We start from the raw sequence: 144,179 nt of genomic DNA on the forward strand, positions 1-144,179 counted from the left end.
AAATAAACTTAGTGAGTAAAACATTTATAAAGTCTCAGATAGAACCCAGGATATTCTTTAGGGTTTTCATGAATACTGTTTGTTGGGGCTTGGCATACTGTGGCAATTTGTAATGTCTGGCTGAAGTTTGCATCAGAGTAACCTCCAGAATGACTTCTTGACTCTATTTGAAATCTCTTAACCACTGAAGCTTTATTTTGTTTCATTTCTTTTCCACTTTTGGTCAAGAAGGCATTCTCAATTCCATGATACCAGAGTCAGGCTCAGTCCTGGGAGTCATGTCCTATGTTGATAGGGAGACCTATCCCCCTGGAATTCTGCCCCATGTAGGGGGGATGGTAGTGAGTTTATTTGCAGAGTTTGGCTTAGAGAGAGAGGCCAAATCTGAGCAACAAAAGAGGCTCTCTGGGGGTGACTCTTAGGCATAATTATAAGTAGGCTTTACTTCACATTGCAGAAATAAATTTCATAAGTGTAAGCCTTACAATCGAGAGCTCGTTAAATTGGGAGTCCCTAATGCTTGAGAGAATATCAGCAGTTCCCCAGGTGGGAAAATTTAATAGTTCCATATTTTTCTCCAGTCTCTCAAGAGGACTTTGCAAATACTTTTTAAATTTTCTGCCCAAAATACTCGGGAGTGTATCTGGGTATTATATTAACCTGGACAGAATATCTAGATCTTATTCCCTAATCTAGATTCCATGTAATTAGGTTAGTTAAATAAACTGATTAGACACTTGAATTACATAGTGTACTACACAAAATTTAAATTTTTGACAAAATTTTGATCTCACACAGAAGTTGAAGTTTTAAAACACAAACAATATCATCCTTTGTCCTATATTCTGATTTACCTTAGTCCTAACCAAATCAGCTTCATTCATATCTCTAATTGAAGTCTGATCTCTTTTTCAGGTACTTCAACAGTTGCTGCATGGAGTAATGCTGACTTTCAGAGCTGCAGAGCTCTATTTATGAGTTTTAGATGTTACACAGATTACTAAAGTTCCAGGAAACTATAAGGTTATACACAAAGAACGCAGCATCTCAGAATTTAGAAATAACAGTTAAAACTCAGGAATAGATGTGACTACTGTAGGAGCTTACAATTTAGGAAACTTTATAATGCACCTTATTGAACATTCAGTACTTCTTAATCATTGATTGTCCAATCCCTGCCCACTTTCTATCTCCTGATAACCTATACTCTTGAATTCAATTCTCATAGTTTTCTCATTGTAGTTAGTTTATATTAGTGAGACCATGAAATTTTGTTTCTGGCTTATTTCACTCAACATAATGTCTTCAAGTTTCATTCACCTGGTGGCATGCCTCGTGATTTCATTCCTTTCTGCAGCAGCACAATATTCTATCATATGTATACACCACAGTTTGCCCTTCTGCTCATCAACTGATGTACCTTTAGGCTACCTTCATCCACTGAATGCCCATTAATTTTGAAAAACTATGCTAAGTATTCTGTGCAGAAGGTTTTCACAAGTATTTACCAACCAAGCAGGCAAGGTTTTTGGAGGGGTCCTAGATCTCGCACCCAGTTTCTACTGGGACAGCTCCCCTTTAATGTTGGATAGATTGAGTTTACACCTAAGATGGTTTGAAGAAAGGTTTCTACTGGCAGAAAACAAACAAACAAACAAACAAAAACCTTGAAAAGTAGAGTGTTCTACCCTCTACCTACCTGACAGCAATACTTTTCAAAGTTGTGATTAGAATCTCTTAAACAATGTGAATGACAATATGTTATTTCACTTTTTGTTTTTTATAATTGGGTAGCTCCTCTTTGCTTCAGGCAACTAACTACACCAGTACTCTTTCCATACCAGCTCATGTCAGAGGGATACTTTGATATCGATATCTAGTTGTGACTTACGGTATTGTTGTCTTAGTAAGGTTCAAGTTATAGAAAATTAACCAACAGTTCAAACCCAGCAGAATGACTCTACTGGAGAATATAAATCTGAAGAGAGGCATTCATAAAAGTGTGTCAGATATTGCTTCTTGCTTCAAATATTTCTTCTCCCCTACTTTTAAGGGTCACATGGAATAAAGAGTACATTTCCAAATTCTTTTAACCATGTAACCAAGTAGATGAAAAGGTATTGTTTTCTACTACCACAAGCTTAGAGGGCTAAAACAACATCCATTTATTATTTCACAGTTCTGTAGGTCAGAAGTCCAAATGAGAACAGCTGGTTTCTCTGCACAGGAGGTCAAAATCAAGGTATTGGTTGGCCTGGGCTCTTCACTGGACTTTCTGGGGTAGAATACAAACTCATTCAGATATCTGACAGAATTAAGTTCCTTGTGGCTGTAGGGTTGAGATGATCCTTGTTTCCTTGCTGGCTCTCAGCTCTTTAAAGCTTGTCACATTGCTCCTCCAACCCAAACAAGCAATTATATGCATGTTCCTCTTGTGCTTCACAGCTTTCTGACTTCTCTTTCTGCCCCATCTCTCTGCTGCCAGCTGGAACAATTTCCTCCTCTTAAAGGTTCGTGGGATTATATTGGACTGACCCAGATAATCCAGTTAAATCTCCCTATTTTAAGGTTTCTAACCTTAATAATATCTTCCAAAGTCCTTTTTGCCATGTAATGTAATATATCCACAGGTTCCAAAGATTAAGGTGTGGACATCCTTGGAGGCACCATTTGCCTACCACAGAATGTTAGCAAAAGTGTTTTATACAACTTTCAGGGTATATCCCTTTAAATGGTGTGTCTGGGTGGGTATACCCTACTTCTTCCTTTCTTCTTCCTGTTGGATGGAACACAGACATGAAGGCTGGAGCTCAAACAACCGTCTTGAAAAAAGAGGCATGAATTACATGTTGAACTTGGCAAAGAGGCAAAATAGACAGAGCCAGGATCCCAGATAAGCATGGAGTTGTCATAGCAGCCTGTATTCAATTTGTGAGAGAGGAAAAAGCTCTATAATGCCTAATGCCCTAATAGGTCAAATTAGACATTGCTGTAAGTGAAAGAAATTCCAAAATGACACCAATGCTTTGCAAAGTGGTTGAGATTATGTTTTCTTGGCATCCGCAAGCTACTTTATAAAAATTACTCTTATTCTTCTTAGCATTTTTCTTATAAAGCACTTGTAGCAACAAGACTCAGATTTCTGTGCTAAGCCTGGGGCATTTCAGAAAGAAGCCCTTGAGAGAAAACTGGAGTTTCTGAGCAGTCTTTACCAAATAACGCACCATTTATTGAGTGCCTAATATATCCTTGGCATTTAAAATACTTTATTGCTAATCATCACAATGATTTTGCAAAGTAGCTAACCACTCTCAATTTACAGAAGGGGAAAATGAGACTCAGAGCCTGAGAAAGGCCATCCAGCTAATAAAATGACAGAAACAGAATGTTAACTCAGTTTGATGCCAAAACCTATGGTCTTTGAAGTACAATGTGCAGTATATTGATTAGTTTAAGGCAGTTGGTCTCAAAGTGTGGTCTGGGGACCAGGGACGATTCAAAAACTGTTTTCACAATTATAGTAAGGCAAAATGTTCCTTTTTCACTCTCATTTCACAAGCAAATAGAGGCATTACATTTAAAGATATCAAGGCTATGTAAGATATTGAATACAGATTGAAGGCAGAAGTAGATGAAAAGAATTCAGCTGTTTTCAATTAAGCCAGACATTAAGAAGGCTGACAAAAATGCAAGACAATACAGTTCTCTTCCACAATTTTTCTCTTGCTTTGGAAGATAGAGTTCTTTTCCATACAAATGTGTTATTTGTGTTAACATGTAATGGGTTAATTAATTTTATTTTTAATGAATTAGTAAAGATCAAGTTCTCAGTTTTAATTTCAATAGAGTAAATATCAACAGTTATGGCCTAGGTAAATAAAAGTTCTTTATAATCTTCAATATTTCTAAGAATGTAAAGGGATCCTGAAAGCAACAAGTAAGTAGATATTACCAGGGCCTAGCATAAACTCTGGAAGAAAAGTCTTACAGCAGACACCTGGTGCTCAGTCATGGCCCTTTAGCCCGCCTTAGTTAACTGCTGTTTTTTGGTGTTTTACACCAAAATAGCTGATTAAGAGGCAGATATGCTGAATTACTATGCAGTAATATACCTGTATTATTCTTGCTAATAAAATCATGGAAATTTTTATTTTGAGAGTTTAGTGCTTCAATGTTTGCATTTCTAACTTTCTCTGCTGTAAGACTTCAGTGTTCTTGCTATTTTTTTCTGCTGCTAATGTAAATGTACTACAAAGTGCTGCTAATGTAAATGTACTACATCACGCTCCCTGGCACACCAACCTGAAGAGTGTGTTCTCTGAATCTATAGTAGCAAATCTGTTGTTTAGGGAGCAATGAAGCCTGCTATTCCTCAGACCAGAGTTTGGGACACTAGTTTCACTCAAGATATCATTTTAAATGCTTAGCTATCTCCCCCATAAGATTTTTTTCTTCCTCATATTTAGGTAAAAATGTTTGATATGAACAACACCTAATTCTTATTTTTGCCTTTATTTAAGTTTTATTGAACGCATTATATAAATGAAGCAAATAGCAGTAAAAATATATAGCAATAAGGTTTACCAAATGCTGAAATCATTGGCATGTAAATCTGACTAAGAAATATAACTCCAAGAATATATGGTATTAATTTGATTTAGCTTGATGCATTACAGAAATTGTCGCAAAAATGTGGTACTTTCATTTAACTGAAAGTATTATACTGGAAATTCTTTTTATAAACTGGTATGACTACAAAATGTATAATAGCATCACACCTAGAAAACCAGAGTTTTGGTCAATGGATAACACACATGTACACACACACATACACTTAAAGGAAACAAAAAAATATGGAAGTCCAAAGTAAAATAATGATCCTTCCTACTTCAACACAATCATATACCCTTCCCCAAAAGCCTCAGGGTCAATGATCCTTCTAAAGTGCTGCAAGCCACAGACACATAAGAGTTGAATTTTCATTTCTTGCCACCTTGTCTTCAGTTTTATTGAATAACTATTGCATTCTTGTCACCACCATAGACTTTAGGGATACAAAAAGCAACACAGACACCTGCCCTCTCATCACAGAGCTTAACAGTCTGGTCTACCACTAGACTAATAATTATAATCTACTTTTAGTTTTCTCACCTACATCCTTACTTCAGTAAACTCAAGGGCAGTAATGTACATTTTTACCTTTATGTCCCATAAAGCTTCCTGGTGTATTAATGGGGTATATGTCAGGTTGCTTTCAGCTACAAGTATCAGAGAACTCACCTGTATTTTTTCCAAGTAACAAGATACCTAGAGGAAACTGGTTGCAGAGTTGGTTCTGAAATGCAACATCATCATCAAGAAGGACAGATTTTCTCTCTATCCTTCAGCAGCCCCAAGCATCAAATCTTCACATGACATTGTCAGAAAGCCAGAACACAGTGTTGCTGCCCTCTTTCCTTTGGTCACTTAAGGAAACATGTCCCTGATTTTTCTTTACATCCATAGGGTCCTATGGTGACAGCTAGATGCCAGGGAGACTGGGTAAGTATCTAGTATGCTCAGTCTCTATTGATGCACGAAACCATGGGGGACTGGAGAGTTACCTGTGGGCAGGCAACCAGAAGTGTTTGCCAAAAGGCAGTATTCATATTTGTTGAAAGAAGGTCGTGAGAAGAGATAGTAAAATACTGAGACTAGAATGGAGGATGGGACAGTGATATGGACAGTGGTATCCTTCTGATGAAAACAGTTAAGTCAGAGTCTGGCCACATCCAGGCTCCCAAAGTCTCAGTGAATCTTATGCATTTGGGAATCTTGGGTATTTTTGTAAGATGAGAGCAGTGATGATAGATATAACATGCACATGAAGAATGGCTGAAAATCCATGATCTATCAGTAGAAAGGATGGAGTCAGAACAATGACTATGAATTTCATCCCAAATTTTGAGGTCTTCTGGTAAAATAGGCAGTTTCCTCTCAAGTGAGTGCCTAAGAAGTAAGCATCTCCAGGTTTCAGTTAGAGGAAGAAAGTATAAGGGTTTTCTAATTTGCAATGAAGCAAATAGGAAAGTTTATTTGTAGAAAAATGGTTTTATAATCAGCATAATGGAAGCTCTTGAGAGAACAATATCAAAAAAAAGATATGGCTTGGAGAGGGGGAGGCACATAGGAAAGAAACTGGGATGAAAAAATGGGCAAAAATTAATTTTCTGCAAGGCTTCTACTCCAGATGCTGGCTGGGGGTGGCAGGAATTCAAGAGAATGGAAATCATGAATAAAAAGAAAGATCATGGTTCAACTAGCTCTATAATTTATGATTCTCCAGTATCAAGTAAACCTACTTTTAAATTTTTAAAAAGGAGAGGGATGTTGAATAGACTGTAAGTTAGGAAGGCAGCTGGGCCTCAGAAAGTGACAAGAGTTTGAGCCTGGTAAATTTCCAAAGTGCTCCCTATCTCTGTCTTTGCACACACAGATAATTTTTCTCTCTGTTTTCTAAGATATTGATGAAATACAGCCACTCCACACTTCTTAGATTTACATGTTATATCTCTAGCCACCTACTAACTTTCTGACTTAATTCCAATTCCATAGAGAAGATCTGATTGATCCTTTTATGGATTTTCAAGAGAAAAGGGATGATGATGCACTGTGCGGACATCCCAGGTATTGATTATAGGACTGAAGCAGCAAGATTTGGGTAGGATGTAATATTCTCACAAGCAGTGGGGACAACCAAAGCAATAGCTGAGCCCTCAGTCTTGGGGTTTGTTCCTATGAAACTTATCGCCACAAAGGTTAGACTAAGCCTACTTAAAATTAGGCTTAAGAGTCACCCCCAGAGAACCTCTTTTGTTGCTCACATGTGGCCTCTCTCTCTCAGCCAAAATGACAAGCAAACTCACTGCCCTCCCCCTCTCTACATGGGACATGAATCCCAGGGGTGTGGATCTTCCTGGCAAAGTGGGATAGAAATCCTAGAATGAGCTGGGACTCATCACCAAGGGATTGAGAAAACCTTCTCGAGCAAAATGGGGAAGAGAAAAATAAGACAAAATAAAGTGTCAATGGCTGAGAGATTCCAGAGTTGAGAGGTTATCCTGGAGGTTATTCTTACACATCAAATAGATATCACCTTTTTAGTTAAGGTGTAACAGAGAGGCTAGAGGGAACTGTCTGAAAATGTAGAGCTGTGTTCCAGTAGCCATGTTTCTTGAATATGACTGTATAATGACATAGCTTTTGCGATGTGATTGTGTGATTGTGAAAACCTTGTGTCTGATGCTCCTTTTATCTACAGTATGGACAAATGAGTAAAACCTATGGATTAAAAATAAATAAATAATAGGGGGAACAAATATTAAAATAAATTAAATAGATTGAAATGCTAGTGATCAATGAAAGGGAGTGATAAAGGGTACAGAAAAAATAGAGGAAACAAAGGCTAAAATATATTGGGTAGATTGAAATACTAGCAATCAATGAAAAGGAGGGGTAAGGTGTATGATATGTATGAGTTTTTTTCTTTTTTCTTTTTATTTCTTTTTCTGAGTTGATGCAAATGTTCTAAGAAATGATCATGTTGATGAATATACAACTATGTGATGATATTGTGAGTTACTGATTATATACCAAGAATGAAATGATCATATGGTAAGAAAGTTTGTGTTTGTATGTTGTTATGTTTAAAAAAAATTTTTTAATTAAAAAAAATAAAAGATTTGGATAGGATGGCTTATTACATCTCTGACCTCTAGGAGTTTTTCTCTGGCAATCGCTGAAGCTAACACTGGGATTTGAGTCTCCCTTGTCTTCACATTTGGTTTCACATTTCCTCCAATTACGGCAACCACAACCCCCAGGAGTTTGTCACATATGTCATGTAAGAGAAAGGCGTCTGGAAAAGGATGTGGGAGTGGGGGTGGTCAGAATGCAAGAAAGAACCACACACACACACACTAAGAGTGGAAAATGATACTGATTTCTTCCCCAACAGAGATAGCAAACTGGGTAGTTCTGCTACTGCAGAAAAGGAATGTGTGGATCTCACCTCAAGGATCACAAAATATGTTAGGGGCAGAAAACTGTAGCAGGCTATATGATTTTGAGGGAATCCTTCAATAAACACCAAAGGAGAGAACATCCTTTATATATAAAAAAAATATTAAATGCCTTGGATGAACCAGTCATCTAGATACAGTAAGATAGCATAAAATGGTGGGAAAAGCTCTATATTCGGAATGAAGGAGCCAGACTTGGAATTCTAGCTGCACTCCCTAGCTGAGTTACTTTGTGCAAACACTTATTCCTATTTTAATGAATAAGGAAGCTAATGACAGAGATATTAAGATCTTTTTTTGATTTAGGACACTACAAAACTGTAAGGATCAATAGAAATGGCTAATAGTATATGGGAAAAAGTGGAACTCAGTACAAATGTTAACAATTACCCAGAAGTGGGAGGATAACTGTTCATATAATGGATCTATTCTATGTCCAAAAGGGAAGGCTCTCACTTTAGCTAATCATGAACCTTATAACATGTGAAAGGCTTTTAGAAAGGGGCAGGTGGAGCCCGATGGTGGGTGCTGAAAATACAGAGCCAGTCTTGTTCAAGACAGTTTATCAGCTCTGAAACTTTCCTTTTCCAGACAAGAAGGCCTTTTTACAGGATTTTTGGAGGTATAAAATTAGGTAGAAACCTCCAGATGGGTTCTTAGGCCAGATAAGTCCTGAAACCCAGAGGGGTTAGCCTCTCCAAGAACATCAACTAGTTCCATCCCCCATCCCATATTATTGATAGTTATATGCAAGATGAAAAATTTAGAATGGGCATAGCGCAAATATCCCTAAAGATTGGGAGAAGGATTAAAAGAAAAGGAGGAATTATAACAGAGAAGATAGGATTTAACAAGTGAATATGACTGCTGAAGCATTATATTGGTATTTCTATAGTCTCCAGTGTCTTGGAACGGCTAGAAGGAAAAACTTAAAATTGTGGAACTATAAACTATACCAAACTCTGAAATCTGTCACTGTAACTACTTGTTACAATGTATTATGAAATGTATTGCTTTTTTGTATATATATTTTGCATTAAAAAATGTTTTAAAAAAACGATTAAGTAGAGACTCTTGCAAGCTTGTGCGGTATAGATGGGACCGACTTGGTCAAAAGTGTAAGGATTTCACAGAGCAGCCTGTTGATTTGGATATGGAGAATTCTATTCTAAAGCAGGCCTCTTCTCAGGATTTTTGAAGTTATAAAACTAGCTAGAACTCTTATGCAAGCTTCAGCTAGATATTGCTAATTGTCATGGCTTGCCTAACCCCAACCAACATCATTCCTGTTAATCTTAAAGAACACCAAGGCTCTGTTAGAGATTATACAAAAATCTAATGCACTGTTTACTTTCCAGAAACCTATAACTTCTAGAGGGTTCCTAGGTCAGATAAGTCCTGCAACCCAGAGGGGCCAGTCTCTCTAGAGTAGCAACTTGTTCCATCCCCCTATCCTATACTGTCGACATCCTTTTCAACACGAAAATTTTAGAATGGGCATGGCCAAAAATTCCTATAAATTGGGAGAAAGATCAAAGGAGAAGGAGGAGTTATAACAGAGAAGACAGGATTTAACAAATGAGTATGACTGCTGAATCATTATATTGATATTTCTTTCAGTCTCCAGTGTCGTGGAAAGCAGCTAGAAGGAAAAAACCTGAAACTGTAGAACTGCATACCCCACACCAATCTTTGAAATCTGCTCTAAAACTACCCATTACAATGTATTTTGAAATTGATTGCTTTTTGGTATATATGCTGTATTTCACAATAAAAACGTTAAAAAAAAAAAAAAAGCTAGGTAGAGACATTTGCAAGCTTGTGTGGTATAGATGGGACCCACTTGATCAAACATCTAAGGATCTCACTGAGCAGCCTGTTCATTTGGATATAGAGAAGTCCCTTCCAAAGGGACCTGTTGGGGCTTGGGAGTGAGGTGTAGATAGGAACAGGAAAACCCTTATCCAGTGTCCTGGACCAATTGTGCTCAAGCAGACTGTGGGTGGGGGTGATGTCCTAGAAATGAGTGGTTTGGAGATTTGGGGGGAGCATACATCTGCTTGATCTAGAGATCAGCAGGGCTATAGCAGGAACATCAAAGCGTAAACAGGTTTGCATTCTGCAGAAAAAACTTGCAAGGGGAAATCTGTTTGCCAGTTTCAGCTCAGCCATGAGTTAGTTGGTTTCCTTTAGCAAAGCCCCTTGAGTCCACTCTGGAGCAAGCCACCCATCCTTCTTAAGTTTGCATTTTATATTTTATAGTCAAGGATGTCCATGTTCTCATTTAAAAGATGAGAAGATTGACCAGATGGAGCTTGAGTTATCCTTAGGCCTACAGAGCATTCTGTGATCTCTGCTCTGTCTACCACCAGAAATGCGATCCTTATGGACAGCATTTGTCTTAAGCAAGTTCTATAGGTCCATTGAACTCTTCTTGTCTGGACTTCTTGAAGTGCTCTTATCCCTCACCTTAGCTCTCTTCTTACACCCCAAGCAGTGGGGAAATGAACAGCTGATATGGTAGATACCAGGATGGTTGGTGGATGATTTAACCATTGGGCAGGGATGTGCTCATAAGTGCTATTTTGCTTTGTTTATTTTAAAAGAGGAAAGAAGAAGAAGTGATTAAGGCCAGAGGAGGACTGGGGAAGAATAGGATATTATGCTTAGAATAACGACTTAAAAATCCACAATAAGCCAAAAGGGGAATCCCACTCACTTTGCATGAGTTTAGTTCCTCTTTTACATATTTGAAAGGAGAGTATAACCAGTTTAGGAGACTGAGCAACCTCAAGGCATTTGGAAGTCCCCTCTGGCCCCCATTTCAAAAGAAGTTTCTTAATTTAGTTGTTAAAAATCCTAACCATGAATGTGCTGAATCAGGCCTTGGATATCTCTTGCCTGCCAGCAGAAATGGGACTCTTGGAGGTACCAGTTAGCAGGAAACCTAATTCACTTTCTGGTAAGTAAAAGAAAGGGAATGACACTAAAGCTTATACTGTCCGAGCATGCTTAGATGATGATCTGTCAACTGCAGCCTGTATAGACAGTCAAACTTTGACCTCAATCATTGCCACCTCTTCCCCAATCAAAGGGGCTATACCCTCATCAAAAAGAACGTATGTTAGTCACCCAAACAAAAAACAAATGAACAAACAAAAACAGATGCAATGAGAGTCAGACAGAAGTTTCCTAAAAGGAATCTTGCTTGAATCACTATCAAAATATTCAAGATTACATTAACATAACCTTAGCTTCTACCCTATATCATTGCCCTAGATGTTGTCTGTGTGCCCCCAAATATATGGAGAATAGCAAATAGGACAGTTTACTTCCAAGCTATTGGGAAATTAGAATCAGTTTCACAGTAGGGGAGTCTGTGAATGGAAACCGATTAGTAGCAAAGTAGCCCCATAATATTACAATGTGAAAACAGTAGTGACAAGCCATGATTTCCCACTGAGGCAGCAGCTGACATTATCCTTTTGCTAATTCACTCTTGAATGCTTTTTATATTATCTTTATTAAGAAGCATCCTGTGGTTTGCCCTTCTATCTTGGCCATAAGCCATCTCCATTTGCAACTGTGGGTCAGAGGTTTACTGTCACTTGGTTTCTGCTATTCTGGGATCCTGTTATCACTATCACTGTCAGGGAGCCCAGGTCTAAAACAGCATCTCCTACTGTCAGGTCCAGCTCACAAAGGACAAGTTTTCAACAGCGCAGGTGCCCCTTACCAAAGTATTCATTTTTAACTTGTCAAACAGTATATCCTCAAGGTCCTACTTAGGAATGTGACCAGCTCTTATAGAGTAGATTGTGGTTGGATATTAGTGGTAGATCCATTTCCACATGATTCCTTCCTCCATTGACTGCATAGCCAATTCTGGCATCTCTACTCCACATAATGAGGACCATCACTTTTTCCAAGCTTTTAAAAGCTATGCCAGACTGTCCTCAGGGTCCTCTCCAGGGTGTTAAATCATGTCATGGGGAGATGCCCTCATTTTGACAAACTTCCCACTTATCCAGATTTATATTCACCCCAGCAGGCCCAGCATCCTCAGGATTCATTTCCAGGTATACTTTCCTTATTCCTCTCTGTACATTAGCCAGGTTCTGTTAACTCCTTCAGCATCTTTCACCAACTTCAACAGGCCCAATATTTCCCCAGACAGGTTCTTCTGAGATATGACCTTAATGTGGATCTGGTGAATAAGAGGTTAGTTACAGGCAGAACATGAGAAGAGAAACCTTATTTTATAAGGCATGGCTATTAGTTGAGACTTCTGCATAGTTTTCAATCAAGTAGGAAGCTCTCTCTTCAAACAAAGCATGTGATCTACTTCTGAAGACCCAGAAGGTTCAGGGGAATCAGGGAATTCAAGAACTGAGTGGTGCTTTGAAGCTGTATTTACCCCAGAAAAGCATGTTCTTAAATTTAATCCATTCCTGTGGGTGAGAACCTATTATAAGCAGGATCTTTTGATGAGGCTACTTCAGTTATGGTGTGTGTGCTGGTTTGAAAGGAAGTATGCCCCCTAAGAAAAGTCAAGTTTTAATATAAATCCCATTTCATAAAGGTAGAATAATCTGTATTCAATACTGTATGTTTGAAACTGTAATGAGATCATCTCCCTGGATGATGTGATTTAGTCAAGAGTGGTTGTTAAACTGGATTAAGGGACGACATGTGTCCACCCATTTGGGTGGGTCTTGATTGGTTTATTGGAGTCCTATAAAAGAGGAAATATTTTGGATAATGAGAGACTCAGAGAGAGCAGAGAATGCTGCAGCACCACAAAGCAGAGAGTCCACCAGCCAGTGACCTTTGGAGATGAAGAAGGAAAATGCCTCCTGGGGAGCTTCATGAAACCGGAAGCCAGGAGAGGAAGCTAGCAGATGATGCTGTATTCACCATGTGCCCTTCCAGCCGAAAGAGAATCCCTGACTGTGTTCACCATGTGCTATCTCACTTGAGAGAGAAACCCTGAACTTCATCGGCCTTCTTGAACCAAGGTATCTTTCCCTGGATGCCTTTGATTGGAAATTTCTATAGACTTGTTTTAATTGGGACATTTTCTCGGCCTTAGAACTGTAAACTAGCAACTCATTAAATTACCCCTTTTAAAAGCCATTCCGTTTCTGGTATATTGCATTCCAGCAGCTAGCAAACTAGAACATGGTGTGACCTGCTTCATTCCAGATGGAACTTAATTCTATTACTAGAGCCTTTTTAAATGGAATGAATATGGTGGGGGAGGGGAGTCATGGAAGCCAGAAGCTGAAAGCAATGAAATCTAAAAGAGAAAAGTCACCAGCAAATTCCAACATGTACCATGTGGCTGAAGAGCCAAGGATCACCAGGAGCTGGTCTTTGGGAAGAAAGCATCTTCTTCTTTTTTTTTTTTTTAGCTAGGTCTGTCTCAACACATCACCACTTGTATCAGCCAGTCCTTCCTCCACAGTTGACGCAAAGAGCAAAGACACACGAGCGGAGGAAATTAGCAACAACGCATTTATATATCAATATGGAGATTGAGCAGGTTGAGTTCAGCAGCACTAGGATGGGAGCTTCTTTGCAGACGTGGAAAGCCCATTCCGAAAGGACATCAGATAATCAATGTTCCCGAAGTGAATTTTGCTTCTACCTTGCCAAGATGCTGTGTCTTGGGCTGAAAGAAATGTCTCCTTGAGACCTGGATAGGTGATGGGGGTTCACCAAGGCGAGGCTTCTTCCTCACTTGCCCATGCAAAGGTCAGTCGTTTCCACCAAAGCCAGCAGTGAAAGGGCCCCCTAGCACAGCTGTGCTGCTGTCTCCTCCCACCAACCCACCTGTAGTTTGGGCAGGTGTCCCCAAAGTCCCTTGGTGGATAGAGGGAACAGAACGGCCCCCTAGCACAGCTGTCCTGCTGTGTCCGCCCTCTGACCCACCTGTCTTTTGGCCAGGTGGGCCTCAAGACCCTTGATGGGTGAAGGGAACTAAAGTGCCCCCATGCACAGCTGTGCTGCTGTGTCCTGCCAGCGAACCACCTGTGTTTTGGGCAGGTGGGCCCCGGGTCCCTTGATGGGCAGAGGGAACTAAAGGGCCTCCTGGCCCAGCAGTGCTGCCATCTCCTCCCATTGAACCACCTGAATTTCGGCCAGGTGGACTCCAGTTCCCTTGGTCTAAAGAGGGAACTAAAGGGTCCCCGTGCCCATGTTGTGTTCTCACACCTCCCACTGCTCTTGCACTAGGCATACCCTGGATGGTTGGTGTCTGTGGAACAGAAGTGATGCTGTCTCTACCGCTTGGCCTTTCCCCAAAGTTCAGAGCTCCAGACATGGAACTGGGTCGTGGGGCGGGCACACTGACCCCACAGCCTGTCATTCCCTTCAGGGCTGCAGGTCCTGTAAAGACAAGTGGTCCTCTATCAGTCTTTGCACCCAGTGCAAAGAGCTGCTATCCCCAGTGCTGGGCATCCCCGTGGCAGTAGCAAAGCCAGGAGTCAGGTTTGTGTCATTGGCAGCAGCACCTGTGTTGTTTCCATAGGCCCTCTTGGTGCCGACAGGGATCCCAAAGGTGAAAGGTGGGGGTGTGAGTCCTGAAAACAGTGGTTCTGTCATGCTGCTCCTGGGTGGCTGGGCAGCAGGAGAGCTTATGCCTGCAGCTTGTGGTGGTGCTGCCAAGTTTGCCAGAGAGTAAGTGGGGCCAAAGCTGGTGGCTCCCAGCTGCTGCCCGATGGAGACCCCAAACGTGGGCTGAGGAGCAGCTCCTGGTCCAAATGGTAAGGTGTAAGTTGCAGCTGGGGTCCTGACTGGCTGTGACGTCAAGCCAGTGCAGACTTGGCTTCAGGCAGTGCTGCCATTCCGCTGTGTGTTTGTAGAAGTAGGAAGGGCATTGAGAAGTGGCAAGATGTTCTTCCAGGAGACGGGAGGAGACTGGTGATGGATGACAGCCTGCGAAGCGGGTGTGGTGTCCATAGGCTCAGGATCAGATGCAGCCTTGGACGCTGGGTGTGCCAAAATGCTGCCAGCTGGACAGAAGGTGGCCAGAGATGCAGTGATGGGGAAGCCAGTGAAGACAGAAGGACCGCCAAAAGCGGCTCTCAGCGGCTGTCCTGGAGGGTCCCCAAAGATGGGCTGAGGCGTGATTCCTGAGCCAAAAGGAGGGGTGAAGATTGAGGTGGGTGCACTGCCCTTAGATGCACATGGGCCTATGGAGCCAGGCGCCTTTGCAGAGGGGGTCCAGTTCATACTCTGATGGGCTTGGGGAAATTGGAAGGAATTCCCAATGGGGCCTGGGGGAGACCTGAAAATGACAGCCAGGGAAGGGGGACTGGTGTCCATAGCCGTTTCCCCAGAGTCTGAGGCAGGCTGGGAGGCCCGGGGTGGAAATGGGCTGGCCGTGGTGGTGGTGGAAGAGGCCATGGGAGCAAGGATGGGCTGGCTGGTGAAGCCAGAGGTGCTGGTGCCAGGGACTATGGGTGGGGTCGGTAAGATGAAAGGCACGGGCTCTACACACATAGGGGTGGGTGACTAATTCTGAGGGTGGTAAGATTAAAGGCACGGGGTCTACACACATAGGGGTGGGTGACTGATTCTGAGGGTGGTAAGATGAAAGGCGCGGGGTCTACACACATAGGGGTGGGTGACTGATTCTGAGGGTGGTAAGATGAAAGGCGCGGGGTCTACACACATAGGGGTGGGTGACTGATTCTGAGGGTGGTAAGATTAAAGGCACGGGGTCTACACACATAGGGGTGGGTGACTGATTCTGAGGGTGGTAAGATTAAAGGCGCGGGGTCTACACACATAGGGGTGGTGACTGATTTCTGAAGGTAGTAAGATTAAAGGCATGGGGTCTACACACATAGGGGTGGGTGACTGATTTCTGAGGGTGGTATGATTGGAGAAGAGGGTTAAGGGGCTAGGAGGTGTAGGGAGGTGAGACGTCAAAGGTGTAGGAACTGCAAGTAAGGGTGGAGGGCCACTGTTCTCAGGAAGGGGAACCGGAGGGAGGGGATTGAATCTAAAGAGAGACAGGGATTGTGTGGGAACAGCCAGAGGCGAGGTAGGAACTGGTATTTGGTCAGGACTAGTTGGTGTAGGGGGAGGTACAGGGCTAGACAGGGCTGGGGACCTGGCATGGGGGTCACTCAAATCAGCTACTGCTGTGGAGGAACTGGCCGGAATCGGCAGGGTGACCGTGACTTGGGTCAAGGCCCCTGCATTCTGTGCAGCAGGCAGAGAGAAAGAAGGGGCAGGCTCAGCGACACTGCCCTCTGTCGTGCCCTCAATTCCATTCTCCTCCAAGATGGTATTGTCCTGTTTTGGCTCAGTCTTCCTCTCCAAGTCTGTATCTTCAGGGCTGGCTACCCGGGGAAGCTTCTGAGGTGGGGGCAGTTCACCTCCACCCCACAACAGTGGCAGTGGCAGTGGCAGTGGCAGTGGCATCACCAGCTTCCTTTTAGAGTGTCTGCATCTGGCAGGTGTGGGAGGAGGAGGAGTGCTGCTTGATGAAATAGCTGCAGGATTTTCTGCCGATGTCTCCTTCCCTGGCTGTGAACCTGGAGAGCTGAGCTGATGGCCTTCATCCAGCTGATGGTGCAGCCCCTTCGGAAACAGGGGACAGGGCGAGACTGGGCCAGGGACCCCTGCTGCACCTGGATCACATCTTCCAAGAGACCTTTCCTTAAGAGGATCAGAGCTGCACTGTAAGGAAGGGACCATTCTCTCTGTCTCCAGCGGCATGGATGTGGAAGGTATATCCTCACCGCTCTGGGGTGCCCTTCTCTGACCTTCCTGCTCTCTGGTTTCTGTGTGATCCTCCTCCTCTATGGTCAACCATTTGCTGCGGTCTCCTGGGCTCCTCAGTTCGTCCTCCTTTAGACAGGGATGCAGGAGGTGGCTGGATGGCACTGGCCTACAGGGGACGTCAGCCTGTGCAGGTGGAAAACACACGAGAGTCCATCTGTGCCCTGGACGAGGAATCCTCACTGTCCCAGAAGAGGGGCCGAGCATCTTGGAATTTCGAGGAGACAGCCGCAGCTTCTTCCGAGGATTCTCTCTGAACACAGATGGACGTACCCCTAGAGAAGAGCATTGGCTCAGCTGGATGGGATAGTTCCTCTTTGGGGGGATGTCAAACCCAGACTGTGAGTTCCGGCGACCCTGGTTGAAGAGCCGGCGCACAGGGCTGGAGAGAGGCGCAGGGGCAGCAGGATGCTCACGACCTACCACCAGTGGAACACAACGGGAGGGATGAACAGGTGGGCGACCGCTGGGCCCAGGGCAGCGGCTGTGCGCCAGGGGGCATAGTAGCTTGGTCAGTGTATTCCCCATGAAGGGCAATTTCAATCGAGGGAGTGGAGTGTGAACCACGAGAGCGGTTGCCTAGCATCCAACTCCTCCAAGGCAAAGACCCAAATGGCACCGTTAAGCCAGAGCCATGTGACAGCAGCATCACCAGGACACGTAACAATGGGAGGGTGCACGTGACATGGGCAGGGCAGGTGACGTGGGGGGAGGACGCCTGGCAGGGAGAGGGCACTTGACAGCGGGAGGGTGCGTGAGGGACAGGGATGGGTGCGAAAGAAGGTGTGGGAGAAAAGATGCCAAAGGGCAACAGTTAAGGCCCAATGGGGCTGCGAAACGTTCTGGGGAGGACATGCCATCCCTTGACCTGCCCAGATCCTGCACTGCACACAGCATCCTTTCCAGGTACTTCACTTCCTTGGACCCCTTCGGTGAAAACAATACCTCTTCTTGGGTCACACAAGTGGCAATGCCCAAAAGAGGAGCTCAGCCAGGCTCTAGGATCCCCGAGCTCATTCCTTTAATGAAGAGACTGTACTACCTTCTCATCATGTAGGCATTTGACAGAATAATACACGCAGTATTGCACACCATGACATGCCTCTAAAGAGCACATGCATTACCTTACTAGGTGCGCTTCTTTGGCTCAACTCATGAGCCCAACTTGGTGCGCAATGGTCTGCTCCAGTCTCCTCAGAAGATGTGGAGCGGGAACGCTCACTTGCCAACAGAGCACCATTGGGCATTGGATTTCTCTTCCAATCGAGCCTGGCTGCACAATTTGGAACTGGTCTGATTTCTGATCCCTTTCCAGATACAGAAGAGAAAGTGCATTCATGCTGTTGACCAAGGTTCACCTGTAATAAGTGGTAGCAGAGATTGGCCTCAATAGAGTCATTTCCGAAAGTTTGATACATGTCTTCTCATGCTTTCCCTTATTCCCATAGATACATTCCACTTTCACATCAGGAAAGCACGCATGACTTTGCCATAGGGCATATGTAGCTGAAATATTAAGAATGTTGGCAGTACACTTGGCAAGAAGTACTTGAAGAATAGAGGTCAGCATCCTTCCTTTGAGGTGTGTGGTAGAATCTGCTTTCACAGGGTTTTTATTAGCAGCGAATCAAGATGTTTTTTGCTCTCGTCTCCAGCCATTAGGGTACCAAGCATAAGTCAGGGTGAAAGAGATTTCTGATTTCTTTTGCATTGTGTTTGGGGGTAAAAGACAGTGCAGGACTCTGCCTTCCCTGCCCCTGGGGTTTCAGTCCTGCCAAGGGAGCTCTTTAGGGTCTTCCAAGCTCTGTTCCTCTCTTTTCACCCTGCCTCTGGAATGGTCAAGTGACTTACCTGGAAAACTATGGGAAGAGTTTGTAGCTGGACCTGCTTTGCCTCAACTCATTCTCTTCTCTTCCTTGAGGCTTACCATGGGTTTCTTCTGTTTCTGCAGCCTTGTGAATTGCTAGTTCTTAAATCTGACCATTTCCAGGGTTCAGTTATAACACCTGGACTGTCACAGGAATGTAAGTTTCTGAACCAAGGTTTCCAAAAAGGAAAGGGGTAATTTGGCCTCCACTGTCACCCTGTTGCTGTATTTCCGAACTCCTTCCAAATCAGGATGAAACCATGATGTTGTGCATGGTAGAAGGCCATTAAGGGGCCCCAGTCTCTGGTGTATTATCTGGGAACATCAAGGAATCAAAAGGAGTAGTTTAGGGGGTGTAAAATGTCCATTTTGAAATGCATTCGATGCTTCCGGGGAGGGTGGATTTGTGTCTGGGTCTTTCAGTGTGTCAGGATGTTCGGCCTAAACAGGTTGAAGATTATTTTGAGTAGGTCAGACAGGTTTGTGCAGTAAAAGTTCTGAGTCCTGTGGAAAAGTCTTTTACCGAAGGTATCAGTTTACTGTGGCTGCAGTAACAAATTAGCGTGAACGCAGTGGTGTGAAATAATAGAAAGACATTATCTATTCTTCATGATCATTATCATCTGTGGAGATCAGAAGTGCCTAGGACAGAACATGCTCATGGCCTAGTCTATAGTCACATTATGACCAGCTTCCTTGGCTTATGGCCACATCAGTTCATTATTTGACTGGGTCTTCATGTCACCTTAGAAAGCATCTTCTTGATGCTGTTTTGATTTGGACACTCTCATGGCCTCAAACTCTGAGCTAATAAATTCCCAACTGTTTAAGCCAACATATTTCATGGTATCTGTTTTCATCATGCTAGAAACCAAAACAGGCACCAAAAACATCCATTATATACCTTAGAAAAATGATCTATTTGACCAAAATGGGAAGCTTCAACTATACCTAAACTGCAGAGACAACAACAGCTGGTGAGTCTGGGGACTTATTTTAGATATCAGGGCAATAAGTTTCAGGACCACGGATATGGTTGGTTGCTAAGTACCTCAGATACTCTCAGAGAAGAAAATGACGTTCATTTCCTCAGCACCAGTTGCCTGAACATTAAATTTTAAGGTAGTTAGGCCAGCTAACTACCAACTCAGCCATAATATGAAAGCCAGAAGGCCTCCCTAACAGCATTTAAGGAGATCATCTTCTGCAGTTTGAAAGCAGATTTATGAAAATCAGGCCTAAGACATGATTGTGAAATTGCAGAATTATAAGTAAGGATGAATTCACAGTCCCAGCAAATCTCTGCTAAATCCTGGCCTTTTGAGAAAGGAGTAAGTAAGAAATAGTTATACCAGGGAAGATTCACTTAAGACCTCTAAATGCCCAGATTCCCCTGAATATTCAGAGGCTGGCATAAATGCTCATGGTCTCTTGCTAGAGGACAATAACTTTCTATTACATGGAAACATGCCAAGGCCTCACCTAAAAAGCAGATGCCTTGCAGGATGATACTTGCCCTTCTAAATATATTAAAACTGTGAGAAGGTCTTCTTATAGTTTCTATGCTAATAATGAGGATCAAGACCTAGTATGGCCCTATTAAGGAGGTATCATCTATACTTTAGGAGGAAAAATGTTATTCACCAAAATAGCTTCAGGACCTGACTAATATGTACTGGCATAAATGGAGAAGCATCTGCCTGGGAATAAATTTGAAGGGTGCTGGAATGGGGAGGAGTGGAATATAAAGCTAGATAAGAAATAATTTATTGTGAGGTTAGGGAGGTACTCTTGAATGACTCAGCACCAGTTGCCTGAAACTTAAATTCTAGTTTACTGCTTGATTTGATTGTGGAAGACTGAAAATAATGATGGCAAGAGTGCTGAGATGGAGAAGCTAGACTAACTTGGTAGAGTATTGAGGAAGGAGTCAAAAGTCTTAAAGGAGTGGCCGTGCTAGTATGAACTTATTAAAGAAGACCAGAAAACCCATCAGGTGGTCATATTCCATGGGAGGGAGAAGAGCACTCTTACAGAACTAAGGCACATGCTAGTAAGGGATCTCTGGCACCATAGAGATGCTCACAATGACAGGTGTCCTCTATAGGTCAGACTTGGTGGAAGGGGAAACTACCATGGACCTGGGGTGCCAAGTGTCAATGGGAATTCGTGGTTTCTAGAAATATTAACAGCAAAAAAGGCATCATTGAACCATCCAGTGCGAGGTGGAAATAACTACTGCAAAAAACAAGGTTCAAAATGGCAACCAGGGGCTCTAATCTATAGGGATTAGTGGCAGTAGTGATCCTTGGGAAAAATACATAGACAGCAAACATTGGTATTACTTGACTTACATAACCAAAGAAACTCAAGAGCAGGCAAGCAGAGGGCTAATATCAAACAACACAAAAAAATCATGATTCCTTATCCATTTTCCAGATGCCATTTAGTTCTCAGACCCTGAGCTTATCAATTGACAAAGAAGCCAAGTCCCCTTTGAGCAAGGACTTTGAACACCATACCAAGTAGATACAGTAATGATTCTTCCAATTCTTCCCCTAAGGTTCCAATGCTTATTTACCATAGGGAAAAAAATGGGAATATCCAGATATTTTGAGAGCTATGGAACACAGGGATTGAATACATTGATACCAGGAGATGCAAAATGTCAATTCTATCTCAAAATTGGTCCAGTGGGTCTATGAAATCATCTTGTGGTCAATTTCCTGGTCCTTCCACACATAATTGAGATAGAAATATTTAACACCAAGCAGAATATTCATACTGACTCTTTTTTCTGTACAGGGAGAGTACTAAATGAAGGATAAAGCGAAAATTCCTTAATCTGCCCACCCCAGCCAGATTAGTGGATCTGAAGCAAATCGTATCCTGGTTTCCTGGTATTGCAGTGATTATTGGCACCACTAAAAACGTAAAGGATGCAGGGGTAGTCATTATCATATTCCTATATAAATCACCATGTCACCCCTTTAAAAAATAGGTATGCTGTTGGGTAATGTCAGACTAATGTAAACCTTATCAAGCCATTGTGCCTTATGTGCATCTTTACTGGAATAGATCAGCAATTATATTTGGTATGTGGCTCTTGGCATGTGCCTATTTATCCATTGAAAGCTTCATAATTTCTATTAGGAAAGAGGATTGGAATCAGTTTGCATTCACTTAGAAGGCACAGAAGTACATATTATATTCTTGTCCCATGCTCTCTGTTAAAGGAAACTTCCATTGTTTGGTCACCCAAAGAACATCATTTTTTATTTAAAAAAAAAATTTTTTTTAAATACCAAAAAAAACCAAACATTCTTAAATTTTGATCATTCCATTCTACATATATAATCAGTAATTCACAATATCATCACATAGTTGCATATTCATCATCATGATCATATCTTGGAACATTTGCATCTATTCAGAAAAAGAAATAAAAAGACAACAGAAAAAAATTTATACATACCATATCCCTTACCCCTCCCTTTCATTGATCACTAGCATTTCAAACTAAATTTATTTTAACATTTGTTACCCCTATTATTTATTTTTATTCCATATGTTCTACTCATCTGTTGACCAGGTAGATAAAAGGAGCATCAGACAAAAAGTTTTCACAATCACAGTCACATTGTGAGAGTTATATCATTATACAGTCATCTTCAAGAAACATGGCTACTGGAACACAGCTCTACATTTTCAGGCAGTTCCCTCCAGCCTCTCCATTACCTCTTGGCTAACAAGGTGATATCTACTTAATGCGTGAGAATAACCTTCAGGATTACCTCTTGACTCTGTTTGGAATCTCTCAGCCATTGACACTTTATTTTGTCTCATTTTGCTCTTTCTCCTTTTGGTCGAGAAGGTTTACTCAATCCCTTGATGCTGAGTCTCAGCACATTATAGGATTTCTGTCCTATGTTGCCAGGAAGGTCCACACCCCTGGGAGTCATGTCCCATGTAGACAGGGGGAGGGTGGTGAGTTTGCTTGTTGTGTTGGCTGGAGAGAGAGGCCGCATCTGAGCAACAAAAGAGGCTCTGTTGGGGTGATGTTAAGACCTAATTTTAAGTAGGCTTGACCTATCCTTTGTGGGGCTAAGTTTCATATTAACAAACCCCAAGACTGGGGGCTCAGCCTATAGCTTTGGTTGTCCACACTGCTTGTGAGAATATCAAGAATTCAACTTGGAGAATTGAATTTTCCCCCTTTCTCACCATTTCCTGAAGGGCACTTTGCAAATACATTTTTATTCACTGTTCAAATCACTCTGGGATTTATCGGGGCATCACGCTGGTGATGCATACCCACAAAAATACATACCCACAAAATCTCATGTCCTACTCAAGGTTCCATGTACTTATGGTGTTCAATTAAGCTGTCTACATATGTTATATTAGGAAATGCACTAGTCAAAATATAAATTTTGTACCAAATAAACATTTTTTTGCTTTAGTCTCACACATAAGTTGAAATTTTAAAATATTAATTATCATCTATTTTCAGCACCCTGCAGTAATGACATTCCTTTGTTCTTCCTCATGCAAAAACATTTTTTAAATTTGTACATTTAGTCACTATTATTATATACTCTAGGCATTCCTAGATTATACCATCTCAGTGTTTATTGTCTATCTTTCTTTCTGATTTCATTTGTGCCCCCAGCCCTCCTCCCACTATCATTCTCACGTTCAACTTCATTCAGTGTTTTAACATACAGAACATCATTTTAATTTGACTTGAAGAGTAGGAAGTGGTAAGGATTCTGGATAGCCTGTGAAGTCACAAGCATACCAGATGGTAAGAGATAAACCTTACAAGGATGTATATGCCTGCCACATCATTGAAGTTTTTAGGGCTCCAGTGGTCTGGAGTATGCCAGTAAAACCTCTCCTCCTACCACTAAGAAAAATGTATAGCACTAGTGTAATTTTCCAGAAACCTACAACCTCCACATGGGTCCCTGGACCATATATGTCCTGAAACCTGGAGGGCCCAGCCTCGCCAGAACATCAGATAGCTTCATCTCCCTACCCCATACTATTGACAGCCCCTTCCCACGTGAAAAAGTTGGAATGGCCAATAGCCCAAACACCCCTAAAGAGAGGGATAGAAAGATCAAAGGTGATGGTGGAGTTATACAGTGATGATAGGATTTAACAAATGAATATGATTGCTGAATCATTAAATTGATATCTCTTTTGGTCTCCAGTATTTTAGAGCAGCTCAAAGTAAAAACCTAAAATTGTGGAATTGCAACCCATGTCAAACTCTGAAATATGTTCTACAACTAATTGTGGTGCTGTGCTTTGAAATTTATTGATTTTTTTGTATACATATTATTTTTTTCACAAAAAAGAAGGCTAAAAAGTCAATTGTGGTGATAAAAAAATATTTAAGCCTAAGCCTCCTATATTCTGGAGCAGCTAGAAGGAAAAATCTGAGAGGATGGTATGGTAGCCTATGACAAACTCTGGGGTCTGTCCTGTAATTACTTGTTGAAGAGTGCTTTGGAAGCTATTGCTTTTTTATTTCTTTGCTTTGTATATATGTTATACTATACAATAAAAAAGTTAAAAAAAAAAAAAAAGAAAGAAAAGAAAAGAAAGATATATAACACTGGGAGGGCTTTTGGAATTCCCAAGAGGTTAGACATGAAGATACTTATCTGACCTCTTTGTTGCATAACCCAGAAAGCTTTGCTTCATATAATGGGATAGATTGAGAGGACTCTGCAGGAAGTTCAGGCAATGGGGGTAATGTTTGCTTTAATACGGGGAAGACTAGAAGCGTCAGGGAGTCAATATTCCTAGAAGTGACCCTCAAATGAAAAGTAATGGGAATGGATGAATAAATACCCAAATTTCCTTACCACTCAATAAACAATTCAAAGAGGCAGATAAGAACTGGGTCATGAGGAGTTTTGTAGTGTCTAGAAAGCTTCAATTTAATTCTAAGGGCAATGGGAGTTCAATGACATGTTTAAGTTGAGGGATGGCATAAATAAATTTGTCTCTAAAAAAGATCACGCTGAGTGCTTTGAACAAAATTACTTGAGAGGAACAAAAATGGATGCAGGGAGACCAATTAGGTGAGAAAGGTGGCAGCAAGATGAAGGAATGGGATGATTACAGATATTTTGGAATAAGATTCTGCAGGACTTGCTGACAGCTTGGTTATAAAGGGTGAGGGAAATTATGGTGCCATTTACTGAAATGCAGAAGATGGGGTGGGAGCATGCTTTGAATTTCAGATTAAATATTACTTTTCCTTCATTCTTGACTCACTCTGTCTAGTAAAGTCCAGGAGTCAGGTGATTTGGCACAGTTTGGGATGTAAGAGTTCCAGGGGAAAATTAGAAAGGTTAAAAGGCTAGGTATATACCTGTATTAACATTTTATTTCTGTGATATTCATATAGTAGTACAATGACAGGATCCTGTTTTGTTTTTCACAAGTTCTTTACATTATACAATATATAGTTTCCTGAGCATGAAAAATATGCCAATTGCAAATTGTAACTATGTTGACTCTTAGCCAAATTACCCCACGCAGGCTGCTGGGACTGAACATTGCTAAAAGGGAAGCATAATCCCAAATTAAGTCATGCTTTTTATCCAAGAGGAAAAACAATCAACTGGGTAACACAAACTATGTGAAGGAGAGAGCAGATGGTTTGTACAATATTAACCCTCAGGGCAGAGTATGCAGGAGACTGGTCCAAGAGAGTTTCATTTCCAGACAAGTTCTTTAAAGAGTCTTCCTCTCCCAGAAGTTCTTTAAAGAGTCTGCCCACCCAGCCAGCTCTTTAAGCCTTTCACTCCACTAGACCCATGGTGTCCTGACTTCACCCAGGGAAGGAATAGACCTTTAAACTCCTAGGGAAAACAACAGTCCTGCTGGCATTTGCTGTGGCTCAGAAATCACTAAAGGCTTGTATTATGCAAGAGTAGAATTTCTAAAGCCTTTGATTTAGAAGCTATGGGCCATACAAGAGGCTCAGCTTTTAGAAATGTTCCTATGGCCATTCATCTGTATATTTCATTTCTGTAGATCACACCAGACAGGAGAGGTTGGGGGAGAGTTGGGCTCCAATAGGACAGCCCACAGTGACCTTGGGGCACTCAAAGTCCAATTTAAAGATTCCTCTACCATATGTAGTGTAGAGTTAATATTGCACTGCTGGATGACTAGTAAGAATTTCAAACACCTCCTCAAATTTAACTTTTATTCTTACACATTAAACACTGTTTCTCTACGGAAAGTCGAAGATTGCTCTAAGCGCAACTTAAACTGCACAAACTCCTGCCCCTAATAGGATTAAAGTTTTATATCCTTCCCCATCCTTTGATGGAGCAATCCTGGGACATAACTCAACAGAATCTCAGAGTCCCCAGTGAAATTAAATCTTGGCTGCCACAGCAGAATCCTATTCAACATACATTATATTGGCTTTCCTCCTGTGGTAGACAAGGAAATGTACCGTTCAGATCTCCCTTCAAGAAAGAACTTGCTGCCCTTCTGGAGGCACTGTGACTAGCAGTAGCCCTCAAGCTGTCATATGCTTCAGGTTCTGTCTCAGGCAGAGAATCATCCTTCCTGGGAAGCCCACATCCTGTGAGTGGGTAAGATATGGGTGTAAAGCCTGGGCATTCTGGCCCCATGTGAGGTGATACTAATGGGTGATACTCACTCCAAATCTCCTCTCCAGGTTAGCTGAGGTTTTATCAGAACTGTTTTATAGTTTGACTGTCCTTCCGTCCTTTCATGGATGTTCTAAAATATCTTGAATCCATAGTCTGCCTAGCATCTGCTTCTAGAGAATCCAGTCTACCTCACCTTCTTTCCCATCTCATTTTGCCCACTCCCTCACATGTATCTCCTGAGACCAGAAATAAATCTTTTGTACTCAAGTCCTCATCTGCTGTTTTGCTGGTTTTTCTTTGTTTGTTTTTTGGCTTTAGCTCATTTAATGCTCATGATACTTCCATAAGATTCATATTGTGATGTTTGCAGAACTTATAATTTGATATAAATTAATATCATTTGCATGCAAAGCACATACATGGGCTAGAAGTTAAGGTGAGTGAAGATGAAAAGATCAAACAGGGTAAAATTAGGGAGATTCTAGTAAGTCCAGAGGATGGGACAAGAACAGTTTGTTACAGACAAAAAGAAGATCACATTATTTATCAGAGACTCTAATTACAGACTATGTTATTTCTAAGCATTATATATATATATTTTTATTTAGTTAGCTAACTTTTTAATTGTATAACATAATTTATATATGCAGCAAAGAAAGAAAAAAGCAATAATTTTCAAAGCACTCTTAAAGAAGCAGTTACAGGACAAATCCCAGAGTTTATCATAGGCTACCATACAATCCTCTCAGATTTTTCCTTCTAGCTGCTCCAAAACATAGGAAGCTAAAAGGAATAAATATTTTTTATCATTACAATCAATTTTTAAAAATTTTCTTGTGAAAAATAACATATATACAAAAAAACAATAAATCTCAAAACACAGCACCACAGTAGTTGTAGAACATATTTCAGAGTTCGGCATGGGTTACAATTTAACAATTTTAGGCTTTTACATCTATCTCCTCTAAGATACTGGAGATTAAAAGAGATATCATTTTCATGATTCAGCAATCATATTCATTTGCTAAATCCTATCATCACTGTATAACTCCACCATAGCCTTTGATCTTTCTCTCCCTCTCTTTAGGGGTGTTTGGGCTATGGCTATTCTAACTTTTTCATGTTGGAAGGGGCTGTCACTAATATAGGGTAGAGAGAGGGAACTATATGATATTCTGGAGAGGCTGGGCCCTCTAGGCTTCAGGACTTATCTGGTCCAGGGACCCATCTGGAGGTTGTAGGTTTCTGAAAAGTTACTCTAGTGCATGGAACCCTTGTGGAATCTTATATAGTGTTCTAGGTGTTCTTTAGGATTGGCTGGAATGGTCCTGATTGAGGGTAAGCAGGTTATGATAGGTAGCAAGGTCTATCTGAAGCTTGCCTAGGGGCAACCTCCAGAGTATCCTCTAGACTCTATTTGAACTCCTCTGCCACTGATACTTTATTAGTTACACTTCTTTTCCCCCTTTTGGTCAGAATGGAATTGTTGATCTTATGGTGCCAGGTCTGGATTCATCCCTTGGAGTCTTTCACCACTGGATGTCATGTCCCCATGTAGGGAGGAGGGCAATGATTTCACTTGCAGAGTTGGACTTAGAGAGAATGAGACCACACTGAGTAGCAAAAGAGTACCTCCAGAGGTAACTCTTAGGCATACCTATAGCTAGGCTAAAGTTCTCCACTCCCTACATAAGCTTTACAAGAGTAAGCCTCAAGATCAAGAGCTTGGCCTATGGATTTGGGTGTCCCTAAAGCTTGACACAGTGTCAGGGGATTTCCTGGTGGTAAAGTTTAATAGTTCTGTATTTTTTCTCCCATCCCTCAAGGGACTTTGCCAATATTTTTTTATTACCTATGTAATATATTCTAGGAGGCATCCAGGCATTACATTAAGCTATACAGGATTAAAGGCCCTCTTTCTTATTTTAGACTGGCTGTGTTTCAATTGTCAAATGAGCTATACAGAGAGGTGGAGTTAGATTATGTGCTATAGAAAATTTAGGTTCCAGACTATATAAACTTTTATTCCTTTGGCCTCAAAGAGTATGTGTAGTTCTAAAATATAGACAATGTCTTCCTTACCCCGACATTGCTGTGAATTACTTTAACCCCGACTTGATTGGCTTCATCTTATCTCTAAGTACCAGGTTATATATTTAACAGCCTCTCAAAATCCAGAAATAACAATTACCACTCCAGACTAAATGTGTCTGCTATAAGAGCTTACAATCTAGGCCCCTGTTTTGTTATAAACATTTTTGAAAGGAGACCATACAGTAATTGCTCTTTCATTTCTGGCTTATTTTGTCTCACCAAATGTCTCACAGGTTCATTCACATCATTGCATCCCTCACGACTTTGTTCCTTTATGTAGCAGCACAATATTTGATCATATGTACCCACCATTGTTTACCAATCTACTTCTCAGTCAGTGCATCCTTTAGCCTCCTGCGTTCATTAGGCATCTAGTATAATGAGCAAAGTCCACAGTCCATCAACACCCTCAGTTTTAGATAATTTCATTGTTCCCAAGAGAAAGATAATTAATAAACACACTCTCACCAAGTAGGAAACCTAAACCTCCTCTTAAATCTTGGCCCTCCCCCCATTATTTACCTGTGCTGTTGCTGTGGTAGTGCTGATGGTTTCCTGTTAAACATAGTCCATAGCACGCAATAGCAGATTTCCCCTGTACCCTGGACTTAAACTCTCTTTGTACAAGAATCATACCTTTGAAATAGTTCTTTCAAGAGCTAATTTATATTTCTAGTGTTAATCAGTGGTACACATAAATACACATCCCCTTTCAAATCTTGTTCACCTTCAATATGGTATTATTTCTTATAGACCCACTAGAGAACTGCCTTCACTTCAATCTATTCTCTTACATTAGCGTTCAACCTCATTAGCTAACCATTCACCCATCTCTAGCCTGTGTGTATTTCTAAGTCCCCTATATTCCATATTATAAGTCTCTGATTTTACCTTTACCACGGTCATGAAAGAGGAGTCATACAGTATCTGTCCTTTTGTGTCTGGCTTATTTCACTCAGAATTATGTCCTCAAGGCTCATCCCTCTTGTCATGTGTGTCAGGATGTCATTTCATCTTACTGCTACATATATTCCATCATAGGTATATACCACATTTTGTTAATCCACTTGTCTGTTGATGGGCATTTGGTTTGTTTCCATCTTTTAGCAATTGTGAATAATGCTATTATGAACATCAGTGTGCAAATGTCTGTTATGCCATTGCTTTCAGCTCTTCTGGGTATATACCAAGTAGTGCTATTGCTGGGTCATAGGGCAACTCCATATTTAGTCTCCTAAGGAACCGCCAAACAGTCTTCCATAGTGGCTACACCATTATACATTCTCTCTAGCAGTGCACAAGTGTCCCAATTTCCCCACATCCTCACCAAGATTTATAGTTTCCTGTTTGTTTAATAAGCAGCCATTCTTATGGGTGAGAGGTGGTATCTCATTGTAGTCTTGATCTCCATTTTGCTATAGCCAAGGAAAACAAACATTTCTTCATGTGCTTTTGAGTCATATATATTAGCTTTTCAGAAAAATGACTATTTTTATCTTTAGCCCATTTTATAATTGGGTGGTTTGTTCTTTTGTTGTTGAGTTGTATGGTTTCTTTATGTATACAGGATATCAAACCTCCCTCTGATGTGTGATTTCCAAATATTTTCTCCCATTGAGTTGGCTGCCTCTTCAACTTTTTGACAAAGTCTTTTGAGGTGCAGAAACATTTAATTTTGAGGAGTTCCCCTTTATCTATTTTTTCATTTGTTGCTTGTGCTTTGGGTATAAAGTTTAGGAAGCTACCTCCTATTACTTGGTCTTGAAGATGTTTGCTACATTTTCTTTTAGAAGTCTTCTGGTGCTTGTTCTTGTATTTAGGTGTTTGATCCACTTTGAGTTAATTTTTGTATAGGGTGTAAAGTAGGGGTCCTCTTTCATTCTTTTGGCTATTGATATCCTGTTCTTCCATGCCTATTTATTGAAAAGACAATTTTGTCCCCGTTCATTGGATTTGGAGGCCTTGTCAAAAATCAGTTGACCATAGATTTCATGATCTACTTCTACACTTTCAATTCAATCCCATTGGTCAATACTTCTATCTTTGTGCTAGTACCATGCTGTTTTCACCACTGTGGCTTTATAATAGGTTTAAAGTCAGGGAGTGTTCTCCCACATTGTTCTTCTTTTTTAGGATGCTTTTAGCTATTTGGGGTCTCTTTCCCTTCCAGATGAATTTGATAACTAGCTTTTCCAAGTCTTCAAAGTAGGTTGTTGGAATTTTGATTGGCACTGTGTTGAATCTGTAGATCAGTTTTGGTAGAATTGACATCTTAACTATAGTTAGCCTTTGTAGTTATGAACAAGGAATGTCTTTCCACCTATGTAAATCTCCTTTGATTTCTTTTAGCAATGTTATGTTGTTTTCTGTGTACCGGTCTTCTACAACCCAAGTTAAGTTCATTCCTAAGTACTTGATTCTTTTAGTTTCTATTTTGAATGGAACTTTTTCCTTAACTGACTCCTTAGTTAGGTCATTGCTTGTGTATGGGAACATTACTGGTTTTTTACACATTAATTTTATATCCTGCCACCTTGCTGAATTTGTTGATTTGCTCAACAAATTACTTGAGTTAGCTCAAATAACTTTGCTGTAGATTTTCCAAGTACAATATCATGTTATCTGTAAATAATGACAACTTTACTTCTTCCTTCTCAATTTGGATACTTTTAATTTCTTTGTCCTGCCTGATTGCTCTAGCTAGTACTTCTAGCACAATGTTGAATAGTAGTGGTGACAGTGGACATCCTTCTTTCCTGATCTTAGGGGGAAAGCTTTCAGTTTCTCTCCTTTGAGTATGATGCTGGCTATTGGTTTTTCATATATGCCCTGTATTATATTGTAGGAGTTACCTTTAATTCCTATCTTTTGAAGTGTTTTTTATCAGAAAAGGATGCTGAATTTTGTTGAATGCTTTTTCAGCATCAATCAAGATAATCATGTGATTTTTCCCTTTCAATTTGTTAATGTGCTGTTTTACATTAATTAATTTTCTTGCATTGAACCACCCTTGCATTCCTGGTATAAACCCCACTTGGTCATTATGTATAATTCTTTTAATCTGTTCTTGGATTTGATTTGCTAGTACTTTGCTGAGAATTTTTGCATCTATGTTCATTAGGGAGATTGGCCTGTTGTTCTCTTTTCTTATAGCATTTTTACCCAGTTTTGGTATTAAAATGATATTAGCTTCCTAGAGTAACTTTCCAGAAACCTACAACCTCCAGATGGGTCCTTGGTCGAGATAAGTCTTGAAACCTAGCCCAGCCTCCCCAGAACAGCAGATAGTTCCCTCTCCTTGCCCCATATTAGTGACAGACCCTTCCAATATGAAAAATTTAGAATTACCATAGCCCAAACACCCCTAAAGAGAGAAATGGAAAGATCAAAGGTGATGGTGGAGTTATATAGAGAAGATAGGATTTAGCAAATGAATATGAATACTGAATCATTAAATTGATATCTCTTTTAATCTCCAGTATCTACAGCAGCTAGAAGTAAAAACCTTAAATTGTGGAATTGCAAACCATGTCAAACTCTGAAATATGTTCTCCAACTAATTGTGGTGCCACACTTTGAAATTTAGAGCTTTTTTGTATACATGTTATTTTCACAAAAAAAGGAAGGAAAAAAGTGAACTGTGATGATAAAAATATATTTAAGCCTTCTAGCCTCCTATATTCTGGAGCAGCTAGAAGAAAAAATATGAGCAGGTCGTATAGTAGCCCATGACAAACTCTGGGATCTATCCTTTAACTATTTGTGAAGAGTGCTTTGAAGAGTATTGCTTTTTTATTTCTTTGCTCTGTATATATATATATGTTATACTACACAATAAAAAGTTAAAAACTAAAAATGATATTAGCTTTGCAAAATGAGTTATAGTGTTCCTTTTTCCTCATATATTTTTGGAAAAGTTTGAGAAGGATTGGTGTTAGTTCTTTTTGGAACGTTTGATAAAATTCCCTTCTGAAGCCACCTGGCCCTGGGATTTTCTTTGTAGGAAGATTTTTGATGACTGATTGAATTTCTTTACTTGTTATTGGATTTGTTGAGATCTTCTATTTCTTCCTGAGTCAGTGTAGCTTCTTTGTGTGTTTCCAGGAATTTGTCCATTTGTCTCATTTATTGGCATATAGTTGTTTATAGTAACCTCTTATGATTTATTTTATTTCTTCAGGGTCTGTGGTAATGCACCTCTTGCCATTTCTGATTTTGTTTATTTGCATCCTCTCTCTTTTTTTCTTCAGCAGTCTTGCTAATGGCCCATCAATTTTATTGATTTTCTTAAAGTGACAATTTTTTGTTTTATTGATTTTATCTACTGTTGTTTTGTTCTTCCATTCAACTCTGCTTTAATCCTCATTACTTCTCTTATTCTATTTGCTTTGGAGATAGCTTTCTGTTCTTTCTCAAGTTCCTCCAAGTGAGCAATTAAGTCCTCTATTTTTGCTCTTTCTTGTTTTTTAAATATAAGCATTTAGGGCAATAAATTTCCCTCTCAGCACAGCCTTTGCCGCATTCCATAAGTTCTGATAAGTTATATTCTCATTTTCATTCACGTCCAGATAGCTACTGATTTCTCTAGCAATTTCTTCTTTGACCTATTGATTATTTAATAGTGTGTTATTTAATATCCATATATTTTTGAACATTCTCATTCTTTGGTGGTTGGTTATTGAGATCCAGTTCACTCCATTTTGTGATCAGCAAAAGTGTTTGAATGATTTCAATGTTTTTAAATTTGTGAAGACCTGTTTTGTTCCATAGCATATGATCTATCTTGGAGAATGTTCCATGAGCACTAGAGAATAATGTATATGTGGTATTTTGGGGTGCAATGACCTAAATATGTCTGTTAGGTCTAGTTCATTTATCAAATTGTTTAACTTCTCTATTTCCTTGTTGACTTTTGCCTGTATATTCTATCTATATAGGAGAATGGTGTATTGAAGTCGCCTACTGTTATTGTTGAAACATCTATTGCTCCCTTCAATTTTGCCAATGTCTGTCTCATGTATTTTGGAGCTCCTTGATCAGAAGCATAAACATTTATGATTGTTATTTCTTCTTGGAGTATTGTCACTTTTAGTAATATATAGTATCCCTCTTTGTCTCTTATGATGTCTTTACATTTAAAGTCTATTTTGTCTGTTATTAGTATAGTTACCCCTGGTTTTTTTTGGGGGGGTACAACTTGTGTGGAACATATTTTTCCATCCTTTCTCTTTCAATGTATTTGTGTCCTTGTGTCTAAGATGAGTTTCTTGTAAGCAGTATATAATTGGATTATATGTATTAATCCCATCTGCTATTCTGTATCTTCTGGGCTTCTGTGTTAGGCTGTTTGCATCAGCTGGACAGTCTCCCATTCTCTTCTTCTCAGTTTCTCAGCTTTTGCAACCAGGGCTGCCTATGTGGTGCAGAAGACTCTCCCAGGCCTCTTACACCCCGGAATCACCTTCTCGGTCACCCTCCCATCCCTTCTCTAACTGTTCTTTGGAGCAGGGCTGAACTCAATCTATCCTATTCTGCCATCTTCCCAGAAACCCCCTCTTCTGTTTTTGAGGAAGCTTAAATTAGAACCAGAAGGGAAGAACATTCCTTCCTATTCCCAATTTTTCCTTCCGTGGAGAGGTAGCTTCAATAGTTAAAACACCCTTGTTTCTTCTCTTCCCACTCATTTCCTTACCCCTGAATGGTAAACTGGATATGCATTGCTCAGCTTGTTCCTCTCTCCTTTGGGAAGTGAGACTGTTCACTGAATGTTGTCAGTTTTCCAGAGAGAAAAAGTGATTTGAAGAGTTCTGTTGTGATGAGAATTGCCAGACTGGCTTCCCTGTGTTCAATTCTGAGACACTCACTTGCCTGCAGATAGAACACACATTCTCCAATATCTCTTTAGCAGCAGCAAAGATGATATTTAAGCCACCATCTGCTGAATTCTTTGTCCTGTTTATATTTTGTTTATAAACTCAGGAAGGAAAAAAAACAATAACTTATTAGCTTCCACCAAACCTCTTCACTTACCTGCAGAACAATCTCCAACTCTGCTGTGAAGTCTTCTGGTTGTATCCAGGCAAAGAGTGTGGCTGACACAGAAGTGCCTGGCTCAGTTGCCCTGTGTAAGAGACCCTCTGCTGGGGGCATAGCTGACTAACAATCTCAGCTGCTGCACCTCTGATCACTCAGAGGTCATTAGGACTAGGGCTTCCTAGCCAGTTACTGAGCATAGCAGGAGTGTGAAATCAAGGCTGAAGCAGGTTCCTCTAACAGTCATCCATGGCTCAGGGGTTCCCCATCAAGATTTTGATCCCTGATCAAGATTTTCTGAGACTAGTGCTGTGGTCTGAGGCTCTTTCTTCTTGCTCCCCTTTCAAAAATGTCAGACTTGCATGATGGTCAGAAAGCTCCCCCTGATGACTCCTGCTCCTTTCTCCTTCATAAGCATGTTCTCATACTTTGTATGTCTCATCCCATCTTGGTTTCTGATTCTTGGAACACCAGAACTAACAGAGTAACTGCTCAAAGCAAAAAAAAAAAAAAAAAAAAAAAAGAAGAGGATCATTGGAGTGGTGCTTGAATCTTGGTGTTATAATCTACTTTGGGTGGTTTTGTGTGGCCCATTTGTAAAGAGGTACAAGAATCCTAAGCATGCCTTGTCAGACTTTTCACTCTAATTGTTGCACATGTCCTTTAATCCTCATTCAATATTGTTGAGTAGGATCTTTTTTATTAAGTTGTTTCTATGGAGATGTGACCCATCCAATTGTGGGTGGGACCTTTTGATTAGCTGGTTTTCAAGGAGATGTGTCTCCACTCATTCAAGATGGGTCTTAATCTGTTTGAAAAGAGAAGCCAAAGACTCCAGCAGATGCCAGCCACATGCCTTTCCAGCTGACAGAGGTGTTTGGACACATTGGCCTTCCTTGAATCAAAGTATATTTCCACAGATGCCTTAGTTTAGACATTTTTATAGCCTTAGAACTCTAAACTTGCAATTTAATAAATTCCATTTTTAAAAGCCATTCCATTGCAGGTCTAGTGCCTTCTAGCAGCTTTAGCAAACTGAAACACACCACATTAACAGAATAAAGGAAAAACTCATGATCATCTTAATTGTTGCAGAAAAGGCATTTGACTTTTTTGAAAACATACTTAGAAAACTAAGAATAGAAGGAAACTCCCTCAACATGATAAAGGGTATATATGAAAAGCCCATAGGTAACATCATACTCAATGGTGAAAAAAATGGAAACTTTCCCTCTGTATCTGGAACAAGACAAAGATGCCCTCTGTCACCACTGTTGTTCAACATTGTTCTAGAAGTTCTACCTAGTGCAATTAGGCAAAAAAAAAAAAAAGACATAAAAGGCATCTAAATTTGAAAGGAAGAAATAAAACTTAGTATTTGCAGATGACATGACTCTATATCTAGAAAGTCCTGAAAAATCTACAAATAAGCTACCAGAGCTAATAAATGTATTCAGCAAAGTTACAGTTCTCAAGGTCAAAATGCAAAAATCATTAGTGTTTCTATACACCAGTATTGAACAACTGGAAGTTGAAATCAGCAAAATACTCCTTTTACAAGAGTAACTGTAGTGGTTTGAACACATTATGTACCCCAGAAATGGCCATTCTTTTAATCCATTCCTATGGGTGCAGACCATTGTGGGTGGAACATTTTGGTTAGGATATTTCTTTGAGATGTGACCCAGCCCACTCAAGATGGATCTTAATTCTTTTACTGGAGTCCTTTATGACATGATAAGAGATGAACCCAAGAAAGCTTAGAGAAAAAGCTCCCAGAGGAACTTAGAGAGGAAGCCACTGAAACCAGAAGCCGAAAGCAGTGAAATCCAGGAGAGAAGGATCAGAAAATGCTGGCCATGTACCTTCCCATGTTACAGAGGTCCCAGATGCCAGTAGTCTTTCACACAAGGTGTTGTCTTGCTGATACTTTAATTTGGACATTTTCATGGGCTTAGGGCTCTAAATTTGTAAGCTAATAAATCATCATCGTAAGAGCTAACCCATTTCTGGTATATTGAATTCGGGCAGCCTTAGCAAACCAAAACAGCAACTAAAAGAATTAAAATTCTAGGAATAAATCTAACCAATGATGTGAAGGACTTATACACAGAAAGCCACACAACGTTGCTAAAGGAAATCAAAGAATATCTAAATGAATGGAAGAACATTCCATATTCATGCATTGAAAGGCTAAATATTGTTGAAATGTGAATTCTATCCAAAGTGATTTACAAATTCAATAAAAATTCCAAGAGCCTACCTTGTAGGAATGGAGAAGCCAATAATGAAATTTGTATGAAAGTTCTCAAGAAGCTGAGTATAAAATTGCCATATGATCAGGCAATCCCATTGCTAAATATATACTTGGGAGAATGGAAAGCAGGGACACACATAGACATAAGCACACCAATGTTTATAGCAGCCCTATCCTTGATTGCCACTAGATGGAAACAGCCCAAATGTCCATCAACTGATGAGTGGATAAACAAACTACAGTATATACAAACAGGGGAATATGGTGCAGCTGTAAGAAGTAATGAAGTCTTGATGCATGCAACAATGTAGGTGAAACTCAAGGACATAAGATTGAATGAAATAAACCAGAAACAAAAGTACTAATACCGTATGGTCTCACTTATATAAACTAACTGTAATGAGCAAACTCTGAGAACCAAATTCAAGAGAATTAGTTATCAGGAGATAGAAAGAGGGTAGAGATTGGGCAACTGATGCTTAAGTAGTACAGAATATTTAATAAGGTTTATTGTAAAGGTTCAGAAATGGATAGCACAATACTGTGTGATGGTAGAACCATACTGTAAGTGTAATTAACAAAACTGAGTATGGGTATGGTTGAAAGAGGAAGGCTAGGACCAGAAAGAAAGCTAGAGAATGAAAACTGGGACTGTATAACTTAGTGAAACTTAGACTCTTATTGGTGACAGTGGTTTTTTGTACAAATATAAGAAAATTCTTACATGAACTAGAGCAAAAGTATGTCACTATTATAAGGTGTTGATAATAAGGTGGTATATGGGAAATACAATTAAAGCAAACTAAAGGCTAGAGTTTACAATAACATTGTGATATTCCTTCATTAATTGTAACAAAGTCACTATACCAAAGCTAAATGTCAATAACACAAGAGGATAAGTGGGTATGAGATTTTTTCCTGAATGAGAATGTTCTCATATTGACTGTAGTGGTGAATGTACAACTATGTGATTATACTGAAAGCTATTGATTGTACACTTAGGATGAATTGTACTGTGTGTGAATAAAAGTGTTTTAAAAAATAAATAAAGCCTGCATGTCAGCAAGAAAAAAAATTAATGTGGAAGGACAAGGAGTCCTGAATAACCAAAGTTACCTTGAAAAAGAAGAATAAAGTTGGAAGACTTACACTTCCCAACCTTAGAAATTTTTACAAATGACAGTACTCAAAACAGCATGGTATTGGTCAAGGACAGACATATAGAGCAATGGAGTTGAATTAAGAGCTCAGAAATCAGCTCTCATGTTATAATGGCCAACTGATTAGATAAGGGCAAAAACTACTAATTGAGAATGATAGTCTCTTCAACAAATGGATTTCCATTTGCAAAAGAATGTAGGATGACTCCTACCTTACACCAAATACAAAAATCAATCCAAAGTGTATCAAAGACCTAAATATAAAAACTAGAACTGTAAATCTCCTAGAAGAAAATATAGGAAAGTATCTTCAGGATGCTAGGTTAGGCAATGGTTTCCTGGACTTTAACCCAAAGCACAAGCAACAATAAAAATATATAAATAAAGAGGATTGCATCAAAATTACAAATTTTTGTGTAAATGACTTCATCATGAAAGTCAAGTGACAGCCTACACAATGGGAGAAAATATTTGGAAACCACATGTGCCAGTTTGAAGCTATTACATACTTCAGAAAAGCATGTCCTTTAATCCTCATTCAATATTGCTGGGAAGGATTTTGTTTTTATTGTTTCCATCAAGATGTGGCCCAACCAACTGTGGATGGTAACTTTTGACCAGATGGTTTCCTGGAGATATGTCTCCACCCACTCGAGGTGGGATCATTTACTGGAGCCCTTTAAGGGGGAACCATTTTGGAAAAAGTTTTAGAACCACCAGTACCAACAGAGCCCCTGAAGCCAGAAACCTTTGGAAATGAAGAAAGAAACTGTCCCTGGTGAAGCTGTTGAAGAAGCCTGGAGAGAAAGCTAGCAGATGTCACCCTGTGCCTTTCCAGCTAGGAGAGAAACCCCAAACGTCATTGGCCTCCTTGAATCAAGGTATCTTTCCTTGGATAACTTAATTTGGACATTTTCATGGCCTTAGAATTATTAACTTCCAACTTAATAAATCCCCCTTTATAAAAACTGTCCCATTTCTGGTATATCACATTCCAGCAGCTTGCAAACTGATAACGGATGTCTGATAAAGGCTTAATATCTATAATGTACAAAGAAATCTTACATTCAACAACAAGAATACAAACAACTAAATTTTAAAATGGGCAAAAGACTTGAATAGACATTTCACCAAAGAAGATGTACAAATAGCCACAAAGTACATGAAAAGATGATCACCATTGTTCTAGTTTGCTAGTTACTGGAATGCAATATACCAGAAATGGAATGGCTTTTTAAAAGAGGAATTTAATAAGTGCTAGTTTGCAGTTCTAAGGCTGAAAGAATGTCCCAATTAAAACAAGTCTATAGAAACATCAAATCTAAGGTATTTAGGGAAAGATAGCTTAGTTCAAGAAGGTCAATGGTGTTCAGCATTTCTCTCTCAACTGGAGGGGCACATGGTGAACATGGCAGCATCTGCTGGCTTTCTCTCCAGGCATCTTGTTTCATGAAGCTCCTGGGAGGTGTTTTCCTTCTTCATCTCCAAAAATTGCAGGCTGATGGAGTCTCTGGTTCATGTTTCTGGAGCATACTGTCATTCTTCTCTGCTCTCTCAAAATCTCCAAAGGTTGCTGGCTGGAGTACTTTGTGGTTCTCTCAGCCTTGTGACTCTGTTCAGCTCTGCTGTGGCTTTCTTGTTGTTCTCAAAAGGCATTCTCTCTGAAAATGTCTCCTCTTTCATAGGATCCCAGTAAACAAATCAAGAAAGCCATGTAGAATGGGTGGAGACATATCTCCATCTAATCAAGTTTAATACCCACAATTGATTGAGCCACATCTCTGTGGAGGTAACCTAATCAAGTTTCCAACCTCTAGTACTGAATAGGGACTAGAAGAAACCATTGCTCCCACAAAATGGATTAAGATTAAAACATGGTTTTTCTAGGGTGCATAAATCCTTTCAAACCAGCACAACCATCCATAGCCATTAGGGAAATTCAAGTCAAAACTGAAATGAGATACTATTTCACACCTACTAGAATGGCTGGTGTTAAAATAATGGAAAATCACAAGCATTAGAGAGGATGTGGGGAAACTGAAACACTCGTTCATTGTTGGTGGGGATGTCAAAAGGAGCAGCATTTATGAAAGATAGTTTTGTGGTTTCTCAGTAAGTTAAGTTTAGAATTGCTATATGTCTTGAGAGTCTCATTTCTAGATATATACACATAAGAATCGAAAACAAGCATTCTAACATATAGTCACATTGATGTTCTTAGAGGCATTATTCGCAATTGCCAGTGATGGCAGCAACCCAAGCGCCCATCAACTGATTAACGGATAAACAAAATGTGCTATATACACACACTGAAATATTATTTAGCCATAAAAGGGAATGAAGTTTTAATACATGTGATAACAGGGATAAACCATGAAGAAATCATGTTGAGTGAAATAAGCCAGACACAAAAGGACAAATATTATATGATCTCACTGATATGAAATAATCAGAATAAGCAAACTCAGAGAGTCAGAATCTAGAATATAGGTTATCAGGGGATAGGTTAGGGTAAGGAATAGAGAATTAAGGCTTAAGCTGTACAGATTTTCTATTGGGGTTGATAGAAAGTTTTAGCAATGGACGGTGGTAATGATGGCACAAACGTTGTGAACATAATTAACAGTATTGAATTATATATTTGAATGTGGTTAAAGGGGGAATTTTAGGTTGCATATGTTACTTGAAAAAAACTTTTTAAAAAAAATCCATGGAATTGCACAACACAGTGAACCCTAAGTTAAACAATGGACCATAGTTAGTAGTACAGTTATAAAAATATGCTTTCATTGATTTTATCAAATTTACCACACCAATTCATGTAAGGTGTTAATAAAAGGGTGGTATATAGGAGCCTGCATTTTACACTGAATTTTTCTGTAAACCTACAACTTCTCTATTTTAAAAAGCCTATACCATTAGAAGAAAGGTGCTGTTAAGTTGAGAGTACAAGGACTCACTTTGGAAAGGGAAATGAGTTTGAGCTCTAGCTGTCTCATCAACAACTGAGTAATAATGAGGAGACCATTTTTTTCCCAAGATTTCATTTCCTTAACTGGAAAATTAAAAGATTTTCCAGGTTTTGTCAAACTCAAAGAAGAATGTGAATGTGCCATATAAGCTGTATAAAAGAAGTTATATCTGATGGTGTGGAACAGATCTGGTTTACAGATGTGCTGGGTTTAGCTCAGGCAGGATTTTTCTAAATCTGAAAATTTTACATAAAACTTGCCTTTCTGGCATTTTTTGAAAAATCCCACATGGCAACATTCCAAGCCAATCTTATCCAACAATCCCAATCACATGGAATAGCAACTGCTCCTCTATAGAAGGTGCATTTACCACTGCCCTTATAACTCTGAGGCACCACTCATTTATATTACCTGCCTGGCCACTGTAGCCATGAAGTTTGGGACTCCTGATATAGAAATTATGAAAGTGTTAGTCATCTGTGAGGGAAAGAGAAAAATGTCTGTCATTACTTGAGATCTAGGCAAGGAGATTTTCTTCCCACCATACCTGAAATTATTTCCGTGAATACCTTCTCAGCACTAAAAAGACTGCCTACTCTCATACTATTGCATTTGGGTAGTAGATATTAGTGTGCACAAAGCTTCTGGTAGTGGAAGCCATTAATTCCTTCTGCAACTCTCCCTTCCCAGAGTGAGGACCCTGTTGTCCACACAGCCCGTGTAGCTAACATCGGGGCCTGAACCAAACAGTCTCCCTCTCCCACCCTCCTCTTCAGTGGAAGGAAGGTTCAGGGTCAAGGCCAAGGGCATTTTTAGTTCCATATAACAAAGGAGTTGCAGCCTATGGGCACAGTCTTTGTGGATTCTCTCTTCCTATGGCCAGTAAGTGGGTGCTTCTGCTTGAAAAATGTCCCAGCCTGAGAAGGCCTAGAAAAGTGGCCAAGAAACCATCTCTACCTTAAGCATTGGATGCATACAATGTTTTCTTACTAACTAGGTACCTTTTCTTTGAGTGGGATTTTCCTTGTTTTAGCAGAATTAGTAAATTCATAATTTATTTTTTTAAATCTTAAAATAGTTGCTGACACATACAGAAGGTGAAGCACTCGACATTAACGTGTTTAGTATTCACACCAAACAGAGATAGATACCAATATTATCTTCACTTTATAGATAAAGCAAATAGACCATTGAGAAGTTAAGCAACTTACAAAAGGTCACATACTACTAAATATTAAAGGTGGAATTTGAACTCTTGCTATCTGAATCCAGAGCCCCTGCTTTTACTAGGTTTTATGCAATATGGCCTCTCAAGAGATTTGATTGTGTGCTTAAGGAAAAAGGAAGCTGCTTAGGTCTAGCTTTAAAAAAATTCTGTATGGTACAAAGCATCTTGAGTGTGGAGAATGTTGATTTGCCTCAGTTCACTAATATGAGATATGGCATTCACTTTTGGAAGTGGTGTACAAATCATGAAATTTTGAAACATTCTTTATCAGTTGTTCATATATGTTTCTACAAACCCTATTTCTAGAAGCTTGAGTTCCCTTGACAAGTTTCTACACAGGATGCCAGAATACAAACTTGATGACATGAAGTTCTCTCAATAACCTACCTAGAAAGATGGAAACTTTGATGTTCATTTCTCCTACGCACAAGCTACCATGTTCTCAGAATGCTTTTGGGGTTTAACAGAGAAGACTGATATACAGTGGAAAAGAGGACTTGAGCACTAGCTGTCCTTACCATGTCTCCTCTCTCTATGTCAGGAGGCAAAGACCTACAGCTCTGGGAAAAAGAGGTCTCAGGGATAGTGGCCCTCTATGAACTCTGACATATGGAAGAGTGGCACAAAAGTTGCTTATCTCTCAAGACATGTTTCAATGTTATATTTGCTGTTTCTCAATTCAAGAGGGACTGGTGGGACAGAGTTGTGGCTCTTTTGCTGAAAAAGGAAACCTGAGTGCAGTTGTCCATGTAATAAATTACTCACCCATTCCAATAATGAGCTTGGTTAAGGCAGCCTCCTGTAAATTTGGCTTCTTTTCCATTGTCTTCCATTTTAATACTTCCTATACTGTTCTCATATATACAATATCCCAAAGTCTGAGTATTTCACAGTACTTCCCTAAATTTTCCTGGTTTCATTAAAAATTATTGCCACTCAGACCAGCTGCAGGGAAGATGGTCTCCATGCTGGTTTGAAGGTGTTATGTACCCCAGAAAATGCCATGTTCTTTTGCTCCATTTCTGTGGGTACAGACCTATTGTGGGTGGAGAGCTTTTGATTAGTTGTTTCAATTGATATGTGGCCCACCTAATTTAAGGTGGGTCTTAGTCCTTTACTGGAGACCTTTATGAGAGAATAAAAGGCAGAAAAAACAAAGAGGCTTAGAGAGAAAAGCCCTCGAGATACTAAGAAAGGACCCACAGAAGCTCAGAGAGGAGGTCACTGAACCAGGAGCTGAGGGCAATGAAACCCAGGAGCAAGACAAGCAGACACCAGCCATGTGTCTTGCTATCTGACAGAGGAACCCTGGATGCTAGAAGCCTTTCTTCAGAGAAGTTATCTTCCTATTGATGCCTTAATTGGGACACTTTTATGGCCTTAGAACTGTAAATTTGTAAACTAACAAATCTTCATTGTAAAAGCCAACTCATTTCTGGTATATTGCATTCCTGGAGATTTAGCAAACCAAAACAATCTTTTCCCCCCTTGGTCATGCCATGCACAAAGAGTAGGAGAAACTAGACATTTCAATAGACATTTTTCTTGTTCCTAGCCAGTTGCTACTTTCTCCATCTTATATGAGCAGGAAAAACCTTGGCCATGTTCTCATGTTCCTGCTCATAACATGTCTACAATTCAAATACATTAAGTATGAATCTCCTCTGTCTTTTCTGTGCCCTCACCCTGTATATTCTTAGACCAATGGAAACCTTCATGGACAGACAAGATCATAAACCCCATTTGAATGTCATCTGAGAACAATTTTCATTTATTAGTGTTCCCAAGTAGAGCTAAATACAAGGACTAGGGGATTCTTGTTTCAGGTTTCATGGAATGTAGATTTATTAGACTGATTAGGTTTTGAATGATTTTAATCAAGTGGAATACTACTCCAAAATGAAAGTAAGAATTATTGCAATATCTATTATGCTCCCTCAGCCTGTGACTTAGTTTGAATTATCTTTAGAAGTATGCCAGGAGAAAAGGATGCAAATAGTTTATTTGAGAGATAAAGGAACACTGGTAGAAGAGAGGAGAAGGGGGACAAGGAAGCAAAACAGCCAATAAAGCACTAATTGTCAAGCCAGCTACTACATGAGTAACTGGAGCATTGCATGAAGGAGAAAATCACTGTCCCAGTGGCCCCAACTCATTGGGACCCTCTCTGTGTCACCTGGCAAAAGAGTTCTCCTCTTTGGAGATTGGGACCTCAAACAATGCAAAGCCACATTTTATGGGGATGAGAAGCACACTTTCCCTCTTTATGGAATATTCAGGATATTGGTGAATGGAGCAAACCCTGCTTCCAACCGTTGATTCTAGAATCCCTGAAAGAGACATCTAAAGATCACTTGGTAGTGGATATAATGCATTCTGGAGAATGCCACCCCATCTGAGGTGGAGCTTTAGCTGCCCTTAGAAGGCCTTTCCCAAGCTGTATGAAGCTTGTTGATTCTGGATGGTACAGTATGTGATATAACCAGTGGACATCATGTTGGTGGCTCACACTCACACCTCCTTTAATAGAAAGGGACATCTTGCTCAGCTGCTGTTGTGTGAATCAGGCATTCTGCAATTTCTTGGAAAGTGTTGCCAAATGACATGTTGGGGGTAAGAAATGCAAATCTATGCCAAGAGTAAGTGTTTATTCCTATGAGAATGAATCACTATTTCATTGTATGGTGGATGGAAGAGCCATCCCCATAATTAATTTGCCTTCAGTTGACTGACTGGAATACTGGAAAAACAGCATGATATCCAGGGCTCAGTGTTAGTCTCTCTAGGTGGCAGGTTGGACATTCAGAAGTAGCAGTTACTAGTTGGGCCTTAATAAGTAAAAGTCCATATTGTTAGGCCCATGCAAGGCCTCCATCTCTGCCATTGTGGCCACTTTGTATGTCCACCCTGTCATTTCTGGGGTGGAAGATGATAAAGGTTAGCAAACAGCAACTGGCAGAGTCATGTTGGCTCAGACTTGGCTAAAAGCCAAGGGATTAAAACTTTTTATTAGAGTAACCATTCTCAGTCTTGTCATCCATTTGTTCTTTCTTTTGATTATAGGTAATAATATTCACATTGACTTCTCAAGTATTTTGCTTCTGTGGATGATAGGTTCTATTAAACATCTCTACAACTTTTTGTAAGTCATCCCCACTTGACTGCTATTCCAACCTTGCCTGGCATTGTGAAGCCTTGGCTTTTAGTAGTTGAATGCTATCACATGGTCTTTACTGTTCCAGGGATCCTACATCCCACTGCTTATCTATAAGCCAGCTCTGTAACAGCATTTCCATCCATCTGTAACTGGCTTGCAGAGGACAGTGACAATTGGACTTCATAATGATGCTAGTACCCCTTTAACCATTGCACTCCTAATGGCCTTGGCAAATGGGCATCTTTTCAGCAGTTCATGGAACATAATCCCCTGAAGGGTCTTTTATCATTACAAAATATATTTACTCCAGTACACTACATACATGGATATTTTAATTTCTTCTTCCACTGTCTGTCATTGAAATTCAGGCCTTTTAACTTGGGTCATCATGGACCTTTGAATTTTCCAGAATTCTAGGAGCCACCATAGCAGCAAGTGTTCCCTGAGGTCCTTGCCAAGGTGTTAAAGCTGACATTACATGGTGGTTCTCCTAAGTCAATAAATTTTCCTTTATCCAGGTTAATGTTCTAGCTTCCTTGGTTAAGCACTCTTAAATCCAAGTCCATGTTTATGCTTCTTGCTCTTCTAGGTATAAGCTAACCAAGCTTTGCAGATCCTTTAGGGTATGGTCCCTTTCTTTCTTTGTCAGGTCAAGGATGTCCATGGGTTGGTTAGTCTGTCACTTCATCCCTAGTTATCAGTCTAGCTATTGGAAGAAAAGGTAAGGACAGATCCTGAGGTGGAGCCCTTATTACCTGGCATGGGAGGGTGGGAGACACTCCTGCAGTATCTTCTCCCACTGGGACCAGAAATTTCTTTTGATAGGGGAGGGTAGGCCATATCTGCAGTTTCTAAGGGTTCAGAGGATCCCTGTTAAGAAAACCAAAATCTTTGGGTGCAACAACCCACATAGCACAGTCCCTGTTACAAGGTCACAAGTGTGTTGTGCCATGCCCCGAAACACACCTACTTCAATTGAACATTAAACTTTATATCTTGGAAACTCTATTAAATCCTGAATTTGGGCCTTTTTTCCTCTCTCCCACTTCAAAAGATAAATCCTTCTTTCTAAGATCCTAAAGGAGACATCAAGCCTTCACACTTAGTTTTCAATTTTTTGTTAACTTGCCTTAGCTTTTCATTTTCTCATGAGAATGAATCAATATGAGATTTAGTACCAGCTAGCCAATTCCATGATCCTGAATGTATCAGTCTTCCACACCAACTCACACTTGCTTCTCAAGTTGCTGAATAATTGCTCTGGCCAGAGTATTCCCCTCCATCAGCACATTCTCCAAGCTCAACCCTGAAGAAAATTTCTATCAATTTAGTTGCCACTTTGTGCCATAGAATAGGAGCCCGAAAACAAATCCTATAAAAAGCCAGATGGTAAATAATTTTGTATTTATAGTGCAGTCTCTGTAACAACTATTCAATTCTGCCCTTGTAGTGAAAAAGCAGCCTTACAATATATAAATGAATGGATGTCGCAGGGTTCTGATAAATCTTTTTTTTGCATGTTGTATGGCAGAGGTCACATTTTATTCTTTTTTTCCATGTGAGTATCCTTTTATTGCAGCACCATTTGTTGAATTTGTATTTGTTTTGTTTTGTTTTTGTTTACTTGTTTGTATTTTTGTTTTGGGAAGGGGATAAGCCAGAAACCAAACACTGGGTCTTCTCATGGCAGGCAAGAATTCTACCACTGAACTACCCTTGCACCCTCTGATTAATTTTTTAAAAAGCAGGTGGAGGATGGGATTTGATCAATTGGCTACAGTTTGTCAATCCTTGTCATGTACTATCTATGCCTCACATGCCACCCAGGAGAATCTTCATTACCAATTGGGCAATGAATGATCCTATCCCCAAACCCAATTGTGCTGGTTTGAAAGGATGTATGTACCCTAGAAAAGCCATGTTTTAATCAAAACCCCATTTCATAAAGGCAGAATAATCCCTATTCAATACTGTATGTTTGTATCTGTAATTAGATCATCTCCCTGGAGATGTAACCCAGGGAGTGGTTGTTAAGCTGGATTAGGGGAGACATGTCTCCACCCATTTGGGTGGGTTTTGATTAGTTTCTGGATTCCTATAAAAGAGGAAACATTTTGGAGAAGAAGAGATTCTGAGAGAGCAGAGCAGAAAAACATAGCCACAAGAAGCAGAGTCCACTAGCCAGTGACCTTTGGAGATGAAGAAGGAAGATGCCTCTCAGGGAGTTTCATGAAACAGGAAGCCAGGAGAGGAAGCTAGCAGATGCTGCTGTGTTCACCACATGTTCTTCCAGATGAGAAAGAAACCTTAATGTGTTCACCATGTGTCTTTCCAGATGAGGATGAAACTCTGACTGTGCCCTTCAGCTTTAGAGAGAAACCCTGAACTTCATTGCCTTCTTGAACCAAGGTATCTTTCCTTGGATGCCTTTGATTGGACATTTCTATAGACTTGTTTTAATTAGGACATTTTCTAGGCCTTGGAACTGTAAACTAGCAACCTATTAAATTCCCCTTTTTAGAAGCCATTCCATTTCTGGTATATTGCATTCTGGCAGCTAGCAAACTAGAACACCGATCTTATTACCAGCTTTCTCAGACACCTCCTGATATCAATTGGTCAAGTCAAGTCCTCCAGAAAACAGGTGCTAAAATAGAATTATGAATTTCTGGTTGACCAAGATGGCAATGTAAGACTCCAGGATGCCATTCAGTCAAAGAATCTTTGGACAACTAGCAAAAAGTGGCAAAACCATCCTCCACAAAACTCCAGAAATCAGTTAAAGGGTGGCATAACTGGGCAAGTGCATAAACAAGAAAAATTAGCTTTAACAATGGTAGGTGATCATGAAACTGGCAATTCCACTACTCGGAATATACTCAGAAAATCTGAAAGCAGGGACATGAACAGAAACTTACACATCAATGTTCATAATGGCATTATTCACAAATGAAAATGTTCTAAAATTGATTATGGGGATGTATGCACAACTGTGTGGTGATGCTGTGAGGTTTATTGTATGCTTTGGATGGTTTGTATGGTGTGTGACTATCTCTCAATAAAATTGCATTTAAAAATGGTAGATAAAGCTTGTGCCCCCAGCTGGCTTCTTTCCTACCTTGTTCACAGCACAGTGTGGAGCCAGCCTGCATTCTCATTGTGAATCCCTGGCTCTGTTCCAGAGGGAGCAGAGTCATCCCTATACACATACTAGGGTGCTGTTATGTTGGTGCTAGTTTATTGAGTGGCAGCCTAAAAAGACTGAACCAAGAGAGTCATACTCCCAGAACTTACCCTGCAGGCAGAAGCAGCTTTTTTGATAACTTAAGCAGTGTAAAAAAAGTTAAGTCAAAGTAGCCTTGGGAAAGGAACACTGGCTTTAAGTCATGCAATGAACCCTCAGAGGTGGGAAGAAGTCTTTTCCATAAAGAGTATAGAGGACATTCAAATTCCTGCAAATGGGAAGATCTCTTAAGGCCATGAAAGAGCACAAGATACAGGCTGAAAAAAGATGGAAAGGATTTCACTTTCACCTTGTGCTGATCTTCTTGATAGGAGAGAACCAGTCAACACAGAGCCAATTTGCAGATTGTGAAGGGTGATTTTTGAGTCAATATGTTTGTTTTTGTTAGCCCATCACCCTTAAGAAAATCTCTGTCACATTATTAACTGGACACAAACTTAGAAACAAAGAGCTCAGGGACTAAATTTCAGAGTTAACATACAAAAATGTAAAAATACACTAGGTGAAATAAAAGATTACAAGACAAAAAAAGAAGCATGAAATGACCCATCAAGAGAAACAAGATAATAATTCAGAAACCAACAATGAAGAAGAACAGAATTTATATATAAAAAGCAAAGATTTTTTAAATAGTGATCTTCAGTATGCTCAAGGAGATAAAGGAAAACATGGAGAAGGAATTAAAGGATTTCAGGAAAATAATGATGAACACTCTGAGAATCTCAGTAAAGATGTAGAAATTTTGAAAAGGAACCAGACAGAAATGCCAGAATTGAAGAGCACAGAACTGAAATGAAAAGTTCTATAGAGGATTTCTTTTTTTTTTTCAAAAAGAGAAAGAGTCTGTTACATCTTGTGTAGCAGAAGAATAGACAGCCTAATGGCCTAAAATCTGTCTCCCCAAACTGCAGTAATTCAGGTAGTTTTATTAGAGAAAAGATGGGCAAGGTTTAGGATAATGAACACAGTGGCCCCAGGTGATGTAATTAGAGGTGCTCTGATTATTGAGCATGTGCAGATTGATTACATGCCTAGTCATTAAATGTATGAAAGAAAATGATGGAATGATGTGTAGGTGACTGGTAGATTAAAGTCTAAGCTACTGTGCATGCCAAATGGGCCAAATTTGGTTAAATTCAGTCTCAGTCATCAAGATAATTTGGGCCTTGGGGTGGGTTAGTTCTGGGTGGACCCAAGGCCCTTCATGAACAAACATTAGGGGCTACCCTTAGTGATAATACAGCTCTAACACTGAAAAACTGGATAAGTAGACACAGATGAAGGTTAGTCACAAGGTTTTTACAATCACAGGGTCAGAGATAAGGCTATATAACCATTATCAGGGACCAAGGCAGCTGGATTACAATTCAGAGATTTCAGGTATTTCCCTGTCTACTCTGATATGTTAAAAAGCAAAAGGGAATATTTTATATATAGTGATTCAGCAATCAAAATCATCCCTTAAATCTTGATTTCTTGGTTACAATTCCTCCCTCTCATTTGATAATTCTCTCTCAATCTTGAGGAATATCTGGATGATGACTCTTCTAACTGCTTCAAGGCTGAAAAGGGGCACTGTCATCAAGTGGCAATAGGATGAACTGATGAAACCAGTTGTTATTCTTGGAGAGTCCAACATGTCTGGGCTTCAGACCTTCTCTGGTATTGGAAAAATCTGGAAGCTTTAAATCTACAAAAAATAAATTTAATAAGTAAAATTTTATAGAGCACAGGACATCCTTCAGGGCGTCCAGGAACACTGCTGGCTGGGGTCCACTGCATCATGGCAGTTTGCAACATCCGGCTGAAACCTGAACAAGGGTAACCTCGGAGTGATCTCTTGACTCAATTTGAAATCTCCTAGCCACTGAACCTCCACCATGATGTCAGGGCCAGGCTCATCCTTGGAACTTATGTCTCAAAGTGCAAGGGCCAGTTATGTCCCATGATGCCAGGGACAGTCTTACAACCCTGGAAATTGTGCCCTGCATTGGGGAGGAAGCTCAGAGTTTGGCTTAGAGAAAGACTACATTTGAACAACAGCAGAGATTTTCTGGAGATGGCTTTTAGGCACTAATCCTAAGTAGATTCAGTCTATATTACAGAAATAAGTTTCATAAGGGCAAGCCTCAAAATTGAGGCCTTGGCTTATTAAATTGGGAGCCACTCTTGCTTAAGAAAAATGTCAGGAATTCCCCACGTGGGGAAACTTAATAGTTCTATCTTTCCCAGTTCCTCAAGGGACTTTGCAAACTTTTTTTTTTTAATTTTCTGCCTGAAATACTCTGAAATGCATCATTGCACAACATTAAATTGTACAGAATATTAAAGATTTTGTTCTTTATTCCAGGTTTCATATAAGATGAAACTGAATTCGATTGTTTACTGACTAGACAGATTAAAATATATAGTGCAAATTTTGGACAAAATAAACATGTTTCTTTGATCTTATACACGAGTTAAAGCTTTAAAATACAGACAATATTATTGTTTACTTTTTATATTGATTTACCTTGGTTTTAACCAGTCCAGTTTCATCATATCTTTAATTGGAGTTTGATCCCTTTCAATTTTTTTTAACCATTGCTGCATGGACCCATGCTAACTTTCAGAGCTGGAGAACCAAGTCTGAACTTCAAGTGTCACATAGACACTTAAAGTTTCGGGGAACTACTGGGCTATACAAAGAGTAAAGCACCTCAGAATTTAATGATAATAGTTAATGCTTACAAGCTGAGCTCTAATTTTTACAAGCATTTTTAAATGAAGTTTCTTTCAGAAATAAAAACATTAGACAGCTGTTTTATATTGAGAAACCATAGCAGAGGTTTTGTTCTGCTTAAATTTTTTTTTGTTTTATTCTGTTTAACTTTTACACATATAACAGAGTTATGTTATTTAACAGATAAAATATAACATATTTCTTTCTCCTGCCTTTCTTTTAAAATTTTTCCTTGTTACAGATGGAAGTCTTGCCTAAAGCTGACCACATATACTTTTAGAGACATATTAAAGCAAAGTGGTACAGCTGACAATTTGGCTGTTTCTATGATGTGTAGACTTTTAAGAATAACTAAAACCATAACTAACAACATCATACCATTGCTTAACATCATACAGATTACTATCAGATATAACATGGACAGTGAGAACATTGCCAAATTTTTAGGAGTTTTATACAATCTCTAAATATATGAATAATATTTTACTATACAAATTTAATCAGCAACAGGATAGAGAATCTCTTTTAACCACTGTAATACTTCCCAAACACCTCCTATGCAATAGGTTAAAGTATTTCAGCACCTTATTTATACAAGGTAAAAGAACAGTTATTCATAACAATTTTTTCCCTTAACAGTGAGAAGACTTGTCTTCTGAAATAAAGGATAATGCCAAAATAAACATTAACAAGGTTATTATTCTGATGTTCACATTATTTTAACAAGGAGAAAACAAAACTTTAGTTTGGTATGAGTATTAATACAAAAGCGTTCTTTTTTTAAATATATGATACACAAAGATTTTGAACCTGTGTACTTCCTTCCAATAGCAGTGTTCATGAGGGGGAAAGAGACAGAAATACTATAAAATAATTGAGGGAGGAAGAAATTTATGCTTGGGTTTAGGACACAGCCAGGCATCTATATGTTTTATACTCAGAACACACAAGTGATTACTTACAATATGCCTCAAATCTCTCAGTTCAATTCAGCACTACCTTCAGAGGTCAGAAAAGCTCCAATTTTAAAATGAAATCATCTTTTTGATATTTGAGGGATTTATATCCAGAAAAAAAATTGAATTTTTCTAAACATTATTCCCAACAGCTCCATGCCAGGAACGTGTTATCTCACAAAATTAAGTTATGGTTTCTAAAAACTAGTTCAGAGTTCTATTTTTTTTAATGCTACTTTCTTATTTAAAGGGGTTCCATGCGCTATCTCTTCTATGAGAATGTCTTAGGTCATTCTTTATCTGCTTTTTAAATTCTTCCAGCATTTTTATTCCTTTGTTACCACTGTCTTATACTATGCCTTAGTACATGTATGTTCTAACTAGAATATAAACTCTTTGAAGCTAAGACTTATGTCTTTTTTATTCATGACAGACTAACATTAACAAAGCCATACAAATTCAAATTCTTCCACATACTGAAGTAACAAATGGGCAAGTAACCAAAAGCTGGATTCTTTGAAATCCAAGTAATCAAGTTTATAAAAAAAAATCCATTTATATTTCTTACTAAACTTAACAAATTTCTTAAATAAGGTATATTTGAAGCATAAGCATATTCTTAATTATACTTTATGTAAGTATCATTATCAGGTATGTTGATCAGTTTATGTAACTTAACTTATCTAGTTAAGCTATTTTAAGAGGAATTTTGAGAATGTATTTATAATGCTAGCTTAGTTTTTACTAATCTTATATAGATTTAGGGAGAACACACCCAAGCAGGATAAATCACATTTGTTTAATTCAAAATTTATCATAAAATTCTTTTTAACTGAGGTTGAAAAAAACTCTTTGTTTCAATAATATCTTAAAATACAAGCAATTTTAAAAGTACATTGACTATCAAGTTCTGTAAAATAAACTGCAATTGTTTAATTTGCCCCAAGTCTAAATTCAGGACAAACTTTTCCATATTTCTCAAAGATCTTTCATTTTACATACTGAAATTTGATAATTAGATTTTATTCAGTTAGTCCTATCCCAAGGGTATTTATATTTTAATAATAATATGATTTCTACAGTTACCATTGCAAAGGTTTTATTGGAAAAAATAGTATTAATAATTGCCTATTCTGTAACATTCCTTGTGCTTAGCATTTCTAATCTCCAGTCCCAGTAAAAAAAGAATTCTAAACCACACTTCACCACATTTTTCTGTGCCTAGCTCTTCTCGATAACTGCTGTAGTTGGTTGGGCCTTAGGGCAGGGATAGGTTGCACAGTCAGAAAGATTTCAGGCTTTTTGAGTTTGGATTTGAAAGTTTTAGGTGAGGGCCATGGAATTGAGAGTTACTATACTCTTCTTTTAACTATTTCCAATTATTAGATTTATTTTACCAAAAGCCATGGCCAGGGCCATTGGAAAAGGTTATTTATTGCTCTTTCCAGAGGCAGACTTTGGCAGCTTTCTGCTGCCTTAAGGAAATTCCAGACACAGTTTCTTTCTACTGTCCTGGTTTGTTTACAGTAATTACAAAACTAAGGTTTTGAATCTTGCCATTCAGTGAGTTCTTTTCTCTTTTAACTCTTTTACTTCAGAAGTATCCATTTATATATTTATTTGTTTGTTTGTTTGTATGCTGTATGGCAGAGTCACATATCATTATTTTTCCTTGTGAATATCCCCTTATTGCAGCACCATTTTTTTGTTTGTTTTGCTTGTGTTTTTTTTCTATTTTGTTTGGTTCTGTTTTGTTTTGGTGGTGAGAAGTGCATGGACCAAGAATCGAACCTGGGTCTCCTGCATGGCAGGTGAGAATTCTACCACTGAACAACCCTTGCACCCCCTCAATGTATATATTTATATCAAGCACCTAATTATTTTAAGCAGTTCAAATAGAACTCTTTAAGAGTTTTCTTATTAATTTGCTATTACCATCCAGAGGTATCAGGATGTACATTGAAAATGAATACAGACACAGATACTTTTGAGAGAAACAAATAAAGGATTGAGCATATTATTTCATCCCATTTCTACCTTTTTGCAGAACAATTCTAACTGTAATATCTGTAACTAAAATGGTGGTGTTTTCATTTTAAATCATATTGAGGTCAGATTATGTTATAAAATGAAACCTTTTTATAGACTCATAACCAAAATCTTTTCAATTTTCAAAACAGCCCAAAAGTTCCCTTTTTAAAAGAATTTTCATAATCAGTAACCAGTTAGGAATATTTGGCCAATACAAATGAAAGAATATATCAATTAATAACTAGACAGAACACATCAGCTAACAAACAGGTATTAAATGGTTAACACACCAATTAACAATTAAACAATCTTCAACTCTTACTATACCCAGGTAACACACTGCCTAGCATTTAAACTGACTTACTCAATTTCATTAAATAGCAATTAATTGTTGGATTACTCATTTTTTAGGAGTATAGTCAACAGACAAATTTAGGCTAGGGTCTCAAATCCTGTATGTAACACACGTTGAACACCTCAATTAACAATTAAGCAGACATAAAATATTTATCATACCAGTTTAACAATTAACCAATACCTAGGTAGCATACTAGCTAACACTTAAGCAGGCCTATTTAATTTCATTAAATACCAGGTAATTGCTGGATTAGGTCAGGGCTTCAAACCCTGAACAGTATGGTACCCAAAATCAGAAGGTGTAGAGGTCAGAAAAAATGGGATTGTTTTGGAAGCCTGACCTGGCCTAGGTCAAAGGGACTCAAACCTCTTTTTTACTCCCCAATCCACTTTTACCCTGATGACCCAGTCACTCAGTCAGATACCAATTTATTGTTAGATTATATGGCTTCAAACCCTATAGAGCATGGTACCCAAAATCAGAAGGTGTAGAGGTCAGAGCAAAGGGGATCATTCTGGAAGTATGACCCTGGCCAAGCTCAAGGGGACTCAAACTGCCTATTTACTCCCTGATCCACTTTTACTCTGATGATCCACTCACCCAGTCAGATGTCCAGACATAGAAACTGGAAAAAGTTTCTCTCTCTGAAGCTTTCTTAAAATGCCAAAAGTATCTGGAGTGACAGCAGAACAGAGAAACCCAGTTGCCAAGCTTCAAACAATATTCAGTCCAGTTGCCACAAAAAGCTCAGTTACCTGGCCTACCTGCTCTGCTGGGGCTCCAGAGACTTGGGAATTTGTCCCAGAGGGCCGCCAAATTGTTACTGGACAAAGGCCATAACAATTCTCTTCCTGACATTCTCAATAACCAATTCCTGAAACACTGGGGTTTCAAAGAGAGAAAGAGTTTATTACTACACATGTAGTAGGAGAGCAGACAGCCTAAAGGCCCAAAATTTGTCTCTCTAGAGGATTTCTAAAGAAGACTGGAGCTGGCAGAAAAAGAATCAATGAACTAGAAGACAATAAAAAGGAAATTATTCAGATTGAAAGGCATAAAAAAAAGTGAAAAAAGACAACAAAAAGGTGTTGGGGGGAGACCAGAAGGATATAGGAGCAGTGTTTGTGTATGCCATTAGGATTAACTTGCTAGCAAATCAGAAGTGATAGTTATAGATTCAGGATGTTAAATTTAAGTCCATTGGTAATCACAAATAAAATATCAGGAAAATATTTACAGAAGGAAATGAGAATGTACTCCAATCATACATAATAAAAGTTAAATAAATAGGGATTAACAGAAGTGGAGAATAAAGAGTAAAAGGCTTGCAAAGACCAAATAGTAAAGTGGCAAAAGAGAGTTCTGCATTATCAATAGCTACTTTAAATGTAAATGGATTAAATTATCCAATCAAAGGGCAGAGATTGGGAGAATGGGTGAAAATGTATGAGCTAACTATATGTTGTTCACAAAAAATCTCATCTTAAATTCGAAGATGCAAGGAGGTTGAAAGTGAATGGATGGGAAAAATACTATACAAATAGTAACCAAAAGAGAGATAGTGTAGTCATACTATTATCATACAAAATAGATCTTAAGTAAAAAAAAAAAAACTATTATGAGGAACAAAAGATTTCACTATATCCTTGTAAAGGAGTTAATTCAATATGAGGACATAATGTTACATATATGTATAATAAATTTGCAAACCTTTAGCTAAATTGACAAAGAAAAAAAGAGGACACAAATTACTAAGATCAGAAACAAACAAACAATAAAACCACTTTTTTTCTGTACCAACACTACAGAAATAAAAAGGATTATAAGATGATACTATGAACACTAGTATACCAACAAATTAGGTAACCTAGATGAAATGGACAAATTACTAGTCTCCTCAGCAAATGGTGCTTTGAAAACTGTATATCCATATGCACAAGAACAAAGGTGGATTGCTACCCCACACAATATATAAATGTTAACTCAAAATGGATAAAGACCTAAATATAAGAAACAAAACTATAAAGTTTCTAGAAGAAAACATATGGAAGCATTTACAGGATCTTGTGTTAGGCAATGGTTTTTTAGATTTCATGAGTAAAGGAAAAAAAAAGATAATAGGACCCCTTCAAAATTAAAAGTTTTGTGCATAGGACTTCATCATGAATGTAAAAAAGCAATCCACAGAATTGGGGAAAATACTTGGAACCCACATATCTGATAAAGATTTTTAATATCTAGAATATATAAAGAAACCCTACACTCAAGAACAGAAAAACAAATATTCCAATTTTAAAATAGGAAAAAGACTTTAGTAGACATTTCTCCAAAGACCAAATCTGGCCATTTCTCATGGCCAAAAAGCACATGAAAAGATGCTCAACATCATTAGCCATTAGGAAAATGGAAATCAAAACCACATTGAGATAGCATTTCATGCCTTCTACAATGGCTACTATTTAAGAAAACAACAAACAAAATAAATTTTGGAGAGGATGAGGAGAAATAGGAACACTTGTTCACTTTTGGTGTAAAAGTAAAATGGTGCAGCTGTTGTGGAAGACAGTTTGGTGGTTCCTCAGAAAGTGAAGTATAGGATTACCATATGATTTGAGATTACCTCCTGTCCGGCGCCATCTCGCTCAGCTTCTGGTCCCCGGCCGGCGGAGGGAACAGGAGGGAGAGAGAGACAGACGCAGACAAACCGACTCAAGTGACAGACACGGGTTCGAGACACGCTGCAGTTGTGAGCACAGACCTTTACTGGAGCTAAGCTTGCAAGCTCTGTTACAAATTCCGTGCGGGACAGAATACCCCACGGGGGAACAACCTCTATGCGGCCGTCAGGTACGGCTCCCTATGGGTCGTCTCCACCCACCCTGTCCGGGTAACCTCTTATATACTGTGCCCAAACCCAATAGGTTAGTGCCACGTATACAGAGGTGATTGGAAGATAGGGTTGGTGGGCGTGTACGTCATACGCGGAAACAGGATGCGGGCGCCATCTTGACTCACTCGATGGGCGGGGGGAACTCTAGAGCAGGCCGCAGCGTGTCCACTAGGCTAGACCCGGGAGGCGGCTCTCCACATCTCCCCTTTTTTTATTTATTTTGACCCAGTGTCTCCATTGATGAGTGTGCTCCCGTGGGCCTGAGTGGCCCACTACATGTTTTGGTGCTTTGGGGAGTCTGGACTAGGCTTGCTAGGCACCAACCAGAATGCCACCTCATATAGAGACCGGAGAGCCCGTGAGCTGGAAACCACATGACTCTCCCTGCAGTGCTTCGCCTCGCAACTGGGTTAGGAGGGGGGCAGGAGAGCGGCAACCAGAATCGAGAGTGTCGCTAGGTGTCTCTGTGCAATGGCTGGAGTCTAGTCTGGCCAGGACTGCGACTTCGCCTAAGAGATCAGCCTACGACCAAAATTATGACTGCTGGTGCCGCCTTTTATACCCGGGACACAGCCATGGGCCTTGCAGCGGGTCTTGCTTTCGAGAGTCCCGCCCTGAGTGGCCGGGATGGGTCATACGGTGAAATGGGGGACTGGGCAGCAGGGCGGTCGTTGTCAGGAGCACCAGGGGCGAGTGACATAGCCAACATGGTAGTAACACGCAATTGCTGCTGTGTCTGGAACAAGCGTTCTAACAAGCATTTAACAGTGACTAATCCCACTAATAGTCCCACCGCTACGAGAATCCAAGTAGTCAAATTGGGCCAAGAGAACCAAGAGGTGACTCGGTTCCACAGACTTTGTACAGTCTCGCCCAGTTCGGAAAGGTCGAAGGCAACGGGGGTTAACTTGATCTTCCCAAGCACTTTAAGGTCTGATTCCACCTGATGGGAGAGTGGGGGGTATTAAAACTGGTCCCCCTTCTAAACAATCGAAGGGTGACCGGCGTTTTCGTTGCCATCTCGTCAGTCGCCACCGTCATCAGCAGAGTTGGAGGCCTGATCTGATGGTTCAGGTTGAAGGCTTGTTGGTTTTTTGGGCAACAGCTCCGTGGCCTCCTCGGGCGATGTCACGGTTCTCACCAGTCTTTCCGGAACCCACACTGGTTGACGTCCTGGCTCCTGGGGAAAAACACAAACAGAGCCTCTGGCCCAGCTGAGCACGGGGTCAGGGCCTTGCCACTGTCCCGACAGGACATCCTTCCATCGGACTAGACCTCTATGTGGAGGACTCGGAGTGGTGTGTTGAAGAGCAGGTGTCATTCCTAGTGAATTTTCATTTAAAAAATTATATGTAAATAAGGCTACAGACAGTTGAGCCTTCGGGGACAGGCCGTGGCCTATTCCCCCTTTCTGTTTCTTTAGTAAGTCTTTGAGAGACCTGTGAGCTCTCTCAATGACTCCTTGTCCTTGAGGGTTGTAAGGGATGCCATGTTTTAATTGTACTTCCATATTATCACAAAATTTTTGGAAGGTTCTACTGGTGTAAGCAGGTCCATTATCTGTCTTTAATATTTTTGGCTTACCCCACGCTGCCCAAGCAGCAAGGCAGTGTGCAATGACTTGGTGGACTTTTTCTCCTGTCTCAGCAGAGGCAAATAATATCTGAGAACATGTGTCTACTGACACATGCAGGTATTTAATTTTACCATACTCTGAATGATGAGTGACATCCATTTGCCAAATGTCTCCTGGGATGAGGCCCTTAGGGTTAACTCCAACCGAAGGGACTGCTCTTTGTTCTGCACAATCCCTGCAGGCTCGGACTATATCTCTAGCCGCTGCACGCGGAATACTAAACCGCTTAGCTAGGGTACCTGCATTGATATGAAATTTGGCATGGAACTCTCGGGCTTGCTGATATGGTGTCAGCGCGGGGAAGACGTGTGGCTGTCGAGTGGCCACATCTACTATGTGATTTCCTTGTGTCATGGGACCAGGCAGGCCTGTATGGGCCCTAATATGAGTTGTGTAAAAGGGATGTCGTCTAGCACGTATTGTCTCTTGAAGCTCGAGAAAGAATGTGCTCACTGTGGAGGAACATTTTATAATGCCCACAGTTTCTAAAATTTGTAGAGAATTTACGACATAAATGGAATCAGAGATAATATTCAGGGGGCCAGGAAACTCTTTCAGGACTGTAATAATGACTTGCAATTCAACCCACTGAGGTTTTTGTGGTTGAAAAAATACTGTTTTGGGAGTGTCCCCTTCCACACAATACGCCCCTGTACCGGAGCTGGAGCCATCCGTGTACACGGTGAGGGCGCCCGCTAGTGGCTTAGGCGAAGTCACTTTGGGAAAGATCACTGGATGTCGGGTAACAAATTGTAAGAGGGGGTCTTTAGGGTATTGACTGTCAATACATCCCAAAAAGGTGCACCGGAGAACGGCCCATTGATCTATGCACCCAGTGAGTATCTCAAGTTGCTGGGAAGAGTAAGGTACTCTGAGGTTTTCAGGTTGCTGGCCGAAATGTTGTATGGCCCTTTTAATTGATTCTAAGGCCAGATCTGCAACAGCTGTAGGATAGTGCTCTAGGACCTTTTTTGGGGAAACTCCAGGGTGAACCCAGAGTAATGGTTCTTGCTGCCATAGCACTGCCGTGGGCTGTAACTCTGTCAGCAGCACGCAGGCTTCAAAAGGCTCACTGGGGTTTATTCTTTTCAGAGTAGTGCTGCTGAGCGCCTGCTCCACTCGGGGGAGCCCTTGCCTACCATCCACCGGAAGGCGCCGCGTCTCTAGGGGCGCAGCGGTAGGCGCGGGCGGGGCGGAGGGCAGCGGGGGCGAGACCGGGAGCCCCTCCAGATCGATCAGCAGAGGTGCGCCTGCACTCTCGGCCTCGTCACCATCTGACTCTGAGTCAGAGTCGTCTGAACTAGCGCCAGACTCTGGCGGCTTACAAGTGGGCGGCTCACTTTCACAGGAGCCGTCCGCTAAAAGGGTCTTTAAGGGAGCTAACAAAGGTAAACTTCCGGACTGCCCCATGTTTGCAGTCGGCACTGTACTTTAATCACTCGGAGAGCTCTTCCGAGTCCCCGGGGCTACCTGAAAGCCCGCGGGCCTTAACTCTCACGTAATAAGAAGTACTCACCTTCTCGCGGTGATCAGGCGCGGGAAGTCCGCTGCGAGCTCAGGATGCACGTCCTTCTCAGTTCAAGAAGAGACAGTACGGCTCTCCTTGCAGAAGAGGTGTCGAGAGAGGAGGGTCCCCGTACGGGCCACCACTTGTCCGGCGCCGTCTCGCTCAGCTTCTGGTCCCCGGCCGGCGGAGGGAACAGGAGGGAGAGAGAGACAGACGCAGACAAACCGACTCAAGTGACAGACACGGGTTCGAGACACGCTGCAGTTGTGAGCACAGACCTTTACTGGAGCTAAGCTTGCAAGCTCTGTTACAAATTCCGCGCGGGACAGAATACCCCGCGGGGGAACAACCTCTATGCGGCCGTCAGGTACGGCTCCCTATGGGTCGTCTCCACCCACCCTGTCCGGGTAACCTCTTATATACTGTGCCCAAACCCAATAGGTTAGTGCCACGTATACAGAGGTGATTGGAAGATAGGGTTGGTGGGCGTGTACGTCATACGCGGAAACAGGATGCGGGCGCCATCTTGACTCACTCGATGGGCGGGGGGAACTCTAGAGCAGGCCGCAGTGTGTCCACTAGGCCAGACCCGGGAGGCGGCTCTCCACAACCTCCTAAATAAACTATCTGTACAGGAGTAAGGAAAAGGGAAGAGTGAGACAGGGAAGAAAGAAAAGCCTATGTGAGGTGCATGGAAGTTCTCCTGCTCAAGCTTTCCACCTTTATGGAAAGATCTTTACGCTTCTTGGCTCTTCGAGGCTGCACATAGAAAAGGGGCCTGGATCAGAGAAAGCCAAATACATCAAAAGAGGTCCAGTGTGAGCCTTAGAAGCACACTGCCAGCTTGAAGTGAGACATGAATGGCCACTGTAGATAGGGCTGATGTCATAAGTGGGCTGAGAAGATGGAACATGGACAGCTGAAGACTGCTATGACCCATTTGATCCCAAATTTAAGTTTTCAAAAAGTCATTCCTTTGGATTCTTTTTAAACAAAGCACTAGTGATCTGGATGTAGCTACTTCAACAGCTTAAGAGATTCAGAGAATGTTTGAAAGCTTGCTAAGTTAGGAGATACCTGAGAACAGGGTATTATGAAAACAAAACACTGAATTATAGACTTGTGAAGACATAGTTTACCCAGTTCTGACCCCACCATAAGGCTTTCCATGGTTGCCACCAAAATTCCCCAAACACCCCTGTAGTCCCTAGTTCCGTGATGAATATTTAAGTTCTTTATGGTCTTGGATTCCAATCATTTTGTCCCATGATCTGGCTCCCTGTCTTTTGCTGTTTCTTCACCCAGGGTTTTTTCATTGGTCAGTCATCCATATGGTTCTGAAACACAAATGTCTAAGAAGGTCAACATTAAATTTGCATGTTGACAATCGAAGAAAACAATGCCAACAACGAGTTTTGCAATATTTCAGATAGACTTCAGGAATGATTCCTGTCCTGCAACTTGGAGTCTGAAAGTATTCCCAAGGCAGTACCACCAAGCTAGTAGGGGGAGATGGAACACTGACTTCTTCAGCTTTATTCCTCTGAACAAGGTTCCGTATGGACATGGCAAGGCAAGTATATTCACCTTGGTTCCCTGATCATGATGGGTACCTTCTCACAAAGGATTATTCTAGAGAAGGTTTACTGATGTTCAAATCACTTACAGACTAATATATGAATCCATGAGACCTAATAAAATTATATAGGTGCAATTTCTGCTCATATAAACTAGATTGTATATTGGTATGTGAATAAAGTTCACAAGACAAAATCAGGAGTTGTAAGATCCAGAGCTGGTCCAACTTTCAGAGCTGAGTTACCTTGGGTAACTTACTTATATGCTGTAGAAGAGGTTTCCAGTGATACAGTGTGCCCCATTAAAGTACTGAATATCAAATGAAGTTATATAATAACCTGTTTCAGTAAGCATAAGCCACTTTTCTAGTAAGTTATTTCTTTGATATTTTAGCTTCTAGGCAAACCACAGGAGTTTCCTGAGTTTATTTCAGAACCCAAGTTGTTGTGGGTTATTTTCTTTCTGTGGCATATACTATCTCTTACCCTATTAAAAGGTCTTCCATTTTCATTCTATTTCAATTAAAACAGAGCATATAAACCAGGAACTATCATGCCTTTTGCAAGATAGCAGCCTCCTAAAAGAAGGGACCCACAGAAGTACAATCACTGAGACATTCTCCACTGTCAAGAATACCCCTCCCAAAGCAACTAAAAGAGGCCAGGTGCTGTAATCAGAAAGCTGAGAGATCCAAGAACCATCTATCTCTAGCTTACCTACTACCAGTTATGCTAGTTCAGTATATGCTTGAAGCATAATCTATTTATTAAATAAAGAAGAAGATCAGCAGTGCAATAAGCACTGGTGCTTTGAAATGTGACCTCACAATTCTCCCATTGACAAAATCTGTCCTTCTCTTGCCTCTCTTGGATGATTTCTCTTCTAAGACCTGTACCTGTCCAACTCTTCTTCCCTGGCCCAACTTTGCTCTTCCTTAGGTGCTCAGCATCTCCACCCCATGCTCTCCCCAACATACACTTGGGGCCCTCTTTCTGTTCATCAGCCTATGATTTAGGTCAACTTACTTTTTAGCTTGGCAATTATCCCAAGAACTATATTTACCCCACAGCTGTGGAACTCAGATGTCTCTTTAAGACTGCTAGGTCAGTTACTGCTGGGTTTTTCTCCCTGGAAAGCCATCTCAGAAGCTGCCCAATTGAGGTTCCATTCAAGCCAAGTTGCCTCAAGAGCAGTGAAATTTGCTGTGTAATAAGATGCTGCCATCACCTGGCCAAAGCAGTGAACTCAGTCCTGGCTGGACCTGATGGTCCTAGTTAACACTTGTATATGTGATCTCCCCAGCTAAACACTTCCAGCTAGCATTGGAGAGATGCTCATGACCACCCACATCTTATAAGTCACATAAGAACCTAGAAATGTAGCTGGCAGTACTGCCTTGTGGATCATTCTAAAGAAACACTTCCCTCAGAGTCTGAAAGTATCTCTTTCATAGAGGATCATCAACTCTGGTGTTCTGGATATCATTATTTTGTCTTCAACCTAGCTGGTCAAATAAATTATCTGAAAGGAATCTGAAAAGGTGCTTGTCTTAATTTTGGATGTATACTTGTCTCCTATGAAGTTCTAGGCAGCAATCTTTCCTCCTAACCAGGTTTAGGTTGGGTTTCTGTGCTTTTAGGGTTAGATTTCAGATGGGTGACTTTATATAAATATGAAACAGTATCTTGTCAAGCTGCTAATCTGTTTGGTAGATGAAGTCCAGCAGGCATAAAGTACCTACTTTCTCAGAAGAGAAACTGGTCAAATGACAGTCAACATTTCTACCAAAGCTGAGGAGCTGAGACAAAATATGCTAAATGTCTATAGCTGACACTATAGATCTTTTCCTCCATATTTCCTCATTGCGAGACCCTAATAGCACATGCAATCCTCATGGGTAGATTTGGCTCTTGCCTATGACATTTTCTAGGGTCTTTAGAATGACCAGTTCTGCTTTAAGAATTCCCTCAGTATCATGAAAAGGAAAGATCTCTATTCTTCTGGCCAGAAGTATCTGGATACCAGAGGACAGGTTTAGCCAAAGTGAAACATTTCAGCCTTTTGCCTAAGAGCAAGTGTAGTCTCTGAAGACAGGACGTAGGTTTCTAATCCTGTTGAGTGAATAGACAAGGGAGTGTAAAAGGTCTATAGTATAAAAAGTTGAAATGCTTAGGCTCTTGGCTCCAGTTTATGACAGTACTCAGCAGACTCTGAACTTTAAAAACTAGCTTTGTATGCTTAGACTTCAAAGGCTACCCCAAACAAAAAAGAGACAGAAATTCATGTGAATCGGAGGACTTGGTTAAGCTCCTTAATTACCATAATGTTGGTTATTAATTTTATCCCATACTCATTTGATTTTTTAAAAAATATTGGATCAACTTTGAACAAGCAAAACAGTTCTTCTCTACATCCTTACTAGAGACTAATTTCACATCATCTGCCCTCTCTTTCCAAAAGACTAATTGAGAGAAGCGATGTTTATGAATACTTGATTGGCATTCATGCAGGACATCCAATTTTTGTTATTCCACATTCCACCCTCAGATTGAACGGAACCCTCATGTACTCAGACAATATTTTCTTGGCCTCACACACAATCATGTTTTCTGTGTTATATTTCAGTGTTATGCCTCTAGCTTTCACCAAGGGATACTATGAAAAAAAAAAACAGCTAATGAAATAAATTTTCTCTTTGTTCTAGGAACATTGAATACATGGCTCACTACATTCCTCAGCTCTTGAAAAGCCCCTCAAGAAAATTTTCTGACAAAGTTGCCTGCTAGGAAAGGCTTTGCATCCCTTGAGTAACAGGAATGATTTTTCCTCAGCTGATAAGAGTATAGTAACTGTCTCTTCTGGTACTTTGCCTGACAGGAACTTAAAACCTTATTTAAAGGTCAAAGATCCAGGATCCTATGGGAGGGCATGACTCATCCAGAAATGACAGAGCTGATTCCTAGATGGGGGAGGAACGACGAGGCTAAAAATCTTGCTCTGGGCTGGCCAAAATGAGATTTCAGTCCATGGGATATCACTGAACTAAGTGGTCAGAGAGTTTTTGAATGAAGCTTTCCCTGACAACAATAATGAAGTTATTAAGCTTGGGTTAATGCAAGGTAATCCAGAAATGTCTCTAGCCTGCAACTATTAATCTACATTGCCTTTAAAGACCAAGTTATTTGCCTAATCCCCACAGGCTTCTTTGTTAAATAGGATAGGGGACACATCTGACTATTTGCAAAAGTATCACCTCACATGTACTCTGGAATGACTAGTCCCAATTTTTCTACTCCAACCTCCACTTGGCCATTTTAAGCTCAACACACTGCTAGACACAGGTCTCCCTATAACTTCCATTGACATCCCACTCTCAGATTCAGGGAGGCAAGATTGATAGCAACACATCCAAAATGTCAATCTTCCCACTCAGTAACAGGGTCAGAAATAGACCTGCCCTCTCAAGTTCAAAGCCTCCGCCTTGGAGACTGCTGCCCTGGATCTCAGATACTTAGGAAGGTGTGGTTCTACAATGCCATTGCTGCCATCAAGAAAATGAGGTTGGGTATCTGTATCCATGTGGAGCTCACACCCACTAGCAAAATTCCTCCAAGCCTCCTCATTCTCCCTAGCTCAAGAACATGCCTTATTTCTTACCCAAGAGTTACTGTGGACATTTCTTTCCATTGTTCCCAAGACTCAGATTGAGGTCTTACAGGATTATTATCGTGTGGTCTTATAGAGTTAGTGGTACATTGGTATATTTCCTCAAATCTGGGTCATTCCACATTGGCTACAGTCAAGTTATTATTTTAGAAAAGAACTGCTAGGGATAAGTCAGGGTTTTAACAAAATAGAACTCCTAGTGTATAAATACAAGTTGACACTTCCTACAATTACCAAAGTACTATGTGATTTAGAGGTGATAAATGTAACAACTATGATTCATAGCTTTGATTTCTATAATATTTCTTAAATTAATACATTGACACAGCAAACAAAATCTAACCCAAAAATAAACAGCATTAATTTTCACAATCCAGACTACAATGACCCACACCCCCGCCCCAAGGTCTCCTTCCAAGGATATTCCATGTCTATACAATTTGATTAATGGGAGTTTTACTAAATCCTATGAATTTAAGATGAAATTTATGGATTGTCTACAGTAAGGCCCAACTTTAATATCTTGAAATGAGACATTTCCTTAGCAAGAATAATCAATATAATTATTGGCAACCAGCCAGAGACCATTGGCCTGTAAATCATACAAATATTATTTATGAACTGGCCAATTGTGGTAACACCATCATTTTAGATATTCTTTGTGTTTTATTGCAATATTCTTTATTTCATACCTTGGCATATATTTCCCAGAAAATTAAAATGTTTTTTAACTTACCCTCAGGATTTGCAGATCAAATAAACAATAATCACAACACACATTTGATTCATAGAATTCATCCAAAAAAAGAATGCAGCCCAACTTAAATGAATTCATCTGGAACCATTTTAATGTATCAAGTTATATAATATAAAGCAATAACCTGGGATGTGATTTTCTTTAACATATTTTTTTTTGCCTGATTAAGTTCTAAACAATCCACAAAACATAAAGAGATGCTGGATGGTGATTAAAAGCAACCCTCCCGTCTAATGAATTCCACAACTAGGCTAATTTGCCCTCAAAATATATAGGCATGGGGTTGGGATTTCCCCAAAGTGAAGTCAGTTTTGGGACTGTCATCTCATTCCCATGATCTAGGACCAAATAACTCATTTGTTAAAAGATGGGTTTTGGGAGTGGGTGGTTCTTTTTTAATGCAATTTTATTGAAATATATTCACTTACATTATAATCATCCAAAGCATACAATCAGTGCTTCACTACATTATCATATAGTTAGGCATTCATCATCACAATCAATTTTTTAACATTTTCATTACTCCAAAGGAAATAGAAATAAGAATAACAAATAAAAATAAAAAGAACACCCAAAACTTTCCATACCACTTATCTCCCCCCTGTTATTTCTTTCTTTTCTTGTTCTTATTTTTTTTTGCTCATCTGTCCACACACTAAGTAAAGGGAGTGTCAGCCACAAAGCCTTCATAATCCCATGATCACAGTGTAAAAGCTATATAGTTATATAATCATCTTCAATAATCAAGCCTACACAAGTACAGTTGAACAGTTTTAGGTATTTCCTTCTAACCATTCTCATACACTAGAAAATAAAAAAAGGATATTTATGTAATGCATAAGAATAACTTCAAGAATGATCTCTTGAATCTATTTGAAATCTGTCAGCCACTGAAACACTATTTTGTTTCCTTTCTCTTCCCCCCTTTGGTCTGTGCTGCAAAAATATAAATTTTACACCACATAAAAAACTTTTCCTTTGGTAGGACCAAATAACTCTTGATCTTTCTCCATGGGACACCCTGGTAGGACAAACAGTGAAGTATAGTGGGCATCCTGAGGATAGTCTCACAGACAGGAATCCCTCTAGGGACAGCACACTAGATCATTGGATTTAAAAGCTAAAAGGGTAAGGAGAGGTTATGTACTTTATAACGAATGGTGAATTATTAGATGGCTATCCTGTGGTAAAAGAGCTAAGAAGCTGAAAGGAAGTGAAGAGTAATTTAGCGATTAGCTCTAGCCCAAAACAGTGCAGCCAGTTTCCTGTAATAAATGACTTCTGTTTTAAATACCTAAGTTTTTTTTTATTTTACTGGACCTTAAATGATATAAAAATTAGAGTCAACAGAATTTTCTCCTTGAAGTGGATGTGACCTGTGAGAGAAAGTGAAGTATGGCTCCAAGGTTTTTGGCTTGAGAACCTGAAAAGATGAATTGCCATCAACTAAGAAGGGGGACACTATAATTGCAGCAGATTTGGGGAGAGAAGCTTGGTAGCTCAGTTTTGGAGACCTTACTTTAAAAATTTCAATTACGTCTCCAAGTGTAGATATTAATAAACATGTGGATAAATGAATCTGGAGCTCAGGAGTCAAGACCGAGGTGGAGATAAGTATTGGGGAGTTGTCAACATATCAATGATATTTAAAGTAACAAAACTGTATGAATCCACAAGGAAGATAGTATAGATAAAGAAGAGGACTAAAGACTGAATCTTTGAGTACTCATCCTTAAAAGATTGGGGATAATAGGAGAAGTAAGCAAAAGAAACTGAGAAGGCACAACCAATGAGGTAGAAATAAAACTAAATTGTGAAGAAATACTTGAATCAAGGTTTGAAGAAACATTTGAAGAAAGTATTTCAAGGAAGCGGGAAGCAGATGTCAATGATCCATCTGGAGCTTTCAGTGTGCCCATCTGACTTACAATTTTCATCATCTTCATTCTTGTGTCTGGCGGCTCCCTCAACCCCCAAATTATGGAAGTTCATTCTGCCACTCATGGAAGGTTAGAAGTTCTGGGCAACTAATACTCCAACCAACAAATGACTCTCAAGAGTTGATGCATTAAATACCACTCGGTTGCAATCAACCATGACAATTCTGAGATGTGTTTTGCCTCATTTCTCAGAATTTTCCAGTGGAATTAAGCTCTAGTTGCTTACTGTGGTACCTGGCTTAAAAATGTAATTTTATTAGCATCCTTCTGTTCTATATATCATTTCCCTATATCCCACCTTTATTCCTGTACCATGGAAATAAATTGCATACATTGAGATTCCATCCAAGGATCTAATTTTGGGAGAAACAGATGTGGCCCTAGAAGAGGATGAGGTTCTGGAATTGGATTTCTCACTGGTCAGATGGCTTAAGAAACCCAGGGCTTAAGGAAAGTGGAGTGGTAACATTGCATTTACAAAGACATTCACTGTGGCAAATTGCAGTGAGATGCAGGTGGAAGGGAACACTTGAGTGATATGATAGCAGTAGTAATTTTGAAGACTATAGATTTGATTGATTGTGGTTAAATGCCATTGACACATTCAGGGAAGAAAATAGCAGACTTAAGACAAAACAACTACCAGCCAGAATTGTTCTCAAGACCTTCATCTCTTGTATCCCAAGGGAAGATTGGTTAAAGGTAAACCCAAGATCTGAATGTAAAAATAGAAGAATTCCCCTACAATAAGGCAGGGGCCCTTATAGAAAAGAAGAAGGATCCTGAGATTTGGAATCAGGATATCTGTAGATGGGTTGAGAATCTTGAACATCAAGAATTCCCTGAGCCTCTGAGCCTCTGAGCTTAGAGGATTGAAACCTCCTGCTGGGAACTGAATCATGTCCTCAAGAACTAATCCTGGTCCTATGGGTGTGAACCCATTTGTAAACAGGACCTTCAAAAACATTATTAGTTAAGGTGCAGACTCATTTGTGAATAGGGTCTTCCAAGATCCTTTTTAGATATGGACAAATTGAATCAGAATGAGCCTTAATCCACACAACTGGAGTCCTTATAAGGTAGGGAAAATTCAGAGGAACAGATGCAAGTACAGAGAGAGAGAGAGAGAGATGGCTTCATAATGGAGGATTTGTAGGAAGCTATAGACACCAGAAGAAAGCAAACCTTGCCAATACCTTGATGACGAGCCTCCAAAACAACTTAATACAATAAACTTTGGTTGTTTAAGCCAATTCATCATTTAGTATTTTTTGTAGCAATCCTGGAAATTAAGGCACTTCCCCTTGCCTAGAGAACAGGAGAAGCTTCACCTAAGTCAGATGCCTCAAAATAATATTCACCATTCTCAAGGTTTCCCTCCATCTCTCCTCATTCTTATGATTGGAGAAGTATTGGTCTCACTTTCAGAAGGAAGGGATTATTCATGAAAGTGCAGGACTTGGCTATATGCACCAGTAGAAATTGGGAGAATGTACATAGAAATGCCTGAAATGGATCTCGAGGGTGTTAGAATGGAATAGTTAAGGGAAAAATATAGGGATGGATAAGAAGAGTTTGTTGACATGGAGAAACTCTTCTATGACTTTAAGTTTAATATCCTGGAAAGACATTTGGGACCAATTCTAATCATTTGTCAGGATAACTCCTTGAAATTGGAAGATGTAGACATTAGTAAATGAGGGGTAAGCACTGGAAATGTCTTACTGTGGAAAGGATCAAAAGGTTTTGAAAAACAGACATACTAGAATCAATTTATTACAGAAGACTAGAGAAACCACTAGTCAACTATGTACCTCGGTACTTCCTTCACTAAACTAAGAGGAAATGCACCAGTAATAGGCAAACCAATATAGTTGAGAGGATCAGCAGGAAAGAGAGTAGGGGAGGCTGCTATGGAACAGAACTCTTTAACATCAATGCAGATGATGGAATTCTAGAAAAACAGAGGCCAGGTGGTAGCAATTACTTGGCAGAGCAAGATGGACCGAATGATCACAATGGGCAATTATGTCAGAATAACAGCTAGAGGACCCCAACCAGTTAATATCCATGGCAAGGCTAATAATCCTTAGTGGTCTAGGGAGTGGTTCTCAAGCCAACAACATCAGCAAATGCTAGAAATGCAAATTCTCAGTTCCTACCCTATGTCTATTGAATTAGAAATTCCAGTTTTGTTTTGTTTTGGTTTATTTTTAAGATAAATTATAGTTTTACAGAAAAATACAGAGTTCCCATTTACCACCCTATTATTAACATCTTGCATTTTCATGGCACAGTTGTTAAAATTCATGAAAGAACATTTTATAATACTAAGTATAGTCCATCATTTACAGTAGGGTTTACTATTTGTGCTCTATGCTCTTATTTGTTTAATGTTCATTCTAATAAAATATGTAAACCCTAAAATTTCCTCTTTTAACCACAGTCACATATATAATTCAGTGCTATTATGTTCACAATGTTGTCCCACCATCACAACCATCCATTTCCAAAACTTTCAATGAACCCAACTAGAAACTCTATATAACTTAATCATTAATTTCCCCCATTTTCCCACCCCATTCCCTGGTAACTGACACTCTAAATTCTGACTCTATGAGTCTTCTTATCCTAATTATTTCATATCAATGAGATATTTGTTCTTTTGTTCTAGCTTATTTCACTCACCAAAAGTCTTAAAGGCTCATCCATGTCAGTTTTGGTTTTGTTACACACTAAAGTTTGAAAACTACTATCTAAGAGAAAGAGAAGCAAGTACTCAGATAGGATATTGCTTGACCCAAATAACCAAAAAACAAAAAACAAAAAACAAAACCAAGACTGGTAATATAAAGACTAATGTGGAAAATAGAAATTGAAAGGGAAAATAACGATACTTTACATGGTATCCAGGTCTTAGAAAGCTTAGTCCAAAAGTCCATCAAAAAGGGGGAATTCCAAGCCCTTTTGAAGAAGACTCTAACATGTTACAGCTAGTATACACTGTAGCAATTTCTCCAATACTTCCCCCAAAGGATGTACAACCAGTTTACCTGGACACAAGGTAACAGGGGAAAACCCATTTCCTTTGCTGACTGAGGGTGGCCATGAGAATGCACTTTTCAGATATCTGATGGTAAGCAACATGTTCGACCAGTAGCCCCAGCTACTCTGCTCTAAAATGCTTCACGTTTGCACTGAGGACACAAATCCCATGGACTAATCCCAATCAATATCTGAGTGTGACAGGGATGTTAAACGGGCAGACCTGTTTCCAGGAAGTGTGGAAATACTTTGATGAATGACTTTGACTCGAGGACTCATCAACAGCCTTGCCAAACTTTTCTTAGAATTGCACTTCAATCTAAGATGCTTCTACCCAAACTTCCTTCCTGGTGCCTGAAATCAGACATGCATTCCAGTCTGACAACTCTTCCAGTCTCACCAACACCCTCTACATTTTTTGCATAAGCATTGTGATGGTTTATTATATGTGTCAACTTGGTGAGGTTATGGTGCTCTGTTGTTTGGTCACCAGTCTAGATTTTACTGTGAAGGTATTTTATAGATACAATTGACATCTACCAAATGTTGACTTTAAGCAAAGGAGATCACCCTCAACAATGAGGGTGTGCCTCATCCAATCAATTGAAGACCTTAAGAGTAAAATCTGAGGTTTCTCAAAGAAGAGGAAATTCTACTTCAAGACTGCAGCATAGAAATCATGCCTGAGTTACCAGCCTGCTGACTATCTTACAAATTTCAGGCTCAAGATTGCAAATCAACTCTACCTAATTTTCCAGCCTGCCATCCTGTCCTACAGGTTTCAGACTTGCCAACCCCCACAATTGTGTGAGTCAATTGCTATTGGTCCTGTTCTTCTGGAGAACCCTAATACAGGGTACAAAGGTGTTTTCTGTTTTTTCCAAACCATAATGCATATCTGACCCCTATGAAAGGAAAAAGCAGAATTGGATGGTGAAGACGTAAGACCACAATACAGATATGATGAATTTTCATCACCCACTAGCGATCTGAAGAACAACAATTACCCCATAGGGGAGTTCTGAATTAGGAAGAAATAGCCAATTCCTAGTACCTCTACTGTGCTTAGTCACTGAATAGGCTGCCTAATAAGGGCATGCCCTCAGCTCAAACACTGTAGTAGATCCCAAAGACCAGAAACTGTCAGTTAACTGGATTCACCACAGCTAAATAACAAGTTCTTGAGGGAAGGTTTGAGTGACCACGGGGTATATGTTATCTGTTCTAGTTTGCTAGCTGCCGGAATGTAATATAACAGAAACAGAAAGGCTTTTAAAAAGGGGAATTTAATAAGTTGCTAGTTTACAGTTCTAAGGCCTAGAAAATGTCCCAATTAAAATAAGTTTATAGAAATGTCCAATCCAAGGCATCCAGGGAAAGATACCTTGATTCAAGAAGGCTGATGAAGTTCAGGGTTTCTCTCTCAAGTGGAAGGGCACATGGCGAACGCAGTCCAAGTTTCTCTCTCATCTGGAAAGGCACATAGAGAACACAGTGTCATCTGCTAGCTTTCTCTCCTGGCTTCCTCTTTCATGAAGCTCCCGGGGAGGTGTTTTCCTTCTTCATCTCCAAAGGTCCCTGGCTCGTGGACTCTCTGCTTCGTAGTGCTGCAGCATTCTCTGCTCTCTACAAAACTCCTTCATTCTCCAAAATGTTTCCTGTTTTATAGGACTCCAGAAATTTATCAAGACTCACCCAAACGGTGGAGACATGTTGTCACCTAATCCAGTGTAACAACCACTCTTGATTAAATCACATCTCCAGGGAGATGATCTGATTACAGTTTCAAACATACAGTATTGAATAGGGATTATTCTGCCTTTATGAAATGGGATTTCGATTAAAACATGGCTTTTCTAGGGGACATATATCCTTTCAAACCAGCACATTATCCAAATCTATTTGGGTCCTAGCTTCATAAAACTTGTTCAGATAATGTATTTAGATAATGGGAGTGTGATGGTCAGGTCCATGTGTCAGCTTGGTCAGGTGATTGTCCCCGGCTGTCTGGTCAAGCAAGCACTGGCCTATATGTTGCTATCAGGATATTTCATGGACCTAACTCATGAGCACATTGATTGCATCCATGGCTGATTACAGCTACAGTTAGCTAAGGGGAGTATCTTTTGCAATGAGTGATGCTTTATCTAATCACCTGAAGGCTTTTAAGGAGAATTCAGAAGAGATAATCTCTCTTTCCACTTCAGCCAGCCAGCCTCTCTTGGGAGTTCATTGGGGACCTTCACTGGAGCTGCCAGCCTGCAGTTTGCCCTACAGGTACTGAACTCTTACATCCCCATGGTTGTGTGAGACACTTTTATAAATCTCTTATTTACAGATATATCCTATTGGTTCTGTTTCTCTAGAAAACCCTGACTTATACAGGGGGATGTCATGTTACCTGAATATCTTTGGATCCTAAGTTTCAGATAGCATGCAATAATTCATACTACAAGAGAATTATTTAAAAATTTACCCAAATCGACTATATTTTATCATATCTAAGATGCACCTTTCAAGGAAAGATTTCTTGTCCCAGCTTCTGGGAATGCTGTCAGCAAAAAGAGAACCACCTCACCTAATGTTCTACCTTTCCTGAAGCAGCCTGTACCTGGTGGCTCAGTGAGGTGGCATTATAAAGTACCAAAGGTCCACAAATGGAGAAGCAGAAGGCCCAGACTGAGTGAAAAGAGGAGAAAAAGGTGACTGCCCTCCTGAGGAGGAGGATGAATATGAGCAAACACTAGCTGCTGAGCTAAATGCCAAAGACCTCTGATTACCTTTGTGCTGGATAAATTTTAGCACAAGTGTTCAAATGAAGACACTTTCTGTGATGTTACCATATTTCTTGGAGCACATTGATAAGGATGGCTGGTCCCTTTGCTATTCTGAGTCCCATTTTCCTGAAGAGCTCAAGCTCATCATGAATGTGCCAGCTATTGGATAAGTTGAGGAAGAAACTTTACCAGTGTTATCCTCTTTGGTAACAACAATAGAAGCTTCATTTCTGGAGTGTGGGTCTTCCAACTCAAAGAAGGACATTTGTGAGAAAGGTTGGCTCTATTGAGTTGGCTGAAGCTATGTGGTGTTCAAAGATAAAGTTTCAACATTTTCCTCTGCCTAATCCTACTTCCTCCTCCATTCCTTTCACAAGTGTCTAACCCTAATCAATAGCTTATACCTTAAAGTCCATCTCAGCATTTTTTCCCCAGAGAATCCAACTTTCAAAAAAATGAAATGGCATTTTCTTGCATACATGAATTTATTTTCTTACATATAGGACTATGGAGAAATCAAGTTCCTATATCTAGTTTTCTCCCCTCTATTCTCCCATCCCCATTGGTCTCAAATGTCCACAGCCTCTGAAGCATACTTAACTAGGCTATTTGATAATAATCTAAGGGTTAGATAATTAGATAAATAGCCTAGTATATGACAAAACTCAAAAGTCATAAGATTTATAAATGTGATTATATAAAAACACATTTCTGAATGGCTAACTCCCCCAATATAAGGAGCTCCTACAACATTAACTTTACTTTAACCTTTCCAAACCCTTCTGCTACTCACTATCACATTTCAATTTGTTGACAGTGAAAACCTCATTACAAGATGAGAAATTTCAATGGGCTTTGGTATTTGTTAGTTACTTAATTGAGTGATATTTTCAGTGCAATTAATAGCTAAATGCGTTAGTTCACAATTTGTATTTTTCATGTGTTTGGCCAATGTTGTATTTCTTATGAGTCAGACTCTGTTTACATTTTGAGGACTTAAATTATAGATATAAATACAAACACATATATATGCCACATATCACTAAGCATTCATGTAAAATAAATTATGGAGTTCCTATAGATTAATTAGAAAAAAAACAATGAACAAACGGAAAAATCAGCAAAATACATGAACTGAAACTTATCCTGTAGAAAAACTGGTCAGAGTATATGAACCTACAATTCACAAAGGCAATGATTTTTAAATATATGAAAAGCTGGCCACTTCACAAAATAAATGCAAATTAAGACTATGTGGAGCTCTTTCCTTTCCTTTTACCTGGAACTGGTGAGGTATGGGCTGAGGAGGTAGTAGAGACAAGAGGGTGGCAGCAGTAGAGAAGTAGAGATGGCGTGAGGTCACAGAGATGCCCAGCATGTTAGGACGATTGATTGTATATATAATAAGATCTAGAGAAGGGCTTTACAAATATTGAAAATGGAAAGGGTATAAAAAAACCTCTGAGATGTAGACTGAAGTTGGAGGTAACACTGCAAACTCATAGTTTATAATATAAAGAAATAAATACAACTGTATGTATGTAGGTGTATATGTGTATGTGTGTGCATATTTACATATGTTTATATGCATACATCTCCTAGTTCTGTTCCTTGAGAAAACTTAGAAGTAATGATATCCCAGTATAATGAGCACACTAAATACCCAGATCCTGGTTTCTGAATGCCATCCTCCACTAAAAACAAGGGTTGGCAAACTATGGTCTGTAGACCAAATATAGCCCATTGCCTGGCTTTATCAAAAACATTTTTACTGGGACACAGCTATACCCATCCATTTACATAAAATTTATGGTAGGTTTCCCACTATAATGACAGAGTTAAATAATTGTGACAAAGCTGATGACCCACAAAATCTAAAATATTTAGCATCTGGCCCTTTCCAGAAAATTTTACTTACTAAAAGAAATGAAGGATTCTCAGAGAAATGACTGGTTCCAGAGCTAGGTCAAGAAAATACAAGATTAGGCTAGACAATTTGTGCCAGGAAGTAAAGTAATGCCCAATGAATGATGGAGATATTTCAAAAGAACATAAGAAGATCCTGTGAAGGGGCTTCCACTGGCCAAATCTTGGATAGTTTGAGCATCAAAATAAATAAGAACAGGAATGAATTACAACCCATTGAGTAAAATTGCATGAGTATACATTGATATAAACATATGAGAGAGAAGGTAATACCTTTCCTTACAGTTGAATGCCAACTAATAAATGTAGAATGTTGGAAATCAAAAAACACCATTTTATAATTGTTGCAGTGATGATTGGGTCAAGTGGACATCATCAATGAATGCTAAGGCTGGTGAATGGGAAGTTTGAGACTATGGCAATATCCCATTCCTTATAGCAGAATTCCCTAAAAAATACTTCTCAGTTACAAAGGGGAGCATAGTAGGTTTCCCTACTTGTAAAATCACCACATACCATCTTGATCAGGTGATGAAGGTTAACATAAATAGTGGTGGGATGGGCTATGTACCCTCCTGATGTGACACTAGCATAAATTCTGGATGGTGTTGATATCCTGAATTGAATTATTGTATTTCAGCTTTCTAAGCAATAGAATATCCTTGATTTTAAGAAATACAATCTGAAGTATGTAGCAGGGAAGGGGCATCGTGTTAGCAACTTGTTTTTAAATAGTTCAGAAGATGAATAATGATGATGGGGATATTTAGAGAGTGTGATGGGACTAATTAAATTAATAATTGTAGAATCTGTGTGAAAAAGATCTGGCAGATCTTTACTGTTCTTGCAACTTTTCTGCAGGTTAGAAATTTCAAAATAAAATTCAAGATTCACTGAGATACCATTTTTTAAAACCTATAATATTAATATAAATAGTTTGATCATTACAATTTTGGCAGGGATGTGGAAAAACAAAGAAGATTTCTGGGTGGGAAGGTGTATAAATGCTGTTTTCTATAAAGGACAGTATGTCAGTTTCTATCAAAATTTAAAATGTATATATCCTTTGACATCAGTTCTAGGAACTGATGTTACAGATGAATGCACCCATGAATATGGAATAATCTCCAAGTTACATGAAATGAAAATAATCAGTGTGAAGAATTATGTGAAATATGCAAACATTTGTGTAAAAAAGGAAACATGTATACATATATATTTATAATAACTTATAATAGCTAAAATAATATTTTTAAAACTGGGTGTGGTAGTTTGGAGCTGTATGAATGTACTCCAGAAACACATGTTCTTAAACTGAATACAGCCCTGTGAACTCATTGTAAGTAGGACTTTGGATGAGATTACTGCAAGTAAGATATGGCCCAGGATGGGTCTTAATTCTATTACTGCTATCCTTTTTAAACAGAATGAAACTCAGATATAAACAGAAAGCCATAGGAAGTGAGAAGCTAAAGGTCAATGAAACCTGGAAGAGAAGGGAGAGGCCAGGAGAGGCTGTCATGTGCACGGCCATGTGACAGAGGTGCCCAGGACCAAAGTTCACTAGCAGCCAGCCCCAGGACACCAGTCTTTGGGAAGAAAACATCACTTTAATGATGTCTTGACTTGGCCTCAAATTCCCATTGTTTAAATCAACTCATTGCATGATATTTGCTTGAGCAGCCAAGGAAAATAAAACACTGAGTGAGAGTGGACAAGCGACTTTGTTCATTTTTCTAAAAGTTAAACTAAAAAGTTTGACTACCAGAAGAGGTGGAGAATTGAGGCTATTTTTGCAATGTGGCTTAGATTCTACCTCTTGATGGGAGTAGCCAAAATTTCTTCATCCTTCATTCCAATCAGGACTTTTGTCATGGTCCATGATCACATGACCTGGACTCAGTTAATCAAATGCTTGAATACTGGACTTAAGTGTTGCTTCCTCCATTAATAAAAGTGTCAAAATTCTCCATTGTCTTTATTTCTTCGTGTTGTTTGCTCCAGAGTCAGTGATGGTGGCATTGCCAGCTGCGATACTGAGATCCCAGCCCAGAAGTTCCAGCGTTGGTGTTGGGATTCTCATGGTCAGTTGTTAGCCATCCTCCCACTTACCCTTCAACATATTTTCTGAATTTGATTCTCCTGCTTCATCCCATGAACTCATCTCTTGAGCTTCCCAATATCTTCTCACTAACTTCACTTTTCTGCCCACATCTGTGTCCCAGTTTGCTAGAGCTGCTATAAAAACTAGTATGACAGACTAGTTGGCATAAACAATGGAGATTTATCTCAGTTCTGCAGGCTTAAAGTCTGAAATCAAGGCATCAACAGGGACATGCTTTTTCCTAAAAGGGAGAATCAATTCCATGCCTCTTCTCTGACTTGTATTGGGTGGTTAACAATCCATGGTGTTCCTTGGTTTGTGGAAGCATAACTCAATCTCTGACAAAGTCATATGGCTGTCTTTCTCTGCCCAAATTTACCCTCTTTATAAGGAAACACTCATATTGGATTAGAGCCAACCCTAAACCAATACAGCCTCATATTAACTAATAATTTCTTCAATGATCCTATTTGCAAATATGTTCACATTCACATGACTGTGAGTTAGGTCTTGAGCATGTTTTTTTGGAGGACACCATTCAGTCCATTACAGTCTGCATTTTTTGGGTATTTTTGAAGCTGAATGTCATTCATTTAGAGACCATTTGAAATTGACTAGCCAGGTATCTGCTGGTGTAGACAATCAAAATGCCACATTGGTGGAGAAGTTACAGGGAAGGAAGACAGAGAATTTTAGTAGTGGAGGTGGTATAAATGTGCCTTTATACTATTTGCCTTTGAAACATAAGTAGAAAGATTAGTTTGGCATATCCCAATCACTATGATAGCACAATCAAATTAGAAATTATTATTTAGAGTGTGCCTTTGTATCAGAAGTGGATTGTACCAAGGTCCAACTCATACCGATTTTTACATTAGGAAGTAACCAGGATTCAAGTTTTGAACTCCATTCTTAACCCATTAAATCCTTATTATTTGTGGCTTATAAGTTTTTGACTGTTTCTACCATAGCTCTGTAAAGAAATTCAGAATCACAAATATTAGCAGTGTGTCTAAATGCCTTCTATTGTCCTGAAAGAGTGCCTTGAATTTGGATCTCAAGTAACTCAGGAAATCTTGAATCAGACAAGAAATTGGATAACTACCAACTTTCCCATCTCTTGGCTGCCAGTTGTCTCCCAATTAGTTTGAGGCTCCACAGAACTAAGACCCTGGATAAGTTTCAGCTGGCATCTGTTCAATCTTTAAGTCTCTCAAATCAATCATGTCTCTTTCCATATTTTAGGCCCTCATTTCTCATCTATACTATAACAGTAACTTGAAACAACATTGGAGGGAGAGAGACCAAGTTTATAACAGGGATAAGCCATGTGTGTTCTGGTTCCTGTTTATACCTCTCACTTTAACTCCTACCAATCTGAGGATAGAAAATAGGCATTTACCTGACAATAACAATTCTTTTAATAACTCTGAGAATTTGTACATGTTGTTCCCTATTATTAGAATTCCCTCTCTACTTGATAAATTCCTGCTCATCCATCAAGTCCCAACTCAAGCATCATGCACTCTGAACCTCCAGTTGGAGTTGACCTTCTCTTGTAGCCCTGCTATTTACATAACCCAATCTGTATTGATTTTCTTGTATCTCTCCCCCATTGTTAAGAGTTCTTTTGTATCACCATGCCAATGACTATTACTCAAATGATGGTTATGGACAATCTTGGAGGAATAGCAAGAAAATGAATCTGAAGCCCCCACTTGAATCCTGTCCCAGGAGGTCAATCCTCTATTCTACCAAAAATAAAACCATAATTGTTCACTCTGCCAACAAAAACATCCCTGATGTTAAAGAATCATACTTAGAAAGAGAGTGACAGAATGAAAATGCATAACAAGTACCACCTAGGCTTTCATACATTATTCTTAAGAAATCTTTCAATCACATTAATAAAGGAAGAGCCCTTTCTTCCTTGTTAACTATATAAGCTGAAAAACTGGCAGGGTATCATGGAAATTTTATAGTCACTGACATCAGCCCTGGTTTGAATCTGGCCTTAGATAAATTTTTGCCCTCTGGATCTCAGTTCCTTAAATTTAAAGGGTTGTATTGCACTGCTAATGGTTTTTTATTGCTGTTGTTACAGAAATATTTATAAAGTGTATAATAATATATGTACATCTCATGGTTCCTCAGAAAATTAAATATCGAGTTGCCCTATGATCTGGCAATACCACTACCCAGTATATACCCAGAAGAGCTGAAAGACATGACACAAACAGAGATTTGAACACCAATGTTCATAACAGCACTATTCACAATTGCCCAAGGATGGAAACAACCCAAGTGCCCATCAACAGATGAGTGGATTAAAAAGCTGTGGTGTATACATATGATGGAATATTATGTGGCAATAAGATGAAATAATGACCTGAAGCACAAGACAAGATGGATGAGCTTTGAGGACATAATGCTAAGTGAAATAAGCCAGACACAAAAGGATAGATATTGTATGATTCCACTTTTATGACCATGATAAAGGTAAAATCAGAGACTCCTAATACAGAATATAGGGGACCTAGAGATACATAGAAGCTTGAGATGGATGAACAATTTGCTAATGAGGTTGAACTTGTAAGGAAATAGACAGAAGTGAAGGCAGTTCACTAGTGGGTCTATAAGTAATATTACCATATTGAAGGTAAATATAATTGAAAAGGGTAGTATAGACTCATGTGTCCCACTAATTAACACTACAAATATAAATAAGTTCTTGCATGAACTACTGAAAAGGCATGAATCTTGTATAAAGAGTGTATAATTTCAGGGTATGGGGGAAAATAATATTGCATGCTATGGGCTATGTTTAACAGGAAAACATCAACAATAGCGCAGCAATACCAGGGGTACATAACGGGGAGAGAGACAAAAGTTAAGGGGAGGTTTGAATTTTCTATTTGGTGGGGGTGTGTTTATTGGCTATCTTTCTCTTGGAAACAATGAAATTATCTAAAATTGAGATTATTGACCTTGGACATTATACATGAGGCCCAATAGATGGAGGTGGCTGAAAGATGCACTGACTGAGAAGTAGATTGGTGAATGATGGTGTAAACATATGATCAAATACGGTGTTGCTACAAAAAGGAATGGAGTTGTGAGGCATGCAACCATGTGAATGAACTTGTGGGACATTTGGTAAGGCAAAATAAGCCAGAAACAAAAAAGCGAATATTGCATGGTCTCATTTAGAAAATACTTACAAGAAAACTGGGGCCTAGATGTTAAGCTCTTATAGCAGTCGTACTTAGTCTGGAGTGTTAATTGCTACTTTTGGATTTTGAAGGCTGCTTTATGTATGTATAACCTGTATTTAGAGATAAGAATGAAGCCATTGGAGTCAGGATTAAGGTAATTAAGAATACAGGGGTAAGGAAGATATTGCCTGTATACTTCACATACTCTTTGAGACCAAAGGAAGAAAGTTTTATGTCCAGAACCTAAATTTTCTGTAGCACATAATCTAACTCAACCTGTCTGGATAGATCATTTAAACAATCCCAACATAGGGAGCCCCTTGAGGGGTGATAATTATAGAACTGTAGAAAATTATAGAATTATTAAACTTTTACCATTGGGGAAACCATGAATACCATGTCAAACATTGGGGACACCCTGATCTTGAGGCTTGCTCTTGTGAAGCTTACGTATGTAGCGGAGAAGCTTGGCCTATTGATAGGTATGCCTATGAGTCACCTGCAGAGGACCTCTTTTGCTTCTCAGATGTAGTCTTTCCCTCTCTAAGCCCAACTCTGCAACTGAAATCACTGCTCTCCCCCCATGTGGGTCATGACATCCAGTGATGAAAGTCTTCCTGGTGGCATGAGAGATGACCCCCAGGGATGAGCCTGGCTCTGGCACCATGGGATCAACAATGCCATCCTGACAAAAAGGAGGAAAAGAAGTGTAACAAATAAGATATCAGTGACTGAGAGAGTTCAAATAGATTTGAGAGGCTACACTGGAGGTCACCCTTACACATGCTTCAGGTAGACATTGTTACCTATCATAACTTGCCAACCCCCAAACAAAACCATTCTTGCCAATCCTAAAGAGCACCTAGGGCATTATATAAGATTCTACAAAGGTTCCACGCACTAGGGCAACTTTCCAGAAACCTACAGCCTCCAGATGGGTCCCTGGACAACGTAAGTCCTGAAATGCAGAGGCCCCAGCCTCTGCTAGTTCCATCTGCTTACCCCATATTATCAACAGCCCCTTCCAACATGAAAAAGTTATAACAGATATAGCCAAATACCCCTTAAGAGTGGAAGAAAGATCACAGGTGATGGTGGAGTTATACAAAGAAGGTAGGGTTTAACAAATGAGTATGACTGCTGAATCATTAAACTGGTATTTCTTTTAGCCTCCAGTACCTTAGAGCAGCTAGAAAAAAAACCTAAAACTGTGAAACTGTAACCCATACCCAACTCTGAAATCTGTTCTACAACTAATTGTTGTGATGTACTTCGAAATTTATTGCTTTTATGTATGAAGAGAAGGAGGCGTATAACTGAGAACATAGGACTTAACAAATGAGTGTGACTGCTGAGTCATTATTGATGTTGCTATTGGTTTCCAGTGTCTTGGAGCAGCTAGAAGAAAAGCTGAAAAACTGTGGAACTGTAACCCATACCAAACTTTAAAATCTCTTCTATAACTAGCTGTTAAAATGTACTTGGAATTGTATTGCTTTTTTGTATATATGCTATATTTCACAATTTAAAAAATATTAAAAAAAAAAAGAATGTATGTACAAGCTTGTTCATTGGTACAGTTACAAAAACTAAAACTGGGCAGAACCTAAATTTTCATCACATGGGAAAGGTGGCCAAAAATTTACATTAGTCAGTATCATCCAATTTTATTAAACTCCTAAAAAATACTGAACTTCCACAATATGTACTGACTTGGAATTCTGTTCATGACCTGTTCAGTGGGAATAAAACATAGTAAACAATACATGCAGTACAATCCTATTGGAGTTTTGGAAAAATTATACATATACACACATACGCATGCCCATATATTTACACATGACTATATACACAACTATATGTGCACTACACATATATATATATTTGCATACATGTATATATGCACATAATAGGCACATGCATAAATGTAAATACATGTGCATTGCACACATATATGTTCATAAATGTCATTTGGGGAATAATCACCAAACCCAAAAGTTACATATGTGAAGTACATAGGGTGGAGGTGAGGACAGGGTTAAATTTTAAAGGTTCCTGACATTGAGTAACTTCAAGATATAATCTCCATAGTATGTATGGAACCATCAGCATTACAAAAATAAGGGATATCAGAATCAATAATAAAGCAGTTCTCCAAGGTTTTGGCCTAGGAATTCCTTTATGTTCTTAAAAATGAAGAACCCATTTAACTTCTGTTGTGTAGGTTATAACTATGAATATTTACAATATTAAAGTTAAAACTGAGAAATTTAAAGAACATTTATTTTTTACTTAAAAATAAAAATATTAACTCAGTGGCATGTTAACATATATCATGTTTTTATTAAAAAAAGACATTTTACAAAAGCAAAAAAATTGAGAATATTGTTATATATACATTTATATGCAAACCTCTTTAATATCTGGTTTAATAGAAGGCAGTTGACTTCTCACATCTGCTTCTATATTCTATCTGTTGCAATATGCTGTTTTGGTTGAAGTATATGAAAAAATTCAGCTTCATACATATGTGTAATTATAAAGGAGAAGAGTATTTTAACACTTTTTCCCTTAATTGTGGATATTTTTCATTAATACTGCATCAAAACTCTACAAGTGATAGTTTATTAAAGGTGAATTGCAATATGGAATTTGAAGCCAAATCAATGAACTTTCATACTCTGCTAAATCAATTTTTAACAGGTCTATTTTCTCACCTTGAATGGACCTTTTATCCATGCATTGGTCATTTCAGAACTATTTCTTCATTGGGTTATGCTGACCTTCCACATGTAGGCACACATAATTAGACAATATTAAAAATTCATATGCTTTAATGTCATTGTTGTTCTCAAATGAAAAATCTTTAATAGGAACTTGTCAAGTTCATGGTAGCTGATACTAGTTTTCAAGATTCTGCTTTATTTGAAAGTCCAAATTTTTATAGTGCCAAAAAACAATGTCAGTTGTTTTTCCTGAAGTGATAAGTTCATTTTATTCATTTGAGAAAATGTCTGTCAAATTTCCAAGTCTAAATCACCATCGCTCATTTAGTTGTGAGCTAAATTACTAAATTACTTTCTTCATGGAACATCATTTCTGCTTGAAAGAATGACAAACTGCGTGAGTGCTTTTCCTCAAGACGCTCATTGTAGTTTTATATGAAACAGAAGGGCTTTATGCATCCTTCACATTTCATCTCACAGAATGTTAAAAAAAAAAAAAAGACATGTAATTAAGGGCCAAGATATAATCTTTTTACCACTTCATTAAGGACTTCATTCTTATGTGAAATAGGACTTTAAATTAACTTATTTCTACTTATTTTTTACCGCAGGGGCCTGGCAGTAAAATATATAATGATTACTAGCACAATGCGGTGCCACCACCCTGATCGGAAAACCTGAGACTGGAACCTGTGGCTGGATGCCCTGAGGGTGTCGACTCTTCAAACTTTCTGGAACCCTCAAGAGTTTGTAGAGCTGGCTCCCTATTCCCTAATAAAAGCTAGCACTTCCCGCCAGAGGATTTTCTAGCCAAGGCTATCAGGAATGCCCTGATAAGAGGGGCCCTCTCCTCTGCAGTCAGGGCTGATGAAAGGAAAGGTGGTGACTGGGCTAGGCTCACTGTACCGTGGGCTTGATGCTCCCTCCTGGCAATCGTGGAGTCAGGTTTCTCTCAGATGAAGGCAAGCACTTTAGACCAGCAAAAGTACTAGCCAACAGTGAGGTGAAATCAGAATAAGTGGTAAAGGAGGAAAATGATAAAATAATTTGTGACTTCAGGACCAACTGCAGTGGTGGGGGCTGTATCTTATCCTACTAACCTTTGTCTGAAAATTTCCCCAGAAATTATGACCATATGTGCATTTTTCACATTAATTTGAATCCCACTTTGTTTATGTCAACCTATTACAGCTTCAAGATGGTGCTTGGATTCTAGCAGACACTGTTGGTGCCCCACACAGATCGACTTAGATTGTTATTTCAGCATTCCCTTCCCCCAGCTTCAGTGTGCTTTTACTCGCAGTGACCCACTCTGTCACCTCTTCATAGACTTACCTGACTTCAGACTCTGGACCTGACGAAGTGCCTGGGAATTTGCACCCTCAATGTTCGCCATTATCCAATGAATGTTTTTTTTTTTTTTTTTTTTTCTTTTTTTTTTTTAGAGAGAGGGAGGAAGGGAAGGAAAGACAGAGAAGGAAGGAAGGATGGAAGGAAGGAAGGGAGGAAGAAAGGGAACCATCTTTAAACATTTTCTTGTTTTTTATTATATTTTGTTTGTTTGTTTGTTTTTTACATGGGCTGGGGCCGGGAATCGAACCGGGGTCCTCCGGCATGGCAGGCAAGCACTCTTGCCCGCTGAGCCACCGCGGCCCGCCCCCAATGAATGTTTTTCTGTGTGGGGTCCAGAGAAAGAGAGGGTGCATTGTGTGGAACCATGCACAACAGAGCTCCACTATGGAATCACACGGAAGCCACGTTAAGCAGGGCTTTACCTAAAATGGCACGCTTGCTTGCCTTTCACTTTTTGTATCCAGCTTCCTCTATTGAAAAGTTTATCCTAGGAGCATTTTCTTAAAAGTCACTGCACATAAATTATCTCGGAGTCTGCTCCTGGGGACCTTAACATAAGATGCCTGTTCCTCACTCCAATGTCAGACTTTCACTTTGGACAGTTAGGCATGCTCTCTGCCCTCAAGAAATGAACTAAAACAAAACCCTTTTTATGCCTTCAGCCAAAGCAGACCCTTCCGATAGGGTTGCCAGATTAAGAGAAACCAAAACAGGACACCCAATTAAAACTGAATTTCAGAATGGCAACATATAGTGTTTTAGTATAGGAACGTCAATTTTTAGCAAGAAATTTGCTGCTGTTAACCTGAAATTTACACTTAACTGAGTCTCTTGTACTTTTTTCTGGCAACCAGTGAAACTAAACATTTAATCCCCACTATCTTCCTTTCTCATGACATTTTATTAAACATTGACAAACACTTTGGCAGGTACCTAGCCTGTTTATGGGTATAGAGGTACAAAAAAAAAAAAAGAAAAGGTCAACTTTTAGATGCTTCCCAGGAGAGATGTTAAGTGTCTAGATTCCTGAATTGGAAGACAAGATTTACTTTATTGGGTTGTTGTGAAGATTCAATGTATTTGTGTGCCTGGTACATACTATGCATTTAACATTTTTCACCTTTATTTATATAGCATATTCATTCGTGGTATTTGTTATTACCTATCTCCTCTTGTCAGAATCCCTTGAACTGTGTCCTCTGTTAGCTTAATGAGCTAACCCACTGAAATGAGGTGTATTAAAATTACCAAGACTAATGTGGAAGAAAAGCGGTTCTAAAGATCAGCCACAGAGGCCTCTAATGAGTACATCATGTCCTCACACTTGAATTCTTTGCCTTAGAAACGGCTAGCTGTGTTCATTCTGAGAACCAAAACACGTCATTGTTCTCTATCCCACCACCCCCGGGTTTTCTTTTATCATTTCAGTATGGTTCTTAAAGTACTGAATCATGACTATTAAGTATTGGCCAAAAGTTGATAACAATAACAATTTTTTGTTAATTCAACTGGATCCTCGAAGAAGCAGATGCTGAGATGGAGCTTGAAATGCAAGATGTTTATTGTGAGAAACACCTGAGAAAGATGAAGGGCGGGCTCAGGTCTGAGCAAGACAAGCCTTAGATGGCTATGTGGACCTTACACATGTGAAAGGAAAACGCGGAGGAAGCAGGATTAGGCGAAGAGAACCCTCCAAGTGCCACACAGTTCAGACAGGTCTCGCTCACCTCCACAGGGAGCTCCAGGTTAAAAGTCTTCTATCAGGATAGGGCCCTGGATTTGGGCAGAATTCGTTCCTAATTATACCTGCCATGCTCAGCCACTGGCTAGAAACTGCCCAGGAAGACTATGGCCTCAGCTGGAAAGACAGATATTCAGGGGGCCAAGAGCTGGAGGCTGTCAGCAGCTGAATGTACATTTCTTTCTTGAAGAGTGATCCATACAGCACACATCCATGATGCCACACCTTTCTTTGATGAATGTACAAGTGGAAGCATAGACAGACAGTGATATAAGAGAAAAGAGTCTGAAGTTGCTGTCCCAGGCTTGAATCCACATTCGTTTCTCTGGTCTTGGATGCTTTACCTCTGGCACCTCAGCATCAGTATTGAAAAGGAGTTGGTGCCATAATAAGGTACTCTACAAAAATACTGGCACAGGAAGTGAAGGCCACACTTAAAATTTGTTCATTGCGTCATGTTTAATTGCCAAGAAGCTAGACGAGTCTGAACTTTAATCAATAAGGAAAAGACTAAGTCATGGTTCATTGATACCACAGAACACTGTGTTTACGCACTAAGGAATGAGCAGATCTTTATTCAAGAATAACTATGATATATTGAGTTTCAAAAATAAAAGGCAAATTAAAAAGAAAATCTTTGTGCCACTACAATCCTATTTGCATTTGCTCCTACTCTTAAGGTATTGTTTAGATAACCTTTTACAGCGTATGGTGTCTGACAGTGAACAGTGGAACGGGGGGCAGGTAGAGAGAAAGGAGGGACTTTGAGTCTCAAGCAAGAGAGAAATATGTAAAGTTTTTCTACAGAAATTGTATTGCTTTTCTAATTCTGAGCTTTTAGTATAAAGAAATAAGCACATAATCTGACTCCTCCCTCAGACACTCATTCTAAAGGCCGTTGTTTTCTGCTACGAAAGCAATACGCTACGAGTTTTGGCACTAAACACCCCCACTTGCTGGAAATATAAAGAAATGCAATTTAATTGGTAGCACTCTTGGCATAATTCTCCATTTACGAAATAGCGACCTCAGTAGAACTGCTTCAGAATTGGGGAGGAGTTCCTTTAGCCGCTGTCACTGTCAACTTCCAAATATCACCAGAAGATGGCAGAAGAGGATAACTCATAGGACAGCTGATGCTACAAAGTGAAAGAAAGTTCAGATGTATGGGATTATGGGGGTAATTCTCATATGTGGCTAGAACTTTTTACTTTCTGTTTTTTCTTTTTTTTTTTGCACGAGCAGGCTCCAGGAATCAAACCTGGTCTTAGGCATGGCAGGCGAGAATTCTGCCACTAAGCCACCATTGCACCACCCTGCGGCTGGAACTTTTACTCTTAAAAGTCGGGAAAGTGGTTTCAGACACTTAAGAAGAGGATGTAGGAGTTCAAACAGGGAAGCAGAACCAGTAGAAAGAATATATTAAGAGACATACTGCAAATATTGGCTTACTGTGGGGACTAGCTAGGCAAGTCCAAACAACTAATGCAGGCCGTTACAGGAAGGGCAAGCTGGAGCTCAGGCATGGCTGAACCTGCTACCCACAAGTGGAATTTCTTCTTATTCAGAGAAGCAACTGTGCCCTTAAGGCCTTTTAATTGATTGAGTCATGCTTACCCCCATTATGTACGATAATTTCCTTTACTTAAAACTAACTGATTAAAGACTTTAATCACAAATACAAAATACCCTCATGGCAGCACTGGGATTAGTATTTAATATCTGAGAACTGTAGCTTAGCTAAACTTGTACATGGAAAAGACCATCACAGAGAAGACATCAGGGAGTAGTCATTTTTTTTCTCAATACTATAAGATACCTCATAAATGAAATGCATCTGTTTATGATTGGGAAAATTGAAGGTCGGTAGTTTGTGGCATGTTGTTGGGTCAGACTATAGAGGGGGAAAAGTTGATCAGAGGTGAGAAGTAAAAGAAAGTAAACCACTTTAGAGTTTAGGTCAAAAAGGAAGGAAAGCGCATGGCTAGAGGGCAGCATGTGATCAAGTTCAGTGCTCTAAAATGAGAGAGATACAGGCGGATTTGCAGTGAGAAAGAGCCAGAAGATTAAAGATGTAAAGAGAAGGTATAACTAATCAAGTCACATGTTAGTTGGGGGATGCTGATTAAAAACATAGGAAATATTGGTCTTGAGCACAAGCTCAATCTCCCTGAGATTAGAAGAAAGAGGAGAATAAAGGAAACAGATGTAGGTAAGTCTAGAAGGGGGCAGGGAGTGGAGGACAAGGTGGCATGGAAGTTGAGCAGGAGACCCAGCAACCGGAGAAGGTTTGGAGTCGTTGCTCAGGTGGATGCACAAGGAAACAGACTAAAGCCACTCCTAATCAGTTAATTATTCTGAACTCTGGAGTACAGAATAGACTAATTTTCTCCCTTCCCTGACCTCAATCATTTGGCATCAAATCTCTTTCCCATCCCATGTCAGCTCTGGCTGATCACATAGCTGTGTAATAATTGAAAGTGTCCTGACTCAATTCAGCCCAATTTAAAACTGCTCTTATCTCAAATCATGTCAAATAAAAGGTGAGAATAGGGAAGGAGGTAAAATATAAGGACTTTCTTGGAGTGAGAAGAGTTTAGCATGTTCACTCTTCTTTCTTCTTCTACTTCTAGGTCTGGCTCCTCAAATGTAGAGCCAAGAAGAGGTCAAGGAGAACCAAAATTCTTTTTGTTCAATTGGACCCACAGATGCAATCTGTGTCACTCAGGGTTCCATGGAAGAACAGAATCAACAGGATATATATGTATGTGTATGCTTGTGTACTTATTAAGAAATTGCCTAACACAACTGCATAGATTGGTAAATCTGAATTCTTTAAGGCACGCCGCAAGCTGCAAGCTCTGATGATGTTGGGGTTGCATTTCCCCCAGAGAAACTGAGTAGCTGAAGGAAAGGCAGAAATTCTCCTGACTTTTGAAATCCTGTTTTCACTTTTAAACCTCCAACTGATTGGATGAGGAGACTCCTCTCATTTTTGAGGGCAATCCCCTTTATTGACTGTAGATGCAATCAGCTGCAGATGTAATCTATTGACTAATTATGTAAATCCATTTATGAAATGCCCTCATGATAACAACCAGGCTAGGGCTTGCTTAATCAAAAATTAAACACCATAATCCAACAAAGTTGAACATGAAATTAACCATCACGTAGTCCACCTTTTGTCAACTTGGCACTCATATGTATCTCCTTAAACTATATTTAATTCCAAATAAGGACAATAACAGTTGTAATTTCACCTAACACAATACATCTGTCCTACATACAACCAAATATCCTTTTCCTCAGAAGATACAAGTCCTTGGGTGATATTCACCCTCATCCTTGACATCCTGCAACTTAAATGCAATGATGTAAAGTTAATTCAATTTATATGATAAGGGGATAAGAGAATAAAACATTCTCTTATAAAGAATAAAAAATTTTTCTTTATTTATATATACAAATATATTCATAATGAAACCAGAAACACTCATAACCAGTACAGTCCACATTTCTCCAATTAGCCCAATAGTCGTATCTGTTATTTATAACTACTTTCTCTCACTACCCATTCCATATTCCCTTATCCTCAGCAAGTACCTCAGCTAGTTGTGGTTCTTTGCCTGGTGGGGTGACCCAAACCTTCGTTCTTGAAGGGTCTGGGCCATTAACAGTCCTGCCTTGATTGGATTGTTGTAGTTTCCATTGACTTTATTTACAGGGTATGGTAATACTAAGAGACACCCCAGGGGATTGCCTATATTCCAGGTAAAGTCCTCCTTACCTCCATTGCATAGGGGCAGACTAATTTCCTCTTGATATTGAGGATCAGTCACTCCAGGTAGTATAGTAATTCCTTTATTTGTCTGTTGGTTCAGAGGCCTGAGGAGCCCAAAGTGGCCAGGTAGCAGTTTAAATTCCAATTCAATGGAAGTGTTGTGTCTCTGGGTAGAAAAACTCATATACCTGTGCAACTAAGACCACTAGACCAGCAAGTCATAATTTCACAGACAGGAAGCAAAAATTTTTCTAAAGGATCACTCAAAGTGACAGTGAGTGGGCCCACTCCTATTTCCTCCCTTTGAATCATGGACCAATGAGTCCTGGCTATGGGAGAAATGGCAGTGTAGATAGGACACTGATTTAGAGCATGTGCAATCTCCCAGAGAATATTTTCCCAACCCTTTAAGATATTGCCACGCAGTTGGCGTCATAATTGAGTCTTCAAAAGGATATTCCACAATTTTATCTGTCCAGCTACTTTGTGATGATAGGGAATATAAGAACAGTAAATTCTGTGAGCATGGGCCCATACATGCACTTCATTTGCTGTGAAGTGAGTTCCACGATCAGAAGCAATGCAGTGTGGAATACCATGGCAGTAGAAAAGGTATTCTGTAAGTCCATTGCATTCAGGGAAGGCAAATCCATATCCAGTAAGAAAGAGGTGTTGCTCCTTTCATGACAGAAGTGGTCCAGAGTAATCAATGTACCACAAGATAGGCTGATCACTTTAGGGAATGATACCATTTGAGGAGTGAGTGTTGGTCTCTACTGCTAGCAGGTTAGGCACTCAACAGTAGCCAGGTTGGCTTGGTAAGTGGAAGCTTATGTTGCTGAGCCCATGCATAACCTCCATCCCTACCAACATGGCCACTTTGTTCACAAGCCTATTGGCCAAAAAGAGGGATTTCTGAGGAAAGAGGCTGACTTGTATCCACAGAATAGGTCATCCTATCCACTCAGTTATTAAAATCCTCCTCTGTTGAGATCACCCCCTGTTGAGCATATACATTAGATATAAACACCTCCGTGATTTCACCCATTCGGAAAACGGTATCCACACACCTCTCCCTAGACTTGTCACCAATCTTACAATTGTTTTTCCTCCATGTTCATGACCATCCAAACTATTGGTCCCAGTCCATGAATCTGTACCAAAATGCACCTCCAGGTATTTCTCTTTCCAAGCAAAATGAAGAATCAGGGTGCACTGCTCAAAGTTCAGCCCCTTAGGAGGATTTCCCTTCACCACTGTCCTTCATGGATACATGGAACGACTCCATAATGCCATAGATATCCATTTTTAGGTAGTACCTGCATATCGGGTAGAGCCATCTGTAAGCCAGGCCTGACTTCTCTCTTCCTGACTAAACTGATCATACAGAACTCCCTAAGAGAATATAGCTACAGGCTTGGAGAGGGAAGGTAATGTGGCAGGAATGGGAAACATGGGCATTTGGGGCTCTTTCTCATGTAACTTATTTGTGCCTTCAAGGCCTGCTGAAACATAATTTCATATATATCACTCCCTTTTGATGATGGAGTGCTGTTGTGCATGTCCAACTTTATAGCTTGGTAGGTCAGAAAATACCCAGATTATGATGGGCAATTCAGCTCTCATGGTAAGTTGATGGTCCACGATTAAGTATTCAGTCACTACCATGGATCAGTAGCAGGCCAAAATCTGTTTTGCAGACAGAGTAGTTATCTGCAGAAGATGGCAAGATCTTGCTTCAAAACCCTACGGGTTGCATTGTAATTTTTCTTTAGGGAATTGCCAAAGGCTTCAAAGAGCATTTCTATCTGCCAGTGACACATCAACTACCATTAGATGTGCTGAATTATATTGTCCAAATGGCAAGCAAATTGCCAAACAGCAGCATGTACATATTATAGAGCCTCCTCTTGTCTGGTTACTCAGAACTAGCAGTTCTTCTGGCCTCTCAGTAAATGGGTTGGAGTACCATGCCCAAATGAAGAATATGATGTCTCCAAAATCTAAATTAGACTTTTATCCTCTTGAACTAGGACTCTTACTCAAACAAATCAAGTAAGAATTTTATAAACTGCCCATTTCACTTCCAGGTACCCCATGATCAACTAGAAGATACTATAGGTCTCTTTAAGTCACACTATTCTGATTATTGCATTGACTCTTCCGTCCATCATATTATCAAACCTATTTTGTCTTTGGCAATTAGTGCCACCATTTGGTTCCTGCCAACCCAGGATCCAATCATTCCTATTGTATTTAAGGATCTACATTCAGTGGCAGCAGTTCCTACAGTAACATCTAACCTTAGATGAAAATAACCACCGAGCACTTCAGGGTTGATGGAGCCGATCTCACAAATTGATTCTTAGCAGTCAGGTAAGTTGTGTCCTTAGGATTCTTTTGGACTGGGTGAGCAAGTCTTCCATGATAAATCCACTCTAAAATTCCAGTTTCCTTAAGACTTTAAATACCTACATTTACAGTATATGAGGCCAGTTGTGGCATTTCAACTTCTCAGTGTGGACCAACTTTTGTCCCATGCTTCAAGCAATCAAACTGTTAGAGCTCTTCTAATTCTCAAGCTGTAACCATTTTTCTCCCACTTTTAATATCCATTGCCACACTTATTCCTCTGATTTCTATCTATATAAATTGGAAAAATCAGACAGATTTTTGGAGTTTAATGTACTCTTCATGGGTCACAATTTGTGCCTCAACTTTCAGGGCCTGTTGGGACCTCAATCTAGTTATAAATCTGGAAAAAAAGAGGGAGGATGTGCTGGGTTATCAGTATAATTAATGTCTTGCAAGTCAACTGCCTCAGGCACTCCATTACAGATTCATTTAGTGAGGCAGGGTTAATCTCTTCATATGAAGTGTGGTGGCTGATTCCTCATGGTAGAATATTACAGATTTATCTGGCAAAGAAAACTCAGCAGAATTTAGGAGTTTCATATCCCCGCCATCATTACAATTAGCTTGTATAATGCCCTTTCAATTTTCAGGATCCTATTCCTTCCCAATCAACGTCATCAATTTAACAGCAGACACCCAAGGTTGAGAATTCAGTTTTCATTGTAATTCAGCTATTCATATGAGACTCTGCATTAGATTTTCAACAGCTCTTATAGTCTGTGGCTACAAGAAATAAGAGTTTCTTTCAGGGCACACATAGAAACTTTCATCTTATCCATGTGGCACTTGTGTGAGGAATCTAAAGCCCTGAGCTCATACTTTCAACAACTTTACTCAATGTATTTAGGAACAACAAGCCACATACGTTAACTTCACAAAACTCTCCTGAAGTGTGAAATACACAAATATCATCATTGAATACTCTTGCTTATAAGAAACAAGACTCTGGGTGACACTGTATCTCTGTTGCCAACTTATACATGGATTAGCAGTACCATCTCCATCATTGGAAATAGTCACTAGTGCCTTTAAATCTAGTCAGATTAGAGAACCAGTGCTAAAAACCCCAGAATCAAATTAGAAATCTTATCCTTAAGATCTTGTTTCTCAAGAAACCACTCCTGGAATCAGAATCTACATTGGAAAGCTTCTTCAGAAAATAGAGCAGGATGTGTATGTTAATGTTAGGTAATTTTTTATAAGAATTGGTTCACATGACCATGGGATTAGCAAATCCATATTCCCTAGGGAAAGATGGCTGGATGATGGAAAAGCAGAAGTTCTTCTGACTTCTGAAATCTTCTAATTTCACTTTAAGGCCTCCAACCTATTGGATAAGGAGACTCCCCTCATTGCTGGGGGCTATCTTCTTTGTTGACTGTAGATGCAATCAGTTTTTAGATGCAATCAACTGAATAATGACATAAATCTATGAAACACCCTCACAGTAATAATTAGGCCAGTACTTGCGTAACAAAACAACTGGGCACTAACCTAGCGATATTTTCATATGAAATTAATCATTACACACCTGTTATGGAAGAGCCTTCAAAACTGCCTCACCCTGGCTATGCTGATTTGTAAGAGTTTTGTACCCCCAGAAAAGTCATGTTCTTCTAATTCAATCTTGTGGGGGCAGACCTACTGTAGAGTGGGACCTTTTGATTAGGTTGTTTCCATGGAAATGTGGCCAAACCCATTCAAGCTGGGTCTTATTCAGCTTACTGGAGTCCTTTAAGATTAAAGGTATCATTCCATGAACACATTAATAAGAAAATGAAACAGCCTATTGTTGAAATGGAGAAATATTTTGCTTAATCCAGAGCAAGGCCCTAAATCTTCAATTCTATAGCCACAGATCAAGGAGTCATTTTGACTTTCAAATCTTATTATGATTTTAGAAATATATTTTGTAAGGCTATAGTGGCTGTAGATAGTGATTCCTCAGATGGATTGAGGCAAAATAAGTTGGAAAAGTTCTGGAAAGGATTCACCTTTCTAGATGCCATTAAGAGCATTCATGATTCATGGGAGGGAGTCAAAATAACCTTGTAAAAAGGAGTTTTGTAGAAGTTGATTTCAACTCTCTTGGAGACTGATTCAAGACTTCAAGGAAGGAAGTAACTGCAGCTGTGGTGTAAATAGTGAGAGAACTATAATTAGAAGTAGAGCCTGCAGATGTGGCTGAATTTCACAATCTCAAGATAAAGGGTTGCTTCTTATAGATGAGCAAAGAATGTGGTTTCTTAAGATGGAATCTACTCGTTGTGAAGATGCTATGAATATTGTTAAAATGACAATAAAGGATTTAAAATATTACATCAGCTTAATCCTCTCAAACTGCCACTGCTCTATCAACTGACTCCAATTTTGAAAGAAGTTCTACTTTGGTTAAAATACTATCAATCAGCATCATATGCTACATGTTCTCCATGAAAGGAAGAGCTCACTGATATGACAAAGTTCATTATTGTCTGATTTTACGAAATGGCCACAGCAACCCTAACTTTCTGTAACCAACACCCTAAACGGTTAGCAGCCATCAACATCAAGGCAAGACCCTACACCAGCAAAAAGGTTATGATTTGCTGAAGGCTCAGATGATGGTTAAAACTTTTTAGCTGTAAGGTATTTTAAATTAATATACATTGTTTTTTTAAGACATAAAGCTATTGTACATTTAGTGTTCTTCAGTATACCGTAAACATAACTTTTGTATGCGCTTGGACACCAAAAATTTCATGTGACTCACTTTATTGTGATATTTGCTTTATTGCCATGGTCTAGAACTGAACCCAAATGTCTCCGAGGTGTGTGTGGGCTGTGACTGTATATTAAGAAACTAAAAGAAGACACTGTGATGGAAAGTAGGGGACACTGGTGGTTGATGTTGCAGCAATTGCTTCTGTCCTCTGAGACACTGTTATGGTGGTAGAACTTGAAAAATACTCCAGCACCAGCCCACTAATATCAGCTCTTTCAGCCCTACCTAAATTTCTGTAAGAAATTAATTTCTTATATTGCATTCCTGCTTGAATTTTTTTTAGAGTTTTCTGTCTATTGCATTGAATGTTATATGAAAGTAACCGTAGGGTGAACTATTTACAGGATGGCCAATAAACTCGCCCATCTTAACACTAAAAAGTGAGTTGGCTCAGAGCCTCTTATGTATTTACACTGAGAAATACCAAAAGGAGAAAGCAAATAATGAGAGACACTGAAAGATCATGAGGTAGAGCTATTTACAGCAGGTTTAACAGGTCCACCATCTCTTTAAGTTTTATTGGAACACAACCATGCCTGTTCTTTCACATATTCTCTCTGTTTACCTTTCTACTACCACAGCAGCATTGAGTAGCTGCAACACTGAGCATATGGGCTTGCAAACCTTGAGATCTATTCTCAGGCACTTTTTGAAAAAATGTTGACAGCCCTTGACCTATAGGGTCATGATAAGCCCCTGATCTCTATCATAATTCTTTCAGCTATACTTCTTTATAATTGCCTTAAGCCCATAATTTTGACTGAGTCTGTGGTTTATCTGCTGAAGAGGCCAAAAGCACAATATGGAAACAAGAGGTTACTCTTACTAAAAAGAGATTTTGAAAAAAACCCTGATTTCTCACTGACCTTCCCCACAAAAAGGCAAAGAGAAAACAAGGCTAAATTAGGCATATAACATTACTTTGTCAGACTAATTCCAAAGCAAAAGTTTTGCACAATTTAGAGACCTCCTTCTATTTATTCACTATCCCTTTCGGCACAGTTTAGTTCTGCCATAAACATTTAAAGGTTAAAGTGGATAAAAGTTAGAAAATTTTTTTTTGACTGTCAGAACCTCTAATCAACGCAAGAGAATTAGTGTTCTTATCTACTTAGATAATATCAATTCCAGTCCAAAGGCAAGAAACATGACATTTGAATTTACATATGAAAAGGCTATACGGGAAAACGACTACATTTAGCCATTTTCAAATACTACATAACATAAAGCACAATTACTATCTTTTCCCATCCCCAGTGTTCAAGGCCCTATGTTGGGACCCAGTGTCCAGAGTTATTCAAGGATGCCTGTTACAGGTATTAAATTCAGATTTGAGGACCCTAGAAATCTAGGGTTAAAAGGAAACATGTCTTGGGTGGTATGATGGTGGCTCACTGGCAGAATTCTCGCCTGCCATGCCAGAGACCAGGTTCGATTCCTGGTGCCTGCCCATGCAAAAAAAAAAAAAAAGAGAGAAGCATGTCTTAATGATTCCCTCCATTATCATTATAGAACTTAGAGACAAGAAGTGTCCAAAGAAGTCCCCCTCCCCCAAAGCACAGTGATTAAAAATTCTAAGATTCATTTTTGTGCCCTCTAATTTCATTTCAGTGAGCAATCTTTTCTTTTGCAATGGTCAGATTAGTTTCTCATTTTACTCTGCAACCCTGTGTCAGGACTCATCTTATAATATGTTACCTATTTTTTGCTAGACAACATAATTCCCTGAGTTCAGGCATGGTTGTGCCAGGTTTGGGATTTTATCCTACTTACAAGATAATTAAGCTAGCCTGTTACTCTTCTGTGGATGCTGGCAGAAGACACAAGAATCTTAGATCAGAAACAAGGAAATGTATAGTTCATGCCACAGCAAGCAGCAGGAGCATCATATTGGTGCCCATTCACGTATCCCCTAAGATCCAAGGAGTGACATGGACGGTCCCAGACATTGTAGCCAAGAAACACTGACCTTGGGGAGCCTTCTTTCATAGAAAGTCTTCTTTGTGCCCTGGAGAGAAACATACCACATTCCCCAAGGTTATTTGCTACAAGCATAACCCTGAGAAATGGACCTAGTAAAGAGTTGTGGGGGGGTCTTGCATTCTTGGTATTTCAACAAGAACACAGAGATTTACTCAGGGCCTGTGGGGTGATTGCCTTTCCCAATAATCCTCCACACATTCTTGGCCAAACTCAATTTTTCACATGAGAATGCCACTCGATCAGCCACTGGATCAATCTAACCAAAAGACTGAGGCAAATGCATTTAGTTATCTCACTCAACATTTAATTAAGGCTATTTTCAAGAGGACACCAAGCATCAGAATGATGCCAACCTGTACCATTGACCTCCAACATACTCTCCAGCATTAGAGAATCAGCCAATTGGTAAAATGTCCCAGGAGGAAAGAGCAGACTTTTTGTACACAACCAGAATGTAGTTTAAGCCCAGTCTATTATCCATTATGACTGACACAGAGGAATTCAAGCTGACCTGATGATCCTAGAGGCAGTAAATGGGCCCAAAATTCATCCCAATCTCCAACTGGCAGACATTCAGTGTACTAGGCTCTCCCACCTATAAACAGATACCCTGAAGGGGACAGGTCATTCTGATTCAAGATTTGTTGTTCAGCTTGATTTGGATCACCACTCCATTGGTTTGTTGACAAATATGGGCAATATCAACAAGTAGTGGAAACCTTGATCATCATTCATAGAATAACCAAGGTTGCTTAAGTGTCAGGAAGAGTATATGAAGTTCAATTTATTGGAGCAAGTTTGTGACAGTCCAAGTGTTTGTACATGTTTTTGTTTGGGAGCTGCCCCTGATGACATCAGCACAGCAGGAAAGTTCAGGCCATGGCCATCTGAGATTGTTTTATAGCATATGTTTGGGGATGTAAGCATAGTAGCTGGTAAGCATGCCAGTGGATGCTGCATTTGACTCAGATGAACCATATCAGTAATTCACCAGGCTGTGGCACTGAATCCAGGAGACAAAGAGTATGGTAATTATTCCTTCTTTCCTGCACCTCCCAGGGTTAAGGTCTCCCCCTCCCAGGTACTAGGGTTGCTGCTTTTACTCCATCACCATACAATTTGACATGTCCCTTCCTAGTAGCTATAACTTTATTTTCCCCTGCCCCTCTTATTCCCTACTTACACCTAGACTTTTAATCCAGACAAATCCAATGGGAAATTCATTAGGGCACTTTTAATTCTGGTTCAACCATATAGATTAAGCTCAAATATCCTACATTCCCTTTTGCCAGGCTGCCAACTGGAGGGTATGCCAACAAACTTGATCTGGGGAAAAATTATAGGAAAGAAAGATTTACTTGACCAGGAATGATCAGTGGAGAATCCCAAATTTTAGAAACAGGCCTATTGATTCCCCACCCTTTTTTGTTCTGGTCATTACTTAGCAAATAATCAAGCGGCACTGATCCCTTTATGAGGCTACTTGAACTTATGATCAAACTGCCTTCTTATGCGGACTGGGAGGTCAGTGAGAGAGTCAACTCTTTGAATCAGTTTGAGGAGGTTGTTACAGTGCTCAACAGTGCTGGAATGGCTAAAACTGGTTAAGAAGCATGGAATATCCATTGAATACTGTGCTGGTTTGAAAGGATGTTAGAAAAGCCATGTTTTAATCAAAACCCATTTCATAAAATGACAGAATAATCCCTATTCAATACTGTATGTTTCAATCTGTAATTAGATCATCTACCTGGATATGTCTCCCAATCAAGAGTGGTTGTTAAACTGGATTAGGGGGGATGTGTCTCCACCCATTTGGGTGGGTCTTGATTGGGTTACTGGAGTCCTATAAAAGAGGAAATGTTTTGGAGAATAAGAGATTCTGAGAGAGCAGAGAACTATGCAACCATTAGAAGCAGAGTCCATGAGCCAGTGACCTTTGGAGATGAAGAAGGAAAATGCCTCCTGGGGAGCTTCAAGAAACAGGAAGCCAGGAGAAGAAGCTAGCAGATGAAGATATGTTCGCCATGTGCCCTTCCAGATGAGAGAGAAACCCTGAATGAACTTCATCAGCTTTCCTGAACCAAGGTATCTTTCCCTGGATGCCTTAGATTAGACATTTCTTATACTTGTTTTAATTGGGACATTTTCTCAACCTTAGAACTGTAAACTAGCAACTTATTAAATTCCTCTTTTTAGAAGCCATTCTGTTTCTGGTATATTGCATTATGGCAGCTAGCAAACTAGAACAAATACTTTAAATATCAGCCCATTATTAGGTGCCTTTTGCAAAAAAGGCACATTGTTGTTAGACTGCAAATTGTCCAGAAAGCCAAAAACATCATGCAGATTAGCTCAAGAGCTACAGTGGTATGACTGGAGTCAGCTGATCAAACTTGACTAGCAGCACCACAACCTGAAAGTGTCAACAGCAAAGCACAAATGATAGCCCTGAGAAGGGTTCAAAGATCCAATGTAGTCAATATTACTAGAGAAGGCAGAGCCAAAACTCCATGCAATGCAAACTTTCAAGAAAAACAGGCTAAAATTTGGCAGGAGTCACAAGTAGTGTACAGTGGTAGCTTCCATGTAAAACTCATAGTTCTGTACCATGTGCCCAGTCTATGTTTGTGGATGTTTTACCACATCGAATAAAATGATGGATCCATTTTGATATCAACTTGACTCCAGAATGTCTCATCATAGAACAGACTCCTTGTGCTGGTTTGAATCTATTATGTACTCCAGAAAAGCCATGTCCTTTAATCCTCATTCAATATTGCTAGATGGTATCTTTTTTATCGTTTCCATAGAGATGTGACACACCCAATTGTGTGTGGTAACTTTTGATTAGATGGTATCCAAGGAGATCTGTCTCTACCCACTCAAAATGGGGTTGTTTACCTGAGTCCTCTAAGAGAGAACCACTTTGGAGAAACCTTGAGAGCCATGGGAGCCACCAGAAGCCACAGAGTTAACAGAATGGACAGAACCCCAGGGAAGCCATTGAAGAGAAAGCTAGCAGATTTTACCATGAGTCTTTTCAGCTGAAAGAGAAAACTTGAACATCATCAGCCTTCTTGAACCCAGGTATCTTTCCCTGGAAGCCTTAGATTGGTCATTTCTATAGCCTTGTTTTAATTTGGACATTTTCACGGCCTTAGAACTGGAAACTTGCAACTTAATAAATTCCCCTTGGTAAAAATCATTCCATTTCTGTTATATCACATTCTGGCAGCTTGCAAACTACAAAACTCCAAAAAGACATCTATCTACATGAGTGACAGGATGGTCTAATCAGAAGCTGCAGTTCGTTTTCATAGTTCATGGATGAATAGAGGGATATCTTTAGTCTTCCAATCTGTCATCTTTCAAGTGGCAAACCAGGAATGTAGGCCATGGCAAGAGTTTAACACTCAGTGAAAAAAGTGTAATGCCTTGTTCTTAAGAGTATTGTATAAAGCAAGAGTGACATTTTAATTCCGCTCATTGTATTGACCAGCATTTGGACTTTTGGGTTGTCACAGAAGGTAGATGGCTGGAGCTACTCAGTCAACATCATCAACATAACTTAGCCAAACTGGCAATGAAGTAGATGTAAGTATTTATTTTTCTTCAAGCTTCCAAAGTTGAGGTGGAAGGGAAAGAATCAGAAGTCAAGAGGAAGTGTGCCTGTTTGAGAGGATTTATGTACCCTAGAAAATCCATGTTTCAGTCCTAATCTCATTTAGTAAAGGTAGCCGTTTTTTAAATCTCTATTCAATAATGTAGGTTAGAAGCTTGATTGGATTATCTCCATGAAGATGTAACATGCCCAACTGTCGATATTAAACTTTGATGAGAGGGAGATGTGACTCCACCCATTCCAGGTGGGTCTTGATTACTTTACTGGAATCCTTTAAAGGAGGAAACATTTTGGACAAAGCTTCAGAATGCTGAGAGAACCACAGAGTCCACCAGCCAGGTACCTTTGGAGATGAAGAAGGAGAATGTCCTTGGGGAGTTTCATGAAACAAGAAGCCTGGAAAGGAACCTAATAGACATTGCCATGTCTTCCATGTGCCTTTCCAGTTGAGAGAGAAACCCTGAACTTCATTGGTCTTTCCTGAGTGATGGTAACCTCTTGTTGGTGCCTTAATTTGGACGTTTTCATAGACTTGCTTTAGTTGGGACATCTTCTTGGCCTTAGAACTGTAAACTTGCAACTTAATAAATTCTCTCTTTTAAAAGCTGTTCCATTTCTGACATACTACATTTCAGCAGCTAAGAAACTAGAACAGACTTCGGTACAGGAGAAGTGGGGAGCTGTGGTTTGCAAATACCAGACATGTTGGAACAGCTTTTTAAATGGATGGGGGAAGATTCTGGAAGAATTATCAGGAGCTTGATAGAGAAGACCTAGATTGCATTGAAGAGACTGTTGTTAGAAATGTGGACTCTAAAGATACCTCTGATGAGGCTTTAGACAGAAATGAGGCTTGTGTTATTGGAAACTGAAGGTAGCTGATTCTTGTTTTATAATGGCAGATAATCTATCAAAATTGGTTAGTGGCTTTGGCTGGAAGGCAGATTTTAAAAGCCATGAACTTGGATATTTAGCAGAAGAGATCTGCAAATTACATGTGGACAGTGCAGCCTGGTTTCTCCTCACAGCTTGTAGTGAAATATGACAGGAAAGAGATAAGCTGAGAACTGAACTCTTGGGTACAAAGAAACTAGAAACTGACATTCTGGAAAATTCTGGGCACCCCAGAGAATGGTGCCCCACATGAGGATTTGGCCAAATGCGGACTCAATCAGCCATTTCAGAGAAAGCCAGGATTGGAGATGGAGTTATCCAGGAAGGATTTGTGGAAACTCCTTATTTCTGATGGGCACAATCTGAGCTAACTGCATAGAAAGCCAACAAGAGTTGCAGGATTTGTATAAACAGAACCACTGCCAGTCTGGACTGAGAAGGACAGAAAAGGGATCCTTTGGAGGAAAAATACCTTCAGAAGCAGAACTATAAAACTAAAGTCTAAAGTCAAGAAACATCAGGCCAGGGAGTGGACCCACCCACGTACTTGGAGAGGGTGAGTTTGCCCCAAAGGTAGAGAGGATGGTCTTCCACCTTGTTGCAGTGGAAAAGTCCTATGGCCACAGGTCTTGGAGAGGGTGGAACACATTCCTTAGGGATTAAGAAGACTCCTGACTGCCACCACATGGAGGAGTTGAGTGTGTGCCCTGGAGATGGCAGAGCCCAGGTGCAGCCGCAATGCTTGGAAAGGGTGGAGCCCAGAAAAAGGGGATCTCTCCAATGTCCCCCAAGGTTGCATTTGGAGAGAGGTGGGCCACTGCATAGGCCCTTGAAAAGGGTAGGACTGCTGCTTTCTAAAACCCTGAAGATAATTGACTTTCAGATTTTGAAATCTAATGGATTTTGCCCTGCAGGGTTTCAAAACTGCTTGGGTCTGGGTGACCTCTGTGTTCCTTCCAATTTCTCCCTATCGAAATGGGTATATGTGTCCTATGACTGTTCCTCCTTTCTTTATTGGCAACAAATAACTTGTTTGAGTTTCACAGGTCCAGATCCAGAGGAGAACTTTGCCATAGAACAGATCATGCCTGTGGCTGACTTTGATGAGACTTTGTACTGGTCTTAAGTTTGTATTATATTTGTATTGCTACTGAAATGTTCAAGGATTTCTGATATTGTAATGGAATGAGTGTATTTTGTATATGGGAGAAACATGTCTTTTTTTAGGGTCCAGAGGGTGGAATGTGCTGATTTGAAAGGATTTATATACCCTAGAAAAGCCATGTTTTAATCCTAATCAATCTTGTGGGAGCAACAATTTCTTTTAGTCCCTATTCAATAATTCAGACTGGAAACTTGGTTAGGTTATCTTCATGGAGATGTGACTCACCCACTTTTGGGTATTAATCTTTCATTAAAGGGAGATATAATTTCACCCATACCAGTTGGGTCTTGATTAGTTTACTGGAATCCTTTAAAGGAAGAAACATCTTGGAGAAATGATGTTCTCCTTATCTCTCAATGATGAGAGAACCACAGAGTCCACCAGCCAGCGACCTTTGGAGATGAAGAAGAAGAATATTCCTAGGGGGTTTCATGAAGCAAGAGGCCTAGAGAGGAAGCTAGTGGATGTTGCCATGTTTGCCATGTGGCTTTCCAGTTGAGAGAGAAACCCTGAACTTCATAGGTCTTTTTTGAGTGATGGTAGCCTCTTGTTGGTGCCTTAATTTGGACATGTATAGACTTGTTTTAATTGGGACATTTTCTTGGCCTTAGAACTGTAAACTTGCAACTTAATAATTTCCCTCATTTTAGAAGCCATCCCATTTCTGGTATATCACATTCCTGTAGCTAGCAAACTACAACAGCAAGAGTGCAACTCCATCTCAAACTACTTACTTCTAGTTTTCAGCACTCTGTGGAAGTGAGGACTCAACAAACTGTTAAAGTTTTTGGTCCATATTCTATATCTTCATTACTGACTATTTATATTAGCTTTGGGAATGTCTTGACTCAGTGACCATAGTCACTTTCAGTGGGAACACCAAGGCATGCTATCTCCTCATCATAAACATTCCTTCTTTCTCTTGCAGACAGGAAAATGAGCAACCACTAAAGTAGCATTTGTTTTGGCTTGTTTCGATCCTAGTTATCACTGCTTAGCCTTTAAACATTTATTAACAGGCAGGAAAATGAGGAATTCTTACATCTCCTCCATCACCCACCACCTGGGGAAGAGTATTTACTACTGGATTCCAGGGATTCTTCTCAAATTCCCTAACTTTGTCTATAGGGGCCCTTTTTCTTCCTCCTTGAAAAAGCTGTCATCATCCCAACCTTATTGCCAAAAGCATAAGGCTCTTTGGAATTTATCCTACTTGCAAAGTAATAGGCTAGTCTGTTACTATAACGTGGATGCTGGCAGAAGACTTGAGATACTTAGAATTTTTTTACATATGGCCAAGAAAGCAGAATGAACACCATATTGGCACCAGTTCTTATACCCCACCAAAGTCCATAGGGACAACGTGTAGAGGTTAGAAGGGATGCTACTCATGCAGTGGGTTGCATTGTAGACAAGGAGCCCAATATTGTATAGTAGGAGGTTGACAAACCCGTTTGTACCCAAGAGGGAGACATTACCTTATCTCTCATAATTACTAAAAACACAACTGAGAATCATCCCAGGTAAAGAATGATCAGTGCCTTCTATTCTTGACATACCAAGCAAATATGTGCTCAAGGCCCATAGTGGATTGCCTCTCCCAACAGTTTGCTTCTAATTCAGAATCTGGGTAAACAAGTTCATTTTTTAAAACATAAAGATCTCAAAATTTTTAATAACTGAGATACTTCTTGTCAGGATTACTGACACTTTTGTGTGGAGATCTAAATCAGAATTATATATTGATACAGAAACCCAGGGCAGAAATAAGAAGGAAAATACAGAGTAAAAAGATCCAGGTTGAATTTTTTTCTGATTAAAAAAACTCCAAAAGATAGTAATCAAAGGTAACTACCTCAATATGCTAAAGGGAATATATGAAAAGCTGATAGCCAGCATTGTACTCCATGGAGAGAGACTGAAAGCTTTCCCCCTAAGATCAGGAATGAGATAAGGATGCCCACTGTCACCACTCTTATTCAACATTGTGCTAGAAGTTTTAGCTAGAGCAATCAAGCAAGACAAAGAAATAAAAGACATCCAAATTAGAAAGGAAGAAGTAAAACTTTCATTATTTGCAGATGACATCATATTATACTTGGAAGATCCTGAGAAATCTACAGCAAAGTTACTTGAGCTAATAAACAAATTCAGCAAGGTGGCAGGATATAAAATTAATGTGCAAAAATCAGTAACATTTCTATATGCAAGCAATGACCTAGCTGAGGAATCAGTTAAAGAAAAAATTACATTCAAAATATCAATTAAAAGAATTGAGTACTTAGGAATGAACTTAACTAGGAACATAAAGGATACAAAAAACTATGTAACATTCCTAAAAGAAATCAAAGGATCCAAATAGGTGGAAAGACATTCCCTGCTCATGGATAGGAAGGCTAAGTATCGTTAAGATGTCAATTCTACCCAATTGTCAATTCTACCCAATTAACCTACAGATTCAACTCAGTACCAATCAAAATTCCAACAACGTACTTTGAAAACTTGGAAAAGTTAATTACCAAATACATCTGAAGGGAAAGAGACCCCAAATAGCTAAAAGCATCCTAAAAAAGAAGAATGAAGTGGGAAGGATTGACACTGCTTGACTTTAAAACCTATTATAAAGCCACAATGGTCAAAACAGCATGGTACTGGTGCAATGATAGAAGCATTCACCAATGGAATTGAATCAAGAATGCAGAAATAGACCACCAAATCTATGGTCAACTGATTTTTGACAAGACCCCCAAATCCTCTGAAGTGGGACAAAGTAGTATTTTCAATAATTGGGCATGGAAGGACTGAATGTCAATAACTAAAAAAATGAAAGAGCACCCCTATCTTACACTCTATACAAAAATTAACTCAAGGGGGGTCAAATATCTAAATATAAGAACTAGCACTATACAGCTTCTAGAAGAAAATGTAGGGAAACATCTTCAAGAGCTATTAATAGGAGGTAGCTTCCTAAGCTTTATACCCAAAGCACAAGCAACAAAAGAAAAAATAGATAAATGGGAACTCCTCAAAATCAAATGCTTCTGCACCTCAAAAGACTTTGTCAAAAAGGTGAAAAGGCAGCCAACTCAATGGGAGAAAATATTTGGAAATCACATATCAGACAAAGGTTTGATATCTTGTATATACAAAGAAATCATATAACTCAACAACAAAAGAACAAACAACTCAATTATAAAATGGCTAAAGATATGAATAAGCATTTTTCTGAAGATCCCAGAAAACTTTCTGGGATCTGTTCTGTAACTACTTGCTGAAAAGTGGTTTGAAAACTATCACTTTTTTATTTCTTTGCTTTGTATATATGCTATACTGTACAATAAAAAGTTTAAAACAAAGATCCTGGTTGAATTTTGTTTGGAAAATAAATCACAGGTAGCCAGCTGGGTCTGTATCTTCATGGCTCAAAAGCACATGAAGAGATGCTCATTCTCAATGACCATAAGGGAAATGCAGATCAAGACTACAATGAGATACCACCTCACACCTATAAGAATGGCTGCTATTAAACAAACAGGAAACTATAAATGTTGGAGAGGATGTGGAGAAATAAGATCACTTATGCACTGCTGGTAAGAATGTATAGTGGTGTATCCACTATGGAAGACTGTTTGGCAGTTCCTTAGGAAACTAAATATCAAGTTGCCATATGACCCAGCAATTGCACTACTTGGCATATATCCAGAAGAGCTGAAAGCAACGAACCAAACAGACATTTGCACACCGATGTTCATAGCAGCATTATTCACAATTGTCAAAAGATGGAAACAAACCAAATGTTCATCAACATACAAGTGGATCAACAAAATGTGGCATATACATATGGTGGAATATTATGCAGCACTCAGACAAAATAATGTCCTGAAATACATGGCAAGATGAATGAGCCTTGAAGACATAATACTAAGTGAAATAAGCCAGACATAAAAGGATAGATACTGTATATCTCCTCTCTCATGACTATGGTAAAGGTAAAAATAGAGGCTTATAATACAGAATATAGGGGACTTAAGAAATACATAAAAGCTAGACAAGGGTGAATGGTTAGCTAATGAGGTTGAACTCCAGTGTAAGGGAATAGATAGAAGCAAAGGTGATAGTGGAGTTATACAGTGAAGATAGGATTTAACAAATGAATATGAATGCTGAATCATTAAACTGATATCTCTTTTAGTCTCCAATATATTAGAACATCTAGAAGTAAAAGCCTAAAATTGTGGAATTGTAAACCATGTCAAACTCTGAAAATATGCTCTACAACTAATAGTGGTGAGGCGCTTTGAAATTTATAGGGTTTTTTTTGTACATATGTTATTTTTCACAAAAAAAAAGGAAAAAAGTTGATTGTGATATAAAATACCATTTAAGCCCTCTAGCCTCCTATATTCTGGAGCAGATAGAAGGAAAAATATTGGAGGATCATATGGTAGCCTTGACAACTCTGGGGTCTGTTCTGTAACTACTTGTTGAAAAGTGGTTTGAAAATTATTGCTTTTTATTTCTTTGCTTTGTATATATGCTATACTGTACAATAAAATTTTTTAAAAAAGATCCTGGTTGAATTTTGTTTGGAAAATAAATCAAAGGTAGCCAACTGGATCTGCATATGTACAAAGTAAGGCATCATGATTCTTCCCTCCTACCTTAGTATCCCTTACTCCAGATCATCCCACCCAGTTCTATACTCTCCAGACATGGAAGCCACCATGTATTGGTTTGTCTTCCTAGCTGCCCACCTGAGGAGTCATATCTGAAATTCACACAAAACTTAGTTAACATTTAAAAGTAAAAGAAATTGTATTCTTCTTACATAGTAGTGTGAGCAATGGGATAGGGGTTCCACACCCATGTGTTAGTGATAAGGGTGTGCTATACACACTGGGGTTGAGACTCAGGAAGATAACATGCAGCCCTTATTCCATAAGTAGCATAAGTATGTGGCTTTGTCAAGTCTTCACAGTCCTGTAGATTTCCACACATGTGTGGTTATGACAGCCTATCCTACGAAGGATATGCTTAAAGAAGAAGTCATATGAATAGATGCAGTGTGAGTAAGGACTCAGAAGTCCTCCAGAGAAAAGACCCAATGGTGAAGCACTGTTTTACACAGAGAGGGGAGGAGTCATCATCCAGAAGTCTGACTTCAAAAATAAGAGAATAAGATCTAGCCACAAGAAACTAGTGTCCCATCCCAGCACTGAAGAGTGGTCTCAGATGCAGTTGCTTGGTCCCTTCAATTCCATATCACTGAAAATCGCAGAAGTTATTAAATAGTTAACAGTTTCCCCCTTTAGCTCAATGAGATTCAGTTATACCTATATTGGGATCCTCCTTGAAGATTGGGTAATGGCAAAAAAATAGGCAGCATCAGTTTTCTCTGAGAATGGTACCCAGAAAGTTGTCAGACTTTCTTATGAATCCTCTAGACTCTATACTTTTCCTATTTTGTCCAGCATGTGGCAGTTATCTGCCCATGGCTTCCCACCAGTTTAAAGTGATGTGGTGCCTTTAATTTTAGCAGACTCCCCCTGCCAGTGGTGTGGTGAGACAGAGGTGAAGTAGTATTATATTCTTTATATTATTATTTATATTACTTTTTATTTTTGAGATGTGGGCCTATCTACTCTAGGAAAATCTGAATGATCTATACTATCTGAGGGAGTGACTTCTCAAAAAAAAAAAGAAAGTTCCTTATAAGCAGGGCAAGAAGCAGAAAAACAAGAACTGAAAACTTCTAATCAGTTAAACAGAACCTATGCTAGAGGTCTAAAATAAATAAGTTGAACTAAATGTCAAAGAACAGATAGAGAACAAAGCAATGTAGCAAGAAAATACTAGGTAAAACAATGAAAACAACCTCCAGAGTAAACTAATTAAGGAAATCAAATGCCTAGATGTCAACCAAAAAATAACAAATTATACTAGGAACATCAAGGATATTGCCCAAAGGAACAAATCAACACTTCAAATGAATACAGGAGTTAAAACAACTAATTTCAGGATACTTGAACAGACATGGAAAATCTCATCAAAATCAAATCAATGAGTTGAGGGAGGGTATAAACAAGACATTGAGTGAACAGAAAGAAAAACTCAAAAGCTTGAAAAAACAAATCTCAGAACTTTGAGGAATGAAAGGCACAATAGAAGAGATGAAAAACAACAGAAACCTACAACAATAGATTGAAGAGACAGAAGAAAGGATTAGTGAACTAGAGGACTGGACATCTGAAATGCAACACACAAAAGAATATAAAAGGAAAAATATGAGCAGGGTCTCAGGGAAATGAATGACAACATGAACTGCACAAATATACATGCTGTTGTGTATGTCTCAGAAGGAGAAGATTAGGGAAAAGGAGGAAAAAGACTAATGGAGGAATTAATCACTGAAATTTTCCCACCTTTTATTAAAGACATAAAATTACAGATCCAAGAAGTGCAGAATAGTACAAACAGAATAGGTCCAAATAGACATACTCCAAGACACTTACTAATTAGACTGTCAAATGCCAAAGACAAAAAGAGAATTTTGGAAGAAGCAATAGAAAAGCAATCCACCATATACAAGGGAAGCCCTATAAGAGTATGTGTGCATTTCTCAGCAGAAACCATGGATGTAAGAAGGAATTGGTATGACACATTTAAGATTCTAAAAGAGAAAAACTGCCAACAAAGAATTTAATACTCAGAAAATTGTCCTTCAAAAATGAAGGGGAGATTAAAATATTTTCAAACAAATAATCACCGAGGAAATTTGTGACCAAGAGACTGGTTCTGCAAAAAATACTAAAGGGAACGCTGCAAGCAGATAAGAAAAGATAGAAGAAAGAGGTCTGGAGAAGAGTGTACAAGTGAAAACTATCAGTAAACATAAAAAGAGAAAAAAATAGATATGACATATAAAATCTCAAAGATAAATGATAGAAGAAAGTACTGTGTTTATAGTAATAGCATTAAATATTGATGGATTAAACTCCCCAATCAAAAGACATAGATTTGGGTGATGCAATGGTGGCTCAATGGCAGAATTCTCACCTGCAATGCCATAGACCCAGGTTCGATTTCTGGTGCCTGCTCATGTAAAAAAAAAAAAAAAAAGACATAGACTGGCAGAATGGATTAAAGAAAAACAGAATCTATCTATATGCTGTTTACAGGAAATTCATTTTAGATCCAAGAATAAAAATAGTTTGAAAGTGAAAGCATGGGAAAAGTTTGTCACACAAACAACAATTAGAAGAGAGCAGGGGTAGCTATACTAATATCCAACAAAGTAGACTTCAAATATAAAACAATTAAATGAGACAAAGAAGAAAACTATGAACTAATAAAAGGAGCAAATCAATAAGATGTAACAATCATAAATAGTTATGTACTGAGTCAGAGTGCATCAAAATTCATGAAGCAAACACTGACAACACCAAAGGGAAAAATAGACAGCCCTACCATAATAGTTGGAGACTGCAATTCCCTGCCCTCATCAATTGGTAGAACATGTAGACAAGGGATCAATAGAGAAGCAGAATCTGAATAATAAGATAAATGAACTATACTGAACAGATATTTATGGAATATGACACCTGCAACAACAGGATATACATTTTTCTCAAGTGTTCATGGATCATTCTCAAGGAGAGGCCATATGCTGGGTCAAAAAGCAAGTTTCAGTAAATTTTAAAAAATTGAAATCACACAAAACAATTTCTCAGATCATAATGGGATGAAGTTGGTAATCAATAATAGGCAAAGGTTCAGAATATTCGCAAATATATGGAGGCTAAACAACACACTCTGTTTTTTTTAAAATTTATTTATTAACTTTTAAAATTTTTATAAAAATATGACAACAAAGAAACACAAACATTCTTAATATATGATCATTCCATTCTACATATATAAACAGTAATTCACAGTATCATCACATAGTTGCATATTCATCATCATGATCATTCCTTAGAACATTTGCATCAATTCAGAAAAAGAAATAAAAAGACAACAGAGAAAAATCCATACATACCATACCCCTTACCTCCCCTTTCACTGATCACTAGCATTTAAATCTAAGTTTATTTTAACATTTTTACCCCCTTTTATTTATTTTTATTCCATATGTTTTACTTGTCTGTTGATAAGGAAGATAAAAGGAGATCAGACATAAGGTTTTCACAATCACACAGTCACATTGTGAAACCTATATTGTTATACAATCATCTTCAAGAAACATGTCTACAGGAACACAGCTCTACATTTTCAGGCAATTCCCTCCAGCCTCTCCATAACATCTTGACTAAAAGGTGATATCTATTTAATGCATAGGAATAACCTCCAAGATAACCTCTCAACTCTGTTTGGAATCTCTCAGCCATTGACACTTTATTTTGTCTCATTTCACTCTTCCCCCTTTTGATTGAGAAGGTTTTCTTAATCCCTTGATGCTGAGTCTCAGCTCATTCTTGGGTTTCTGTCCCACATTGCCAAGAAGGTCCACACCCATGGGAGTCATGTTCCACATAGACAGGGGAAGGCAGTGAGTTTGCTTGTTGTGTTGACTGGAGAGAGAGGCCACATCTGAGCAACAAAAGAGGTTCCCTTGGGGGTGACTCTTAGGGCTAATTCTAAGTAGGCTTGACCTATCCTTTGTGGGGTTAAGTTTCATATTAACAAACCTGAAGATTGGGGGGCTGTCATGGTCAGGTTCATGTGTCAACTTGGCCAAGTCGTGGTACCTGTTTGTCTGGTTCGGCAAGTGCTGGCTCCTCTGTTGCAATGAGGACATTTCATAGAATTAAATCATGATCATGTCAGCTGTGTCCACAGCTGGTTCCATTTGTAATCAGCCAAAGGGGAGTGTCTTCTGCAATGAGTGATGCTTAATCTAATCACTGAAAGCCTTATAAGGAGGATTCAGAAGAGACAGGCTCTCCCTGTCTCAGCTGGTGAGCCTCACCTGTGGAGTTTGTCCAGACCCTCCATCGAAATTGTCAGATTCACAGCCTGCCCTGTGGATTTTGGACCCTGCATTCTCACAGTCATGTGAGACACTTTTATAAATATTATATTTGTGAGTATTCCCTGTTGATTCTGTTTCTCTAGAGAACCCTAAATAATACATCTTGGTACAGGGAGTGGTTCTTAAGAAACAGAATCTTAAAAATGAGTTTTTTATGAATGGTTTTCTACTCTGAGTGGACTCAAAGGCACAAAGGACTTTGATTCCCATAATCAGAAAGACACTCCCAATCCATGGAGTGAGTTGGCAAAAGAGATAGTCAAGTTATCACCATTCGATTCTCCTAATACTTTGCTTGTATGAAGCCAGGCTCTGGGGGATAATGTTTTTGACACCTTTACAGAGTTTTGTGGAATAAGAGATATAGAGATATTGGCTGGTTGTTGTAAGATATGCTGGCTACATTAAGGAGTGAAAGGGATGGGCTTAAGGCTTCAAATGAGAAGCTTAAGCACTGTCTGACAGATGTAAATGTTTCTGTGAGTATCCTGAAGGGAAATCTTATCTCCTGTAGCTGTAGACTTGAGATCTCTGAAAATCAGACTCAGAATCTTATTGTTAGAGGAGCAACTTTACAACATAAACTGAAATCTCAATCCTGCATGGTGTCTGCCATTAAAGTGAGGGCATTGATTGGAAAGGAGTGGGACCCTGAAAAATGGGATGGTGACATATGGATTGATAATGATGTCAGGGGTGAGGTTGAAACTCTAGGTCATTCTGAGTCTTCTCTAGATGACCCTATCATAGTGTGCCCTGAGGACATAACTGCCTCCACTCCAGCCACCTCCTCCTGAAGGGATTAGCCAAAGAGTGATTAATCCTGTTTCACCAGATGAAACTGCAAATGAAGGCCCTGAAGTAAATGGCTTGGAAGATATTTCTAATTCTTTTCATGAGCCACCCCCCACCACGCCTCATTTCTTCCAGACCTTTAACTAGACTAAATTCCCAACAGGCCCCTAAGGTGAGGTACAAAGTATCACACATGAAGAGGTGCATTATACTCCAAGGAAACTGTGTGAGTTTTCCAATTTATATAGACAGAAATCAGAGGAATATGTGTGTCAATGGATTTTAAGTGTGTGGATAATGGTGGGAGGAATATAAGGCTGGATCAGGCTGAATTTATTGATATGGGCCCACTAAGCAGAGATTCTGCATTCAATGTTATAGCTCAAGCAGTAAGAAAAGGTATTAATAGTTTGTTTGGATGGTTGGTTGAAACATTTATCAAAAGGTGGCCAACATTATCTGAGGTTGAAATGCCAGAACTGCCCTGGTATAATGTAGATGAGGGGATCCAGAGGCTTAGAGAGATTGGAATGTTAGAGTGGATTTATCAGGCAAAGCCTGCTCTTACACCCCAGGAATGTCCAGAGGATGCATCTTTTACCAGAACAGTGAGAAATAAATTTGTGAGACTCGCACCATCATCCCTGAAGAGCTCTGTGGTTGCACTTCTCTGTAGGCCAGATATTACTGTAGAAACTGCTGTCACTGAGCTAACATCCTTAAACACAATGGGGATGATGGGATCCCGAGTTGGCAGAAGCCAGGTGGCAGCACTTAATTGCCAAAGACAGGGTAGGCGTGGCTATTATAATAGACAGCAAACTCAAAAATTATATGACTCACAGAGATTTGTGGCATTGACTAGTAAATCAAGGGGTACCTAGAAATACAATAGGAGGGCAATCTACTAAATTCTTGTTTGAGCTGTATGAACAAAAGTGTTCTAGGTCAAGTGGACAGAAGTCTAACCTGAATTACAGAAACACAGAGTCATGGCCCCTTAATCAATTTCCAGACTTGAGACAGTTTACAGACCCAGAGCCCCTTGAATGAAGGGGATACCAGGTCCCTTTTGGGGAGAACCCTGTTACATTGCCACAAATTTTTTGTGTAATTAATCTTCCTCCAAGTCTTCCCCAAGGAGACCAACGACCTTTGACCAGGGTAACTGTACACTGGGGAAAAGGAAATGATCAGATATTTGGGGGATTATTAGATACTTGTTTAGAAGTGACATTAGTTCCAGAGGACCCAAAACGTCACTCTGGTCCACCAGTCAGAGTGGGGGCTTATGGAGGCCAGATGATTAATGGAGTTTTAGCTCAGGTCCATCTCACAGTGGGCCCAGTGGGCCCCCGGACCCATTCTGCAGTTATTTCCCCAGTTCCAGAATGTATAATTGGTATAGACATACTCAGTAACTGGCAGAATCCCCACATTGGCTCACTAACTCGTGCAGTGAGGGCTATTATGGTCAACTGGAAAGGCCAGCTGGAAGCCACTAGAACTGCCCTTACTGAGGAAAATAGTAAATCAGAAGCAATACCGGATTCCTGGAGACATTGTAGAGATTACTGCCACTCTTAAGGACTTGAAGGATGCAGGGGTGGTGATTTCCACCACATCCCCATTCAACTCTCATATTTGACCTGTGCAGAAAACAGATGGGTCTTAGAGGATGACAGTGGATTATCATAAGCTCAACCAGGTGGTAACTCTAATTGCAGTTGCTGTTCTAGATGTGGTATCATTGCTTGAGCAAATCAATACATCCCCTGGAACCTGGTATGCAGCTATTGATCTGGCAAATGCTTTTTTCTCAATAGCTATTAGTAAGGACCACCAGAAACAGTTTGCTTCCAGCTGGCAAGGTCAGCAATATACTTTCACTGTCCTAACTCAGGGGTATATCAACTCTCCAGCCCTATGTCATAATCTTGTCTGCAGAGAACTTGATCATTTCTGCCTCCCACAAGACATCACACTGATCCATTATATTGATGATATCATGTTGACTGGACCTAGTGAGCAAGAAGTAGCAACTACTCTAGACTTACTGGTAAGGCATTTGCATGTCAGCGGATGGGAGATAAATCCAACAAAAATACAGGGGCCTTCCACCTCAGTGAAATTTCTAGATGTCCAGTGGTGTGGGATATGTCGAGACATTCTTTCAAAGGCGAGGGATAAGTTGCTGCATCCGGCCCCTCCTACAACCAAAAAGGAGGCAGAACGCCTAGTTGGTCTCTTTGGATTTTGGCAACAACATGTTCCTCATTTGGGTGTGCTACTCCGGCCCATTTATCGAATGACAAAAAAAGCTGTTAATTTTGAGTGGGGACCTGAACAAGAGGAGGCTCTGCAACAGGTCCAGCCTGCTGTGCAAGTTACTCTGCCACGTAGGCCATATGACCCAGCAGATCCAATGGTGCTGGAAGTGTCAGTGGCAAATAGAGATGTTGTGTGGAGCCTTTGGCAGGCCCCTATAGGAGAATCACAACACAGACCCTTAGGATTTTGGAACAAAGCCTTACCATCTGCTTCAGATAACTACTCTCCTTTTGAGAGACAGTTTTTGGCCTGCTACTGGGCGTTAGTAGAGACTGAATGCTTAATCATGGGCCACCAAATTACCATGAGACCCGAGTTGCCTCTCATGAGCTGGGTGTTGTCTAACCCACCAAGCCATAAAGTTGGGCATGTGCACCAGCACTCTATTGTAAAATGGAAGTGGTATACATGAGATAGAGCAGGTCCTGAAGGCACAAGTAAGTTACATGAAGAAGTGGCACAAATGCCCATGGTCTCCATTCTTGCCACATTACCTTCTCTTTCCCAGACCAGAGCTATGACCTCTTGGGGAGTTCCTTACAGTGAATTGTCTGAGGAAGAGAAAACTCGGACCTGGTTTACAGATGGTTCAGCATGATATGCAGGTACCTTCCCCAAGCTGACAGCTGCAGCACTACAACCTCTTTATGGGATGTCCTTGAAGGACAATGGTGAGGGGAAATCCTCCCAGTGGGCAGAACTTTGAGCAGTGAACCTGGTTGTTCATTTTGCTTGGAAAGAAAACTGGGCAGAGATGCATCTGTATACTGACTCATGGGCTGTTGCTAATGGTTTGGTTTAATGGTCAGGGACTTGGAAAGACCATAATTGGAAAACTGGTGACAAAGAAGTCTGGGGAAGAAGTATGTGGATAGATATTTCTGAGTAGGCTAAAAACATGAACATATTTGTGTCCTATGTGGATGTGCATCAGAGGGTGACTTCAGCAGAGGAAGGTTTTAATAATCAAGTGGATAAGATGACCCGTTCTGTGGATACCAGTCAGCCTCTTTCCCCAGCAACTCCTGTCATTGCCCAATGGGCTCATGAACAAAGTGGTCATGATGGTAGGGATGGAGGTTATGCACAGGCTCAGCAACATGGACTTCCACTCACCAGGTTGCCTTGGCTACAGCCACTGCTGAGTGCCCAATCTGCCAGCAGCAGAGACCCACACTCAGCCCCCGATATGGCACCATTCCCCGAGGTGACCAGCCAGCTACATGGTGGCAGGTTGATTACATTGGACCACTCCCTTCATGGAAGAGTCAGTGATTTGTTCTAGCTGGAATAGACACATACTCTGGATATGGGTTTGCTTTTCTTGCACACAATGTTTCTGCCAAAACTACCATCCATGGGCTTACAGAATGCCTTATCCATCATCATGGTATTCCACATAGCATTGCTTCAGATCAAGGAACACACTTCACAGCAAATGAAGTGCAGGAATGAGCACATGCTCATGGAATTCTCTGGTCTTACCATGTTCCCCATCATCCAGAAGCAGCTGGATTGATAGAACGGTGGAATGGCCTTTTGAAAACTCAATTACAGTGCCAACTAGGTGGCAATACCTTGAAAGGCTGGAGCAATGTTCTCCAGGAAACTGTATATGCTCTGAATCAGAGTCTGCTGTATGGTGCTGTTTCTCTCATAGCCAGGATCCATGGGTCAAGGGGTGGAAATGGGAGTGACACCACTCACTATTTCCCCTAGTGATTCAGTAAGAAAATTTTTGCTTTCTGTCCCTGCGATCCTGAGCTCTTCTGGTCTACAGGTTTTAGTTCCAAAAATGGGAGTGCTTCCTCCACGAGAAACAACAATGATTTGCATTGAACTGGAAGTTAAGACTGCCACCTGGTCACTTTGGGCTACTTATGCCACTGGATCAACAAGCCAAGAATGGGATTACATTATTGTCTGGGGTGACTGACCCTGAATATCAGGGGGAAGTAGGACTGCAAAAACATAATGGGGGTAAAGAAGAGTTTTCTTGGAATATAGGAGATTCCCTAGGGCGTCTATTAGTACTACCATGCCCTGTGATTAAAATCAATGGAAAACTGCAACAACCCAATAAAGGCAGAACTACCAATGGCTCTGAAACTTCACGAATGAAGGTTTGGGTCACCCCACCAGGCAAAGAATCACGGCCAGCTGAAGTGCTTGCTGAGAGTAAAGGGAACATGGAATGGGTAGTGGAAGAAGGTAGTGAGAAATATGAACTTCGACCGTGTGATCAGTTACAGAAACAAGGAAATGTAATGTTGTTTTGTTCATATTATACTATATAAGTTGTAAGATATCAAGTTTAAGAATGAATATTACCCAAGGATTTGAACCCTATTCTGGAGAGATTTAATGTGTTTCCAGTTATATGCAGGATGGTTAAGGATTGTTAGGTGAAAGAAAAAATGTGTATTTTATTGTTTATTTATTTAGAAATTAGGTATGGTTTAAGGTGGTATGTATAGCTGCCAAGTTGACAAGGGATGGACTGTCATGGTTAGGTTCATGTGTCAACTTGGCCAAGTGGTGGTACCTGTTTGTCTGGTCGGGCAAGTGCTGGCTTGTCTGTTGCAATGAGGACATTTCATAGAATTAAACATGATCATGTCAGCTGAGTCCACAGCTGATTCCATTTGTAATCAGTGAAAGGGGAGTGTCTTCTACAATGAGTAATGTTTAATCTAATCACTGAAAGCCTTATAAGGAGGATTCAGAAAAGACAGGCTCTTCGTGTCTCAGCTGGTGAGCCTCTCCTGTGGAGTCCTCCAGACGCTCCAATGGAATCGTCACCTTCACAGCCTGCCCTGAGGATTTTGGACTCTGAGTTCCTGCGGTCACATGAGACACTTTTATAAATATTATATTTGTGAGCATTCCTTGTTGATTCTGTTTCTCTAGAGAACCCTAACTAATACTGGGGCTTAGCCCATTGCTATTCAGCATAGTATTGTGTTGTCTGCACTGCTTGTCAGAATATCAAAAATTCAACTTGGGGAAGTTGAATTTTCCTCTTTTCTCACCATTTCCCCAAGAGGACTTTGGAAATACTTTTTTAGTCACTGTTCAAATCACTCGGGGATTTATTGGGGCATCGCTCTGGACAGACCAACAAAATCTCATGCCCTACTCAAGGTTCCATGTACTTATGGTGTTCAGTTAAGCTGTCTACATAAGTTATATCAGGAAATTCACTAGTCAAAATATAAATTTTGTACCAAATGAACATTTTTTGCTTTAGTCTCACACATAATTTAAAATTTTAAAATATTAATTACTATAAATTTTCAGCTCTCTGCAGTAATGACATTCCTATATTCTTCCTCATGCAAAAATATTTTTAAAATTTGTACATTTAGTCACTATCATTATATACTCTAGGCATTCCCAGATTGTACCAGCTCAATCTTTATCATCTATCTGTCTTTCTGATTTCATTTGTGCCCCCAGCCCTCCTCCACCATTCTCACATTCAGCTTCATTCAGTGTTTTAAAATAATTGTATTACAGTTAGGTAGTATTGTGCTATGCATTTCTGAGTTTTCACAATAGTCTTGTTGCACAATCTGTATTCCTTCAGCTCCAATTACCCAATACCTTACCCTATTTCTATCTCCTGATGGTCTCATTTACCAATGAAACTATCTGAGTTTGTTTACTAATGTCAGTTCATATCAATGACACCATACAGTATTTGTCCTTTTGTTTCTGGCTAATCTCACTAAGGTCCATCCATGTTCTTATATACTTCATAACTTTATTCTGTCTTATGGCTGCATAATATTCCATCTTATGTATATACCACAGTTTGTTTTGTCACTCATCTGTTGATGGACATTTTGGCTGTTTCCATCTCTTTGCAATAGTAAATAATGTTACATAAACATTGGTGTGCAAATGTCCACTTGTGTACTTGCCCTCATGTTCTCCGAGAAGATATCTAGCAATGGTATTGCTGGGCCATATGGAAATTCTATATTTAGCTTCCTGAGGAACCGCCAAACTTCCCTCCACAGCGGTTGTACCATTTTACATCCCCACCAAAAATGGATAAGTGTGCCTCTTTCTCCACATCCTCTCCAGCCTTGTCATTTTCTGTTTTATTGACAATGGCTATTCTGGTGGGTGTGAGATGATATCTCATTGTGTCTTTGATTTGCATTTCACTAATAGCAAGGGAAGCCTTTTGGCCATTTGTACTTCCTCTTCTGAGAAGTGTCTGTTCAAGTCTTTTCTCCATTTTGTGATTGATTTGTCTGTCTTTTTGTTGTGGAGTTGAACAATCTCTTTATATATTCTGGATACTAGACCTTTACCTGATATGTCATTTTCAAATATTGCCTCCCATTGTGTAGGCTTTTTCTTTCTTGAGGAAGTTCTTTGATGCAGAAAAGTGTTGAATTTTGAGGGGTTCCTATTTATTTATTTATTTCTTCAGTGTTCATGCTTTGGATCTAAGGTCCAGAAAACTGCTTCCTATTATATGATTTATAAGATATCTCCCTACATTTTCTTGTAACAGTTTTATGGTCTTAGATCTAATGTTTGGGCCTTTGGCCCATTTTGAGTTAATTTTGTATAGGGTGTGAGTTATGGATCCTCTTTTATTCTTTTGCATATGGATATCCAGTTCTCTAGGCACCATTTATTGAAGAGACTGTTCTGTCCCGGGTGAGTTGACTTGACTGCCCTATCAAAGATCAATTGTTCATAGATGAGAGGGTTTATATCTGAACACTCTATTTGATTCCATTGGTCAATATATCTACCTTTGTGCCAGTGCCGTGCTGTTTTGGTCACTGTAGCTTCATAATATGCCTTAAAGTCAGGTAGCATGAGGCCTCTGACTTCATTTTTCTTTCTCAGGATATTTTTAGCTATTCGGGGTACCCTGCCCCTCCACATAAATGTGGTTATTGGTTTTTCTATTTCTGAAAAGTATGTTTTTGGGATTTTAATTGGTATTGCATTGAATCTGTATATCAATTTAGGTAGACTTGACATCTCAACTATATTTAGTCTTCCAATCAATGAACATGGTATGCCCCTCCATTTATTTAGATCTTCTGTGATTTCTTTTTGACAATTTATTGTAGTTTTCTTTATATAGTTTTTTGTTAACCTATATAAAGAAGTTAAACTTAACTTTAGTTAAGTTTATTCCTAAATATTTTATTCCTTTGTTTGCAATTGTAAACGGAATTTTTTTTTTTATTTCCCCCTCAGGTTGTTCATTACTAGTGTATAGAAACACTGCAGATTTTTGAGTGTTGATCTTGTAACCTGTCACTTTGCTGTACTCATTTATTAGCTCTAGTAGTTTTGCTGTGGATTTTTCAGGGTTTTGACATATAGTACCATATCATCTGCAAACAGTGAGAGTTTTATATCTTCCTTTCCAATTTTGATGCCTTGTATTTCTTTTTCTTGTCTAATTGCTCTGGCTAGAACTTCCAACACAATGTTGAACAACATTGGTGATAGTGGACATCCTTGTCTTTTTCTTGATCTTAGAGGGAAAGTTTTCAGTTTTTCCCTTTGAGGATGATGCTAGCTATGGGCTTTTCATATATTCCTTTTATTATTCTATTCCTATCCTTTGAAGTGTTTTCAACAAGAAAGAATGTTGAATTTTGTCAAATGCCTTTTCTGCATCAATTGAGACGATCATGTGGTTTTTCTGCTTTGATTTGTTGATATGGTGTATTACATTAATTGATTTTCTTATGTTGAACCATCCTTTCATACCTGGGATGAATCATGGTGTATAATTCTTTTAATGTGCTACTGGACTTGATTTGCAAGAATTTTGTTGGGGGTTTTTGCATCTATATTTATTAGAGAGATTGACTTGTGGTTTTCTTTTCTTGTAATGTCTTTGTCTGGCTTTGGTATGAGGGTGATGTTGGCTTCGTAGAATGAGTTAGGTAGCTTTCCCTCCTCTTCAATTTTTTTGAAGAGTTTGAGCAGGATTGGTAGTAATTCTTTCTGGAATGTTTGGTGGAATTCACATGTGAAGCCACCTGGTCCTGGACTTTTCTTTTTGGGGAGCTTCTTAATGACTGATTCAATTTCTTTACTTGTGATTGGTTTTCTGAGGTCATCTATTTCTTCTTGAGTCAACGTTAGTTGTTCTTTCCTTTCTAGGAAGTTATCTATTTCATCTGCATTGTCGAATTTATTAGCATAAAGTTGTTCATGGTATCCTCTCATTACTTCCTTTATTTCTGTAGAATCAGTGGTTATGTCTCCTCTTCCATTTCTGATGTTATTTATTTGCATCCTCTCTCTTCTTCTCTTTGTCAGCCTCACTAAGGGTCCATCAATCTTATTGATTTTCTCATAGAACCAACTTCTGGTTTTGTTGATATTCTTGATTGTTTTCATATACTCAATTTCTTTTATTTCTACTCTAACCTTCATTATTTCTTTCCTTTTGCTTGCTTTGGGGTTAATTTGCTGTTCTTTCTCTAGTTCTTCCAAGTGGACAGTTAATTCCTTGATTTTTGCTCACTCTTCTTTTTTGATATAGGCAGTTAAGGCAATAAATTTCCCTCTTAGCACTGCCTTTGCTGCATCCCATAAATTTTGATATGCTGTGTTTTCATTCTCATTTACCATCGAGATATTTACTGATTTCTCTTGTAATTTCTTCTTTGACACACTGGAACCTCCACATATTTGTGAATTTTCTGGCACTCTGCCTGTTACTGATTTCCAACTTCATTTCTTTATGATCTGAGAAAGTGTCTTGTATGATTTCAAGCTTTTTAAATTTATTGAGACTTGCTTCATGCCCCAGCATGTGTTCTATCCTTGAGAATGATCCATGAGCACTTGAGAAAAAGGTGTATCCTGCTGTTGTGGGGTGTAATGTTCTATATATGTCTGTTAAGTCTAGCTCATTTGTTGTATTATTTAAGTTCTCTGTTTCTTTATTGTTCCTCTGTCTAGATGTTCTGTCCATTGATGAGAGTGGGGAACTGAAGTCTCCAACTATTATGATAGATGTGTCAATTTCTCTTTTCAGTGTTTGCTTCATATATTTTGGAGCATTCTGGCTCAGTGCATAAATATTTATGATTGTTATGTCTTCTTGTTTAATTGTTCCTTTTATTAATACATAGTGTCCTTCTTGTATTTAACTGTTTTTAACTGCTTTACATTTGAAGTCTAATTTGTTGGATATTAGTATAGCTACTCCTGCTCTTTTCTGATTGTTATTTGCATGGAATATCTTTTCCCAACCTTTCACTTTCAACCTATGTATATCTTTGGGTCTAAGATGTGTATCTTGTAGACAGCATATAGATGGCTCCTGTTTTTTAATCCATTCTGCCAGACTATCTCTTTTGATTGGGAAGTTTAATCCATTAACATTTAGTGTTATTACTGTATGAGTAGTACTTTCTTCTACCATTTTCCCTTTTGGGTTTTATATGTCGTATCTCATTTTTATTCTTTTTATCTTTACTGATAGTCTTCATTTCTATACTCTTCTCCACACCTCTCTCTTCTGTCTTTTCTTTTCTGTCTCTAGTACTCCCTTTAGTATTTCTTGCAGAGCCAGTTTCTTGGTCACAAATTCTCTCAGTGAATTTTTTTCTGCAAATGTTTTAATTTCCCCCTCATTTTTGCTGGTTATAGAATTCTTGGTTGGCAGTTTTTCTCCTTTAGTATTTTAAATATATCATCCCACTGTCTTCTCGCCTCCATGGTTTCTGCTGAGAAATCTATGCATAGTCCTATTGAGCTTCCTTTGTATGTGATAGATTTTTTTCTCTTGATTCTTTCAAGATTTTCTCTTTCTCTTTGACCTCTGACATTCTGATTAGTAAGTGTCTTGGAGTACAACTATTTAGATCTATTCTCTTTGAGGTACACTGCACTTCTTGGATCTGTAATTTTAAGTCTTTCATAAGAGTTGGGAAAGTTTCAGTGAATATTTCCTCCACTAGTTTTTCTCCTCCTTTTCCCTCCTTTTTCCTTCTGGGACACCCACAACACATATATTCATGCACTTCATGTTGTCATTCAATTCCCTGAGTCCCTGCTCATATTTTTCCAGTCTTTTCCCTATATTTTCTTTTGCTTTTCAGATTCAGATGTCCCGTCCTCCAGTTCACTTCTCCGACCTTCTGCCTCTTGAAATCTGACATTGTAGGTTTCCACTGTTTTCTTTTTCATCTCTTCTACTGTGCCTTTCATTGCCATAAGTTCTGTGATTTGTCTTCTCAGACTTTTGATGTCTTTTGTTTGTTCATTCCCTGCCTTCTTTATATCCTCCCTCAATTCATTGATTTGATTTTTGATGAGGTTTTCCATGTCTGTTTGAACATTCTGAATTAATTGTTTCAACTCCTGTGTCTCATTTGAATTGTTGATGTGTTCCTTTGACTGGGCCATATCTTCAATTTTCTTAGTGTGATTTGTTACTTTTTGCTGGTGTCTAGGCATTTAATTACCTTGATTATTTTAATCTGGAGATTGTTTTCACTTTTTTTCCCTAGGATTTTCCTACTTCATGACTTTTTTGTCTATCTGTTCTTTGACATTCAATTCAGCTTATTCTAGACCTCTAGTTTAGGTTTTGTTTAATAGATCAGAATTTTTCAGTTCTTGATTTTTTGTTTCTTGCCCTGCCTGTATGGTGCCTTTCCCCCACCCCTTTCAAGGGTCTACTTAGGTATTATAGACCCCAGTCAGATTTTCTCAGACCAAACTGGTCTCTTTCAGGAGGAATGAGTCAACTGCATCAGTTTTCCCTGAGAGTGAGACCCAGTAGATTAAAAGGGCTTCCTATGAAATCTTTGGACTCTGCATTTCTCCTACCCTGCCCAGTATGTGGCATTTTTATGGCTGTAGGTCCCACCAGTATAAGGTGATGTGATACCTTTAACTTCAGCAGACTCTCCCTCCTGGGGGTGTGGTGAAGATAAAGGAGAGGTTGTAGGCTGGCTTTAATCACTTCTCTTTTCCAGACCCTGGGGTCTGAATTCCTTGAGGGAGAGATTCCACCTGATCTGGGCCCCACCCCTCTCCTGGGGAAGGCACAGTCTCCAGACAAGCTCTCAAACAAGCCTGTTTCTGCCTATGCCTGGGGCAGTGGAGCCTGAGAAGCCTTGCAGCTGTATCCAAAGAGTAATCAAGCCATTGAAACACAGCCACAAAAGAGAAAAGAAAAATCCTTTTCAGAGTAGGATCCCATTCCTCAGGTTTACCAATCAAGAGTTTAAGTTGGTATATTGCTCTATGTATCTCCAAGTCCTATGTACCCCCTCCCTTCCTGCAGGGCCCAGTCCTTTTCGGATCAAAAAATAAACTGTTTTTTTTTTCTTATTTCTCTGTCAGCCTTGCCCCCTTTGCTTGGGGCAAAAACCAGTGACCTCCACTTTTACTCAAGGTTAAGCTGCGCTTTGGGCCTATTTTTAGTAGTCAGAATTTGTTAATTAATTCCACAATTGGTGTTTGGTTGTACTCAGCCCCTGCTGCTGGTAAAGTCTCTTTCCTTTCTCCTGTGGGAAGCAGCCTGTGGGGGAGGGGTGCTAACTGCCATGCTTGGGGAACTCATGGTTCTGGGGCAGCTCACAGCTGGTCCAGCTCGTCCAGACTGGGGTACGCTGTGTGTCTGGTAACTGACATGGCCCCAGCAGTTGTTCTGTACTGTTTCTGGCTAATTATTAGCTGATCTGGAGGATGAACTAAATCCCACACCTTGCTAAGCCACCATCTTGGCTCTAAACAACACACTCTCAAACAACCAGTGAGTCAAGAAAGAAATTACAAGAGAAATCAGTAAATATTTCAAGGCAGATAAAAAACAAAAACACAACATGTCAAAATTAATGGGATGCAGCAAAGCAGTGCTGAGAGGGAAATCTGTTGCCTTAAATGCCTATAATAAAAAAGAACAAAGAGTAAAAATTGAGGAATTAACACTTCAGTTGGAAGAACTAGAGAATGAACAACAAATTAGTCCCAGAGCAAACAAAAGGAAGGAATAACAAAGATTAGAGCAGAAATAAATGAAATTGAGAAAGTGAAAATGATCAAGAAGATCAACAAAACCAGAAGATGATTCTTTGAGAAAATCAATAAAATTGATGGACCCTTAACTAGGTTGATGAAAAAAAAAAAAAAAAAAGAAAAGAAAAAGAAAGAGAGAGAGAGGATGCAAATAAAATAAAATCAGTAATGAAAGAGGAGACATAAACACAGACCCCACAGAAATAAAGAGGTAATGAAAGGATACTATGAGCAACTATATGCTAATAAACTAGACAATGTAGATGAAATGGGCAACTTTGTAGAAAGGCATGAACAACCAACACTGACTCGAAAAGAAATAGACAACCTCAACAAACCAATTACAAATGAAGACATTGAATCAGTCATCAAAAATGCCCTCAAAAAAGAAAATTTCAGGACTTCAAATGCGAATTCTACCAAGCGTTCAAGAAAGAATTAGTACTAACCCTCCTCAAATTCCTCAAAAAATTGAAGAGGAAGGGAAGCTACCTAACTCATTCTATGAAGCCAGCATCACCCTAATATCAAAGCCAGACAAAGATACTACAAGAAAAGAAAATTACAGATCAATCTCTCTAATGAATATAGATGCAAAAATCCTCAACAAAACACTTGCAAATAGAATCAAGCAGCACATTAAAAGAATTATACACTCTGACCAAGTGGAATTTATTCCAGCTATGCAGGGATGGTTCAACATAAGAAAATCTATTAATGTAATACACCATATCAACAAATCAAAGCAGGAAAACCATGATCACCTCAATTGATGCAGAAAAGACATTTGACAAAATTCAACATCCTTTCTTAATTAGAACACTACAAAAGCCAGGAATAGAAGAGAATTTCCACAACATGATAAAGGGAATATATGAAAAACCCACAGCTAACATAATCTTCAGTGGGGAAAGGCTGAAAGCTTTCCCTCTAAGATCAGGAACAAGACAAGGATGCCCACTGTCACCATTGTTATTCAACATTGTGCTGGAAGGTCTAGCCAGAGCAATTAGACAAGAGAAAGAAGTAAAAGGCATACAAATTGGAAAGGAAGAATTAAAACTCTCATTGTTTGCAGATGATATGATGCTATATGTCAAAAATCCTGAAAAGTCTGCAGAAAAGCTACTAGAGCTAGTAAGTGAGTACAGCGAAGTTGTAGAATACAAGATCAACACCAAAAATTCACACTGCTTCCTTACACTAGTGATATGCAATCTGAGGAGGAAATCAAAAAAAAAATTCCATTTACAATAGCAACTAAAAGAATAAAATATTTAGGAATAAATTTAACTAAGAATACAAAAGACCTATACTCAGAGAACTACAAGAAATTGCTAAAGGAAATCATAGAAGACCTAAATAAATGGAAGGGTATACTATGTTCATGCATTGGAAGACTGTAGTTAAGATATCAATTCTACCCAAATTGATTTATAGATTCAATGCAATACAATTAAAATCCCAAAAACTTTCTTTGTAGAAGTAGAAAACCAATAACCAAATTTATTTGGAAGGGAAGGGTGCCTGAAAGAGGTAAAACTATCTTGAGAAAGAAATATGAAGTGGGAGGTCTCACACTACCTGACTTTAAAGCATATTACAAAGCTATGTGGTCAAAACAGCCTGGTACCGGCATAAAGATACATATACTGACCAATGGAATTGAAAAGAGTGTTCAGAAATAGACCCCCCATCTATGTACAATTGATCTTTGATAAGGTGCTCAAGCCACCCCACCCAGGATAGAGCAGCCTCTTCGATAAATGATACTTGGAGAAGTGGGTATCCATATGCAAAAGAATGAAAGAGAATCTATATATCACACCCTATACAAAAATTAACTAAAAAGTGGATCAAAGACCTAAACACTAGACCTAAGACTTTGAAACTTTTAGAAGAAAATATCTCATAAATCCTGTAGTAGGAGGCAGTTTCCTAGATTTTTCACCCAAAGCATGAACACTGAAAAAAGAAATAGATAAATGAGAACTCCTCAAAATTAAACACTTTTGTGCATCAAAGTACTTTGTCAGGAAATTTAAAAGGGCAGTCTATGCAATGGGAGACAATATTTGGAAACAATCTATCAATAAAGATGTAGTATCCAGAATATATAAGAGATTTTTCAACTTACCAACAAAAAGGCAAACAACCCAATTTAAAACATGGTCAAAAGACATGAGCAGACACTTCTCAGAAGAGGAAATGCAAGTGGTTAAAACACACATGAAAAAATGTTCAACTTCACTGACTATTAGGGAAATGCAAATAAAAGCCACAATGAGATATTATCTCACATCCACTACTATGGCCATTATTTAAAAAAATACCAAAAACAAACAAACAAACAAACAAACACAGAAAATGGCAAGTGCTCGAGAGGATGTGGAGAAAGAGAGATACTTATTCACTGTTGGTGGGAATGTAAAATGGAAGGCAGTTCCTTAGGAAGCTAAGCATAGAATTGCCATATGGTTCAGCAATCCCATTACTAGGTATAAATTCAGAGAAATTGAAGGCAAGAGCACAAATGGACATTTGCACATCAGTGCTTTTAGCTGCATTATCTGCAATTGCCAAGAGATTAAACAGTCCAGATGTCCATCAATGGAGGAGTAGCTACACAAGCTGTGGAGTATACAAATGATGAAATATTATGTAGCTGGAAGACAGAATAAAGTCATGAAGCATGCAACCACATGGATGAACCTGGAGGATATTATGCTGAGTGAAATTAGTCAGAAACAAAAGGATAAATACTGTATGGTCTCATTAATATGAACTAACATTAATGAGTGAACTTTGAGAGTTGAAATTAAAAAAACAGACTATCAGGAGATAGAAATAGGGTAGAGATTGGGCATTTGGTGCTGAAGGAATACAGGTTGTGCAACAAGACTGATTGCAAAAATTCAGAAAAGGACAGCACAATGCTACCTGGTCAGAGCACAATAATATAAGTACATTGAATGAAGCTGAATATGAGTATGATAGAGGGAGAAGAGCTGGGGGCATGAATGAAATCAGAAGGAAAGTTAGAGGATAAAGACTGAGATAGTATAAGTTAGGAATATCTGGAATGGACAATGATAGTGATTAAATGTACAAATAAAAAAACAGTTTTGCTTGGGTGAGAACAAATGAATGTCAACATTGCAAGGTGGATGGCATACAAGAAAAAGAACAATCAATGCAAGCTAGGTTCTATAGTCGAAAGTAGCATTGTAATATGCTTCCACTGGCTGTAAAGGTATTATGCTAAAACTAAATGTCAACAAGCAGGGGGTGGCAGGGTTGGCAGAGGGGTATTGATTCTTTGTGGAAGAAAAGGAAATGTCTTCATATGGATTATGGTGGTGAAGGCATATCTATACACTTAGGTTAGATTGTATGATGGGTGAACAAAACTGCTTAAAAATGAACAGAGATAAACACTTGCTAGAGAAAATGTGGAGAAAGAGTTATACCTGTTCACTGTCAATAGGGAAAATGAGAAGTGCAGTCCTGTTCTAATTTACTAGCTGCCAGAATGCAATATGCTAGAAACAGAATGGCTTTTAAAGGGGGGAATTTATTAGGTTGCATGTCCACAGTTCCAAAGCTGTGAAAATGCCCCAACTAAAACAAGGCTATAAAAATGTCTAATCTAAGGCATCCAGGGAAAGATACCTTGGTTCAAGAAGGCTGATGATGTTCAGGGTTTCTCTCTTAAATGGAAAGGCACATGGTGAATATGGCAGTGTCTACTAGCTTTCTCTCCTGGCTTCTAGGTTCATGCAACTCCCTTGGGGACATTTTCCTTCTTCATCTCCAAAGGTCTGTGGCTGTTGGGGCTCTGTAGCTCTTTCCAAAATGGTTCCCTCTTAAAGGGCTCCAGTAAGCAATATCACCATGGAACCCAGCTAATCAAAAGTCACCATCCACAATTGGGTGGGTCATATCTCCAGGGAATAATCAGAAAAGCTCCCAGCCAGCAATATTGAATAAAGATAAAAGAGCATGACTTTTCTGACACCCACCACAGATTCAAGTCAGCACAAGCACCTTGGAGGGTAATATGGGGTTCCACAGGAGGCTAGGGGTGGGGTTGCCATATGACCCTGGAACCTTACTGCTCAGTATATACCTGGAGGTATTAAGTATGAGTACATCAATGGACATTTGCATGATAGTATTTATGGTGGCAGTGTTAGTGATTCACAATGGGTGGAGGTGGCCTAAAGATTCAACTACTAAGGAATGGAAGGGAAAACTATGCTGTATGCATCCAACGGACTACTGAGCAGCTGCAAGAAGGAATGAAGTTGTGAGGCATGCAACTAGGTGAATGAACCTCATGGACTACAGTTCAAATGAAATGTCAGAAGCAAAAAGACAAATATTACCATGCCTCCCTAATATGGACTAAGTATAATAAAAAAATCTCCATGGACATAAGTCAAGAGCACAGGTTATCAGGTTGGGGACTGTTATAAAACGGTCCTAGATTATAAGCTCTTAACAGCAGTCACATATATTCAGGAGTTGTAACTATTGATTCTAAATTCTGAGATACTGAGCTATTTGTATCTAACCTGGTCATTCCCAGAAACTGCAGGCATTTATGTGACACCTGTGACTCAGAGTTAGAGCTCTGAAGCTATGAAAGCAGCAGTACCCCATGCAGGAACTGTTTAAAAAGTTGAAAAGGAGATCAGACTTTGCCTAGAGATATGAAAGATGCTGATATGGATGAGGCTAAAGTAGATCGGAATGTAGGTTAAAAGATGATGGCATCCATATTTTAGGGCTTTAGCAAAGAGAGGGATGTTTATTTGGTGCAAAATTTGTATTTTGGGTAGTGCAATATCTAATTTCACTTGTATGATCAGTTTGGTTGAATACTATAAATACATGGAATCTTGAATAAGGCATGAAATTTTGTTTTGTCCAGGTTAATGTGATGCCCTGGTACCTCCCAGAGTAATTTGGGCAGTGAATAAAGAAATATTTGCAAAATCCCTTGGAAGACTGGGCAGCTAGGAGGAAATTTTCAACTTCCCCAGTTGGAGAATTTCTAATATTCTCACAAGCAGCATGGACAACAAAATCAGTAGGCTGAGCCCTTGATCTTGGGGTTTGCCCCTGAGAGATGTATTCCTACAAAGGAAGGGCTAAGTTTACTTATAATTATGCCTAAGGGTCACCCCCTGAGGACCACTTTTGTTGTTCAGTTGTGGCCTCTCTTTCTAAGCCAATTTGGCAGGTGACTTGTTCCCCTAAGTAGAACATGACTCCCAGGGGTGTAAATCTCCCTGGAAATGTGAGACAGAAATCCTGAGATTTGCCAGGATTTCTCAATCATATTGAGAATCATATGATTGAGAAAGTCTTCTTCACCAAAAGAGGGAAGAGAGAAATGAGACAAAGTTTCAGTGGCTGAGAGATTTCAGAGTCAAGAGATTATCCTGGAGATTATTTTTATGCATTATATAGATATCCATTTTTAGGTCATGTTGTATTGGAGTGGCTGGAGGGAAGTACCTGAAACTGTTAAACTGTGCTCTGGTGACCTTGACTCTTGAAGATGATTGTATAAAGATATAACATTTACAATGTGACTGCATGATTGTGAAAACCTTGTGTCTGATGCTCATTTTATCCAGGGTATAGACAGATGGGTAAGAAAAATATGGATAAAATATAAATAAATAATTTGGATGGTGAGGACTAGATAGAAATGCTAGTGGCCAATGAGAGAAGGGGTAAGGGATATGGGATGTATAAGTTTTTCTCTTTTGTTATTATTTCTTTTTCTGGAGTGATGCAAATGTTCTAAAAATGATTTAAAAAGAAAAACAAAGTTTCACACTTTAAAGGCAGGCACACAGGAAGGAATTCACACAGAAGTGCAGACACTGTGTATTAGTTTGTAAAGCTGCTGCAATGCAATATACCAGAAATGGAACACCTTTTATAAAGAGAATTTAATAATATAAGTTCACAGTTCTAAGGGCACAAAAATGCCTTAATTAAGGCACCAACAGGAAGTACCTTCACTCAAGAAAGGTTGATGCTATCTGGAACACCTCTGTCAGCTGGGAAGACATGTGGCTGGCATCCGCTTGTTCTTATTCCTGGTTCTTAGCTTCCAGCTTCTGATGCCAATGGTTTCCTCTCAAAGCATCTGTACACCTTCACTTAGTTCCTCTGGGACACAATTCTGGATTCTAGCTTGCTTAGCATCTCATGGGAAAGTATGTGATGACGTCTGCTGAGCTATGCCTGACTCTAGGCATCTGCTCTCTCTCTGTAGGTACTCTAAGCATGTTCAAACATTCATGTTTTTGTCAGCTCTGAAGCAACTGTTCTCTAAGTGCCTGTACCTGTATCAGCTCTGATGCTGTCTCCAAAATATTGCCTTTATTAAAGGACTCCGGTAAACTAATCAAGACCCACCTGGAATGGGTGGAATTACATTTCCATTTAATCAAAAAGTCATATCCACAAAGTGGGTGTGTCTCATCTCCATAGAAACAATTCATTCAAAGTTTCCCACCCTAAACAATAGGTCTGGGCCCCCAAATTTGGATTAGGATTAACACATGGCTTTTCTGGGGTACATAATAGTTTCAAACTGGCACACACAACTTAGCTAGGTGCTTCTGAGTCAAGACCTTGCATAAGATTGCTGTTGACCAGAGATGCAGTCTCATTTGAAGACTCAACTGGCAGGAAGGGAATCTGCTTCAAAGTTTACTCTAATGACTGTTGTCAGACCTCAGGAGGTCTGCTTCCAAGCTCACTTATATAGTAGTTGTGAGAATTCAGTTCCTCGCAGGCTGTTGAAATGAAGGTCTCAATTCCTTGCCAGGTTATGTGAGCCTCTCCATTATTTTGTGAAGAGACTTATGCCAGTTTGAATATGCTGTGTACCCCCAAGTTCTTTAATCCTCATTCAATATAGCTGGGTGGGAGCCTTTTTATTGTTTCATGGAGCTGTGACCTACCCAATTGTGAGTGGTAACTTTTGATTAGATAGTTTCCATGGAGATATGTCTCCACCTATTCAAGGTGAGGTTGCTTGCTGGAGCCCTTTCCGAGGGAACCAACTTGGGAGAGCCACCAGAGCTGACAGAGCCCACAGAGCCAGAGACCTTTTGAGATACATAAAGAAAACATCCCCAGGGAAGCCATTGAAGAAGCCTGGAGGAAAAGCTAGCAGATGTCACCATGTACCCCTCCAGCTGGTAGAGAAATCCCAAACCTCATTGGCCTTCTTGAGCAAAGGTATCTTTCCCTGGATGTCTTAATTTGGACATTTTCATGGCCTTAGAACTGTAAACTTGCAATTTAATTAATTTCCCTTTTTAAAAGCCATTCCGTTCTGGTATATCACATTCTGGAAGCTTTTACAGACTAAAACAAGGGTACTTTTATAAACACAACATGACAGATTGTTTCTCCCTGTGCAGTTCATCAAAGAAAGGGACAGAGAGAGACAGAGAGAACTCCTAAGATAGAAGCCAGAGTTTTTTTATCATTTAATCTTGGAAGTGACATGTCATCTCTTTCTTCCATATTCAATTCATCAGAAGTAAGTCAGTAAATCCACTCTGAAGGGAAGAGGATTACCCCAAAACAATAGAAGTAAGAAAGGATCATTGGAGACCATCTGAGAGTCTGCCTATCACTACACATGGACTATGCTTTCTCCTGCTCAGCAGGTTTTAGCATTCTTTGTTTTGCACATATTTTCTGGTCTCCTTTACTCAATGGCCCACACTCTTAGAGACATTCAAGCTAGGAACCTCAGCTGTTAAAGAACATGAAAATATTCATTTTTGGGAAGGGTTAGGGCCTAACAGAGTTCATGCTTGTAGTAAAAGGGTCTGATGGTATAGTGGGCCCTCAGTATACCTCTTATATCATATTTAGAAAAAAATTCTAGTCCCCCCATGGTTTGCTCAACTGTCAAGTGTCCAGTAACTAATGTTCAGATTCCATTTCTATCAGCAGGTTGGTTAGTGATCCTCAACAGGAAAATAGGGCTGAGTACCTCCATGTACAAAGACAGGCCAGAGATAGAAAATGATATTCAAGTTCCCCATATCACTGTATATGGACAACATGGAAATGAACTGTACCTAGATCTCTCTAAAAGGAAAAGCTTCAGAATGCTGCTGGAGATAGAAGACAGCTATTTTTTCCATTTCAAAGGTATGTCCTTCCCCCAGAAGCCCACACCCAATGACTGATCAATATGGGGGTATAAAGACTAAGATAGGCTATATACATGCCAGTGTTTCCATAGGGCTGGCCAAGACAATGTTGGGCCTATACCATATTTAGTTGCTCCTGTTGCCCAATCCTGCTTCCTGTCCCATCTTTTTCTCTCTTATGTGTTCTTCAGGCTAAACTCCATTTCAGTTGCTGCTTCCAGAGAAACTAATTTGCAACAATGGAAAGTGATCCCAATTTTCCTTGCCCAAAATTCCTGCCCATCACTATGATAAGTTTCAACTCTCTAAAGTTTCTCAAAGTTACATTCTGCTGTTCCCCAACTATCCACAGCTAAGGCTCCTATAATTCAAAAGGTACATTTCTCTCAAGGTTGAAGCCTTTCAGAGGTTACCTATCTGTACCAGTTTGAAGCTATTAAGTACCCCAGAAAAGCCATGTTCTTTTTCCTGATCCAGTCTTGAGGGGGCAGCCATGTTTCTTTTAATCCTCATTCATTATTGTGGGGTGGAAACTTTAGGTTGTTTCCATGGAGATGTGATGCCCACTTATGGGTGAAAAATTTTTATTAGATTGTTTCCATAGAAATGAAACACACCCAACTGTGCAAGTGTAACCTTGTGATTAGATGGAGATGTGACTCTTTCTATTCAAGATGGGTCTTGATTCATGTACTGGACTCCTTTAAAAGGGGAAATATTTTGGAGTAAGCTCAGATTCTTGGAGAATAGTTGCTTCAGAGCTGACAGAAGCTGACATTTAGTGATGTTTGGAGTGACGACAGAGAGAGTAGACACGGACATTTGGAGGTGAAGACATCACCATGTAGCATTGCATGTGATGCCAGGCAAGCCAGAACCCAGAATTGTGTCCTGGAGGAACTAAATAAATGCCACAGATGCTTAGAGAGGACACCACAGGCATCAGAATCTGGAAGCAGTGGAACTGGGAACAAGGAACAACAGATACCAGCCACATGCCTTCTTAGATCGAGTCAAGGTATGTTTATCTGGGTGCCTTAGTTTGGACATTTTTATGGTCTTGGAACTATACACTTGTAACTTACTAAAATCCCTTTTTAAAAGCCATTCCATTTCTGGTATATTGCATTTCTGGTATATTCATCAGCTTTGGCAAACCATCCTTTACACAGGCTCCATTCAGCCAGCCCTTCTAACTAATTTGCTAAGCTGGGGAACCTGAGTGGAGCAATCAATTCTCCATATATATATATATATATATATTCTATGGCAGTCAATCCATAGAATAATAAATGTTGAAGCAGCATTTTGTGAGAATGTAGCCTGCTGTTTTCCAAGCTAACACTTGACTGTGCATTCTGGGAAGTAAAATAGGTTGTTTAAAAGTAAAAAATGCTATCTCAGTCTGCTCTTCTTTTAAGTAAATTTCCTAGAATCCCACTAAAGTTATGATGATGAGATATAAGTAAAAGTTTGCATCATGCCCATGCATAGCTGCAAAAAGCCCTAGGAAATGTGGTTTTAGGTGGGCAAATTGCCACCTGACAAAATCAAGCAAGGGAAGAATAGTTACAAATTCTGCAACTAGCATATTTTCCAGTCTCACAAGATGCCTGGGCTCTCAGATTCTGCTTGGTGAGGTATTTGGGTTCCCATGGTACTAAATGAGAGAATCCCACATCACTGTAATATTGCCAGCCACAGCTTCTGTCCCTTCCTTTGCTTTCTGGATTTCCATGATAATCCTGTCGCTACAGTTGGCCTCACAAACTTGCTGTGTGAGACCAAATAGAGGGATGTTTATTCGGTGCAAAATTTGTATTTTGGTTAGTGCAATATCTAATTTCACTTGTATGGTCAGTTTGGTTGAATACTATAAATACACGGAATCTTGAATAAGGCATGAAATGTTGTTTTGTCCAGGTTAATGTGATGCCCTGGTACCTCCCAGAGTAATTTGGGCAGTGAATAAGCTTGCTGGACTTCTCAGCAATATTCATGGGACTAAAGCCTGTGGTGTGTGCCGCCCTTCTTAAGTGTTTTAATGACCCACAACCTATCACGATGCCCATAAAAATATGTCCAGTTCCAAGTTGGAGATTTTGCAAGAAGCATAGGGTACAGGCATATAGTAAACCAATCACATTCTATTCTCATTGACAGAAGCATGTATAATGGACACTATTGGTGTTTCATCCAGCTCTCTTTAATTGAGTTAGAGTACCCATTCTCCAGCTGCTTTGACCATTGCCTATTAAAAGCACACAGTTGCCCCTTCCCTTGGAGAACTGCCTGAGCCAAATAGAAGCCTCCTCACAGAGGAGGTTCCCACTCCTCTCCCAGATAGTCCACAATGACTGACTGACATAGGGAACAAAAGGCTGAAAACTTTGCTTCAAAATGACTGACTGACATAGGGAACAAAAGGCTGACAACTTCGCTTCAACATGGCACCCACACTGTGGTACAATTTGTGCTCCAGAGCTCCCCATGGGATTAGACAAAAGCTAGACTCCAATAAAGACCACATCCTTGTTTAGCTCTTTCCTCTGCCTTATCCTGTGTTAAATCACATCTAGGGAATCTGACCTATAATAGCATACAGACTTCTAATTGGTTGAAGGATAGGTTTCAGAAAACATCTCACACTCACTGACATGCAGTATCATAACTTCATTCCCTTCTTTATGTTAAAGAAGAGTGTTGCTATATCATGACAGACTTGCAGTTGGCTTTAAGCTGTGAAAAAAACCAAAATAAGCTTTTTGATAAGCACTCAATTGTGTTTACCTGACCTCAATATTACTTGTAAATATAATAACACAAGTTACAATCCAATAGTTTCAATCTCAGGCAGGAAGATTGATCAATGGGATAGATTTCTATCTGGTTCTTTAGCTGAGAAAGAGCCACAATCTTAAGTTTCCAGTTCTGATGATTCAGTCCTCTTATGGGAGCCTTAAGAGAAAACTTCTTAGGTCATTTTCCTGGAAAGTAAGAGAAAAACCAGCTTTAGTCTCCCTGCTCCTAACTTTACACCTGGCAGTTAACACAGAAATTCCAAAAGAGGAAGGATTAGATGAGGAAGGTTCACCCTGGCCAGTGAGGACAGTATGTAAACAAAAATGTCAGCTCCTGTAAGATAAAATTCTCACTGGTCTGTGGAATCTAAATAAGTTACAAAAGACGGGGCTAAGGCAAGGGTTAAGTTAGTGCCCCTTACTTTATATTGTTACCTTTTCATGGAAGAATTGTACTTTGTACCACCCTGTAGTACCTAAAAAAAAAAAACCTGCTACAGTTATAGCTTTTACAGGTTGCATTTCTCCTCATGCTCCTGTTTCTTGAATTATAGGGTTTTCAGCAATATGACCTGAAGAATAACTGCAAGTCTCCTATGCTTACGGCCCCTTTAACATATGCAAAATGGTCTTCAGTATGCAAAATGGGAGTTAAGCAACTTGTTCTCAGATGGCTCAACACAGAGACCTCAGCCTGAAGGTCTGAGTATAATGATCTGAATACAAGTCGCACTAAGTGCTTGGGGGAAACTGAGGGAATTAGACTCCAAGGTTCAAGAGGTCCCCAAGATAGTTTACCTGGTAAGTTCTGAATACCTTAGTGTTTGTCAAGGTCTGGCACCCCTAAGACATGCTATGCTTCCAGATTCTTCTTTCTGGTTACTTGCCAACTCTTCCAGCTTTTTAGGGTCATAGCTTCCTATTATTTTGGTCCATGGCATGGTTTCCTGCCTAGTGTTGGATCCTAATCTAAGGAACTTCCTTTGTGCTTTTCATCTATCATTTTATACTCAAAGACTTCTAAAAATTCAAAGTTGATCCCACTTCTTAGAAATAGGGAAAACACTATAGACTTGGTAATGTAGATAGAGTTCAAGAACTGGCTTTACATGTTCTGCAATTACAGGGAGGATCCTGTCACAGAGCTCCCAACATGGCAGAAGCATATGACTTAACAGATACTCAGTTACTTCAGCCACATTTCCCCCAAGGATACAGGTTCTGTGTGGATAAGATAGTTCAGAAAGATTAGTATTTGAGGATATTCCTACTAGAGGAGTGCTTAAGAGAGAAATGATTCAATCCAATACTGCTGCGTTTTCCATGGGACCCAAAAATATACAGATTCATTTTCACTTTCTGCTTATATAAATATTGTTGTAGCCATTAAAAAAGCCTAGATCAAGGCAGGAGAACTGGGTTCAATCCTAGCCCAATATCTGAACTGAGTAACCTCGGACAACTTGTTCATCTATAAATTCTAGATGCCATAGCAGACCTCAACCCCAAGGTACTAAAAATCATAAGAGACAATTGAAGAACTGCCTTCACTACTATAATGTAATTTTGTGTTATTTCTTAATTTTCTGGCTCATCTGTAGAAACCAAAAATTCAAATTTGTCTTGAACTAAAATTCAATAGAGATGTTCCTTGTTATCTGAACTCAACATCTGCACATTTTTATAATGGTTGACATAACTTTCCTACTCAAGTTACTACCCAAGTTCAGCTAATGCTGTACACAAAAGCAGGAAAAGATATCAAGTGAAAATGCGGTTTTCTCCATTATTTTCCCAAAAGGATCACATCTAATGTTCACCATGTTTAGTTTCCTATGCCTTATTGATTTTATCTTCCCCATGTTAGGAGAAAAATTGGATGCAATGCAGTTGTATGTGATAAAACATATTCTAAGGGTAAAAACAGAGGTCACACATAGCCACACACATTCTTTCTAATAACATTTTTTCTATGCATAAAAGAAAAATATGAAACTGTTGATTCTGAAAAATATACACTCTGCTAAAGCACAGATACTTTTCAAAACCATATACTCCACTTTGGTGACAGTCTCTTGCTTCTCTCCTCTGGCTCTGCTCTGCTTTAGCCTTCTAGCATCTCTGTTCCAAACTGAGTTGCTTTTCTTTCTGCTAAACAACTTCTGCTTTAAACCATCTGCTTGGAGATCCATTTTCCTTTCACCTTAACTCATTGTTTTCCCCCAAACTGCCTCATCCAGGAGCAAAGATGCTGAATATCCATGTAGGAACATTCTAGTCAGTCACTGCTAGTTCCTTCTCCCTGGAAAGTCCTCTCATAAAGTGCCAAGCTGAGACTCCAACTAATCCAAGGTGCTATGGGGACCATAGAATTCTGCTGTGTTAGTCGCTGCCATCTGCTCAAAGCACTGAACTCAATCCTGGCTTTTCTGAGAAAGAAGATGGCATCATTCTCACAGACCTGGACCAACAGCCTGATCTCTCCAAGCTTGTAACAAAAAAAAATCCTAAACCTTCACAATTTCTAAACCCTAAAGGATAACTTCTTTGGGAAGCATCACTCCTAATGTCTTAGCATATCACAGGTGTAAAGCTTTTAATACTTAATGTATTAAATCCCAGCTGGAATTGAGTTAAATCCTGGGGTTTGTCTTATCCTCCCACCTCCAGTGCCAGTCAGGTTTGGAGAAAAACTCATGACCACTCACACTTGACAACATATATAAGAAGTTATGGGATTGGTTGAGAACAATGCCCTATGGATTTAGACCACACCTAGAGTCCAAAAGCATTTTTCTCACAGAGAAGGATCAACTCATGAATTAAATTATTTGCTTTGCTTTCAACTCATCTGTTTTAGTCTGCTAAAGCTGCCAAAATGTAATATAAAAGAAGCGGATTGGCCTTTTAAAAGGGAATTTATTAAGTTACAAGTTTAGAAATGTCCAAACTAAGGCATCCAGATAAAGATACCTTAACTCCAAAGAAAGGACCTATGAAATTTGAGGTTTATCTCTCAGCTGGGAAGCCACATGGTGACTTCTGCTAGCTTCCTCTACAGGCTTCTTCAAATGACTTCTCCAGAATGTTTCCCTTCTGCATCTCCAAAGGTCTCTGGTTGTGTGGGCCCTAAATCTTTTCCAAAATGCCTCTTTCTCAAAGGACTCCAGTAAGCAATCCCACCTTGAATGGATAGGGATACATCTCAATGGAAATCACCTAATCAAAAGGTACCACACAAAATTGGGTGGGTCCGATCTCAATGGAAACAACTAAAAAGATCCCATGCAGCAATATTGAATCATGGCTTTTCTGGGTTATACAATGGCTTCAAACCAGCACACAATCTAAGCAAACACTCTAGTTGAAGGGGTCTATAGAAGTGCTGCCTAGCTTTAAGCTGAAAACTAGCCTTTACATGGAATTCTAGGCTGTGATTATTACTATCAATTGCATTAAGTTTGGGTTCTGGAATAACAGAGCTTAAAAGGCAGACCTTCCAGGCGGGGCACGGTGGCTCAGCAGGCAAGAATGCTTGCCTGCCATGCCAGAGGACCCAGGTTCGATTCCGGGTGCCTACCCATGTTAAAAAAAAAAAAAAGAAAAGAAAAGAAAAAAAAAGGCAGACCTTCTGAGAAGATTCCATGTAAATACAGAGCCTGTTCCTTTGATCTGAAAGGATATATGCATTCTTGGTTCCCCATTCTTCTCCAAAAGACAAAATGGCAAATGACCATCAGCATTCTACCAAAGCCAAGGATCTATACCACATTTGTCTTAGTATAAGCACAAAGACTGACCCACAGGCCTCTTGCCTCTCTCACCTCTGTCTTTGTGCAAGTTGCCCACATGTCCTCTCACATGTTGTGCTGGTTTGAATCTGTGGTGGGTCCCAGAAAAGTCATGTCCTTTAATCATCATTCAATATTGCTGGCTGGGAACTTTTTGATTGTTCCCATGGAGATGTGACTCACCTGATGGTGGGGATTAACTTTTAATTAGAAGGAAATGTGGCTCTACCCATTCCAGGTGGGCCTTGACTGGACTCCTTTAAAAGAGAAAACATTTTGGTGAGAGAGTCCCTTTGAGAGCCACAACAGAGCCCACACAGCCAGGAACTATGGAGATGAAAGAAAACACCCCTGGAGGAGCTTCATGAAACAAGAAGCCAGGAGGGAAAGCTAGCAGATGCCACCATGTTCGCCATTGCCTTTTCAGTTGAGAGAGAAACCCCAAACATCATTGGCCTTCTTGAACCAAAGTATCTTTTCCTGAATGCCTTAGATTGGACATTTCTATAGCCTTGCTTTAGTTGGGACATTTTCATGACCTTAGAACTGTGGACTTGCAACTTAATAAATTCTCCCCTTTAAAATGGTATATCACATTCCAGCAGCTAGCAAACTAGAACACATGTGTTCTCAATATATTTTGTGCCTACTTACTTTATGCTCTGCTGTGTCCTTGATTTCTTTTTTGCAGCATGGCTAAGAACCTAGGAAACTGAATCTAGCAACATACTTGACTCTCCAGCCAGGAGACACTTAGCTCTGAAGTTTGGATTGGTAAGTCATGACTATTGACCAGGAATCTTGGCCACATGCTTTCACTTTTTCTTCTTGCTTGGCTTATTATTATCCTCTACTACATCCTCTTGTAACTCTGTTTCCCTAGGAGTCTAAGGGCTCTGTTCCAGATCCCCCAAGATATAAACTTACTCCACTCTGAGCCTCTGGCTCCCTCCTCAGTGGTGGCAGGAGCCTATTACCACACCATGCTGATCCAAGGAGGCTCAGGACAGTGGCTAATACATCAAAATGGCCCTCATAGCTGTGCTCATGAGAAATGAAGAAGATTGTGGTTGCCCAAGGCTGTTTATGATTCTGCTAACTTCACATCTGACCACCAGCCTAGAGGAGACTTGGGTGACACTCAATATGACAGGCAAGATTATTAATGTCTTAATTAACATGGAGCCTCTCAGTCCTGAACTTCCACTCTAGACCTATCTCCACTCAGACTTACCTAGCTATGGGAGTTAACAGTAAAGCCAAAACTAAAACCTTCATTGTCCTTCTCCTTTGTAGGCTTGAAGACATTCTACTCTCCCACCAGTTTCTCACTGTTGCTGAATGACACACTCCCTTCTAGGATCTTCTTCACTCCCTAGGGACCACTTTAAGACTTGTAAACCCAGCTAGTACTTACCCCTCGTTTGCCCCAAGCCCCCTACTAAATCAAGGCCTCTTGGCATCCCAAGGGAAATCTTTAAGCAAGTAAGCCCATCTGTAGTGGATGAAGGCATCCCAGGGCTAATACATCAAAATGTCTGTGTCTGTATTCACATTCACAGTCCTAGATCTTAAAAATGCATTGTTTTGAATTCCTCTTCACCCTGACTCTCAATAAATATTTTCTTTTGAATGTCAGGAACTTAAGGATAGTATTTCTGCCCAGCTCACTTAGACAGTGCTGCCCCAAAGGTTTTGAAATAATCACCATATCTTTAAGAATGCTTTAGCCACAAACCTTACTGACCTCCAACTGCCTCCAAACAGTCTTGTAAGGTATTAACTTTGTGAACTAATATATTCCTAGAATGATAGTAAGTTTTGTTTGTTGTAGTCATTGCTGACTGAAAGAATATGCAGTTATAGAAAGTTTATAAAAATGAATTCTGTCTGTAATAGTCAATGCTGTTCTCTGTTAAACCATTACGAAATATGGTTAAGAAAAATCTTATAACCTAAGTACTGTCTAAAATATAAAGATTTTATATCATTTCAGAATAATATCCATTTTGATTTTTTTTATACTAGTTTTGTCTTTTATTGTATAGTGTTAATATGAACCTATTCATTTTGATATTGGCAATTCTATTTTTTTTTATTAACGGAAAGAAAGAAAAAAAAAGAAATTAACACAACATTTAGAAATCATACCGTTCTACATATGCACTCAGTAATTCTTAACATCATCACATAGATGCATGATCATCGTTTCTTAGTACATTTGCATTGGTTTAGAGGAACTAGCAACACAACAGAAAAAGATATAAAATGTTAATATAGAGAAAAGAAATAAAAGCAGTAATAATAGTAAAAAACAAACTGGAGGTGGTTTTATGGACCTTAAACCTAAAGCAAGAGCACTGAAGAAAGAAATAAATAAATGGGAGCTCCTCAAAATTAAACACTTTTGTGCATCAAAGAACTTCATCAAGAAAGTAGAAAGACAGCCTGCACAATGGGAGATAATATTTGGAAATGACATATCAGATAAAGGTCTAGTATCCAGAATATATAAAGAGATTGTTCAACTCAACAACAAAAAGACAGCCAACCCAATTACAAAATGGGAAAAAGACTTGAACAGACACCTACCAGAAGAGGAAATACGGATGGCCAAGAGGCACATGAAGAGATGCTCAATGTCCCTGGCCATTAGAGAAATGCAAATCAAAACCACAATGAGCTATCATCTCACACCCACCAGAATGGCCATTATCAACAAAACAGAAAATGACAAGTGCTGGAGAGGATGCGGAGAAAGAGGCACACTTATCCACTGTTGGTGGGAATGTCAAATGGTGCAACCACTGTGGAAGGCAGTTTGGTGGTTCCTCAAAAAGCTGAATATAGAATTGCCATACGACCCAGCAATACCATTGCTAGGTATCTACTCAAAGGACTTAAGGGCAAAGACACAAACGGACATTTGCACACCAATGTTTATAGCAGTGTTATTTACAATTGCAAAGAGATGGAAACAGCCAAAATGTCCATCAACAGAAGAATGGCTAAATAAACTGTGGTATATACATACGATGGAATATTATGCAGCTTTAAGACAAGATAAACTTATGAAGCATGTAATAACATGGATGGACCTAGAGAATATTATGCTG

General features: G+C 39.4%; 2 long non-coding RNA genes across 2 annotated transcripts; one reads left to right on the forward strand and one right to left on the reverse strand.

The window, feature by feature from the left end:
- Positions 1-13,606: 13,606 nt before the first annotated feature.
- On the reverse strand, positions 13,607-15,165 carry LOC143667965 (uncharacterized). The gene is made up of 3 exons (XR_013168210.1): positions 14,576-15,165; positions 14,277-14,450; positions 13,607-13,734 (listed from the first exon to the last, which is right to left on the reverse strand). It is a non-coding gene; the product is annotated as an uncharacterized LOC143667965 (long non-coding RNA).
- Positions 15,166-17,597: 2,432 nt separating this feature from the next.
- LOC143667966 (uncharacterized) lies at positions 17,598-62,188 on the forward strand. Its single transcript, XR_013168211.1, has 3 exons — positions 17,598-17,762; positions 21,529-21,655; positions 62,050-62,188. It is a non-coding gene; the product is annotated as an uncharacterized LOC143667966 (long non-coding RNA).
- The last annotated feature ends 81,991 nt before the right edge of the window (positions 62,189-144,179 follow it).

The sequence above is a fragment of the Tamandua tetradactyla genome, chromosome 24, assembly GCF_023851605.1.
Source record: "Tamandua tetradactyla isolate mTamTet1 chromosome 24, mTamTet1.pri, whole genome shotgun sequence".
Taxonomy (NCBI): Eukaryota; Metazoa; Chordata; class Mammalia; order Pilosa; family Myrmecophagidae; genus Tamandua; species Tamandua tetradactyla.